This window comes from Scleropages formosus, chromosome 6 (assembly GCF_900964775.1).
Source record: "Scleropages formosus chromosome 6, fSclFor1.1, whole genome shotgun sequence".
NCBI lineage: Eukaryota > Metazoa > Chordata > Actinopteri > Osteoglossiformes > Osteoglossidae > Scleropages > Scleropages formosus.
The window spans coordinates 10,268,635-10,412,813 of record NC_041811.1 but is presented as its reverse complement, the minus strand read 5'-3'; the positions used below and the strand labels follow the sequence as shown (position 1 = coordinate 10,412,813).

The 144,179-nt window shown below is 44.9% G+C and overlaps 1 protein-coding gene across 4 annotated transcripts; it reads right to left on the bottom strand.

The window, feature by feature from the left end:
- Positions 1-64,781: 64,781 nt before the first annotated feature.
- Positions 64,782-142,236, bottom strand: LOC108927203 (regulator of G-protein signaling 3-like). Of its 4 annotated transcripts, XM_018740325.2 has the most exons (11): positions 142,180-142,236; positions 141,967-142,050; positions 135,477-135,588; positions 131,409-131,452; positions 120,771-120,896; positions 94,771-95,646; positions 77,971-78,041; positions 69,499-69,600; positions 68,356-68,417; positions 66,983-67,149; positions 64,782-66,665 (listed from the first exon to the last, which is right to left on the bottom strand). In XM_018740325.2, the coding sequence occupies exons 1-11, from the start codon at positions 142,204-142,206 to the stop codon at positions 66,462-66,464; spliced, it is 1,875 nt and encodes a 624-aa protein (XP_018595841.2). In that variant the 5' UTR covers positions 142,207-142,236; the 3' UTR covers positions 64,782-66,461. The 4 variants fall into 4 exon arrangements, with proteins under 4 accessions (XP_018595841.2, XP_029109004.1, XP_029109006.1 ...); XM_029253171.1 differs by lacking the exons at positions 120,771-120,896; positions 131,409-131,452; positions 135,477-135,588; positions 141,967-142,050; positions 142,180-142,236 and adding an exon at positions 110,930-111,173; XM_029253173.1 differs by lacking the exons at positions 120,771-120,896; positions 131,409-131,452; positions 135,477-135,588; positions 141,967-142,050; positions 142,180-142,236 and adding an exon at positions 99,382-99,464.
- Positions 142,237-144,179: the final 1,943 nt, after the last annotated feature.

Genomic DNA, 144,179 nt, shown 5'->3' with positions numbered 1-144,179 from the left:
GGTATCTGGTTTTTTTCTGGACCCTGCTCTCTCACTTGAGCTGCAGTTACAGAAACATCTTGGCACCAATAATTGATGAATTCATCCAAATTTTAGATGCATCCTTGGTTGGAGCGCTCATGTGCCAACCCGCACAGGAAATGATTTATTTAACAACGTTATTTTTTGTCAAAGTCTTTCCGTCTGAAACCAATTAGAGCTTCGAAAACACAACAGGCCTACACGAAGCAAGGGAGTGAGAGATTCATGTGTTCACAGGCCATGGGGTTTTCTTGTTTTATTTCTTCCTCTACCTTTATCAGTTTACTGATGTTTGCTGTTTCACACAGGAAGACGCCTCACCTGTCGCTCATACAGCAGGTCGAAAGTTGCTCTATGGTTTGCAGAGGCCTGTCCTTCAAAGACTGGAGATTCCTATGAATTTTAGGGAATAAAACAACTAAGAAGCATGACCACCAGAAGAATTGGGGAGAAGTTTGTAGAAATACAAAGAAACATGGCTGTAACACAGCAAGCAGTAGCTGAGAAAGGTGCCTGCTATGAGTTGCTGCAGTAAGATACTTAGCTACTGTATATGGGACAAATATTGGAAGATGCTTTGAATAAAAATGTCTTGGAGGCAATTAATGAAACTCATTTTTGCTGGCTACTGCCATAAAATTCCTTATAGTGAGGGTCAAAATCATATGCCACACCTAGTTTTTGAAACTTTACACATCTCTGTGGACAGCTCGTCATGAGACCTGGCCAGCCCAGGAAAATCGACATCTTCATTTTCAGCCTGATACTTTGTTTGTTGTTAATACAACCACACTGTTGAGGCAAACAGAGACAGTATAGCAAAAGGTAAAGGTATACAGAAAATGTACAGTGAAGAGTAAGTTCTTACCAAAGTTTGAGAATTTCTCCATTGGTACCCTTGGAGTACCATGTAACAAAATGGTGTATTTTTTGGACAAAAACACAGAAACTCCTTTTCTGGATACCAGCTGACCTGAAAACTCCCCAGCTGGTCCAGTTTTTTGCACTTTGACCACAACTTTTCTGTAGTTCTTGTTATTTTTTTGGAGAAGAAAAAACCGACTGTGGCATATTTGCTAATGTTAAAAGTTAAAAGTCCAGACACCCTCGCGCTCTTCACCGCGTTGAAAGTACCCCTACTACTTGCTGACCCAACACTTTCTGAGCATGAAACAAAAGTCCGAGAGCTCAAGGCCTCCATTTTGGTAGCAGTATAACTTCAGTTTGTGGGATGCTGATGAAGAGGAAGTGGCAAAAAACCCGTCTCCCTAGAAATATTCTATTCCTCACTTTCAACTCCGCCATAATTCGGCATTTCCTGAGTTAAATTTGACTTCTGTTCAGGAAATTTGCAACATCCTGTATTCTTGAACCTTTCAGTGAGACATTGACTTGAATTGGACCAGTAGTGCAATGGATAAGCTAATAGAATAATCTTGATGTATTGATGAAGGCATTTGCTGTTGGCCTTTTTCCCCTTCACATCTAAGAGAAATGAACCTAGTCCCAGCCTTCAGGCTGAACCTTTCCTCCAAACACATTTCTCTTTCAATGTAACAGAAAGTGACTTTTATTACTAACATTGTACATATGACATGTTCGCTTTGAGAGGGTTGGAACTTCTTTCCACTTATTTAGCTATGATCTGATGAGCCATTTTTAAACAAGTGTGATGAATTGTACGTGCTGGTATGGGATGAACTTGAAGACAAAACAGAAAAAGTGCTTCTAATGGGTGGGTTGCTCACCTGCTACAGGACTGAATATTGAACCATCATGCTAAGAAAAAGAAAGCATCTTAATACTGTACCTGCTCTGACCCATAGCACTGGAGAGCACCCACACCTAGCCAAAAGTGAGGTGAGAAATATGAAGAAGTTCATTTCATGGCAGTCAGTGCTCATGCAGAGTTTATCACATTTTTTCTGGACATGGGTAAAATACATCTATTTCTGACTGTTCTTGCGTATTTCTGTTAAACGTGTGTGTGTATGTGTGTGTGTTGCATGACCCTCTAACTTAGAATCACATTGGATTTTGAACCTTTGTGGAATCTGAAGTCCAGAAGTGTTGAAGGGTTTGAAGGACATAATACATAAAACTCATTCACTCACTATTTGTGGGAGATTCATTGAGTTGAAATGTAGTCTATGATGCATATAGCAGTGCCCAACAAAGCAGTTACTCATTTTTAATTAAGTATATTTAATTTTTCCAGCACATCCCAGTAACTCTTTTTCATTGTTATTTCTGCACTAAAAGTCCAGATCCCTTGGGGAAATTGTGTCCTTGAATAACAGCACTTAACCAGAATTGCTTCAGACAGTGTATTGCACTATCATACAAATGGACACAAATGAACGTTATGTAAGCAACTTTGTAGAAAATGTGTATGCTAAGCAAATTAATAATTTAATGCTAAATGAAAGAATAATTACCTTCGGGTTTCATTGATGTGTTATTCAAGACCCGTGCTTGTAGGCACAAGTGGCACAAAAGAAGCTTGAGGTTTTTGCAGAAGCTTGAAGGACACTACTGCTACCAGTAAAGGACCTGAAAACAAAAGAGATATAATAAAATCTAAAGAAAAGACACCAGCTAGCCTAAGAGTTACAACAACAGCACTTTGGTGTCTGAAAAGACTTCTTATGAGGTCGAAAAGAAAGAATTTTAACAATGCTATAGTATGTCTCACAGAAGCATCCACTGGCTCTTGGAGTCTGGGGTTTAGGCTGGGGGCTACAAGAGTTGGAGTGACAGATGTAGAAAGTACAATTTCATGTCTGAGATAGTGCTTTGCACGCCTGGAAACGGAATGCTTCTCTGGCTGACACAAAACAGGGCTTTTGACTCCACCAGAGATGAACGATAAAGGCAAGACAACGCCAAACTTGGGGATTAAAAAGAGCCACGAAAGAGAAGGAATCTTCCCGTAAGTGATTACTCAGAGAGACTTAATCTTGGATACAGGTCATTGGCAACATGTGGAATCCTTTTTTTCGCTCTTCTCCACCACCCCCCAGACCAGGTCCATAGCATAGAGTAAGAAGCCCCCAAACCAGGTCCATAGCACAGAGCCTAAATGGCTGGTTTACACCCCACTCCTGTGACCCTCCAGCTGCGGCTCGTTTTTGCTGGAAATTGCTATGGGAGGTTCAAAGGCAGGGAGATAACATGGTTCCAGTCATGCCAGCAGGCTTTCCTTATGGCAAAATTTTTATTTTCTGACAAACAATCAAAACGTAATGCTCTTTTCGAGTACATATAATTTATATTGCATTTGTTCATTTGGGTGACACATTCCTCCACGCATTCCTCACTTACAATGATTTCCCCATTCATACAGCTGGGTAATTTTTATTCTATCAATTCAGGGTATGTACTGTTCTCAAGAGTACTGCAGTAGGAAATGGGCCTCACACCGGGGTTGTCTGAGTCCAAAAGCATCAGTTCTAACCACTAGCCCACCTACTGCCCCATAAAAAGGCACAAAGACAGTGATTATAATTAATAAGCTTGCTTGGATATGTATAAAAAAACACAGAGAAATCAACAATAAAAAGAAACAAAACAAACATATTGTTGGTGATTCAATGCATTATTGCAGAATACGCACAGAAGCTGCTCCAACCAAGTTCTGTCTGGCCTGCTGTACGTCCATCTTCTCAAGGTTCCTTAGCGATAAATTCTTTGCACAACTTCAGGAACACTTTGCAACGTTATCTGTGTCATTCTTGGTGCACTGTGAACTGGGTCATTGTTTCATCACCTAATGTATGGATCCATTTGAGTGTTTATGCAGAAATATCTCACAGGCACTGCCCTGGCTAAACAGTATCTGAATGATGATATAGAAGGAAAGCTGAAACAAGAAGAATACCATTAAACAGGGAGGTAACATACTCTGTTGCCATGATATAACTATGGATACAGACCCAAAGCTGCTTCTCCTCCTGAGGATCAGCTGAGTGAAAGTGTGTATGTATAAATGGCATGAAGTGATGGCTTGGCATCCAACTTGCTGTGGTCCTACGCAACAAGCCAAATGGTCTTCCGAACTACAATCATAGTTGAGGGAGCTAAGCCAAAGCCTTGTTTGGGAAACAGCACATGCAAAAATTGGAATAACCAAAAGATGTGGGTAACCTCGTGATTTTCTAAAAGTGAGTAGTTCTATCACATACCGGACTGAATTTATGGAAAAAACCCAACTCCCAGTTTGGACAAGACTGTTTTGATATTGGATTTTGGTGTTATTTGAAGAAACAAGACAGCAGCAAAAAACATTGAAAACGAACAATGTTCCAGATGCAGTTTGACGGATGTGCCGGATGATTTTGGAGTTGTTGATGGAAAGCCTTTAGTTTCTTGGGGGTAGGGAAAAGTGTGCATTTCAGAGTACCACCAGCTTCCAGGATCACCAATCATCCGTTGACAGCAGCCTATAAATAGCAGCACCAGAGGAGAAAATAACAGGCTTTATTCCCACACTGCTGCCACTCCAATCTTCCGCTATAATAAAAAAGATTAGATCAGCTTGTCTTTCATCTTTCTGCCAGAGTTTTTCAAATTTGTTTTTTTCATGTTTTATTTCATCTCACATATGTACACACACAGCAGTGGATACAGAGATATTTTAGCTCAATGAGGTTATACGTCATCCGCTCAGACCAAAGAGAAGTGTAAATGCCATTGAAAAACCAAGAATGCACCCATTTAACAAAGGAGGCAACTGCCGTATCTTTTACAGGGTGTCTTGAAACATTGCAATGTCACACTATGCACTCTGGTTAGTTTATTACTACATTCTCCGTATTTCAACCAGCGGAGAAGGTCAACTGAGTCGACAAATCAAGTGAAAAAACAAAGTGTGATGTAAAACACATGTGCGCTCGCAGGAGGAGCATGCAAGACTGCTGGTCCGAACTTTGACCAAAATTAAAAATAAGTAAGTCAGCTTCAAGGGAAAAGCGAAGGTGGGGTTTGGAGGGGAGGTCAGGGGTAGGTGGGGGCATATGTTCCATCAGCTGGAAAGTTTCACGAAATTGGATCACTAAAATTTCAAGGGTGGTTTGTGAAGAAAATAGGTAAGCCTGTCAGGCATGCAAGCAAAAGGTAAAAGAGCAAAAAAACACAGCTGACGCATCTTAGCCCAACCTCTTCAACGCTTAGACATGTGGTCAATAATTATCTTTTTTGTTAACTGTGCAAATGATTATGACTTAGGCGTTTAGCTATTTTCATTTCCTTGTATGCAGTCACCGCCACCCAGGTCTCTGTAGCAAATCTCCCTTTCTTCAAAGCTAGAAGCCCCTCAGCTAAAGTGTATTAACTGGTCCCAGCGGAGGCGATGCACAGTTAGAGCATTTTCAGCACGTAAGCAGCTGGTTATGCAACAGCAGTTGAGACGCAGGACCACTAAGCTTCGGGGGGTGTGGGGCTGCGTCAGATTCCCAAAGGAGCAACCACCTGGCCTTCCGCATAGCAGCACATTGAAGATCCCTGAGGACTCCAGGTCTATGGGCTGTGTGCCACTGCGGCGGAGTTTACGAGCTAAGGGATAAAGATGTGGTCCCTCTGGGCCAAGCTTTTCAGTAACAGTAACGAATTTCCAGTACAAATAGTTATAATCAAAACGAAACTACGTGATTATCTAGTGAAATCACAAAAGGCCACATCATCAGTGAATAATGGATATTACCAGAGAAACCGTTCTCACTCAGTATTTAGAAATTTTTTAAAAACAGTGCAGGCTCATATAATAGCTACGCAACCACAGTGGCTGCTGGTAGATTCACAGTGAGAATAGAGGGCAGAAGTGCCTGACCAAATCAAAGTTCGGAGTGGCTTACCTCACACACTGTAACTATTATTCTTCATGTCTAATATATGTTTGATGTAACGGAAATAATTTGTTAGAAAAATCTCTCTTTACCTTGTTCAGTTCAGTCAGCGTTCCAGCCTGATAACCTTGTTTATATTTTACTTATTTTTTGTTTGGCAGATAAAGACAAAGGAAATGATGAAAAGTAGGGGGAAAAAAATCATGTTTCTCTTTTGGGTCTTCATTTTTTCTATTTGTTTATAAGTATATGGGTAAATGTAACGTAATAAGCCTGCTATGTGATGGGTTTGGGGTTCAAGCCTTGCTTGGGGTGCCTTGCAACGGACTGGCATCCCTTCCTGGGTGTGTCCCCTCCCCCTGTGTTGTCGGGTACGACTCTGGCTCACCGCGACCCTGCTTGGGACAAGCGGTTGTTAACGACGGATGGATGGTAATTTAATAATATATATAAAAATGAAAAATAAGATGTATATTATAATATTATCCATCCATCCATTGTCTTGCCTGCTTGTTTTTGTATATTGTATATAACATTATGTAATATATATGTATTATATATAATACAAATATATATAATACATATAGGCTAGGGGGCGCGGTGGCACAGTGGGTTGGACCTGGTCCTGCTCTCCCGTGGGTCTGGGATTCGAGTCCTGCTTGGGGTGCCTTGCAACGGACTGGTGTCCCGTCCCGGCTGTGTCCCCTCCCCCTCCGGCCTTACGCCCTGTGTTACCTGGTAGGCTCCGGTTCCCTGCGACCCCGTATGGTACAAGCGGTTCCGAAAATGTGTGTGTGTATAATACATATATATACATACATATGGTGCTGCTTGAAAGTATGTGAACTCCTTAAATCAAAAGCTTTTGACATCTCCATTAGTGGTGATAACTTGGAGTAAACGCCATTCACAGCTACTAATCAGTGTCTGTCATCTATCTTGAGGGAATTTAGTGAATTGGACTTAGAGTCAGGACTTTGAGTTGGAATATCCGAAACACAAATCTTATTTCTCTTGAGCCATTCTTTGGTAGATTTGCTTGAATTCTTTGGATAATTGTCGGTGCAAGACCCACTTTCGACCGAGCTCTAGCTTCTTGACTGATGGCATGACGTTCTGTTCTTGGTTCCTTTCATGTTGTGGAGTCACCCTGGTCCAGAGAAGGAAGAGCAGCCCCAGATGTTGACGGTATATAATGTGTATCTTTTTTATTTGTCTGTTTCTTACCTTGTTGGTTTACTGACTCCCAAGGAAACCATAGCGTGCAGTGTCTACTAAAAAGAAAAAAGGCTGACCACTCTTTTCCACTGTGATGTCCTACTACTGGTTGGATTAGTATAACTTATGGTTCTCCTGTAATCATGGTCACATCAGGTCAAGTCAATGCAGTGAAGTGAATTACCTGAAAGTCTGCTGTACATCAATGTCCAGCCGGTTATCAAATAACACAATCTTCAAAAAAGAGCAACAAAACCCTCTTGGTAACAATGACTGGAAACTGAAAGCAGGAAATAACAGCACTGTGAAATGTCTAACATTATTTGCCCTAGGGACCAGGAGATTTAACAGGGGTCAGAGGTCAAAGGGGAAGCACGTGCTGACAGTGTTTTAATCCAGCACAGCTGGAACCACTTACCCAGATCCCGCAAATCCCCAGATTTGTCACCATTACCTCCCTGGTGACAGCAGCCCCACACGGCGATAAAATTTACCAAAATACACAGAGAGATTGACCAGAAATAGCCTTTTGTAGCTTTGGGAAGTTATCCAACACAATATTGCCGTCTAACTGGTCACTGATGATGTGTCGATTTATTCAACTGAAAATGTATGCGCTAGATTAAGATGAATCTGAGTGTTTTGTTTTTTCGAGACAGGCTAATTTCAGACTCTGTCCTCAAGGTGCTCTAAAATATGTGGTGCTGTTGATTACACGCTGCTCCCGTTGACTGTGAACAGTCGTCATCAGGAAAGACCAACATCAAGACCCACTTGTACCGAGTGGGGTCATGGAGACCCAAAGCCTACCCGACAACACAGGGCGCAAGGCCGCAGGGTGAAGAGATACACCCAGGATGGGACGCCAGTCCATCGCAAGGCACCCCAAACAGGGCTCAAATCCCAGAGCTGCCACACAACAGGCACAGACGAAACCCACCGCACTACCACTCCCCCCCCCCCCCCCCATCAGCCAACATCCTACTGAGTAAATCACATTTTTCTTGTATGCTTCTCCACTCTGTTTCCCTGGGAAAATGTTAATCATTTGTTCTGAGGTATTGACATTTACAAAGCTCTTCCACTGAAGCTTTTGCTGGTCATCAATGATACAAGGCTTTTGTTCATTATAGGTGCCCATTTATGACTGTCAGACTTCCATGAGATGAGTCTGTCATGATGTTCAGATCTTAGAACCAGAGCGTCCTGGAGCAAGAGGGTAACCTTGAGATGAAACTACAGTCATTCTTGAGATCCTACACCTCAGCATTTTTGCTCGGACAGGGAGTGGGGCAAAGAAGGAGGAGGAATGCTTGGGACTTGGGCTATCAGGTTCTACCAAACACATACCTTCTGCTTGACTTTCCATGTTTCCCTGGAATCAAGGAGCAAAGTGAAGGCCATGGGCAACCTGTGGGACTCTGCTACCCTCCCCTTACTCTCAGGGGCCCCATGGAATTCCTGAAGACCTCTTTGAACTGGAAAGGGCCTGGACTTCCTCTGACTTCAAGCAAAAGGATGCTTCACAATGTGCTATTCATTTTCCAGCTATGAGAAAGTTACTCTCCATTTTAATATGTCTATTCCTTCCACATGTTTACTATTTATGATTTTTTCTTTACTTGTTTCTCCAACTCAGGACAAATTCCTTCCACTGTCTAATATTGCCTATCTCACGTTGTGTGTGTGTGTGTGTGTGTGTGTGTGTGTGTGTGTGTGTGTGTGTATGTGTGTGTGTGTGTGTGTGTTATTATATAAATATTTTGCAAGGATATTTCAGGGGTGAATATTAAAAAACTGTGTATGTCTCTCTGTTTGAATAATTCACATTTATTCATGTATTATAGGGAACAAATGAAAGATTAACATCTCCATAAGTTAATTTTTTAAATAATTTGAAAATTTTTTGATAAATTCTAAGAAGGGCAACATGAGCCATTATAAATCTTAGTTGACATTCAATGAACCACGTGGAACAAAAAAAGTCATGCCGCTGGAAAGGTTGCACTGATATATTTGAATCCGGTTAAAACATTTTACTTTGATACTTTAAATCAACAAATTTCTGTGAAGTCAGTGATGGATTGCCTGGATTGACCTTTAATTTTTTTTTTAAATGACCATTTTCATCTTTCCATTATTTCCCCCTCCCATACTCCTCATTTCCATTGCAGTGATTTATTAAAATAACCAAGGCAGTGAGAGCTTTGGCTCTTATACCAAGGAAAGTAACCTCAGTTTGACAGATGGCTGTTATTCTTCCCCAGGATCCCGTTTGGAACAAAAGAACTTCACGTAGCATAAATAAAAAAGGCTCTTAAGAGAACAGGATGAGTGCCAGGTTTGACATGTGGAGGAATTCCTCTTATCTTTCTGGACTGTTATTTCACATGCAGATTCAAATCAGTCAGGCTTCTGACAGCCTGGGTTCAATAGACCGATATGTTTGTCCTGCTTCTAATGGCCTGGAACTCAGTAAAAACCACAACTTCAAATGTATCTAAAAACTGTGCTTTTTCATTTTCTGCCAGACAGTGAACGACTAAACTGACATTACTGTCTTTGTTGGAAATGAGTGTTGGGTGCAGCAGGTGGATTAGTGGTTAGAGCCATCACCTTACACCCAAAGTACCAATGCTTGAATCTCCACTCCTAGTCTTGTATCCTTTATCAAAGTGCTTACCCTGAACAATAAAAATTACCCTGGTATATAAACGAGTGAATCACTGAATGTAGCAGTGTACAAACTTAACACTGCAATGTGCTTTGGGAAAGGTGGCATGGTGGCACAGTGGCACAGTGGCACAGCGAGTAGTGCTGCTGTCTCCCAGCACCTGCATGGTGCAAGAGGACGTGGGTTTGATCACCGCTCAGTCTGTGTGGACTTTGGATGTTCTCCCTATTTCTGGGTGGGTTTCCTCCCACAGTCTAAAGACATGCTGTTCAGGTTCACCCATAGTGTGTGAGTGACAGAGGGAGTATATTCCACTGATGTCTGGATGAGTGACCCTTTGTAAGTAATGTATCTAGCAGTGTAAGTCACCCTGGTGAATAAGGTGTGTGGGCTCATAACACTATTTAGAGCACATTGGAAGTCACTTTGGAGAAAAGTGTCTGCTAAATATGTAAATGTATGAGCTAAATGAGTACATAAAAATATAATTATTGCAATGCTGAGTACAATAGCCCTGTCTTGTGAATCTTTAACTATAACTTTCAGTTCTGGATTTGCAGTGTGAACTGCATGCTGAAAAGGTCTTAAGACCAGAAATGTTCTCAAAACAAAACTCCAGAATTCCCCCTGTGAATATGTGGAGGAGGATACAGAGGAGATAAAGGCTGTGTCCTCACTAATCCTAAACCCACTGAGCTAAGCATGTAGCGTAACTGCTTACTAGGCAACCAACCAGCAATGATTATTTGTAACCATAAACTATAGTTCCCTTTTTTCTCTGCTTTGGTCATGTTACATCTGTCCTGCCTGCCTTTAGTGCCAGTGTTACAGGAGAAAGACAAGCGCCACTTGTCTGGGCTCCCGGTTTGTTTCTTCGAGTCGAAACGTAATCCGTGAAGCTCGCAGTACTCATTGAGCCACATGATGCATAATATATAAAGATGACATTTCCTTGAGATTTCCGAGAGCTATTTTTTCCTCCCCGCCAAAGCACGTTATTTTACATAACGCTGATTTGTGCCAGCATTCAGTGAGGATAGCGAAGTTTATTTTTGATACTTCTGTGAGTTGTTGGCGTCAGAATAAACCGTGTAGGTAGTTATGTCGTTCTGCCTAAACACTGGCTATAAAATTTCTCTCGCTGATCAGACTTCATTGTTGGGGAAAACATTTTAATGAGCGACAAATGTAGAGGCTGCAAAACTGTTATCTAAAGAACTTCTTGGGAAAAAAAAGGCAAAAATCATCAGATGGTTCTGGAAGAATATAACTGAAGGGCTAGACAAAGCCCTATTCAGACCTCCATGGTTCCGAACCAACAAAGAATTAAGGTGCATAATCTGCTGTGCCAGCTCACGCATGTAACAGTAGGCTAAATTTCCCTTGAAAAGACCAAGGCATCCTTTGGGGAGATGAATGGGCCAAGTACCGAGCAACATTACATTGCTCCAACAGATTTCAGACCTCATCAGAACCACTTTGGATAGCTGAAATGAATTAGTCACGCATGTAGGAAGGCAAGGAAAAGTGAAAAGAACATAAATACGGATGTTTAATTTATAATTAAAGACATTTATGTCAAGAACTGGGTTTGTCAGTGTACAAAGGAGGGCATGCAATGCGCATTTGCTGGTTGTATACATCATACATGAGCATCACTCTCACCATCAGCCTACTTACTGGATCAACTGTGTGATTTTTATAGACAATGGATGGCCGCAGTACCACCTACATTTTGAGTGCTGCAATGGGCACAATTCCACATGCTTTAGAAGTAACATATTCTGTGCCTGTGTGAGCTGTGAGTACTGAACGCCGTTGGCTTTGTTGTAAGTGTTTCTAATTCCTGAAAAACCAACCTTTCGTCTGAAAAAAAGGCTGAAGCCTTTTTGTGTTATTGTGGCATATTCGGTGAACTTTTGTCTTATTTCTCTCAGGTTATTGGAAGATTTCTGTTAAAAAAGAAGACGTGGGTCGAGACCATCTTTTATCATTGTCACTGAATTCCTTCCACCCAAAAAAATATCTCTTGCTTCTCAACTCCCCATCTAATTTTTTTTTCTAAAATGGGCGTTAAAGCGTAGACCGATAACTTCTGTATCAAATACATGAAAATTGATTTCGAGCTATTAAGGATCAGATCTGCAATGACGCCAGTTACCATCAAGAAAAGGAGGCCGGCTATGCGCAGAAGTGGCAGTGATGCGATTTCTTGCCCCAGTTCCCTGCACTCAAAGCCCCCTCTAGGCGTGTCAGATGACTATTTTAAACTGCAATGCTAAACGGTAATTTGCTCCATCCTAAGGAGTTATGTAAGTCTATCACTGGGGACCATGTGCTTTATGACTAGGCCTCAGCCGGGCTCCCGTTACGCAACGGCCACACTGTCCCACAGAGTACCACGGTACAGGAACCCCATCCCCCTTTTTCCATTACTGCATTCTCTCTCTTTCTGCTTCGCCCAAGGACGACAGCACCTTGTCTGCAAAAGAAGTGTCATTGGGTTTCATCACTCATCAGCCCAACACAGCTTCCTTTAACAGATTGGTTCTGCCATCCAAATATGCCCCTGTGTTTAATTTTCACACACCAAACAATGACTCATGATGCTAACTTAATGCCTGCTAAGCTGTAAACAATCCACTCCATGGCAAAGCACCAAAATACCCTTTTCTTGAAATTAGTCCTGTTTGCTGCCATGCTGAGCTTCACAACAGTATTACTTTGTTTGTGTATTCAAGGATGGATGCTATGCCATTGTGAAGATGTCACGGAAGTTGTCTTTTGTGGTTGTTCTTGGGAGTATCTTATTCTGCATGACAGATGCTTCCTGTAATAACAGGGTTGATCATGAGCACAAGTAGTCCCTGACTTAAAACACATAAGACTTACACCAACCTAACTTTATTTTATTATTTTAGAGTCCTAATGTCAGGGGGTATGCGGCGCAGCAGGCGTTTCTGGGTCCTGCTCTCTGTTAGGTCTGGGGTTCAAGTCCCGCTTGGAGTGGCTTGTAAGGGACTGGTGTCCTGTGTGCTGGGTGTGTCCCTTGCCGCAACCCTCCTTGGGACAAGCAGCTTCAGCCTGTGTGTGTGTGTGTGTGTGTGTGTGTGTGTGTGTGTGTGTGTGTCCTAATGTTTCGTCATTATGTGTAAGGACGACTGCTGTATGATAACACTGGCTGGCTGTATTGCCATAAGGCACCACTGTTCTTATTGTCTTTATGATTATTTTTTATTTACAGAAATGTTTAATTAGAGAATCTTTAGTTTGCTATTTCCATTCAAGTCACTTTTTTACAATGGCTAGCAATGACATATGTGAGTGTTCTGGTGCTGCAGAGAAGAAGCACTAGACAATAGATTTAGAAATGAAAGTGAAAACACACACACACCATCTGAAACCATTTGTCCCATGCAGGGTCACAGGGAGCCAGAGCCTAACCCAGCAGAACAGAGCATAGGGCTGGAGGGGGGGGACACACCCAGGATGGTGACACCAGTCCATCGCAAGGCACCCCAAGCACGACTCAAACCCCAGACCCACTGGAGAACAGGACCTGGTCAAACCCACAGCACCACCGCGCCCCCAAAAGTAAAAATAATGTAGTAAAAAAATAGAATACAGTCCTGTGGTTACATTATTTACTATATTAGTTTTATTTTAACATAAATAATATGTGAAATTATAAGAAAGCTCTATTATACAACATAGCGTTCCTGCATGTTAATTATCTAAATACCCTTATGGTTCATAGACAGTGCTGTTTGAAAGTATGCAAAGCCCTTGTATCCCTTAGTTTTACCGCAAAATGGTTAAGCAGTCTTTGTCATCTGGCATAATTGGTCTGTAATGACCAATTCCCTATATTGCTTTAGAGGAAGTGATGAGTGTAGTCGAAAACCGGAAGAAGTGCAGGTGAAAAAAATGAGGCGAGACCAAGTTGCATTGGTTAAACCAAGTAGGTAAGTAGGATCAGGTGAGCAAATCATAATCATTGATTCATTTTATAAGTTAAAGATTTAACATTTAGATCTTTTAATTTTATTTTTTTATGCAGCAATATTGACGATCCTGTAGAGTTTAGATGTTTTCAAGCAGCACTATAATACGGTAAAAGAGGATATATGACTTATGACACTCTCAACTTATGAGGTCATCAGAAGCAAATCCTATTGTAAGCTGAGGACCACCTGTACTCAAACCCAGAAAGGGTATGAAATGATTTGTTCTTTCCACCCATAGAGCTGAGGTTCAGGAGAGCTGATGACCATGGATGGATTTGACTGAGGACAGATGACTTCCGTGCACAAATATGTGCAGAAAACTCTTCTAACTGAGTGTAGAAAAAAAGAGGATGTGAGATGGACACGTGTGATGAGTGCAGGCAAAGCAATCACACAGAAGGCGACAGTTCCGACATCTCACTCCCGCTGACAGACACGTGTGGCTCCCTCATACAGTACCCAGCAAATGGAAACAAAACAGGGAGTAAACCACAAGGCACAGTGGGAGCTATGTGCCTAAAGATACCAGTAGTGACTTGCAACAGTCCACCACGGCACAAGTGAGAAAAGTTCAGCAACTTGGCAAATGTTGATCATGACTCATCGTTACCTTCAAGTTCTCTTTAATCTTGACAGAGACCAATGCATTTCTTGACATTGTATAGACAGCATTTATGACATGTGTTACAAGAAAGTAGCCATGGTGAGCAGAAAGTTGAGAAGAAAACAAAAATGCTCTGAAGCTTTGGCCTCAATATGAAGTGGTACAGCTAGTGTGGAGAATCATGGCAGGTGACTCTGTTAGGTATAAAGAGGCCAGATTGTTTCATAAAGTGTCTTAACCTTGACATTACCCAGTTTAGGGACCACCAAACTACCACCAAACTACCACTTTCCCAGCCTTCCACCATGTTCCCCACACTGGCTTTGAAAAGAGACCTTTTAGAGTTTCGAGATTAGGAGGCCAGAAGATAAGAAGGGGTTCATGGACAAAATTCCACTGCTTGTATCATTATTTAAAATTTATTCATTCATCTGATGCTTTTCTTTAAAACGACTTACAATCCTAAGCCACTTTCAATGATTTGTCCATTTATACAGCTGGGTAATTTTTAGTTTAACAATTTGAGGTAAGTACCTTGATAAAAGTTATAGCAACAAAAATGGGAATTCAAACCTGGGTCTTCTGAGTGCAAGGTGATGGCTCTATGCCTGATGAAATACAAAGATCCATATACCACGATGGGTAGACTCGAACATGTGTGACATGATGGACACTGATGTAAGACCTATGACTCTGAATATCTCCAGTAAAATGTCCTGCTGCAAATGGTAGTAAAAATGCATGTTGCTTTGATTAAAATGAAAATAAATAATAAGAAAACCGTACAGATGATAGTGGGGGTCACTATATGTTGCTGAAAATTAGTGTGAAATGGGTGACCAGTCCTCTTCAACCTCAGTTATATTTATCCACAATTATTGTAATTCACTTAACTTCTATAAACCCCCCACCCTTTTTGTTGTCTGCTTAACATCTTAACAGTTTTCCCATGTGATGGTTTGCCAGGCAGGACCCTCCCAGTTCCCAACAGGGGCTCTACAATCACTCCAAAGGGTGATTCTTCACTTGGAACCGTTTGAACTTTACCCACTCCATTGCTAGGGCAAATAATGGAAAAAAAAAAAAAATCCCGTGGCTGTCGGGTCATGTGCTGTTAATCGTTAGACACTGTTTTGAAATCGCCAGCCTGAAAATAGAATTCAGAATCACCCTAATGGAGCGAAATGGAGCTTGTTTAAAAACCCGGGCTTCAGGCAGCTAACAGGTCAAGGAGATGAAAATGATGGCCTGCATTAGGGTCTTCTTTGTGTGAAAAAAATGATGCCAGACATGGGGGTAGTGGGGGGTGGGGTGGAGGCTAGTGTTTTTCATGCTAATGTGTCTCAGTGCCATTTGCCCTCCCTGATGATCCCCGGCCCCAGCTCATTTCGGTTAATAACCAGACCAGGCCAGGGGGGACTGAGGGCATTGCGGATAATTACTCCATCTGTCTGCAGAATGATGTCTGCATTTCAGGGAGCATCTACAAGACCTCCGTTACCTCTCACTCCTGATACCATCCCCACGGTGACCCAGACAGTTGCTGTTGGTTTGAGACTCTCAAAGCCTAGGCTCACAGTCATGTCCATCCTCAAATCCCTCGGAGAGTTTGTTTCAGCATCTATCAGGGTCAGCTAACCTTGCAAAACTGAGCCCGGCTGTTTAAAGAGCTTGGGTGGGTGACGATGGGCTTATCTCATGCACCTCTTTCTGCCCTGGACACTCAGTGTGAACAGATGCTAATCCAGCACAGGATTAAAGTCACTGCACAACCCAAAGTCAATGGCCCGGCATCCACAGACTGCGTCAGACTGAACATACACGTGCAAAAAGTCACGTATCGCTACATGTAATGACCAGCCCCCTACTGGACGTACTTGTTCAAGTCACACTTTTATTTTTGCAAAGCATGAAATTTTTATTACATAGGAGCTGCACAGGGGGGTGCGGTGGCGCAGTGGGTTGGACCACAGTCCTCCTCTCCGGTGGGTCTGGGGTTCGAGTCCCGCTTGGGGTGCCTTGCGGCGGACTGGCGTCCCGTCCTGGGTGTGTCCCCTCCCCCTCCGGCCTTACGCCCTGTGTTACCGGGTAGGCTCCGGTTCCCCGTGACCCTGTATGGGACAAGCGGTTCTGAAAATGTGTGTGTGTGTGTGAGCTGCACAGCAGTCATTTTGATCAACAGAATATATCAGGTAGGTGGGCTTCCTTGAAGGACACAACAGCTATGGTATTCTCAGTAAATAAAGTACAGATTCTTGTCCTGGACATCACCTGCCAGCAATTACGAGAATATTTGTCCAGATAAGACAGCATAGAGATGTGATAAACTTAAGGACAGAAAATCTTGGCAGACACATTCACGATGCATAATAGACGCAAGTTTTGAATTGAAAGATACATTCAAAATAAAACAAAAAAAGGTTTAAATATCCGTATAAAAATGCCTTCAAGCTGGAAGGGCGAATGTGAAATGTTATTAATAAAGGTAATTTGTTTATTACTATTCTGTGTTTTGGATGAATTCATCAGCATTTCATATTTATGTAATATGTTTTCAGCACTCATTCCAAGGCCTTTAAGTAATTCCTCTCCATGAAGTTGAGCACAATGGTGTGTTACGCAAATGTGAAACTAATATGTTTTATCTGCAAAATTATTCTCAAACCTCCTTTATAAGTTTACAGATTCTGTCGTCTGTCTTCAGATTTCTTGCCCTATCAGGAGTGTGAGCCACTGCAGCCGAGATGCGGCGGCTTGGAGCCAGAAACTTCTTCAGTTCCTTGTTCCAAAGTCACACAGCTTTCTCAGTACACCAGCACTCCAAAACATGCGCACATGCTGTGCCTCATGTGACAGTCACATGACACTGTCACTGCAGATATGTCTGAAATGCTGATGATGCAATGAAAGCTTCTCAGTTTAGTGTATCCCAGGGCAAAGGTACCAGCTACAAATTTTTAAATTTTTTTTCAATATTTTTTTTCTTTTTTTTTTTTTATCAGCTAGAAAATTATTACAAATCAGCTGTAACGTTTTCATGTCTCATCAGCAGGTTCACAACTTTAGATGCCGAAACCTTTAATTATTTAATGAACATGCGTCTTAATGGTTAGGTAACATGTAAACTTGAAATTAAAGAAAATGGATAATAGGGAAAATCTGTAGAAATAGTTCCCAGTGAGCATGGCATCCCTAGTAAGTGTACTCTTTTCTTGTTGGACTGACATTGAACCCCAGAGAGATGTGGAACACTGAAGAAACTCTTGCTGACTTTAATATTAAAGGATCGAATACGGAAGAAACAGTGTTTACTCAGGTAACGGGATCGTCTTATCTTTCCTTCCCAGCAACTCCCCAGTGAAATTCCAAATTGCAACCAGAAATTGTGACATGTCAAGGGGTGCCTACAGAAGACCCCATACAGCCAGTACATGCAGAGTCTGGGATCTAAAGCAGATATTTAACCACTTCACCTATTTACCCATACCAAATGTAGTGGGCTTGTGTTTTACAGACTGACTCATGAACACAACTTTCTGAAAATTTCAGTTGCAGAAGAAAAGAATCAAACAAAAGAGAAAGCAGAAGCGGAATTAGTGTTGAGACAAAAACAGGGAAGTTCTGTAAATCACCAGATGTGACTTCTCTGGCCAGAACATATAACAATAGGTGTGTGACACATTACAGGTTGTGGATAGGTGTGAAAGTCAGATTTCCTGGCACTTATCGATTCAGGTGGCGGGAGTTGTACGGAAACTGAATTTTACAGATTTGGATGACAGCACAAGCTGCCTGGAAGTGTTTGGATGGGAAGTGTACACAACAACATGCCACATCTCTATTTCTTTTTTCCAAATGTACGATTTTTTTGTCCACGGATAAAAATCTGTTGGATGGAATGAGACCATTTAGGGTTTGAAATTCAATCTTCCAGTATCATGATATCAGTCAGGGGTTAAAAAGACTCTTAAGAGACATTGAGTCCTTTTCCCTACTTATCTGCAGGAGACCTGTTTGAGCCAATGTATAAGAACAAGGAGGTGGTCTTGAAATCAGGCAAAAAATTTGTTCAGTTTCGCAAAAGTTCCTCTGCCAAGATTTGCTGCAAGTACCACAATGTGTCCTGTGTTGTCGATCCCACCCTTTTTTTGCCGTTTTGTTTTCCTTTTTTAAATTACTCACACTAGAGCCAAGACAGTGCATGTTAACTAATGACCTGGATGTGGAGGGAAAGAATGAATGGGACTAACAAAGTGACAACTATGTGCTTTTCTTCTATTTTTTCCCTTCTGGTCATCACCCAGTCTTCTGACAAACTTCCTGGGGAGACCCAAAATAGCAAGCCTGTGTAACTGGATAATTTTAGCTCTGACTTCTTTGCCCGTCTCATGGCTAGTGTTCATAATCCCTACCCTTGATCCTGAAGTCTCCTGTGCCAGTTGCTGAGAAATGCAGGAAGTGGCTATAGTGAGTCACAATTTAGGTGGACAACTCATACTCCCCCTGATCTATAAGGGTGGGGCAGTGGATGTTATGAGTACCTCACTGGGCCTCATCCAAACCAAAACCTGTGGCTATCGAGTCGCTGAAGTCTCATTCCAAAGCTCCACATACTGGTTGCTATGCTCTGGATGAATTTTTAGCTGTATCCCTTGACGGCCCATGGGCGAATGCTTCAGATCCTTGGTCTTTGCTAGCAAACACTGACACACATTCAAGCAGCAAAGACCAAGGACCTGAAGCCCTCAGTAAAATGAGGTAAAGTAGTAATAGTTTCTTAACACCTTGCTTCTGTGAGATTTTGTAACAGCCTAATTTTCAGTGCTTACGCAACTTTTACTCTAGTGGCAAATTGGCATTTATTCGACCCTCATCTTATATAGATTACCCTAGTTTGAGCTATTCTCTCCTACTGGGAATGCACTGAGCCAATACACCATAATTATACCACGTTACACAATAACTCAACCTCAGAATAACTTAAAGAAAGACTAATTACCAAAATCCCTGCAGAACGCTACTCAGGCTCTTTAGGAACATCCCTGTGGACTGTACCAGTGTTTCTGGGCCGTCTGCTGCTTTTCTAATTCAAGAAAACCCCCTTCTACTGAAGGACTCACAGCCCTTGTAGTTCAAATCCATCTCTACGGGGGGTGTTAAGGGTTTATCAGTGAGCTGAAATGAAGCGACCTTAAAAAACAATGAGGTAATTCATGAGCACTCACTTTACAAAACAAAAGGTACTGGTTTCAGCTAGTTTTTCTTGTTTGGCATCTTTACTGAGGCTGTTGCTTGAACTTTCATCACCTTTAATGAGGTCATTATTATATTTTTATTTAAACACGATTCCCCAAGAGCAGCATAGAGCAGATCGTATTAGTTATCAGATTTTATTTTATAGACAGAAAGAAGCCTGCTTATCCAAAAGTTCATGAAAAGGAAGGAAAATGTTGGAAACAGACTCTACAGTGTTACAAGTAGAGTCATTTGTTGAGGTGCCAGGCATAAACGTGTGGGAGGGGGGTTGGAATTTGCAGTTGTGGAATTCAGTGTCACCCTGTCATTCTGAGACCAGCCCACTTCAGCAGAAAAACACAACCACATCCTATGGGGGTGAGGGAAAGCAAGTTGCCAAACAAACTTTAGTAATTGTTCAGGAATTCCATCAGGTAGACTTTGAATTTTCTGCATTTTTTCTGTCATTGGTTAAGAACCTACTTCTCAGTTCCACTGAAAAGCAGTAGCTGTAGAAGTACTACAAGTACCATATAACTGTCACCCTGTCTGCACACCAGAACAGAGCATGTTTTTACCTCCGATACAAACTTAAGCAGTAAATTTTTTGTGGCGTAAGGGTTAGGGCTGCAGCCTGTAGACCTGAAGGTTGCAGGTTCAAATCCCCCCTTGCTGCAATATGCTTTATTAAAGTACTTATTCAAAAAATGGTTCCAGTAAAACTTACCCAGCTACAGAAAGGGGTAAAATCATTTTATGTAGCTTAACATTATTAGTGGCCTTGGGGAAGAAAAATGTCAGCTAAATGAATAAATGGAAATGCAATGAAATGTGCACAAGGGTCTTTGTGTTCTGACCTACAAATATGCAATTCTTTCATTGCTTCATGTTTTCAGCAAGCAAGAGACACTCAGCCCTGGCCATGATGAGTAAACATCATCAATGTGTTAAAATAGTTGGAGCTGTGGTTTCCCTTGCCCCTGAATGACTCTAAGGGAAAAAGAATCACTGCTTTGAAGAAAAATAAATGTTGGAAATATGAGTAAGATTATGAGATACATTATTCAGTCTTCCTCAAGTTTCCTTGAACTGTGAAATGTAAATTATGACTAAATCACAATTTAGGTGATAATGACAACTGTGGGTGTGTATTTCAGAAAAAGGAAGAAAAAACTCATTAAAAAATTGTAGGAAATAAAGCCACACTTGTACTTTTTTCTTCTGTTTCCCATAAAACAGAGACGTAATATATTCTGTGAGTTTTGATTCCCGCATTGTGAAAGTTACCTGGTGGCTTATGATCAGTTACATGTGCTTCAAAATTTGTCATTCAGTGATAGGCCCTTAGCTGGAAACTGTTAGGGAGAAGAATGTGATCAGCCTAGGAATGTGAGAGTTCTGATGTGACGAGCAGGGCTGATGCTTTGCCATGACTGACATCATCATTAGCCTGTCATGTGATTCGTCAGTTTGCTTCTTCACATCACAATGGGCCTGTGTTTCCTGTATGGAAAGACTGCCAAGGTAATTCAAATGTAGTGAAATTGTTCAGCTGATCCCCCTAATGCTACTTGTAACCTCTGATTCATAGTGTGTGATTGCTAAATGCTCCAGCCAAGACTGTTCTCTGGAGGAATGGGGGGCTCGGAGTGATGCAACCGAGAGTTAGCACTCCCACCAAGGCCATGCGCTGCCCAGATGGTGAGTGGAACGTGTGGAGAACGGGGGGTTCCACAGAGGAATCCTTGCGTATACCGTGAATCAGACATGCGACTGACAATGAATTGCAAATGAGGAATGAATCACTGGAGAAGGGACTTCCTGCTGTTCTGTCCCTCTGTAAAAGTGACAACCGCAGAGGCATTCATGGTTTCAAAGAAGGGGTTGGCCAGAAGAGCTGCTGGTCTGCTTGACAACACTAATCCTTTGGCTCCATCAACACTGCGGTACCAATATCATGAACCTGTGATCACAGTAACACCCAATCCTTGGGTAAATATCCTTATGTCTTGTCCCATTGCATGGCTTTTTACCGAAAAACTAACTTTAAAGGGTGATTTACCAAATGCAGAGATAATGAATGATATATACAGTGCCAAGTCAAATGTTTCACAATCAGAAGATTATAGGTTGTACCTAGATAGATAGGCAGATATATAGATTATTGCTCTGGCCCCTGACTAAGTTAAATCTGTGGTGATATTGTCATTGTTTTGTTTGTGCTGTGTTTCTATTGTCTTTCTCCATAGTCTGTGGAGAAGGTTTCAGGAAAATTTTCATGATACATGTATATGGTACTTGTATCTACGACAGTAAACTGTAAACTTGAAACTAATGTTCTGTATTTGACACACCATCAAACAAAATCTGTCTGAACTCAATTTCTGAGAAGCAAATAACAAATATTATTGCTTAAATGCAACAAATACCACATTGCCTTACTCCTTTCCAGAATTTTTTTTTTTGGGAATTCCAGGTATCCAAATACTTTATGACAATGTTAAAAAATTAAGTAGCAAATGATGCAAAAAGGAACATTTAGCCGCTTCAAATGACGTCTAGGAAGAACCAATCTTTACAAGCTGTGAACTCATAAAGACCATAGGGGTCCGGGAATGATCACTTAGTATGTCTCACAGCCTCCTGCTGTGGGCATCTTTCCCCTTCCCTCCCAGGTGGCAGTTATTCAGATCCTAACTTGACTACCCAGTTGGACTGAACTAAAAGAGATTGAAATTAAGGGTAGCATGGTTACCAGATTGAAAGATATATTTTTTTCAATTTTATTTATGTATCACAAATTCCTCAATTGGATTTTACAAGTTCATGTAGATGTTAATGCAGGAGGAGAAAGGTATCCAGAATGACTCTGAAACCAGGATACAGGAAAACCCAGGTGCAGATTTTTACCGGAGTTCAGAGCCAACAATAGGTGGCTTGGGTCCTCGGTGGAGTGTGGATACATTTAAAACACAGGAGACACTTTCTGAGACTGGACCAGATTGGTCAGTACTTCTAGAATGAGGAAGTTCCTTTTAGGCAGAGAGCAGTGCACACTATGTGAAACTCTCCAATGAGTACTAGAGGTGGAGCACCCTTTATCCTTGTCATAACTGCAGGTGATCAGGTGCAGTTGTGCCTTGTTGTGCTATCATCAGGGCTGAGGTTGTCTCCAGAGGTTGTGACAGTATGGTGGTATGAGTGCTATAACAAGGTAAATGTTTTTTTTTTCTGAGTAGAACTAGAATGAGGTTAGAACTTCTCCATGGTACCATGTTTTAGGTATGGATGTTATGGGGCTTTATGTTCCATTAAGAGGGATCTAAAGGATCTGAAGGACCTGGTAACCCAGGTAGGCATTTCATAGCCTTGGATTCTGCTAACATGCAGTTTAGACACCCTTACCGATCTACGTTACCTATTACTGTATATATTCAGCTAATTAACATTTATATAATCAGCCTATTGCTGACACCACGTTACATAACATTTTTGCCTAACATGGTTGCGTTCTCTTGGAAACCTCATTTCAAAAGAATACGGAGCAACTATGCAAAGCCTGTTTTTCTTTTTCATTTTTGCAAAATTAAATTTAGCTTTCCACAACATCCTTTCCTTAGGGAAACTCCATCCTGCAAGCAATAGAAAAAGTACAAAAGACAATGTGGTCTCTGTTTCCCCTAACCCTTTCCATGACTGTTACTCACTAGAAATTGTCTTGTTTAAAGGGCTTAAAGAATTTCTGTGTGAAATGGGAGAATTGGATCCCCTTTGAAATTTGGATGTATGAGGAGCAGCTCAGTGCTTCAATAGCAGTGGCTGGAAGAAGCACCATGCAGGACTTGTTTAACAGCTTTAAATTCACATGTTTTGCTGAGCTGAGTACAGCATATAAGCCTTGCGGTCATCCGAAGAGATAAGTCTGCCTATCGGGGCACTGGGCTGAACTGTGTGGCAACCAGATGTGAGTTGATCATAAGATTCACGTGCCTGGCACTGTAAGTTCCTGAGAACACTTCCACCTCCACCTTTAGCCCCACAGTAAGGCAACGTCACATCATTTATCTCCTAAGTAGATCTATTACAAATGTACCACTGTGGGACGTCAGCAAATGCTTTAGTAAGGACAGTGGTCCATTTCCCACCTCAGGCCTCCAACAGCCCCCTGTCCCCTGTGGCACAAAACCCCAAATGGCCAGTCAGGCCTGGGTCTCCAATGTATTTCCAGCTGTGAACTACTTCTCCGGTCAGCCTGTCTTGCAAAGCCCCCGTCGTATCCAGCTGCCACAGTCGCACAACACACCACCCCCCCAGATCCTGGATTTGCCAGTTTTGGCCTTGCACAAGCTGTCAGTGGGGCAGAAGAGCACAGTCCCACCGTGGTTTCTGGAATGTGCAGTTTCTCTGCGGTATTCTTTGGCACTCGTTTGAAAGCGGGCTGTGGGTTTCCTTTCGAGAATCAAGGACTTCGTTTCGACTGCACCAGCACGTCTTAAACCACAGTTAAGCCCAAGGAATCCATCCATAATAACTCACATATATGTAAGGTACTTGCATAAATCTCTGTGCTCTTTGCGGAGCATGCAGCAATATTGAATTAGAGGAACATTCCTGCGGCACAGGCAAATTACAATAAAATGTTTATTATGCTTGAAATTGGAATTGCTAAACAACTGAATGCTGACATTTTCCTGCACACTCTAATTTTATGAAATATGCCATTTGTAACAGTTTCGCCATTCTTTATTCGCAGCATCTGAATGTCATCCAGGTTCAGAAAATATTTAGTCAATATTTTTTCATTTTGTCTCTCATCCTGAGCTATTCAATGGTCTTTGGCAAAAGTCTAAAATTTTGCCATTTGCAACTACTTTACTAGCATGAACACTTTTTTTAATGCATACCATTAAAAAACATTAACCACTTATGTTATTCTCAGAATGCATGCATTCCAGGGGGTGCGGCGGTGCAGCAGGCTTGGCTGGGTCCTGCTCTCTGGCGAGTCTGGGGTTCGAGTCCTGCTTGGGGTGCCTTGCGACGGCCTGGTGTCGCATCCTGGGTGTGTCCCCTTGCACCCTGTGTTGCCGGGTTAGGCTCCTGCTTGGGACAAGTGGTTTCAGATAGTGTGTGTGTGTATTTATCCTGAACTTTTTTTTTATTGCTGACTTTTCATTCACTGTATTTTCTCCAGGCCTGAACCCTTCTCCATGTCTAAGGACTTGATTTTTTACGGTATGAGGTCACATTGAATTTTCATCACCGGCACTGTATTAAAGAAAAAAAAAAAGAGTCTGTTAAAAAATGAATGTACAGTAAAAAGCCAATTCCGCACTTCCATTCCAACTTATTTTTTTTATCATTTTTTATTACTCTCTGTGTACACTTTAAATAATAAAACTTGGTAATGCAGTTGGCCATATCGCATCACAGCAGGTGTGTTTTTTTTACTAGTTTCTGGAGAAGACTGTAATATTTTCAAAAGAAAATTTAATTGAGTATGGTGGGAAGATAGTTTTTTTTTTTTTTTTAAACAAGAAGTAAAACTGATTTATGAATGCGTGATTTTATGACACAGGTCAAAAAAATTCCCTGGTCTTTGCTAAACTGGCTTTTTTTCAATAGAAATCTTACATTTTGACAGTAGAAACACTAACTAGATTAGGAACTATTAGAAATTTTAAGTTTGAATATCATTTTCCATGTTAGCACCTTTCTCTCAAAAAGAACTCTCACTTAATAAGTTTATTACAGCATTGAATCTGTCCCATTATTACATCTCCCCCTTTACTTCCCTCTCATATTTTTTCATGGCAGTATAGAAACCAATCATCTCAGTGATGTTTTCTTGAAAATAACTTTCAATAACTTAAAACTTTTCTTGAAAATAACTTTCCTTTTTAGCTTCTCATTCTGAGTCCATTTGTTTACATGTTTCTGTGTGGTCTTTGAATATCAAAACAAAAAGGAGCAAAAGAATCTAATGGAAGAAAATGTTTAAACAGAAAAAAACACATAACCAAAACTAACATTTTTATAAAGTGGAAAATGCTTTTCAGATGCCAAAGAAATCCTAAAAACTAATCTTTTCTATGATGATTAATCTAAATATGTACACCATACGTCTCGTTTTATTTGTAAAGTATGATGAATTTGTTATGGCACTACATACAATGGCAGCTGCCAAGATGCTCAGCAAAGCTTTGCAGGTTATGAACAGGAGGAAGAAGGTATCTAATGCTTTCATCCTGAAGCTGCTCTGCTGGATCTGAATCAGGGGAATATGGCCCATTAGGGGTGTGCAGTGGGTAGGCAGTGTTATAGGTAGTATTGCCATGGAAGATAGTGTCTCAGTGGGTAGTGTTCTAGAGGTCAGTGTCCAAGACAACTGTTGCCTCACAGCTCCAGAAAAGTAGTGTTTAATTTGATATCCACTTCTCAGTTTTTTGTGTTTTTTTTTTTGTGGGTTTCCTCTTCTGGGTCAAAGATAGGCAGAGCTGGGGAATGGGTTATTTTAATTGGTCTCCAATGTATTTTGTGTGTATATGAGTGTATGCCTGTATGTGTCTCTCTTACCCTCTCTCCCTCAAAACTGCTGATTTCCTCTCAGTTCCAAAACACACCTCTTTCGGTGCCTTTTCTCATCTCATCTTCTGTCTGCATTCATAACATTACCTGTTATTAAAAAAAAACTACATTGCTCATTTAGCTTAGGCTTTACTCCAAAGGAACTTACCCTTTCATATAGCTGGGTAATTTTACTGGAACAATGTAGGGTAAGGACCTTGATCAAGGGTAATACAGGTGATGGTGGAATTCCAACCTGCAACCTTTGGGTCCAAAGGTAGCAGCTCTAATCTCTACAGTACTACTGATTCTGTATACATTATTAATTCTTGTGGCATGCCTGTTCTGTAAGAGAGGGGAGGAGGGGAGGAAGGTGGATCTACGCACACCTCTTCCTTGCAGCATATCTGCCATGGTGCGGTTCCGGAAGGAAGTAGCCGGACTCAATCGAGGAGCACAAAGGACTTTTATTTTGATAATCCAAATTCGTAGTCAGTGGACAGGCAAGGGTCTCCGATGGGCAAACGTCCATAACACGGGAATCCAAAAGACGAGGTCAGTAAACAGGCGAAAGGTTGATAATCCAAAAAGTGATCACAAGGGACAAAGGAGAGGGACAAGAGAACGGGGCAAAGGAAGGAGAGGTAAAGAGGGCACAATAAGTCGAGTAAGGAGTTCGCTAGTCGGTAGGCTGAACAAGGTTCCGCACTAGCTCCTTGCCTTCCTCAGGTTTTTATGCATCTGTCTGAGAGTGGCTTCAGGTGTGGAGCGCCGAGGGCATGGCAATATCCTATTTAAACCATCTCCCTGGCAGTGAGAGGATCAGAGGGACAAACAATGGACCAAAATTGCAGATCATGGATAGAAAGAGAACTAAAGAACCAGCATAACCACCACCAAAAACCAACAGTCAGCACCACATTCCTCAGCATAAGAATTCCCCCTCTGTGGACACTTCTGTACTGTGTATATAAACATCACGTGAGTTCACCTACCTGGAGCCCCTGGGGTTCTTATCCCACAATTCCACATATAGCTTTTTGTGTAATTTACACCAGGACTATACGTTGATATCACTTCTCAGGTATGTTGTAAATGTTCATGCACCGTAACTTCATGAGCATCACCGGATAAAGCCTTTATTCAGCCACTACTCCGGCATTGTTTTTGCTTGCTTGTGTATCTTATAATATTACTAAAAAAAAAAAGACAAAAAATTGGTAGGAGGGTATCAGGATTTGTCCGTCCTGAGTTTTATGCACCTACTTGAACGATGAACCTCGGTGCAGCAAGTGGTAGGTAACAAATTAGGTTTACCTGAGTCACATGTCTGCAGCTGTGTCTCTTTCTCTTAATGTAATGCATAAATTGTACTTTTGCTCATATGTACGTTGCTTTGGACAAAAGAGTCTGCTAAATGAATAAATGAATAAATGTAAATGTAAATGAATAATGATGGTATTGGACTAAGTGACCTATGCTATGCATCTCTCCGTCTTTCATTGGTGAAAAGCACTTTTGTTTACTTGGAGTTGTTATGTTGCTTTGGAGGAAAGTGTCTGGCAAACGAATAAATGTAAATGTAATGTAAATGTGTGTGTATGATTGCCTTGCGACATGGCATCCTGTCTAGCACCCTCTCCTGCCTCACACCCAGCACTTTCTAGGATTTGTTCCAGCCCACCACAACCCTAACTGGTTTAGCGCTTACTGCAAAAAGCATGGATGGAACTGATGTATACACAGTATAGCGTGTCACTGCTGATTATGCAACACTGAAACGAAAAACCCAGGCAGACTGATTATGATCCAGAACCAAACTTCTGAACTAAATCCTGTTCAGCAGAGAACCAAACACCGACGATCAGTTCTTCGCCAAACTGACGTGTAGCCGGCCAAGCATGGCTGTTACTACATTTGCATGTTTATTTATCTGACACCTCTCTTCAAGGTGACTTTGAAAAGTAGGTTTGTTCATGAGAGTATTTACAGTGATTTACCCATTTATACAGCTGTGTAAGTTTATTTTACTGTATCGATTCAGGGTACCTAAATTAAGGGCATTACAGCAGGATGTTGGATTTGAGCCCAGGCTCTAAGTGGGAGAATCACTTGGGTGCTGCTACCCTAATTCACATCATCGCTATTTCCCAAATGTGCAAAACTGGATGCAAGGTGATCCGTGTGATCTGTAAATCCCTCCCTGGCTGCTCCAAGCCATCCTCACCTCAGGCCCACAAATCGCTGATAACAAGAAACTGTGTTGCACATGTGGCTGAAAAGCCTCCGCCCTCCAATCTCAAGCCTCCAGTCACGGTCCTGGCAGCTTTGTGTTTGTGCAGGTTTTTTCCGGAGCACTTAAGCATTCCATTAAACAGAGAATTTCTCCAAATGAAGCATTTAACCTTCCTCTGAGTGTTTCAAAGACAGCTAGAAGGGCTGCATACCATGTGGCCTGAGAGAACCAGGCTTGGTCTCAGATGGTTTTGCTAAAGACATGTGTTTTGCACAGTCCAGCTGTACACAGTAGACTAAGAAGAGCACAAAGGGTTTGCCACTTTAACAATGAACACAATTAGCTTTCTCTTAGTATTAGAGGGCGAACGGGGGGCATCTGCTATGACTGAAAGACAACACTGTGCAACACTGCGAATTGTGTATACACACCGCTTAACCCCAAGCAAGGTCACGGCGAGCCAGAGCCCAACCCGGCAACACAGGGCGCAAAGCTGGAGGAGGAGGGGACACACCCAGGATGGGACGCCAGTCTGTCAAAAAGCACCCTAAGCGGGACTCGAACCCCAGACCCGCCAGAGCATAGGACCTGGCTAAACCCACTGCTGTGCCACCGCTCCCCCTAGAGTGGGTTGTATAGTACAAATAAAAGAAATAAAATTATAAAATGAAGACTACAAAAACAGAACATAGATAGATAGATAGATAGATAGATAGATGAATGAATGAATGAATGAACATCAGCTCTTCTCGAGTGCTTTTCCCCCAAATGCAATCTGAACTATGCCTCGTTCACTTTTCTATTCCGGTTGCACAGTCAAAGGATAAGTTATCCCACAGTTACCACTGGGATCAAGAGACCTTGGTTTCCCTGCTCAGAACTTCCATTTCCAAAAGTTGTGTATTTGAGGTCTGTGGTGGTTTTTACTGTAGAGAGACAAGAAAAGCAGCATTTGCAAAGCCCTGACCTAACTGTTTTAGAAGTTTCCAGAAAATAGCAAAGCAAATAAAGGCAGCCATTCAGGCCCATGTGGCTGTACTGCAGATTAAAACAACCTGTGGAATTTCTTTGGATCTGAACAGACCTACATGATGGCTCAGCTATCACACTGGCCAAGGCACCTCCCTGAGGGATGGCTGACAGCTGTCAACACCTGAATTCAGTTCTAACAGACATAGGGAATGGTGACTAAATTTAATCTTCTATGCAAAAATCCTAACATAAAAAATATATGAATATATATATACACAATGGGGTGCGGTGGCGCAGTGGGTTGGACCGCAGTCCTACTCTCCGGTGGGTCTGGGGTTCGAGTCCCACTTGGGGTGCCTTGTGACGGACTGGCGTCCCGTCCTGGGTGTGTCCCCTTCCCCCTCCGGCCTTACGCCCTGTGTTGCCGGGTAGGCTCCGGTTCCCCGTGACCCCGTATGGGACAAGCGGTTCTGAAAATGTGTGTGTGTGTGTGTGTATATACACATACATACTGCATATATATACTGGGCATGTATGTGTGTATATATAACTGCAATCTTGAACTGGACAAAGAGTTGTCAATAGTGTGTATCTCTAGTTCCTTAACCACTACAGAACTACCTCTATAGTTAACATATTCTTGGTAACTTGTCACCCATTTCCTTGTCCTTTTACTTTTGAACATACTGATGACCTTGATCAAAATATTTACCTTGAACTGACAGGTAAAAAAATGTTACAGAGGTGTATAAATAAGTAAATTCACTAATAAGAAATCTTAAATAACTTAACATTGTAAGCTGGAGAAAAGCATCCGTTGAATGAATGAATGAATAAATGAGAATGAATGAATGAATGAATGAATGAATGAATGAATGAAAAACATATTTTACTTGTTAAAATTTCTGTTGAGTTATGTTTCCTTCTTTTTTTTCTGCATAACCTGAACAACTGTGAGCTCTGTGCAAATTGTATGTGACGGGTGCAATTCTGAAAAAAGGTTGAGCTGAGCTGAATATTTTCTTGGCTTCAGGTACTTGGTGCCAGGCCCCCCCACAAGGGGCCCCTCAGCAATGAAAATGATATTCCAGGTCCATCCAAGCATCTCGCACATTATGCCACTGTTTCACTATTTTACTGGAACCAGTGATGCTATTGTTTGAGGTCACATGCTGGAAATATGGTTAACGGGTAATAATATCCACATGGGGATCTGCTCGAACTTCTACAGTGCCTGGCAGAAGTTCTACATAGCGACAGCATTTGCTGTTGCTTTCCTAACTCTTTCCCTTACAGTCACTTTATAGCAGGACAGCCTTTTGGTTCTATCTATCTATCTATCTGGGCCACAGGAAAGAGCATCTTACTTTTCCCTTTAAGAATGATTTGCAATGAGAGATTTTGAGGTTTCAGTTTCAACATTACTGGTTAGATGTTGTGCTTCAGTTTCTCTTACGATCATGGTGAAATTATTCTGCCCGTGAAGTCATTTCAGCTCACCCTTCAGAAGCTCCCTAAATGGTTTTACATCGAAAGGCATTGGCTGGGTGAAAACAATGAGCCTCTGGCCATAATGAATGTTTGTGCAGCACTGATCTTGGGCTGTGAACGAAAACATCGGAATCAGAGGCGGCTTACCCACAGAGTGGGCATAGGGTGCACCGAGAGCCGGTTAGGCCTTGTCAGCTTGGCTTCAGATTAGCAGGTAAAGCTGCAGAGATAGCAAGGTGCAGTACTACTTCTCCCGGAGAGTAAGCTGACGGAAATCTCGCCCGCAGATCGGCTCATGGTGCCAGACCTGCCTCTGGTTTTATAATTATTCGAATTGACATCTGGAAGGAATTACCCCACACCTTCCCGAGGGAAAACGATAAAAGGACCTGGTCTTTTAAACCCAAATCCATCCACAGAAGAGCACAGAACTGAGGACGCAACACCAAAGGATGACTGAGAGTGCAGATCTTGCCTGAACACATGCTGACCACAAACTGACCACACCCCCACAACTACACAAAAACAAAGCACAACTGTGGCTTTATTTACGAAGCTGGAGGAAAGTTATTTCTTTTATTACTTCCAAAAGTTGTTTTGTAACTTTTTAAAATGCAGAACTAGAGCTGTTCCACAAAGAATATGAAATCAGAATTGTAAAATAAGCACCTTTTAGCCCTGGATAAGTAGCAGTGTTACATTAAGGGTTATGTAAAAGCATGTTTTTTTGTCCCAAGTGTGAAGTGGAGGCACAGGCATTTGGGGTAAAACCCAGCCAAGATCTATTTCTGCACCCTGCGATGCAATCAGCGCCAGCGTATTCATTCTGTGCCAGCATTAAATTAATTTTTTAAAATGCCAAGTGACATTTAAAAGCATAATAGGCATGATAAAAAAAAAAAAAAAACAATTGGCTAAGGACAAAACGTGCAGCACATTTTAAGGATTTTGACATGGTCTCTCATGGTCTAGACCTCGAAAGGTCAAGGAGGGTAGGACACTGAGTTTTCTCACCTTGCAGTCAACTACCTTCTTAGAAGTTGTTACCAGTGAAATTAACTTTCCGAAGGAAAAACTCACATGAATACTCCTTTACATTTTTTTTAACCAAAAAGTCTATTTAAAATCTGTGTGAGTGTGTTTTCTTACCAAAAATAATGATTGTATTGTGCTGTGGTTTCATTTGCTCCCAATGAAGTGTTGCATGACATGTTGCACGTTTGTTTTTTGGCAAATAGAAGGAAAACTTGCCTTTCTACAGAAACTGTGAGTCAGGCCTGTTATAGTTTCAGGCAGAGTGCATCCAGAAGTTACTATGTTCCAGCATGTCAAAACACGTATATACTTGATTCGGAGATTGTCTGAGCATAAAAAGAAGCTAATATTCTAAAAGATATTGGTATGTGTTAATTTAGAGATTCTGATTCTTTAGTAAATGGAATCGATAAGGGGTGGGGTAATGTAAGGACAGATAGTACCGTACTGGATAGAGCTGCTGCCTTTGGGCCCCACAGGTCATGGGTTTGGATCCCACCTCCAGCTGTAGTACCCTTGAGCCTAATTACCCTCAATTTCTCCAGTAAAAATTACCCACCTGTATAAATGGGTCAATAATTGTAAATATCTTAATGTTGGAAGTTGCTTTAGAGAAAATCATCAGCTAAATAAATGGATGTAAATAATACTTGCATATAATATTGAATCAAGGTGTCTTGTTTCACCACCACCAATAACTTCTCAGGAACAGTGCAACTACGAACAAGATCTTTCATTCAGGCATTCATTCATTATTGGTGTCACTTGAACTGGAGCCACCCAGTGACTGCTCACTCAAGCTTGAACCTGGTGCCCACTGACATGGATGCAAATTACATTTACTTATTTTGGATTCAAAGTGAGTAAGTATCCTTTGCATCCCAGAAGTTAAGGGCTCGAGTACAATACTATCACTCATCTTTAACCCCTGTGGGGCTCTGAGTGCTGCTGACACACCGAGGAAGATGCAGAAACCCTCACACAGACACACACACGCACACGCACACATACACACACCTTGCAATGGAATTTTAGTCCTCGAGAGCCCCAGGGATGTGCTGGTTTCTGTTTTCTGTCTCTGATTCTGTGTGGTTAGGAAACAACTCCCAACATTTTCAGGTAACAGTGAGCTGCCAATCGAAAGATGACTCCAGCGTCCTGGGGCAATTCGGAGCCTGCGGCCACCTTTTGCTGCCTTGTTCTCTGTTCTTTATTTGCTTTGTTTGGTCTTTTGGGCCTGTTGGTGGTTTGCCAGTCAGGTATGTTTGTTAGTACCTAGATGAGTGTGTGTCATGGTGTTTACCCAGTCGTGTTACGTTTCAAAGAGAAGAAGCTTCTTTATCTACAGTGGTGCCCAGCTGCAAAACTGAGGCTTTCCAGGTCTGCAGCCAATGCTGTTAACCCATAATGCAAACCCACTTTACACTTTACAAACCCCTTCAAGGGTCTGTCTCTCCCCCTCACACCCACACCACCCAATGGGTCTGTGTGGGCATCCCTTACCCCCCCCCCTGCCTCCATAGGACACCTGCACCGAGAACCCCTGTCTTCTGAAGCCTCTGAAATATGAGATCCACTTCTACCTGCTTTTCATGCCTCACTGCAAAGACAAACAGTTCAAAATGATTGAAAATAAACTGTGAGAAATAATTCAGTCATGAATATATTTACAATCAATATTTATCATCATGTGCAGCAGGCAGCAAAGTGATTAAGAAGAGAGCCAAGGAAGAGCTCTGCTGTTATTGTCCTGGAGGGAGGTATGTGACCTGATATTCTGAAAGTTTTCCAAATGTGCAAATGAGCAAAATTTGGACAGATGCGCAGGTAAAAAACAAACAAACAAATAAATAAATAAACCATTGTTAATAATAATAATAATAATAATAATAATAATAATAATAATAATAATAATAAACACCTTGGTACTTCCAGTTCACTAGTTGTACTTTTCCAGTACAAATGCAGTGGTGCATTGTGGGAACGAAATTTCCAGCAGCCTGTTTACTGTCAGTGTGTGTCAAGAACAGGTAGTACCCGGCTTTGAGGACCGCAGGGTATTCTTGTACCTTGTACCTGTACTCTCAACCAGTTTATATGATTTGCATCGTACAGACGTACAACGTGTGAAACATGCAACAATTATAAAAACATCCCTTAGAAGGGGGGCGGTGTTCAGTTTGGCTCTGAAAACAACCATGGAAAGAATCTCAAGGCAGAGGTGTGAAAACTGCAGTATTAATTGTTTTCCTTTTTGCAACAGATGAAAAAAAAAATGTCCGCTTTTAGTGTATGTAAGACCTTAGACAGGGCTGCAAACCTTTGCAGCAGGGCTGCCTCTCAGACCCCTGGGAATCTCAAGTAGGATCTAATAGTAACATCTCATTCCTTCTCTGTTTTATTCACGCTCCTCCAACAGCTAATGAGACTTAACACCCAACACTCAACCCTTGTGTCTAAATCTCTGGATCTCAGTCAGGTTCATTGCTCCTTTGGGTCGTAAAGGAGTTCACGCCAAAGAAACAGGCACAGAATCACTCATTAAACATGTCCAACTAATAAACTGGAGACCCAATAGGAGTTTGTTTAGGAAAAAGCATCTTTTTCGAGGTACAACAGGTCCATTCCTGCAACGGTTTCATCTCGAATCCCTCTTTCGACCATTAGTCCATCAGACTCCCCCGTGAGCCATTGTGTCTTACAGCACGTCTGAGTCACAATTCAGAGGTCAGAAGGTTTGCATCTATATCATTTATGACTGTTTTGTTTTACTTGCTTTTATTCTTATGTAACAGCCTGAATGTTTTTCTTTGTCATATTGGAAAAGTTAAGCAATGTAGAAGAGGGGATTAGAGAATCCATTTATCAATCTTCAGCAAGGTCCCTCCTTCTGGGCAGCGAAGGGCAATTTACATTCCGGTGGTCCAGTAAACACAGGCCTGTGATGACCAAAGATGAGGACCTTTTCACAACATCATGATGCCTCCAGCGGGTCAATGGCAAACACATTTACATTTACATTTACATTTATTAATTGAGCAGATGTCTTCTCCAAAGCAACGATCTCTCCACCGGGTCATCAGACCAGTTGGATCCCAAGTGCCAAGCAGTGACCATGACATATTATACTGTATACACACCTGAAACGTGGAGTGCTGAGCAAAACACCGCTGCATTTCTCCAATATATGAGTCACCACTTCCCACTGGAGAAGGACCAGGACACAGCACATGAGACATAGGCAGAACCAAAAAACCCAAAGCGGGTGTGGGGCTTAGCAGTGGAAACATACTCTGTATGTTTTATTTTTCCAAATAGCGCTGTAGAGCCTAGCAACCCTTGCAGCTGTCAAGGAGAAACGAGAAACAGAGAGACATATACAAGTATGTAATACCTAAACCCCCACACCTCGCCTCCCCGTGGAGCTGCTGCATCTGTATGGGAAGATACAGTGGCGTCCCACTCAGCCCTGCGAGCAATCAAATAAAGCTCATTTGAAACCTGTCAGTCCTATAAAATAAGTGACTTGGAAAATTGCATATTTTGAGTTTGCAGTTCAAACTCTGAGCAGTGCGGAAACCAGTGCACCCTGAGATGCTGTAAAGTGCATACTACATCTTTTTATAATAGACTCTTCAGCGATGCTCACGTAAACCTGGATCAATGAATGTGAGCTAGTATATATTAATATACTTATAAAAATAACAGCACAGAAGCCAAACAGAAAATCTGAATCACTGTCAAGAGAAGGTTGTTTAAATGGGTGTTTTTCTTTTCACTGACTGAAGTCCACCAATAAATGTTGACTGTCTGTTCAAGCGCCTGTATATAGAAAGCACTCTATTAAAATCTTCTGGCTGTTTTCTAATTTTAGGATTAAAGAAAGTTGTAGCAGGAGGGGAAAAGCAATCCCCTGTTGCTAAGTGACTGATGCAAGTCAAGCTTATTTAAATGAATTGGAGGCTTGGATGAGTCATCACCAGATTAGCGTGGTGTGTGTCGAGCACTCTCAGCACCCCGTCGCGCCCGCCCCCCTCGCCTTAGCTCTCATTAACACATCGAAACCAAACTACTTCCATGTCAGCTGGACCTTAGTGCATTTGTTAAGGACCTGCACCACGTTAATCCTGGAGTGTGCCTTGACACGTGCATGCACCTCCTCTCACAAGAGGCCACGTGCCTTGACGGTCTTCGTCGCTTTGGGCTGCACTGCTTCGACAACACACGCTCACCCAATGCCCAAACCCTGGACAACTTCAGCTGGCCCGAATCTATCTTTCTAACAGGTCAACAACAAGGTCTGTCAAGGCTGAAAATACAGCAAGGTTATTATCATTGCTAATTTATTGTTAGGTGCTCTGAATTGGACTATAAACTACAATAAAAGAAAAATAATACACCTGCACATGATGATCACACACACATGGACTGAAGCCGCTTGTCCCAACCGGGGTTGCGGCTAGCCAGAGCCTAACCCGGCAACACAGGGGGCAAGGCTGGAGGGGGTGGGGACACAACCAGGATGGGACGTCAGTCCATCACAAGGCACCCCAAGCGGGACCCGAACCCCAGACCCACCAGAGAGCAGGCACAGACCAAACCCGTTGAGTCACCGCACCCCCCTATATGATAATCAATCTGCACTATTTCATCTGCTGTGTAGAGGAGTTCAGCATGTTTTTAATTAATGAGGCAGCAGATATTTCACCCCATTCATTCAAATGACATAAAGAGATTCTCTACAGACTCTCCACGGAGATGAGTCAATGTTGAATGGCAACTCATTACTCATAAGTATATCAATGTACTCAGAGACAAAATATATTCAGAGAGAAATATGTAGTGACCACTCTTGTCAAGTGCTGTCGTGCTACTATTTTTAGGACAGTTAACGTATGGTATTGTGAACCTAAAGTCATTTCAGAGCACTGTTTAATCCCAGGTTAGCATTTGTTGCTGCAAATTCTCTGCATCTGGCCAAGTCATCCCACGCAAGGGTTTTCGACAATCAAATCAGCAAATAAAAGCTAAACTGATCTGCAGTCGAGCCCACATGCAGACCATAATGTCTAGACCTTGAAAGGTCAGGAGTCACATGCCTTAGTTCTGAGATTCAAACATTCAGTGTCTTGCACCTCCTGAGCTTTTTGAGCTCAAGTTCATCACTGGAAATTAGCCCCCAGTTTGGTGGTCAGACTGGAGTTTCGGAAGAACCTTTTCATCAGTTGCATGTGAACACACTCAGTGTGACATTTATGTGTGCAGCTACAAAGTGAGTATTGTACGGAACAAGGGGTTTCTGCAGTGGCTTTTTAGACACCCCCAGCTAGCCCCCATCCCTTCACCATAAAGGTCACCCGCTTTCTATTGAGAGGTGTCATCTCTCGGCCTCCCACGCCGTTTCAGGTGCGCCTCCGCAACTTAGATCCTCCATGCACCATTGGCTGAGGTCATTCGTCTCCAGCCTATCGAGAGCAAGCCCCTTGCGGTTGATTAGTTCAGTTGCCGACACATGGTCATGTGGTTTATGAGACGTGCCAAACCTGTGACTGAAAAGAAAATAACCTCCAGGGAGGAACTGGAAGTGGAAATCTCGGCAAGCAGAAGTGCCTTTCCAACGGATCACCTGTCTGCACCAGGTGACCGTGCAGTTGAAGAATGACACGTGTCACCAAAATTTTGTTTAAAATCCAGGAAGCAGAACGCTGTTGAGAAACATTCTTGAATCACTTCCATATGTGTCCAACAGTAATAAATAGGAAGGGATTAAAAGTTGGGTCAAGTGCCTTCTAAGTAAGTAAACAGTGCATGAAGCTCTTACTGCAGTGGTAGTAAACATTTTCATCTGCTGTTATACACAGAGTGGAAAGCTCTGCAAACAGTAAAAACCATGTGTGTTTGTCATCTCCCCAAGTCAAGGTCTTAGCAGAGCCAACAAAGAGTTGTTTAAGGACAGGGAGTCAAACCTCCTCTCTCTTATGGTTGGTGACTTCCCCACGCATTGTGATGTGTTTCTAGAGGGTATAATAGTGTTGTGTGACCAGCACTTAATCCTTTGCTGGGTTCCACCTCCAGATTCCCTAACTATTCATCTTCTCAGTGTCCCATACATCACAGGTGGATTTGAAAATCCCACAGTGAGCATCAGGAGTCGTGTTGGAAGCTGGGCCACTCTCCCCTCACAGTCTACTTCACCTGTGATGGAAACCAGGCGGGAAGTGGATCTATTCAGGCCAAGCGGGGCATTCTAATCCCCTCGATTCCACAAGCACCAGGTCTCGACCCAGCACAATGGCGAATGTGTTGACCTTTGTCAAATGGGACAAAGCAGACCACCCTGATGTCCCAGCTATGGAAAATTTTATAGCATTACTGTTACACGGGTTCACCCAGGGAGAGTTCAGTGGTCACAACACTGCTTTAGCACCTCTGCTTCCCACCCTTGGATCTCGAGTTCGCTGAGAAGAGCAGGGACAATGCCATGGAGGAGTGTCAATGAAGTAAAGTTTACGAATAGGTAACATTCAACTGCAACTGACTATGATTTTTAAGGGCACACTACATCGGAGGTCCTCCATAACAGCACGCATATCATTTTGACAAATAAATGCAAGGGAATTAAATTCAGGTAATCAGGTACCATTCAAAAGTTTGAGCACACTTGCTGGAAGCCACAACTGGAAACCATGTCTCCCCCAGTTTTCTGCAGCAATTGTCAGAGATGTCAGTCACTCACACACACACACACACACACATTTTCAGAACTGCTTGTCCCATACGGGGTCACAGGGAACCGGAGCCTACCCAGGAACACAGGGGCGTAAGGCCAGAGGGGGAAGGGGACACACCCAGGACGGGACGCCAGTCCATCGCAAGGTACCCCAAGTGGGACTCGAACCCCAGACCCACCGGACAGCAGGACTGTAGTCCAACCCACTGCGCCACCACACCCCCCTAGATGTCAGTCATTTTAGCCTAAACAAGTTTTGCCTGGGTGTACTCAAACTTTTGACTGGTACTGCTTAACCACGCATTATTTCTTCCAGCGGCAGGGGGGTGCGGTGGCGCGGTGGCGCGGTGGGTTGGACCACAGTCCTGCTCTCCGGTGGGTCTGAGGTTCGAGTCCCGCTTGGGGTGCCTTGCAACGGACTGGCGTCCCGTCCTGGGTGTGCCCCCTCCGGCCTTACGCCCTGTGTTGCCGGGTAGGCTCCGGCTCCCCGCGACCCCGTATGGGACAAGCGGCTCTGGAAATGTGTGTATTTCTTCCAGCAGTTAATATTGTCTGTGTTGTGTTCCTATGACAGCAACAATGTTACTGTTTAAAACTGGACATTAGCTTCAGGTGCCAAAGATGTCCGTTATTAATTCATAATTCCATCTGTCACTCCCAGTTCGCTTATTCTAAATAAAAAGACTATCCTCTCCTTGAGACAAGAACAGTTTTCATTACTGATGTGAGCATTTTTTAGAATATTTTTAAACATTTATAATAAAGTTAAGTGCTGAGGGGGGGCACAGTGGCATGGTGGTGCAGAAGGTTAGGCTGGATCCTGCTCTGGGGGGTGTCTGGGGTTCGAGTCCTGTGTGGGGTCTCTTGTGGTGTACTAGCATCCCATCCTGGGTGTGTCCCCTCCCCCTCCAGCCTTGTACCCTGTGTTACCAGGTTAGGTTCCGATTCAGGGCGAGTAGTTTTGGACAGTGTGTATAATGAAGTAGATTAAACCTTAAAGTAAATCATCAAAGCAAATTCACTGGAGTAATTTTTGGACTAAGAATACAAAATTTTCACAGAGAACAATAACTCACTCACTCTGTCACTCACTACTGCTCATCCAACAGTTGTCCAGAAACAGTCCGAGAAGCACAGGACATGAGGTAAGGTAAATCGTGGATGGGACGCCACTCCATCACAGTGCAGTCACACAAATTATTCACTCACATATACACACACACATTGAGGACAATTTAGACTCATTAGTCCACCTGAAACACATCTTTGAACTGTGGGAGGAAACCAGAGCACCTGAAGGCAAGATTCTTGAAGACGAGAACAACATGCAGACTCCACACAGACTAAACAAGGATCAGTCCAGTCGCACAGCCCAGCCCAACCTACACTACTGTGCCAATAATAATAATAATAATAATAATAATAATAATAACCCAGTCAGAACAAAGAGCATTTTGTCCTGATGGGACATGACCCAGATACATGCCAACAGCAAGTGGTCAGTGGGTCGCAGCTGAGGGCAGTGTGCTGGTGGTATCCTGCTGTTGAACCTTTGAGGGCAGTTAAAAAACACTGGCTAGGTAAACACCATATATATTATGCACAGGACTGTGAGATATGTGGGCGGCCAGCCACGAGCAGTTGGGCCAAGGGCATAAATAATTCTAATGATGCAGACAAAGCACTGGAAACTGGCTGACCTGGCCAAGCCGTGTTTCGCATGAAACAAATTAGATTTCAACACGGCCGTAGCACTTTGTTTTACTTTAATTGGAGGTGTTTGGCCATTATTTATGAGGGACCACATTTTTCTCCTCTCCTTCGTTATGTGCTTATTTATTTTTTTATGGAAAGATTGAGAAGTGGAGCAGGTGCACTAGGACCCCCGCCAGCAAGACAACTCCGTGGGCAGCTTCGACTCTATTTTTACACCTTTTCTAGAACGAAAGCACAAGGCTAGGGGCAAGTGGGAACGGGGGCAGTCGCTTGACTTGAAAGATGACTCCTTTTTCACACATGTGAACAGCCAAGCTACATTTTCCATCCCGCCGCCCCTAACTGCTACAAACCCCCGCGAGAACTTGAGAGCTCCTGCCATCAACCACTGCTCAATAGCTTGAGTCCCCAGAGTGGACCAAAGAGAATGCTTCAATTCCATTGACACAAGTCACAGAGGACACCATGGTGATGTTCAGAGACCCAAATGGGGCTGCTCCTTCTGTGAGAGAGCCAGGATTCATTTTTGATTAGCCGTCACCGCCCTGCTCCTCGTGCGGTTGAGAGGAGTTGGAATAGCGGGAAGAGGCTCATTTGCTGTTCCAAGCTGTCAGCCGTTTCCCTAAGGGCATCCGGGCAGCGATTCACACTGACAGCCTTCCAGCATCACACTTTTGTATTGTGCAGCCTGAGCACAGGAGTATGTGTGCAGAATACACAGCATACAGGGTGCATGTCTGAAAGGGCGCGCGGCATAAACCTCTACATTTATTAATTTAGCTGAAACTTGTCTCCAAAGCAACCTAAAATTTTAAGCTGCTTACAGTCACAAAGCCTGGCATTTCTGTGGGAGAAGTTCTGTATTTAAGTACCTTGAACACAGACACTACAGTGGAAGTGGGTTTCAAATCCACAACCTCTACAGCTAAGGGCAGTAGCTCTAACTACTATGCTGTCAGGTGCCTCTTAAATGTAAAATGTCATACAAGCCACATATAGTACAGCATACAAGCCATATAGCCCAAACACCCTGCAGGATGAAGATTGTAGAGGATCCAGATTTGTAATATATTCATATAGAATTCACATCCCATCATGTCACACAAGCTACTGGTAAATGCACCACACAATGCTGCACACTACACTATGCCGCACACCAATTTTTACTTTTTTGAATATACTAAAAATGTTGACTGTACAGCCTGCAAAAATACCCCTGGGACAAAAGCATATCGAGGAAACTACTTATGGGATCATCTCAAGGTATTTCGGTCATAGATGCATGATAGGCAACTGAGTTAGCATCAACTTTCCTCATACATTACCTGAGTAAGCAACATTACCTTAGCAGTCTCACTTTGTCACATACACTTCATGCACATGTACACGTTCTCACCAGGGTGGGAAAGCAGCCAGCGCAAGAACCGGGGACCGAAAAACAATACTTCATTATAGGACATCCGTTGTTGCATTGCAAAGATTGTCTAGACATGCTGATGGATGACAGTGTTCTTGGCATATCCGCATTCTCACAGCGTGTACAGCTGCTGGGTTTTTCCATGCTGGCAAGACTAGGAGCGGGCTTATTGTACTTGTGTCTGTGTTGACAAGCCACACCGTCTGTCCAGGCTTAGGGGAGGAAGGCCTGGGATATGAGTGACCTCATGGTAAACTACCAGTACAGAGGGAATCTGAGGATCGCCAAATGCAGAGAGAAGAGGAAGCACATGAGAAAAGGAGCACATGAAGTTTGGGCCCATATGTAGAGCACACATAGCCAGACAGACCTCAGCACCTGCTGAAAGAGAAGGTGCGTCTGTGCTGCTCTAGTCTGTGTGGAGTTTGCATGTTCAGCCCGTGTCTACATGGACTTCCTTTGGGTGCTCTGGTTTCCTCCCACAGTCCAAAGACATGCTGTTCAGGTTCACCCATAGTGTGAGTGACAAAGAGAGTGTGTTTCACTGATGTATGGATGAGTGACCCAGTGTAAGTAGCGTATCTAGCAGAGTACATCATTGTGGTGAATAAGGTGTGTGGGGTGATAGCACTACATAGAGTTCATTGGAAGTCACTTTAGAGAAAACACACACATTGTCTGAAACCGCTTGTCCCAAGCAGGGTCACAGCAAACCGGGGCCTAACCCGGCAACACAAGGCCGAAGGGGGGGGACACACCCAGGACGGAATGCCAGTCCATCACAAATCACCCCAAGCAGGACTCAAACCCCAGACCCGCCAAGGAGCAGAACTCAGTCAAACCCGCTGCGCCACCAACGCCCCCCTGCCCTGGTTTATAAATAGGTAAATTACTGTAGGTAGCTTAACAGTGTTGCTTTGAAGAAAAGTATCAAATAAATGAGTAAATATAGATAAATATTACCTTATTATTGCTTGGCTAATCGAAACTGTCTTAGCTGATCTGCATCACAGACACCTTATGTTTGCCATTGTACTCAGCTGAAACCTGCACTTTAGCAGCAAGTACAAGCAGTGGCCACTACTCCCCTTCTCTCAACATACCAAAGCACTGCATTTTTAGCCCACCTAGGAGACAAGGAGGACAGACTCCTCTCTAAAATCACCTGCACTGAAAACCACCTTCAGATTGGGCACTATGCTGGAACTAATGGATGCTGAGAGAGTGGGGTTTTATGGGCTGAAACAGGGTTGAAAGGTTAAGTTGATGGGGTTTGGCAGCTTCTAACAGGACAGAGTCACTACAATGCGGTCAATCCTGAACATTTAGTGTAAACTTCTGTGTCTTTACAAACCGCTTCGTTGAGCACCTTCCTGTAAGTTTTGCCCCGTTTTATGGTGATTGCGATTAATCCTTTCCGGTCTTTCGGACTGAGGGTGTGTCACCTCCTGCATAACGGCTTCATTATGAGCGAAATGTGAAGATACTGTTTCCCGAACTTGGCACACACGAGCCTTTGAGAAGAAGGGAGAACTAATGCTCTCTGCGTGGTTCCCACTTCTTCAATTCATGGCAATCGGATGCATCACAAGCTCGATAGCTAATGAGATCGTATTCAGATAAGCGAAAAGTTAAAAGTCATCTGATATCTCAGAGCCTGGGGAAAAGTTATTTTGAGCATTCCGTTTGCCCCCTTTTTACTTTTTCTTCCTTGCTGCAGGACAAATAAGGCAGAGGGCAGAGCAGCTTCACCCCGGTGCGAGATCAGGGCACAATCAGCTCAGCGCTCTCCAAACCGGAACCGCATGCTCCGAGGGTGACCGGCGGCAGCTAGTGGTCTGCGGGTGCAGGCTGCACGGCCTTTCCACCCACCTATCGTCCCCGCAGTCGCGCTCAAGCTACACGCCACGTCGATCCCCACTCAACAGCAATCTAATTGTCTGTGACAGTGTTGTTTTTTAACTAATCCCCACGAATCATGAGCCCTGACAGCGGAAAGAGACACAGGACGAAAGCCTTGTCTAAAAAGATCTTTGATGTGCAATTTCCATCAGTCTGGTGAGCACATATTTGCAAGCTCCTATACGAGAACATGTTATGTCACTCTTTTTGGGAGAGGCCTCATGTTCAGCTTGCTGTCCAATGGGACGTTCTTTTCAGAAAAGCTTTGTATCTGTCACACCATCCCACCAGTCCCCCGTATGCCGCAGATCTTTGTCCACCAGTCTTATTGATCTGCATACCTTCTCTTCATCCATCTACCCATTACCAATACCCATCATGTTCACTGCAAGGTCACAGTGGTCCAGAGCTTATCCTGGAAGCATATGGCATGAGACAGGGTACACCCTGGCTGGGATACCAGTCCATCACAGGGCAATCACACACACACTCATTCACACTCATTCGCACTCACACACACTGCGGGCAATTGAGATTCACCGGCAATTCACCATGTTGAGCAGAACCACGTTCAAAGCCACAGTTCAGGAGCTTTGAGGCACCAGCATGACTTGCTGTTCCACCACACCGCCCAGCAACCCTTCATTCATTCATAAACCCTGTTTGCAATTTATTTATAAGCTGTTTGAACGTGTTGCTCAGGTGTGCTGGTAGCTCTTAGAAAGGACTGTTAGTGTGTACACATGTGAGTAAAGTGTGAGAGGTTCACCTAGAAAGTTCTGTACTGTCCCGACCCTTTATATCTGATTTCTCAAACCTGATGGACTTGATGAAGGACAGCGGAGGAAACCTTGTAGTGTTATAGATACTGAGATATCTTCGTCTCTCCATGTATGCGTTGGGTTGTAACCTGAACTGCCAGCTGGTCTGTGACCTTCTGCAATTTGCATCGCCAGCTCCTCCCCATGACTGAAGTATTCCCTGAATAAACGCAGCGTTCTGATTCTGCCCGCTGCATATGTTTATCGTTGACATTTGGAAAATGAGTCTCCTGTCATTACGCAGATCCTTTCTTCGCCTTTCAAAGGAGCGTACTTTCGAAAGGCAAGTTCGTCGCTCGGCAATTAGCCTTCCCTCTCTGTGAACTCGTAACATTTCGAGAATTGCCACAGTGGAAAGCAATTGTATTTAATTAAATTTCCAGTCAAATGGTGAAGCAGAGCACATTGCTGTTGGTGATGAGTAACATTCACGTGCACGTTTTATTAGCTGAAGGTAGAATTAGAGGTTCGGGCCACCGCCTTGCAATTGAAAGACACGAGTTCAAATCTCACCCCCTGCTCTAGTATCCTTGAGAAATAGTCTTACGGCGAATCGCTCCGACAAAAGTCGACAGACACAGTTGGCGGGAAGGTTTTAATGTGGTTCCCACCATCACCAGATAATTGAAGCTTAAGGTTTGTGCTTTTGGAACTTGGAGCTCAAGGTCTTTTGTAAATGTCTGCCTGTGAGCCTCATCCCCTCTTAATTGGCAAACATGTAAAACCAGTTCAAAGCGTTAGGGGTTAAATGGTGAAGTGACGGATTACATTATTGTTGTGTATTGTTGGCTGCCACGGCGTTGGCGCCATGGTTACAAAACAGCAGAAAACACATTTAAGGGTGGAAGGGAGGCGGCTCTCCAAAATAGGCGATGGTGTCTCACGCGGAGTGTTGCACCATGTGCCCAACAATACCTTTATTTTTCATTACGCTGCAGTTATAATAAACGAATAACAGCCATGGCGAGAGCCACTAAAATGCATTGCGCATCGTGGGCTGTTTGGACGTTCTGCCTGTGTTGCCGTGTTTTGATCCAAACAATTGTTTCCAACGCAGTCCCAGAGCTCCATGGCCCTGGCGACCTGTTTGTATATTCGAATGGATTGCGGTGAGAGTGAACGCGTGCATCGCTCAGTTAATTACTGTCAAACAGCACCCCGCTGGACTAGGAAACACTGGAGGCCTTGTCTACTAGCGGATTTGGTAGAAAGCTGTGTCAAAGGCTTGTGAGCGAGGCAGGGCATGTACAACAAATATGCCCAGTACAGGAAAGGTAGAAATAACTATCATAATTGAACCACTCTTTGAGTCAGAAAGGGCAGAATGCACTGACACGGCCGATTCTGCATCGTAGAAAGAATACGGATTTAATGTTGTTGGGAAATATAGCCATCCGTGTTTCTTCATTAACCACTTGTCCAGTTCAGGGTGACAACATGCAAATTTTGCACAGGCAAATTCGAACCAATAGTTAGTGATCTCTGAAACATCAGTGCTACCCGCTGTGCCTCCATGTCAAACCCATTTGCCTTCATTATTGTTATGCATTGCTTATCAAATGTTTATTTACTTATTCCCACAAATCAGGCACATGGATTGCATTTTTACTGGAGCGGTTACATTGAGTTGCGTGCTCAGTAAAGCAGAGCGCGCCCCACGGTTTAAATCGGCAATCTTGAGATTAACTCTGTATCAATATCCATAATGATACTCTATAAATAAACCCCTCAGTACCGACTGCACAATTTTTTGCATATTAAATTATTTCCTAGTTCACGTTTTTTTATTGCGCCTTGACATGCCCCGTATGTTTTGCTGTTGTTTGGTTGTTGCAGAAAATTTTTACATTTAAGGTTAACCAGCTGACTTTTGGATTGTAGCGTGGTATTTGCGTCAGTTTATCCTCGGGACTGTGCGGTGTGTTGCTGCATGGTTATTATTCTGAGTGCCAGAACCTCACAGGAAGTGGAGCAAAACAGAGGCAGGCAGACTGCCAGGAAAGGAGACTTTCTGCATTCCTATACTTAATGCCTATTCCCCATGCAAAGCTGTTCATTATATGAGAGGAATAAATCAAAATGGACACGAAAATAACTTTCCTATATAAAAATCAGATTTTTGGGCCTACATCCAATTCTTACAGTTCATGAAAAACAAAGTAGAAGAAAGTCTTTCCCCTCAACAATTCTCCATCCCTAGCTGCGGACAGACAGGCCTGCTCTTGTTCTCACTTGAGATTCCTTACTTCGCTCACTGATTATCCAGTCATTGTATAGGAAAAGGCAAGAATAGCCAAAGGACCCTAAATAAATGCATTATTCCATCTAAATGTTTTCTGCGCATTTCATCTGCAGCCCTAACATATGAATGCATAAATTTTAATTTTTTTCTGTCCTTCTATTTTTATCACTATCAGGTGCATATTCATACTCAGGCACCTTTGGAAAGACTGAATTAGATTTATATTTATAGCAGATGCTTTTTTCAAAGAGACTTCCAACAAACTCTATGTAGAGTTATTAGCCTACGTAAACTATTTCACACACATGCACGCACCATCTGAAACCGCTTGTCCCATACAGGGTCACAGGGACCCAGAGCCTAACCCAGCAACACAGGGTGAAAGGCTGGAGAGGGAGGGGACACACCCAGGATGGGACACCAGTCCATCGTAAGGCGCCTCAAGCGGGACTTGAACCCCAGACCCACCGGAGAGCAGGACCCGGTCCAACCCACTGCACTACTGCACCCCCTACGTAAACTATTGACACATAAAACCGTTGTCAGCCCACATAAAACTACTGAACTGACAGAACGAGAGAGAAACAGGCTTTACAAGGATGCAAAAACACATCTACGCCTGCAAAAGCTATCGAGAGCATTACCACTCAGTGTGGTGGTGTTTTTGGCAGTTGACATGTGGTTAAGCTTCAGCCGCAGTTCACCAGTCAGTAAATCCCACATCCACGAGTCGTTGGTGATGTCACCAGCGGCAACGGGCCTCACATGTGTACCCGTTCCCACACCCAATGAGGGCCCTGCATGCACGTCGTAGGGCAAGCAAACCTGCAGGAGCATCATTCTCTTCATAGACGTTGTCCTCAGTGCCCTCCAGATGGAGGCTCTTGACTCCCATTGGCTCACGCATTTGCCAGGAGCAAGGCATGATGGGAGGTCACCATGGAGTCGGAAACCAGCTGCAGCTGCTGTCTCCAAAGTCGCTAAATGCAAACCAGAAGTATCCCACTGGTGCCAACATTTTGGGTCAAGTTTCCAAAAGGAAAAATTCTGATCTAAATTTATAGCACAAATGCAAAAAAAAAAGAAACATTTGCAAGTGACTCAGAACAAAATCCATGTAACAACATTTTAAATCTGTAAGTATAAAAGTACCATATTTTTACTGATGCTAAATTGGCTATATTCATGCTAACTGGCTTTATACAAATCTCATGACCATATATCTTACAGCAGACGTTCTTAGCTTTTTTCCTAGGCCAAAGACCTCTATAAGAGTTTTATGAAATCTAAGGACTCCTCCTAGAAAATTGTTCATAAATAAATTGAGAGAAAATATTGCACTTAGTTTACTGGAATTGTTTACCTTCACATGGAATTAAGTATTACATAGTAATAGCATAGTCATATTTGATTTTTTTTATCCTTTAATTTAGTTAGTGTTGGGTGTGTACCCTCCCTTGTGCCCTGTGTTGCTGGGTAAGGCTCTGGCTCACCGCAACCCCGCCCAGGACAAGTCGTTGTTGATGATGGATGGATGGATGGATGGATGGATGTTCTCAAAACAAGAAAGCAAGGATCTCTTCATTGATCCATGAAACTCATTCACAGACCTTGATGATGTGTAATGTGTTACACATAACAAAAGTGTAAAGTGTAAAAACTTCATACTACCTGTGTAATTCTTCCAAATTTCATAATTTTTTTGATACTGATACTGACATTATTTGGGACGGGTATGGTGGTGCAGCAGGTTTGTCCAGTGCATTGCTGTTTGGCCAGTCTGGGGTTCAAGTCCTGTTTGGTACCTTGTGATGGACTGGTATCCTGTCCAAGGTGTACTTCCCCCGCCACCCCTTCAGCCTTGCGGCCTGTGTTGCCGGGAAGGCTCCGGCTCACCGTGACTCCGCTCGCAACAAGCGGTTGCTGACAATGGACTGGGACATTATTAGCAAAGCAAATAGCTAAAAATTTCAATTGCAACCTGGACTGAGGAGTCAACTCAACCCACCAATCCAACACTTACCATATTATTCCAAATGGAAGATTCCTAATACACTATTTCGCATGAGACTAATAGTAGAAGGCAACAATGTCTCTGTATTCCTATTATTTGCTTTGCTACAGAAAAGTTTGAGCAGAGTTTTTTTTTTTTTTTTGCACTAAGAAAAACAAAATACAAAAGTACACCCAAAAAACTAACTAACCAACTAAATAAATAAATAAATACATCAAGAACAGAAAATGACATGGAGATGATGGAAGGAAAAGGATGTTATAAAAAGCAAATAACTGCACAAAAACATATGCAATAGTTTAACAAGGATATCTTACGGTAAATTTTGGTGGAAATCCATAACTGCTTATACATTTAAGATGTTTATATTTATTCACAGTAAATAAACAGTAACTATTGCAGCTGAGGATAAAGGGGGACCTGACATACTGGCTCCTACAAAAAAAAAAAACAAGATGAAGAATATAATTTATTGTTGCCGAAGTAATACACAATATATTGTATGTAATGCCTCATTTCTCTGTACAAATATCAAATCTGTACTCTAGAAATAAACGCGTCCTATATGTCTTCAAGGCATATACTTTAATTTTTAGCAGAGGCTGACATTTTCTCCACTGAAATGTATTCTGTAAAAAGACGTGATTTTTCAAAAATTGATTGTGTGGACCCAAATTTCTTGAAGGCATTCATTATCTCTTTTTCATTGAGAATGCTTCGGGTCAGGGACTATATTTAATATACTACTTCCTACTGAGTTATTTCAGGAGACATTTTAACCACACACCCCATGATGTCTGTGCAATTCCACCTTACATAACACTGACAAAAATGTTATGAAGAGGAAGAGAAGTCACCCTGAATGCAGTTCTTTGTGAGAATATCAGGGTTATGACCCGAGACACTATGTCTTATCACAAGCAGCTTTTTGGACACACTGGTTTCAGCTGCACAACAGATTACACTTTCTGACAACCTAGACAAGCAACATACTTTAACAGGTAAAGGAGGATGTTGATGTATATTGTTAGGATTACATCACCAGGCCATCTTATGAAAACTGGGTATGTCATGTGTGGTGGCAAAGGGAAAATGTATTTGCCATCTGTGCCCTTCAAGAGAAATTCAAGCTCAGTACCTATGCCCACGAGTCCGTGGGTTGTCCGCCAACAGATTGTGCGGTAATCATATTTCTCATCTTCCCTCGTGTGTCTTATGATAAAACCATTACAATACATCTTCATGTTAGAAAATAACTTCTTAATAAGCCACAGGCTCAGCAAGGAATGCGGATCTTCAATGAAGAGGGATGGATGTCTTCCAAAGTTATTCTGAGCAAGGGCGATTTGCTCTCACATCGGTAGGAATTATAGTTACAAAGCATTCCAGATGGATCTTACTACTTAAGAGGTAAACACATCTAATGAGTCCCTTGCTAGTGTCAGGTATTTTCTCGGGCTTCTTTTTTTCCCTACATATCAGTTTCCCTGCATCTTTTGGGCTTGCTGAAACTTCAGAATAATTTTTTCCATCTATACAAATGGAAACGCACACATAGCCAATTAGGGGGTGGAACGCAAACAGACAAGGAGTGTATTCCTTTCTTATGTAACAGGTGACCTCTGAAAGTGGAGCCGCTTTATCCTCCCCTGTTAGCTACCTGGCCAGAGAGTACACCTAATCCAAGCGTAAACATTTGTCAGAGTCAGATGGGAGAGGCCCGCCAGGATCTTGAGAGCATCAGGTGCAGATGTGCTTACTGAGTGTTGACAGGTTTCACTTTTGCAGAAGAATTAATAGCCTGCTTTATTGTTTTTGCTGCCACCTCAAAAGACACGATGCGGATGGAAATAGATGTGCAGCTCACAAAAAGCACTGATTCATCTGCAAGGAATCTTTACAATACGAGTACCGTTGTGTTACCTGATACAAAGCGGTGGTGGGGGGACAGCCGTTCAGCATCATTCAAATGGCACTTGGCCCTGGATAGGAAGGACGCAGGTCAAGCTGCGCCTAACCTACTGCTGAACCAAGCAGCAGTATAAATACACGATCAGAACAAGAGAAGAACCAAATTGCGGATAAGCGCTTGGAACTGAGTACAAATGGATCTCTATTGCTTGTGCTGCCAAGCAGAATTATTCATGCAGTTTGTATTATCATATTACAGGCGTGCTGCATCGTTCTTTAACCTTTCGGAACAAATCAGATTGTTCATTAACCGTCTGTTTAATTTCTTGCTGCTTTTCACTCTCCAGCCTCAGCTGATCACGTTCATTTTTTATACTTAAGCTTGATGTATGAGCTATTTGTGTAAATTAAGTATCACTGCTGGGGCAAGAATGTAATTAAAGGATTAGCTGCAGCCATGAACAAGGGAATCAAATTATCCCGCAGGAAAATTGAAGTCTTTTGCAAGGATGCTGTGTAATCCTGGGGTTTTTGATCCTGACATAAATGGATGTGTCACGTTGTCTGAGTCACAGGCACCTTCACAGTGGAAAAGAAGAATGAGGGTGAGGAGCGGCGGTCACAACAGTGACCAAGCGGGAGCATTTTCAAAGGCCCTTTGTAGTGCACACATCACAGATATTGTAGCTGGGCTGGACCGTCACACGGTCAGCAGCTGCTATTTATACCGTCAATTTCATACCCCCTACACAGCTTTAGAGAGGCTCAGTCCCGATGCTTCTCTCGCACCAACTGCAGGTGACCTCCCTCCACCACGCCAACTATTCCACCAGACGGATTTCCCCTCGATCCCCGTCATTTGTCTCTGGAATTCGTTTGAATTCTCCACATTTCCTTATGATTTCCTTCCCTTTCCTTGAGAATACAAAATGCAACATTGTTCATCTTGCAGCTGTCTTGCTGCACTACCAACTAGCAGTGTGACTGGCTCAGTGGCAACAATACAGTGGTGTAGCTGGACACCCTATCTGAAACCATCCAAGAATCCCAACGCAAGTAGACCACAGCAACAGAGGAAAACCCGGAATGCCAGTGGAGGTGAAAGCAGATTTAGAGTTCCAATGTGTTTTCCGTTTTCCTCGCTCTACATCCATACTTCAGATGTGCAGGTTGTGCTTCCTGTCAGGCACTAATAAATGCCAGGAAATTAATAAATCAACTCAACCGCATGCCATAAATAGACTTGTGAAATGTGATTTGTGCTTATTGAATTTGGCTGCATGTGATTCTTTCATTTTTTTTCCCCTGCTGGCGTGAAGCCGACACTTGTGCGACTGTTTTCCTTAGTCCGCAGTCCCACAACAAACACTGTCCATACACTTTATTTTTATGCCTCTGAACGTTTCTTTTTCTCCCAAACCAGTGCACGCTATAAAAGCACATGGCAGATTCAGTCCACCAGATGTGTTTTTGTAATTGGCGCTGTCACTTGAGTTTGCGTGCCATTGCATTGCTTTACTTGTGCCCCGGCCAAGCAAATCACCAGGTTTTGTCATGACAGTCTCATGTGCTGCCAACACAATCCACGAAAGGCCTTTGAAATGTGTCCTTGAAACTGCAGCCCACCAGAATGGTGCACTGAGTATCGTAGCATACAATTCAGGTTATGTGCCATGCTGGATGCCTTCAAGGAGGCTACAGAAATGTTACGGAACCATCTAGAAGCTTCTACACTATATCGATATGACTGAATGACTGCCTCATAGGTCAGCAAAGTGATTTCTTGTGTATTCTGGGTAACCTTTAACTGATATTCGAATGAAACCTTGCAAAGTGACCATCATATTCTGGGTAGGAGAACTAAGCTCTAAGACTGAGCAGCAGCAACTCTGCATCAACACTGCAGTGCAGGATTTTAAGCTCAGTGTTTATGTTGCCATTATATCAATGATAGTAATTACCACTGAGCCCTAAATTGCTCTTTCTATTCCCATCCCAAGTGATAAAAGGACGGCCAGTATGATTCCCTCATCTTTTTGTACTTAGTCAGTTACACCATTTTTTCCAAATGCTGTATGTAAAAAATACCCCACCCACCTTTGTGTGTGTTTCAAGAAAATACGCTATAATCATTCCATATGGGTCCAATTACTAATTTTTCCCACATTTTTTGATTATGATTTTACTCATCACAAAAAAAACAAGTGTCATACAGTGAAGTACGTTCCATTTTTTTCTTTTTTATTACTCTGCATACCCCTTTCCCCTTTTGTGATCACCAGAACCACTGATTTCTAGGAAAACAGGCCTCAGTCACTTTGTGTGTACAGGTGGTCCCCGATTTATAATGGGGTTACATTCCGTGAAACCTATCATAAGTCTAAAATATCGTAAGTCGAAAATGCATTTAATACACCTAATACACACCTCTGTGTGACAGAATGGGAGATGCAGATCACTGCCGCTGCTCAGCATCACGAGAGAGTATCGCTCCTCGTATCGCTTGCCCGGGAAAAAATCTAAATTCAAAATTTGAAGTATGGTTTCTGCTGAAGGTCTATCGCCAGCTCACCATCATAAAGTCACACACACGCACATTTTCTGAACCGCTTGTCCCATACAGGGTCACGGGGAACCAGAGCCAACCCAGTAACACAGGGTGTAAGGCCAGAGGGGGAGGGGACACACCCAGGACGGGACGCCAGTCCGTCGCAAGGCACCCCAAGCGGGACTCAAACCCCAGACCCACTGGAGCGCAAGACCCAGTCCAACCCACTGCGCCACCGCGCCCCCATCATAAAGTCAAACTATCGTAAATCGGGGACCACCTGTATTCAGAACAGAAGTAGCTAAACATGCCAAAGAAAAAAAGAAAAAGAGAGCTTCGCCTTGTCACTCTTTCCTGTTTCCAAACAGGATTTTTTAAAAGAGGAACTTGTGAAGAACCTGAAACACATCAGCATGTCAGATCACTTATGACAAATGGTGGGTGGTATTTGATAAAGAAAACTGTTCATGTCACAGCTTGGTAAGAAGAGGCTGAATCACTTTATTCACGAAACTGGATTGGAAAGATCTTTCTGTTCTTTCAGATTACTCTGGTGGTTGGGTTAGTGCTCAGGTTTTAAGAATCAGGACACCTGACCCAAAGTTGCTAGCTACTAACACTAGGAAGGGAAGGAGAAGTGATTATAACACACACACACACACACACACACACACACACACACACACACACACACACACACACACACACACTGAAACCACTTGTCCTGAGTGGGGTCGTGGCAAGCCGGAGCCTAACCCAGCAACACAGGGTGCAAGGCTGGAGGAAGAGGGTACACACCCAGGACGGGATGCCAGTCCATCACAAGGCACCCCAAGCAGGACTTGAACCCAGGACCCCCCAGAGAGCAGACCCCCTCCCTCCCGTTTGAGTAAGGTACTTACCCTGAATTGCTCTGGGAAAATATAAATGTGTGAATAATGGCAAGTTTCTATGGAGAAAAGCATCTGCTACTAATAAATTTATAACAACAGACTTCCCTTTCTGCCTGCTTTAATTTCAGCTGCCTATAGCCTTTATGCAGAAATTTTGAAATTTGACCTGATTTTGACCAGATGTTGCAGGGCTGTCATGGTTGACACACCTCTGAAATGTTGCATGGACCTCGGGGACAGTGCCCTTGGATTGGCAAACTGAGGTGGTGGTCCATATCTTTAAGAAAGGGGACCGGAGAGTGTGTGCTAACTATCGGGGCATCACACTTCTCAGCCTCCCTGGGAAAGTCTATGCTGGGGTGCTGGAGAGGAGGCTCCGGCTGATGGTTGAACCTCAGATTGAAGAGGAACAATGTGGATTCCGCTTTGGCGGCGGAACAATGGACCATCTTTTTACCCTCTCAGAGATCATTGAAGGGGCATGGGAATTTGCTAATCCAGTCTACATGTGTTTTATGGACTTGGAGAAGGCCTATGACTGTGTCCCCTGGGAAATTCTGTGGGAGGTGTTTCGGGAGTATGGGGTACCGGGGCCACTACTGCGGGCCATTCGGTCCTTGTACATGCAGAGAGAAAGCTGTGTCAGGCTGTACTGATTCCTTTCACTAACAAGTTGGCAAGAGAAGTGGCAGAGTGGCCCGGCTGGAGGGTGTTGCATGAGATGACATATCAAAACATTCTTCTGAAATGTTATTGGACTTCTGTGCTAGTCATGGTTTGTCCATAAAAAACACCATGTTCGAACACAAGGAAGTGTACTTGGTACCAGAGCTCCTTGGGCCAAAGGTCAATGATCGACTTTGTAGTCATTTCTTCAGACTTGAGGCCACATGTTTTGGACACTCGGGTGAAGAGAGGTACTGAGCTGTCAGCTGATTACCATCTGGTGGTGAGTTGGATCAGATGGCGGGGAAAACAGACGGACAGACCCAGTAGGCCCAGACGTTTAATGAGGGTGTGCTGGGAACGACTGTCAGAGGACCTTGTCCAGAACGATTTTAACTCACACCTCCGGGAGAGCTTCTCCCATGTCCCGGAGGAGGTAGGGGACATGGAGTCTGAATGGACCCTGTTCAAAACCTCCATTGTGAAAGCAGCCAGGCACGGCTGTGGCCGAAAGCTTGTTGGTGCCAGCCAGGGCGGCAACCCGAGAACCCGCTGGTGGACACCGGTGGTGAAGGAAGCCATCAAGCTGAAGAAGGAGGCCTTTAGGGCCTGGTTGGCTCTGGGAACTCCTGTCTCAGCAGACAGGTATCGGCAGGCGAAAAAGGCAGCAGCGACTGCATCTGCGGTTGCAGAAGCAAAAGCCCGGGCATGGGAGGAGTTTGGAGAGGCCATGGAAAACAACTATCAGTCAGCTTCAAAGAGGTTCTGGAGAACCATCTGGCAGCTCAGAAGGGGTCGAAGGAGTTTCGCTCAGGCTGTGTTCAGCAGGAGTGGAGAAACTCTGACCTCTGATGAGGACATTGTCAGGAGGTGGAAGGAGCACTTTGAAGAACTCTTAAACCCGAGTCATATGCTGCCCTTACAGGAGTCAGGGCCAGAGACATTCGGGCAGTAAGAGTCCATTTTCCTGGTGGAAGTCACTGAGGTAGTTGGTAAGCTCCACAGTGGTAAAGCACCGGGGGTGGACGAGATCCGCCCGGAAATGCTTAAGGCCCTGGATGTTACAGGGCTGTCATGGTTGAAACGGACCTCGGGGACAGTGCCCTTGGATTGGCAAACTGGGGTGGTGGTCCATATCTTTAAAAAAGGGGACCGGAGAGTGTGTGCTAGCTATCGGGGCATCACACTTCTCAGCCTCCCTGGGAAAGTCTATGCTGGGGTGCTGGAGAGGAGGCTCCGGCTGATGATTGAACCTCAGATTGAAGAGGAACAATGCTGATTCCGCTCTGGCTGCGGAACAATGGACCAGCTTTTTACCCTCTCAGAGATCATTGAAGGGGCGTGGGAATTTGCTAATCCAGTCTACATGTGTTTTGTGGACATGGAGAAGGCCTATGACCGTGTCCCCCGGGAAATTCTGTGGGAGGTGTTTCGGGAGATGGGGGGCGCGGTGGCGCAGTGGGTTGGACCAGGGTCCCTGCTCTCTAGGGGGTCTGGGGTTTGAGTCTCGCTTGCGGTGCCTTGCAGCGGACTAGCGTCCCGTCCTGGGTGTGTACCCTCCCCCTCCAGCCTTACGCCCTGTGTTGCCGGGTAGGCTCCGGCTCCCTGCGACCCCGTATGGGACCGGCGGTTCAGAAAATGTGTGTGTGTGTGTGTGTGTGTGTGTGTGTGTGTGTGTGTGTGTGTGTGTGTGTGTGTTTCGGGAGTATGGGGTACCAGGGCCACTACTGCGGGCCATTCGGTCCTTGTACATGTGGAGAGAAAGCTGTGTCCGCATACTCGGCATTAAGTCAGTCATGTTCAGTGTGGGTGTTGGACTTCACCAAGGTTGTGCCTTGTCTCCACTCCTGTTTGTGGCTTTCACGGACAGGATATCAAGGCGCAGTCGAGGTCAGGAGGGCATTCTGTGTGGGCGTTGGAAGGTGATGTCTCTGCTTTTTGCAGATGATGTTGTCCTTTTGGCACCATCACATGGCGGCCTCCAGCACACACTGGAGCGGTTTGCAGCCGAGTGTGAATCAGTGGGGATGAGGATCAGCACCTCAAAGTCTGAGTCCATGGTTCTCTCACGGAAAAGGATGGTATGCCCCCTCCAGGTAAGGGGAGAGTTTTTGCCCCAGGTGGAGGAGTTCAAGTATCTTGGGGTCTTGTTCATGAGTGAGGAAAGAAGGGAGCGTGAGATCCGCCACAGACTGGGAGCAGCAGCAGCAGTAATGCGGTTGCTGTACCGGAATGTAGTGGTGAAGGGGGAGCTGAGCCATAAGGTGAAGCTCTCCGTTTACCAGTCGAACTATGTGCCTACCCTCACCTATGGTCATGAACTCTGGGTGATGACTGAAAGAATAAGATCGCAGATACAAGCAGTTGAAATGAGTTTTCCCCGCAGGGTGCTGGGACTCACTCTCCATGACAGGGTGAGGAGTTCAGACATCCGGGAGGAACTCACGGTAGAGTCACCCGCTACTCCTTCACATTGAGAGGAGCCAGTTGAGGAGGTTCAGGCATCTGATAAGGATGCCCCCTGGGCGCCTCCCTTTAGAGGTATACCAGGCACGGCCAACTGGGATGAGGCCCCAAGGTCAGCCCAGGACCCGCTGGAGGGATTATATCTCACAGTTGGCCTGGGAACGGCTGGGGATCGCCCAGGCTGAGCTGGAGGAAGTTGCAGTGAACAGGGGGCTGGGCCTCTCTGCTCTCCCTGCTGCCACTGCAACCCTTTTAGGACAGGCAGGACAGAAGATGGACCTGGTTTTGTCAGAAGTGAGACTGATCATTGCTGCTCAACAAAAGCCTTTGAATGGGCACATTCGGTACGACACACCTAAATTTCTTTATTAAAGCAGGACCCAGCCAAACCCAGCCACCACGTCCCACACCCCCGATTATAACTTTAGTAAAGAAAAATAATTGAATAAGATAATTATATAAGTCATTTTGTGTTAAATGTTCTGATTAGGGAAGGGGTGCGGTGGCGCAGTGGGTTGGGCTGCAGTCCTGCTCTATAGTGGGTCTGGGGTTTGAGTCCTGCTTGGGGTGCCTTGCAATGGACTGGCGTCCCGTCCTGGGTGTGTCCCCTCCCCCTCCGGCCTTACGCCCTGTGTTACCGGGTAGGCTCCGGTTCCCCGCAACCCCGTATGGGACAAGCGGTCTGTGTGTGTGTGTGTGTGTGTGTGTGTGTGTGTGTTCTGATTAGCAATGGGAAAATGTTGTGGGTGTTGGTCTTTATCTGTGTCTGAGAGAAGAAACCAACCTGAAGACCACTAAAATCCCCTTGGACCCCCTGTGACAGAATGCCACCTCACTTCAGGCAGGAGACATGGCTCATAAAAAGCCAACTCTGAAGTCTTTTCCGGTTACTCATCGAACCTCTTTGAGAAGTAGTTTCACCTGTCACTCTTGCCTGCTATTTGCCTCAGAACAGGAAGCTGTTTCTCAAGTGTGTGTCAGGCACACTATGACAGTTCACACCTCTGTCCTTCAGAGTCACTGTATCCTATCTTAAGAAGGCTACACAAGGTATCACCTTCTTGCCAACAATTGCACGTCTGTAATTCCTCTTAGAACAGTGCAAACACATATGTGCCTCTATCTCAACAAGCATCCTGCTTTGCTGACAGATGGAGAGGGTGATGCTTTTCTTTTTTTTCCCCCTTCTCAGGGGAGCCACCAGCCTTCCTGATATCACAGTTCGTGGTCACTGCAACCTTTTCAATAACGGGGCAATCCTACTTCCTCCAGATGAATGTTTAGATATCTCATCTCATGCAACACCCTCCAGCCGCGCCACTCTGCCATTTCTCTTGCCAACTTGTTAGTGATAGGAATCAGTACAGCCTGACATCACGTATCGCATGGCATACATTGACTCATGCCCCCCTATCCTGTCACCACAGAGGCGACATCGCCTGTTATCATAGCAACATCACAGTGAGTCACAGTTACGCTGCTAAGAAATTCAGGAGGTGAGCATTTTTCTGTGTGCTTCATGCATGTCAGGACAAGTATGAAAGCACTCATAGCATAGCTGTAGAGAAATTTTCTTGGTAAAGCAGCAATGAGAACCACAGCTTCACTCGGTATGAGGACATCAGCCTATTTATTGTCACATCTACTCATGAGATCACCATACTGCTGTTCAACAGCCATCACACGAAATTCAAAAAATTAACACCTGTCACAAGATTTGTGAAATTCCCTACAGGATTAATAACATATGACCTTCTCCTATCCTAAGAGTAAAAAAGGAACAAAAACTCTTTTTTTTTAGATTTTATCTGACTTTTGATATGGTGGCATTTATAGAGGAATACTCTATATCCAAGCTGCCTTCCTGGCCTAATATTTGTACCTTTAAATATATGACTAGCTCCAGATCCTATTCTGTGTATTTTGAAAGGTCTGCCTGTGCCAGCTGCTCTGTATCTGAACCATACTCCCTAAGCAGAATCAAGCTTGAAAATCTAAACAGCCAACAAAGTATTTTCTTCAAAATTCAGTCATTTTACATATTGTAGTCTCCCCTTATCCGTGGGTTTGCTTTCCATGGTTTCCATTACCTGAGGTCAACTGTGGTCCAAAAGCATTAAATGGAAAATACCAGAAATAAACAATCCATGTTTTACATTGGGGGGGCAGTGGGCTTGGCTAGGGCCTGCTCTGCAGTGGGTCTGGGGTTTGAGTCCCGGTTGGGGTGCCTTGCGGTGGACTGGCGTTCTGTCCTGGGTGTGTTCCCTCCCTCTCCAGCCCTGTGCCCTGCGTTGCTGGGTTAGGCTCCAGTTTGCCGTGGCCCTGCTTGGGACAAATGGCTTCAGACTGTGTGTGTGTGTGTGTGTGTGTGTGTGTGTGTGTGTGTGTGTGTGTGTGTGTGTGTGTGTGTGTGTGTGTGTGCGCTTTAAATTGCCACTGTTCTGGGTAGAGTGACGAAATCTCGCCCCATCCTGCCCGGGATGTGAATCATCCCTTTGCCCAGTGTATCCATGCTGTATACGCTACCCTTCCGTTACTCATTTAATAGTTGTCTGGGTTATCAGGTCAACTGTCGTGGTATCGCAGTGCTTGTGTTCAAGAAACCTTTTTGTTTTTATGTTTTTTTTTTTTTAAATAAAAAAATTTTCTTACAAAAATTAATACTCATGAGGACCTGGGCATTAGTCCTTCGTTTTCTTTCTTCTTCTTCTGTATAGTATATATAGGGTTCAGTACTATCCATGGTGGGGGTGCGGTGGCGCAGTGGGTTGGACCAGGTCCTGTTCTCTAGTGGGTATGGGGTTCAAGTCCCGCTTGGGGTGCCTTGCGATAGACTGGGGTGCCTTGCGATGGACTGGCGTCCCGTCCTGGGTGTGTCCCCACCCCCTCCGGCCTTCTGCCCTGTGTTGCCAGGTAGGCTCTGGTTCCCTGCAACCCTGTATGGGACAAGCGGTTCAGAAAATGTGTGTGTGTGCTATCTGTGGTTTCAAGCATCCCCTGGGGGTCTTGGAACAAAATCCCCACTAATAAGGGGGGACTACTGTATTCATTTAGCAGACACTTTTATCCAAAGCAATGTATAACTCAACAAACACAAAAGGGCGTTTTCAAAAAATGAATGGGCTTCATTTGTAAATATAAAATAACCTTTAGTGGCCTCTTTTATCAACAAGCCATTTCATGTTAGACAGATTCAACTTTTGGTGTATCGGGTGTACCTCACTGACCACATATATGAGTCCATTTCTTCAAAGTCGCTGGAGTCAAGGCACACGTGCCATTTGTTCCTTCGACAGAGAACTCAGTTCTTCAGCTTAGTGAGTTAAGCCACCCTTGCTTCTTTATTCGGGGGGCTTGTGCAGGTTTCAGGTGCAATATTTTGCAAGATTCAGGGGGTGCGGTGGCGCAGTGGGTTGGACCAGGTCCTGCTCTCCAGTGGGTCAGGGGTTCGAGTCCCCCTTGGGGTGCCTTGCGACGGACTGGCGTCCTGTCCTGGGTGTGTCCCCTCCCCGTTACGCCCTGTGTTGCCGGGTTGGCTCTGGTTCCCCGCAACCCCATGTGGGACAAGCGGTTCAGAAAGTGTGTGTGTGTGTGTGTGTGTGTGTGTGTGTATTTTGCAAGGTCAGTTCTAATTTGGATGCGTGCCTTTCGGAATTTACAGTTACACCCACGAGCCAATTTGTAGATCTGAGTGATAGAGCCCTGTCTGTGCATTACACAGGATGTTCTTTGTCCCAACGCATAAGAAAACGGTCTCACACAAGCACCACCAATGATGACACACTTCCGCTGAGGTGCTGATGTCACAAGAAAGCAGACAGAAGGTTGCTTTCAAATAAGCGAGTTTGCCTGCCTGCCCCATCTTTGTAACGTTATTGTCGATTTCTGGAGGCAGTGGACACGAAACTGAGATAAAAGAGGAAATATAGTTTGTCATAACGAAAAGCGTAATGTCTGCATGTAACATCCTTTTCTCACCCTCTGTTTCTCTGTGCAGTGTGCAGTTGCTTCTGCGGTGTCCTACTGCACAACTCCACAAGCAGCTTACATGCTCTCTTTGGGATCTCCTGAGAACCTCCAGAAAACAAGCCACTGAGTGAATAATATAAATCAGAGCTGTACAGTGAAGCAGCAAACAAAGTATAATTTGCTACAAAATCCAATAGTCAATCTGAAAGTATCTATGTCTAGTGCACCTCTGCAATGAGTATGCGAACCATCGGGTACTTCAGCTAAGGTGATGCACTGTAAATCTGATAATGAACTTTACAGTTGTAACAGGAGAGAACTGTAAGGTAACAAAATCTGAAAAACGGGTTCAACCCATAAAAGTCATACAAGGATTAAGAATGCTTTAATTATTAAAGGATGTCAGTTTTATGATGGAATAATACTCGTTCTTCAGAATTTCTTGTCCTAATGAAGCATTTCCATCAAAGTTTCAGTACAGTCACATTTATGCACATTTTTTTTGCCATGACCTTTACAGACTCGGTTTGAAATGTGAAAATATAATCATCCTAACAGTCATCCTGAAGGCAGAGCAAGACACTCAAACTTTTGAGTTTGTAATCCTTACCTATAGTATCACCTATTGCAGAAATGTTCATGACAAACCATTACTTCGCAAGAAATCTTGAAACCCAAATTAATAGCTGAATGAAATTGAACAAAGAAGCTGAATTTATTGAACAAAATAAGTTTTTCTACATGTAGATTATATGATGTTAGCTGGAGATCTCTGTAAATCTGTCTGAGAGATAATGCTCAAGCAAGGCTAAGGGGATTAGATATATCTTTATTATCCTCCTTACATCCATATCCATCCATAACTCTCCAACCACATACATGAATCCTCATTATCTCATTGATAAAAACAGATTATCAGGCAGCTTCATTAGTATTTAATGTATACACATTCAAAGTGAACATTCATAACAAGATGTTTTTTGTGCATGCCACATTTTGCATGTTGCTAATAAAAGATGCTTATCCAGTCGAATAAACTGAATGAAAACAGACAGTAAAAAATTAAAACAGACAGCTGGATTCACCTTCAGTCAAAATGTTCTGACATCTTAAATGTAAAAAAGATTCCCACCTGATAACATTATAGGGTTTGAAATGTTTATAGGACATGGGGAGTTTTAAAGTACATTCAATTTTTCTCTCACTGAGAAACAGTGATTGGAACATAAGAGAGATTCACCATTAGTGTTCCCAGTTCTATTGTTCTTCCCAAACCAGTCTTGTTAAAATAAATGGCCCCTGATGTTTAGAGAACTTCTCCAGCACCACAGCAGGCTGTTTACAGTGAAACAACAAGGCTGCCAGCAACAGGCATGAACAGCCTTATATGTCCGTGGGCCACGCAGTAATGGCTCCACTTCCTGCTCGTAAACACAGTAATCAGCAAAATGCCCATCTGGGCTGCAGGGATTAGCTCCCAACATACTCCTCCAATCCCACCCTCACGCATTACTGTAGAAACCCATCCACCGGGGTCAAATGACATGCCTTGAAGTTGAAGGGAACTGTGCCAAAGTAGTTCTGTTGGATCACAATGTCCTACAAATATTGAAGGGAACGAGAAAGTTTTCAGTCAACTCAACTGTTGCAGTAATGGAGTTGTTCAGCTCAGCGTATGGAGAACCATCTCCTTTGCGTCTTCAGACTTGGGTGATCTCAAGAAAAATTAGGAGGACACCTGCTGTTTGCCCTTCCTGTTTCTTGGCTGGAGGGCGAGAACCATGTCCACACCCACGACCCCTGATGTCACCCCAGAAGAGTGGGAATGGCAGGGGAGGATTGAGGGGGGTTGTGGGGGCAGCTGGTTGTGATAGGCCCCAGGCTGTCTAGCCAGCTGCCCTGTTGCCATGGTAATGAGAATTGATTCACTTGACAGATCTTGAGTCCTCCTCCTCTAAACCCTCTCCCTCTAATGCCTACACCCCAGGCCTGAAGACACAAGAAAACCAGGGACTGTAGGTGGGGTAAATTAAATGCGCCAACAGAGCTTCCATAGGAGCCATAGAGTTGACATATGCCTTCCCCCACCTCCGCTACATCACCCTGTGTTTTAAAGCCCCTACATTCTGAATTAATCCGAGTCAACGCCTTCATCAAGTTAAGATGCTATTCATCTGAAAGAGCACCTGAGACAAAAGGGTAGACTTCTTAAGAACCACAGTTGAGATACAGTGCAAAACTGAAACAGAATTAATCAAGTCATATCTGTAGATGACATTTCAGCGAAGGTTTTAGTCCACTTGAACAAGGACATGTTAGTGTTATTACTGTCCAAATCTCGTATTTGCATGATGTAAATGTCAACGTAAAACTTAATCCCCTTATGACTGTGTGTTGAGATGTTTCTCCTCACTTTCCTCATTTTCCATAACAAGTCCAAATGGCAAACGTGATGGAAATGTGATTAGAAAAAGGGCTGTTTGTATGTCACTGATTAAAAGGGATTTAAAAAAAATGTTGGAGGATGGGCATGTTTACTGCAGCTGTGGTCCGCGTGTGGCTCTCGCCACGTGCCCGTTACTTTGTGATATGACAGAAGGAGGACCGGGACAAGGACAGAGGGCTGCTCAAGGGGGTGATATTTCCGGGCAGCATGCTCATCCTCTGCGTCTTGCACTCTGTTTGGCAGAGAAAAGCTGAAAGGGGAGGCGCAAAAGGAGGTAAAACAGAGACAGGAAGGCGTAGGAACGCAGCGGAAGGAGCGATAGGAGAGCTCATGTTGCTGTTATGAATGATGCCTTTTTCTGCGGTGAGATACAGATGGCAGTTGGCAAAGGAGATTAGTCTTTTTTTTAAATCTGAACCAGCTAACAGTCTTCCCACACCCCCAGTGCCCTGACCCCTCCCCTTCCCTCCCGAACCCTGCCCCCACAATCCTCTACCCACCAACCAGAGTGTTCTAACCCCCATCTATTCTCTTTTATTCTGTCTTTTCCACACTTTTCTCCTTTCCTTCAGAGAGCAGACACCACCATTCGCCAACACAGCCAGCTGGAAACGTGACAGCGGACAGGACACAGAATTAGGACACAGTGGGTACTCTTCCGGGGAGGGCGCTGTGTCCAAGGGGGTCACTTTGTTATTGAAAAGGTGGTCAAAGCCTTTGGCTTGTATCTCAGATCACTTCTTGGCATGAGAATCTACCAGGCTCCAGTAGAACCCAAGTGTAGTAGTTTCATCAATGTCAGTGTACTGTGCATCTAACACACACACACACGAATGCATGCACACAAAGTGTTATGATGCATTTTGAAAAAGTGGCCAAGTGTTTCTGTGGGGAAAAAACAAACTGCAGAATTTTCTATGTTTAATACGAAAGCAATTGTACATTATATACATATATAGTGTTTGGAAAGCAGGCTGAATTCAGGGACACGGTGCAGAAGTGTCCTTAGGTCTATCTGACAATGTTCTGGTGACTCGTGTTTCTATCCTGTCCAAACACCTACAAAAATTAATTCAGTTCAGCTGGTGCCACTGTAAACTATGCAATGAGTGAGCAGCAAAGAACACACAAACACTTCAGTCAATTTCCATCCCAGTCAGTTGATTTATTGTCCTTCTGCAATGACACCAAACGATTCTTTTTCTTTCTTTTGCTTGCTATTTTAGGAGATGCATTTATCTGTAAACAGTGAAAATGGTAAAATACATTTCATAAAACTCCTAACAAGCAGTGAATGACAAGGAAGAGTGAAACCCTACCTCATTTATTTATAAACATACACATTATTTTATAGTTTTGAGTCTCTCGTATTTACATAGTTACAACCATATTTTCATGTTATTATTATGAAATTTGTTTTTTTTTTCTTTGTTTCTCTTTTTCTTAAGAATATTTACAACCTTTACCCCCCAGCTGCCTGCTGCCAGGGAAACACACGCAGTTAGAACCATAACTTGCTTCTCCGTTAACTGACACTTGAGCCGAATCTGTAACAGCTCTTAACAAATAAAATGTAACACAGAGCTCAGTCCATTGTCCAACTCAAAATAAAATTAAAAAAACAAACTTATTCCAAAAAAAAAAAAAACAGTATTGCACTTAAAATCAGGACATTGGAGGACTTGGGGGGGTGCGGTCACTTTCAGTTGAGTGCAAGAAGCATTCTGCAGCAAGGTCTCTAAATAAATAGGCAAGCCTCTGTACTGGTAAAGCGCTTTCTTTCCACTGAAAAGGGCAAACTCTCACTTACACTGCCCCGTATACTTATGGAGTGTAGACTTTATTTTAACCAAAAAAGTGATTTAAAAAAAAAAAAAAAAAAAGTATAAAAGAAATTTTTAAAGACACAAACACAAGCTTCATAGTTGAGTGCTATAATGTCCTGAGAATACTGTCTCATCCAGTCGAGCTCTAGCTACAATGAAATGCTTATTGGCTTTACAGAACATGTACTGTATGAAGCATATTAAAGTCTTTGGAGATCTGTCCAAGATCCACTGGGAAGAGGAAACATTCAAACACAACAAACTCCCATTTTCTTTTGCTGTTTAGTCTTTTTTCTTTTGCAGTTTAGTCCGTTGACATCTCTCTTCTCTCTGTCCCCACACACACACATATACATACATACATTATATATATATATATAGCGCCGTATTCTTTGGACAAATGTTACAGGAAGGACTCCTCACAAAACCAAGAAAGGAAGCATTGACAGAAAATCAGGGTTGGGTAGAGGGTGGACATCCCCCAGTTCACTGATCCAAGGGATCGCCTACTAAAATGACTTGGAAAGGATGGGAAATGCATTTTGAAATGTAAAAAAAAGCGGCAAAGAATGCAACTTCGTTGTACCAACAGCATTTAAGGGGTTCCACAGGATGAATGGCTGGGCTATTGAAACACACAGTACCGGACTGTCCATTTATCTCTGGGCCCCCTCTTGGAGCCCTGTCCTTTCTCCAGTATGTCCGGAAAAATTAAATAACAATACAATAACTGCTTACAGTGATGGCAGAGGCCTCCAGCTCCCACCTGGGTTCTGGGCCCCAGGGCAGTCCGTCTTGGCAAATCTCGCCAGACCCTCACCCCCACACAAGGGGGTCTCAGTCTATCTGCATGTAAACATCCCTCCAAGCGCCTCCCATCTCTCAAGTCGTTGCAGAGACGGAATGGAGAAATGAAACTAAACACTAAATGAACTCGATTCCCTGCTTTCTCGAGTCTCTGTTCTTTTTCTCTGTCTCTCTGTGCTTGCTGCTCTTACGATGACGAGGACGACGTCGACATGGAGTTGGGCTTCTTTTGGTTGATGAGGTCCACGTACAGTTCTGAGCGCAGGAACCGGGGATAGGAGTCCTTCTCCATGAGGCCATATATCCTCTTCTGAGCCAGATCAAAACAGGAACGTGAGCTGCTTTGCAGGTTGTCCTTGGTGTGCTCCCTAGTGTACGAGTCCAGATTCACCTGGGGGTGGAAGCAGGAACATTAAGATTACTTGGGGTTATGAATGCATTCCAGAGCTATGTTAAACCCAAATGGTATGCTGTTAAAGAGTACTCCAAAACTTAGCCATCTCCAGTTCCTACTCTTCTACCACTGACCCACACAAAAGTCATCACATGTGATTTTAAGCTCACAATGAATTCCTACATCACTACCCCCATCATTACAAATGTGCATTATAAGTGCACATCTTTTTTCAGTTTGGATGTGGAATATTCACTTCTTCACACTGATGTTGAGTTTGGGGGTTGTATCCAGCTTCTCACATTTGTGCTCACCTCTTTACAGGACTGGATAGCAATGTATTCTGCGAATATTTTCTTGGCTTTAGAAGCCATCTTGGACTGCGACTTGATCTTCTTGTACTCCTCACATGCCAGCCAGAATTCCAGGTTCTCTTCGCTGAACTCCGTTCGCAGAAATGCTTTGAAGGCAGCCAAGCCATCTGCAGGGGGGTGGGGGGGGGGGGGGTAGGAGAGGAAAAGAAGAGGAGGAGGAGGGTTACACGTTGTTGGAGAGAATGACGAAACCATGGTAACATCGCATGGTGCGAGGGTAGGACTGAAAATAGCACGCTCTTGACTGAGTCACACGGCATCCGCAAGGTTTCACCAAATGTAGGAGCAACGCATGTGCCACAGACAGGTTGACTGCCCACTATTTCGTCACATTACATAAGTGTCATTTGTGCGCATATCATTGATCGTTCATTCATTCAGTACACAAGTACATTTCTGCTGCTGAGATGCGAGTACGCAGGCATCACCGGCAAAGTCGGGCTGTATTGGCATGCTTATGGTACAGTGATGGATTTGAGGCTTTTGAACACTCAGAACAAAAGAACTGAGGGGAGCAGAGAGTGTGAAAGGGGGCTACACCAAGGACGGCCATCACCTTTATGTTCACATGATACGAGCCGCAGATGTGGTGCTCTACAAAGGCGCAGCAGTGTACACGAGACAAAAGGGAAGAACGACAAAAAAGCAGCGAAGTGTGACAAGGTGGGAGGTGATGGAGGAGGTAGGGTAGGATGCCGTTGCTTGCGGTTCAGCCGCGGCGTATGCAGGTCAACGGGTGTACTTGGCGTCATCGCATGAGGCTAGACAGCATCCGCAGTTAGGGTTTCCCAGCTGCGCGTGAACTCCAACGTGGGAGTAGGTGAAAAGGAGGATTTTCAGGGGACAATAATCTCCCTGTGTGTGTTTGTGCGTCTCTCCCACTTCGGCACAAGCATTCGCCAAGAGGATTAATGTGGGAGGGAGTCGCAAATGTGGAACAGAGTTGCCATTCACCCTCTGCAGCCAGCCATAGGCAAACAGTTACTGAATGGGCAACAAGCAGAAGAGGCATGCATGGCCAGTGCACAAAAATGAAGGACCTTTCTTTTCCTCTGCAAAGCACTGTCTCTTAGAGGTCGAGTGTGCATGGCTACACATTCAATGGAATCGAAACGGACAGTACGTATACAACTGATTTTGATCTCTGTCTTCTGGAAGCGGTGTAGCCCTATTTCATACAGATTTAAACAATTTCAGTTCAGCTGTAAGTACAAATATTGGCGTGGACGAGCATGGTGTTTCTAACGGACTAAGCAAATAGCAGCAGTTCAGGAAAATGATAAAACACGAGTGTAAAAGAATTTGAAACTTACATTTGTGGGCCAGCAGCTTGTCCAAGGACTCGCCCCACTTTAGTGCCTCTTCTGGGGTGGGCCTGCAGATGAAAGCGGAGCGATTCTTTAACAAGCCCAGCTCTGCCAGGTTCCTCATTGTGTGACCCATTCGTAGCTGTGAGCTACGCTCTGCGTGCGTGAATGCGAGAAGTGTCTCTCCTCTCTCTCTCCACCTCCTCTGTGTGTGTGTCAGAGTGTCAGACTGCCCCGATGCTGTGCCTTATTATATCTCCAACTGGAAGGGGTGGGGAGAGGGGTGGAGACTCAGCGGGACTGCTGGGACCGCCCAGCCACCCCTACCTTCGAAGGCTCATGCTTTATTCATCCAGTGCAGTTTAACGACATATAGGGACTCTTTTTTCCAGCTCCAAAGCTGAACATCTCTCACAACACATAGAATTCTTCCTCTTCCCTCTTTGTGTCTATTTTTGCATCTGGTTTACATTTCCCCCCATGTTCGCTCTAGTACACCGTGAACTGTAAGCATGTGCAAAATTGCCAAGATGTCGTTAATTACAAGCAGGTTTGCATCTTTGCAAATCAATTTATATCAAATTGATTGAGAATATTTCATAAAACAATATTTGCTATATAAAATGACGTCATTTTTAAGAGCGTGAAACAACTTGGAGGGAGGCTCTGTACAGGGAAGCTCCAGAAATGTTTGAACCAAAAATCCTAAGATCAAAATCCATAAATCAACTGACAGCTGAGTCCAAAGTGTCCAGTTCCTCAACCTTCTCTCAAGCTGGGTATAAGAAGCTGCTCAGAAAGCTTCACTTTTGACCTCAAAGGATCTGGATGGAAAGTCTAGTCTGGGTCTAAGATGCAGTCTTCTGCCAGGTTTAGCAGAGGTCAAGGCCATGTTCTGACATCACGGAGGTTGTCAAGTGACATATACGTTGGCGTGTTGTGGCTCCTGAGCCACCCGCCACCTCATGCTCACACATCTCTTTCCGTCCACAGAACTGCGGTGCAGAAGCTGCGGTTTTACAATGATAGTCAAAATGAAACCAAATGGGCCCCCACGGATGCTGACTGATGATCCCCCTGACTCGCTTCCAGTCGTTTCCCCTTCCCTTACCCAACAAGGGGGGGGGGGCAGTCATCAGAGACACTTACTTGACAGACTTCATGGCTTTGTCCAGCTTGCCGGCCGGACCACTTCCAGAGGATTCATTCCTCCTGCGCAGGAAGGCCAGGCGATTCTTCATGTCTTTGGCCCTGGAGAGAATACACACATACACACATTCAGACACTCAAAAGGGACACATGAGAAAACGGGGCAATTTCTCAGAAAAAGGTCAGCCACTGGACCGCTGAATCCACAGTGTACCATGACCAACATGAAAAACAAGCCATAAAAGTTCCGATCTGTAAGAGAATGTGTCTCCGTACACTTCCATGTCTGGTGGCTCAGTGCAGAGTGGTGCGCTACACGCCGACAGCTGCATTCGAGTCCCGGCACGAGTCTACTGCTCGCTGTAAGTGAGCTGGATGGAGGCAGAGCCACGGTATCCCCCCGGTCACGCTGCGGGATACAGCTCCGGGGACAGGTGTGGGCGGGGGCGCAGCTGTTAAACCACAGCCCAGGGGAATGGTGTGGTTCTGGTTCTGTGGTCACTTAAGACACCAGGCAGCAAACCACTACTACACACACTAACAAAGCGTTACAAAACACATGTGTATCTCCGAAGTGAAATGAGATGAAGGGAGGGACCCCCTCGAGAGGCTGAAATACTGCAAAATACAGAGCACTTCCCCCTTTCATTCCCTTGATGCTACTTTCTACAGATGTCAGTCCCCCGAGGCTCCCTGACCCCAGTCTCACTCTCCCCACGGGGACGGCACAGAGCGCCAACGAGTGGAAGAGTGCCCCCTTGTGTCTGCTGCCTGCCTGTGAGCTGCAGACAGGATGCAGCCAGGTGCTGATCATGACCCGGCCGGGCAACACGCTACGAGGAGGAGGAGCACTCATCTCTGGGTGTGGATGAGACAAACACCAGCCAAGAATTCCATTCAAAGCAATGGCTTTTCTCCATCTGTACAACTGGATCATTTACTGCAAGAGCTCAAGTTAAGTAGTGTCTGAAAAGGGATCACTAGAGGGAAACTTCTGGGACTTGAACTAGCAATCTTTGGGTGACAAGATCATACCCTTATCCGCACAGCATCTGCAGCTTACTACCTACCATCATTCTTTTACTGCCTGTTTTGTAGCAGCACTAAAGTCAGCTTATGTCTTCATTTTATATTTAATTATCTGACACTTTTCTACAAAGCATCTTATAATGTTGAGCTACTTACAATTCTTCATCTATTTGCACAGCAATTGATTTATACCCTATCAAATTAGGGTTTGTACCTCAATCAAAGGTACTACAGCAGGAGGTGGGATTTACACCCTGGTCCTTTGAGAACAAAGGAAGTGGCTCTCACTGCTACTCCAACTGTTGGCCATTGAGAAGTGTTCTTGCCTTGCTGGGGAGAAGTTGTCTCTTCACTAATAAGAGCCGTCCACCGCGGACTTGCAAATGCTTCCTCACACACTGGGATCGCGACAGGATGGGATAGGCAAGGGTGGGCCGAGATGATAAAATATTTGTCAGCAAGTCTGAGCCATCGCGGCGTGTACAGGAATGCCTCCATGGCTTCTCTCCACTCGCCTCCGAGGCCCAAGTTACGCTCGGAGTGTCGCAATTAAACGGAAAGGAATGCTAAATATTTGCTTGTGAAAAGCCATGTTTATCCCTTCCCCTCAGAGAGCCTTTCTTCCAAACAAGATGACGAGAGCGCAAGAAAATATTATTACACACCCCGAATAACATCTTTTTTTTTTTTTTCAGCAAAATAGTCTGCAGCTGACAGGGCCTCTCAGAACCATTCGTAATTAAGTCAAAAAGAGGACAAAGGGTAAAAAAATGCAGTTTTCGGAGATGAAGGATGATGAGTGATCCATCCTCTGGGAAAACATGCTTGTAAATCAGCGAGGAAAAATGCTGCTTCTAGGTCAACAGACTGTAGATGTATTACAGTCACAACAGTCATAAATTTGTGGGGTAACAAAAACTTATTTTAGAAAACCTTAAGCAAAAATAAAGACGGGAATGTATTTTTTCACTATTTTTAGCCCCTGTGATTTTGCTTTGGGCTAAGCAATGGCAGTGAGGGGGTGGTGGGGGTGTTTCACCTCCCGCTCCATCTCAAAAGACCCTTTTACAAGGGCTGGAAAATATTTCTGAGCCTATAATAAAATCACATATTATTTCAGTCTGGTTTCGACACAAGCGTGTAAATCTGGCTAAATGGAAAGATGTGACATAGTTTTTCTTCCCCCCCCTCCAAAAGCATAGCTGCAAAGTAGAGAAGAGAAGTAAAGGAAATTTTTAGCTCTGTAGAGCCCCCTCCTGTAATTCTGAGCGCTCTGCATGTCCGCTATCTCAGCCGCATTCCTTTGCGCTATCAGTGTTGAAATTTCTTTTCCAAAATTACAGAAAGGCCACTTAAAACTGGTTAGTGCAGTGTTCATCAGCAACAATAATCCAGTGTAATCCAATAAAAGTGTCGACTTGACCTTGGCATTCTTCTTTATGCTCTTCAAATGAGCGCTTAAACATGAAGTGTGCACTTTAAAAATTATTAGAATTAGTCATGAGATCGGCCCTGTCTGCGGAGGTATTGTTCAAGGGGTCTCGAACCAACACCCTGCCGTGATATATGGTGACAGCTCTGTGACTGCCCCAAGGCCCCTAATGAGGGATGAATGAGGCAGTTAGACCCCGCCTTCTGGTTGCCCCCCCCCCAACACCAACCACTGGGAGCAGGACACATTCTGCACGGGTCTGCCACAATGTCACGGACCACAGCCCGGTCCAAAACACGTCAGAGGCTTGCCGTCTGGTTTTGCTTTGGATGGGCTGAGCACCTGAGGGCTACGGGCCAGCGTGACCACCAGCATGGCCCATGCAGATTTCTCCACCTGCTCCAAATTGCCCTCTCCTGATCAAGGGGGAATTTACATTTATTCATTTAGCCAACACTTTTCTCCAAATGTTAAGGTTATCACAAGCTTACAACTATTTACACAGGTGGGTAATTTTACTAGAGCAATTTAGGGTAAGTACCTTGCTCAAGGGTACTTCAGCAAGAGGTAGGGATCAAACCTGCAACCTTTAGGTCCCCACACAACAGCCCTAACCACTACACTACCAGCTGTCCCAGTAATGTGAATGTTGAAGTGAGACATTTCCAGTTTCCAGTTTTCACAGAGCACTCCCTTTGCTGTGTGAGACATGTGTCACCCCTGACTAGTCCTGGCTCTCCCCAATACTCGACAGTGTCCCGGCTCAAACGTTCCTTAAGTGAAGGCATCCATTGCGCTATTTAGAGCCTCTGGGCAAGTCATTCAGAAAGAGGTCCTGTTCAGCAGAGATGGGACCCCCAAGGGGGCAGCTGACACACAGCGGCCAATGAGAAGCAGGGATGAAAGCTGAATTGCAGCTGCCATTCACTGTAAAGTGCTGTGCTCTCGTTCGCCCTCCACTGCAGCCAATTTCACCGTAGTTTGGTCCCATTTACACAACTTTCTGCCACTCCTGGAGAAAAGGACCCTGGGAGTCTCAGATCACCCACCCAAATGCATGGTGGAAACCTCCTCCTTGAGCCCTGCCTTCGCTCTGCTCTTCTTTCCTTGGTTCCCACCTGCCAGTTCCAGAGCTGAAGGAATTTGTTGTGCCCATGTAATCAAACACGGCCCTAGGCAGGACGAGGTAAAGCACCGTGTTCCGAGGCCTGAACCCTTCTCACAGAAGGGCAGCAGATCACATGCATCCCTAAGCGCAAAGGGAGGAAGAGCAAGAGAACATGCTTTTCCCCAAAAAGAGATCATGTGTGCAATCAGTGCTTCTCCTGCAGTAAATCGGTTTTGCCATGTAGGCCTTCCTCGTGCACAGCAAAACTGCAGTAAATACACCAGGACTGGCTCTCCAGGTCTCTTAGAACCCATCAGCCACAAGACATTGCATCAGCCATAAACCACCAGAAACATATACTTTCACAGATACACACGCCCCACCCATCCTCTGAAGCGAGGTCTCAGCAACCCTGGGGGAGCGGGTGTCCCTACCTTTCTAGGTACTTCTCGGAGAAGTCGACCATGGCGTGGAACATGGGAGATCCAGAGAGAGCGTCGGTACACAGTGCTCACATAGGGCTCACTGGCCGTCACATTCCTTCTGACCAGCTGCAGCGCTGCTGCAGACTTTTATAGCGCAAAGGGGGGGAGGCTGGGGGTGGGCTCTGACCTCCTCCAATCAGAGCGCGGCATTTGATCCAAGTGAAAATAATACACTGTCCACAGCCCTACAGGGCTCCAGCTGCAAAGGGCATAAAGAGGGCCAAACATGGGTGGTCCTCAATACAAAGACAATACTAAAAATGATAAGAGGAATAGTGGGGGCAGGAAAGAAACCACATTCCTGAAGACAAAAGGAAAAGTGAAGACTTGCTTGAAATTATTATTATTATTATTATTATTATTATTATTATTATTACAATTAGTCAACACAGTGGTGCTACAAGTAGTGCTGGTGCCTTACAACTGCTGAGTTATGGGTGTCAATAATGGTTCAAATCCAGCTCTGCCTTTATGTAGTTTGCCTCTTCGTTCTGTGTTCATGTAGGTTTTCTTCAGGTGCTCTGGTTTCCTCCCACAGTGCAAAAACATGTGTTTCTGTGATGGACTGGGGTGCTACCCAGGACATACCTTGCCTCACACCCTGTGCTTACATGATAGGACCACTGTGACCCTGCAATGCACAAGCAGTTCTTGACAGCAGAGGGATTATTTTTATTATCATCGCTTTAAAAAAGAGCAGGTATTTTTGCACCTTCTTAAAAAAAACTGAAAAAATTCGTATGGTGCGCAAGTTAGTTTATGAGTCTAGAATAGGTGAATTAGGTTGTTATTTAAATGTAAAAACTGGGCCTTATTTAATTTCACGTCTCAGAACAAAACAACAGGTGTGCATACACCTGGGAGTAACAGTTTCAGCCATAATAACCCCTTGTCTCTTGGGTTTCGGGGGGGGGGCGGTTCTGACTTCACCTGAGGCAAGCGGCACACCTGGAGATGAGAGAGGATGTGACGACGGAAGGCAGCCGTGTCACCTCGGCACGTTCTGGAGGCTCGGTGGAAGAGGAAGAGGAGGTGGCGTTCTGCCAGCCCCCCTCAGTGAGTTCCTTCCCCTGCTATTTGTGGCCCATGTAGCTGTTATCTGATCATTTATTTGCTTAGCAAACAGACGCTTTGTACTCACATGGGCCTCTGCAGGCGAGTTAAATGTGATGAAGAACATGCGCGTGAGCGTTTGAAAACAGACCCATTGCAGGTGTCTTGCAGAAAGACACCCCTTTGAGGTCCTTCCCTGACGATTAACTCTTTTGGATCAGGACGGTTATTATTATTTAACAATTAAGCTGATGCTTTTCCAACATGACTTTCAATTTTAGACATGTATATGAATCTTAGAACTGTGTGCAAAGACAACCATAAAGGCATTTCTACAGCTGCTTAATATTTACTGTATCAGCTCAGGGCAAGACAGGAGGGATTCAAACTCAAGTCCTTCAAACACAAGGTGACATCTGTAGCTGCTATGCCACTTGCTGTCCCTGTTCACTGTAAACTATTGCCATCTTTCAAATCTGATCCTTCACTAGCGAGAAGTGTAAAGAAGTGTAAAGTGTAAAGAAGTGTATGCTAAAGCCAGTTTGGTACATTGATCTTTAAAATGCTGGACATAGGTGTCCCTGGATTGAGGGCCATTGAAGTCTGGATTTCAGTGAGTCAATTTGAAGCTGGGCTGCTTAAAAAAACTGCTTTCTTTCATTGTGAAATTGTCAAAGACTGGCTGTACTGGGGAGTACTGGAGGGTACTGGGCGGGGTGGGGGTGTGAGGGACATGCACATAGAACTGGAAGGTTGCTGGATCAAGTGTTGTTTCCTCATACTTCCCTTCTCTATTTGCCCACCCCAGGTCCACTTTCCCATCTACATACACACTGATCTCCCTTTCTCCTCAAAATACGCAGCTCCTACCATTTCCAGCATGATTTTCATTAAAGTATAACATAATTCCATGGAAAAATATGTACAGTATGTATCAGTAACAATCGTCACAGTACTAAAATTGCCTTGGAAAAAGCTTATGACAACAAATGTAATTCCTTCGAAGTACACTATATCCCAACTAAGTTGTAATGGCCACTTAAATTCAATTTTGTAAATAAGGTAAATTTGCTAAAGTGAATTAGGTGAAACCAAGAAGGGTTGTGTCTGGACAGAGTCGTCATGGATGAAAATCCCCTGGCCGCTGACGGCCCAGAGGTCCAGAGGTGCCGGTTCTTGTCTAAGCTGAGTTACAGCTGGCCTTTCTCAGCCTTAAGAACAGTAATCCCGCAGCGCTCCCGACGCAGCTGCCGACACCAAGATCTGACACGTTCGGTGCAGACGCAGACTAAATAACGGCCAAGCCCTCGGGATGAAAATCACACGTTAGTCCAAATCACTGTTTGGGTTTTCAATGGTGAGCTTTTGACCACAATGGTTATTTCATTTAGTCTGTGCACTAAGGGCGGCTCTTTGAGCTTGGACTATGTGTGCTCTTATATCGCCATCCCGTGTTCCTGCGTGAGGCCGTGGAATGTTTTAGGGTGTCTGTGGGATGCATGATGCTGATTTACAGCTGCAAACATAAACAGAGAACATCTGGTCCCCTCGTTGTGTACTCCACTATCGATGGACATAAAAAAGGCTTTAAAAAAACATGTTTTTTAGGATGGTAGACACTTCAAGAAAAAAAAGCATAAAGATGAAGTGGAATTTTAAAAAAAAAGTCATGTTGTACGATAAAGTTCAGTTTCAAGTTGTCCCAGGACAAAAAAGGTACAAGAAAGCTATCTTCAACTCTGAGCCTCCAGAGCTGCTTCGTTTGGAATTCCACAGGAACACAATGTGTGGAGACCACGATGTCCCCGAACAATCAAGAATCCAACCCTTCACAACATTTACCTGTTGAAAGCACATCTGATCAATGTTTGTTCACCTTACCAATTCACCTAGGTCTTCTCTGCATTCCATCGCACCTGGTGTCTCAACACCCCCACCGACCTCAGTTTTAAATATCTTTATAAATTGTGCAAAGGTAAATGCACAGTACCACCAGAAAGCAGGCTTGCTTGGGTCAAAAAACACTGAAACTGGACATCTTAAGAACAGACATGGGTCTTATGAACTGATGAGCCCAAATCTGAAATATTTGCGCCTCAGCTGCTGAGTACTTGTAAAATGTAGAGAGTGAGCGCATGAGTTGTGCCTGTGTGGTACCCTCTTGTTCAGCACGAAGGGGCAGTGTAATGATGTGGGGCTGCTCTGCAGGTGACTAGCTGGTGATGTTTACCAAGTCCTTGGTAATGTTATCCATCATGTCCATTGTAAGATACTTCAAACATATAACATTCCATCACGGTTACGGCATGTCGGGCATTCCTTCATTCTTTAAAAAAATACCAACCCAAAACACACTTCAAAGCTGTGCGGCCAAGAAGGATAGTGAAAACCAGTTCAAATTCTACTGACCTGGATGCAGAATGTCAGTTGTTTGAAAAAAGCAGTTTCCACCAGGTGTACTCAAACTTTTGACTGGCACTGTACGCCCTCCATCTCGTACAGACAGACTGCACTTCAGCTAAAGCAGAAGACATTCCAAACATACCGAACAACTGCGCAATTTGAACGTTCTTCCAAAATGGCGAAGTCACAACACAAATTGTTTAGTTCACGCGCAGCTGTGAACTGGAGAAGCGGATTCTGTGTGAAAGACGGAGACAAGGCTGTGTGAACGCTTACAGTGCTTCTCCTATTCGATGCGCGATGCAGGTCGACCGAGTTGATCTCAAGAAGAGCACTTCCAAAAGGAAATAGGACTGCGGGTTTGATTCCATCAGGGCCCTGAGTCAGAGGAATGCAGTGATTGAGCGATGAGTGTGTGAGGATGTAAACGTGCCCTGTGAACACCTGTGGGGTCCAGCTCAAGTACAGCTGTGATAGCAGGACACCTGAAGGTTCCAAATGAGTGATTCTGCCCAAGAGGGAGCACTGAAAGATGATGACACACCAGTCCTGGAGCTCCACAACCTCCCCCCATCAGTGCGTTACGTGAATCTGAGTGTGCCATCGTATGGCTTGCTATGAGGTGAAGAGGGGGACGCAGCATCATGTGTCACTGCACTGTACTCTTTCCACACACAAAGCGCCTGACATTTAGGTTTCGTTCAAAGTGCCAGTGCAAAACGCCCCATATGAGTGACACCGATCTTCCTGAGTGCGCAAAACTGTAGAAACGTGTACCATCATCCAGCAGATGAATCAGCTTCTTACAGCAGAGCCCCATCCTACCAAAACCCAGTCGCCAGTTACCCTGGGCTATTTTCAACATGTTGTGGCACCGACAATGAAGTCAGTGCCCCCGCCTCCAGAAGAGCCATATAGACACACACAAACAAGATGAGTGATGGGGATCCACGGGGACTTACAGGTTCTTCGATTTCTTCTTCTTGGTGCCGTCGGGGCCGACGTCGCAGCTGCAGTCAGATCCGCCGCTTAGCTGGGGGGGGACACACAAGGAGAAGGATTTGTGTCATACGGCGTCAGAGTTGTACTTGGCTTGACTGCGGTCGTGGTCAAAATATGGTTGGGATAGCGTGAGCTTGTCCTCCACCCCAACGGGAAAGACGTTCACTTCCTGTGCGGCTGTGACACCCTCCCTTAAGTAGGAGCTACTATACATGCATGTAACACTAATACACTTGGTCATATTATTGACATCAGCCATGAGGGGGGGTTCCAGCCCTAGCTCTGTGGGGGTCAGGTGTTGCATTACACTTCCTCTCACCCTCATCTCTGATTGGTCAACGGATCAGAGAAGTGGCAGGAGGGGCTACACCAGGGCCACTGACCTAAGGCCAACCAAGAGGAGGTAGTGGTTCCCAGGGGGGTGTGTGTGTCATACTGGGGCATAATGGGTCCATTGTGTAGAGAGTCACACACCCGTACCGGACCAATAAGTACACACAGTGTGTACTCTGAATGTCTGTCATCAGCACTATACAATATATGCCCTTCTCAAGAGTATCTGTGAGGAACATTGTTCCTGTAAAAGACTCCTTTTCAGCTGAAAACAATATTTCCCAACAGGAATCTGAAGCACCTCCGCTGTGTGTTTCTTAACAAAGCCTGGTCTGGGTAGTATTAACAATGAACACTGTACTGTGTGTTTAGGACCCACCGTTCTGAGACTCTCCTATGTGCTCCATAAATTTGCACCTCATCATCTCTCACGAGCAAATCAGTTTTATGGGCAGCTATTAATGTGCACTGGCAGAAAAAGAGAGAACCAAACCAACTGTTTGGCAATCACATGTCTGCATCTATAGCTCTTTGCCTGTTGTGAAAATTTACTTTTGATTACTCTATGTTGCTTTGGAGACAAACGTGTGCTACATGAATGAATGTTTAAGTAAATGTCTTTGTACAGCCATCAAAGAGCAATCAAACTCTAGGTAAACGGAGCGATGACCTCCGTTTGGACGCGGTGAAAACACCGGCACGATGATGGGTGTTCCTCAAGTGCGGACTCCAAGCATCTGATGACATGACCCAAGCAGGGGCCTGCATGAGAATCGCTTGCATGCTCTCAATTCCATCCCTAATCTGTGCTGTTCAAAGAGCTTTATGGGGGAGGAGAGTAGACAAGGGTGGGGGACAGACATTCGGAAATAATGTCGGCGCTCCGAGACCTCCCGGGAGGGGAGGTATCCAATCTAAAATTCTTTCAAGTCTGTTTGCTCCCAAGTGTCACTGAACCAATGTCGGGCAGCTTGGACGAGGCCATAAAAACACCCGGAGAGAACAAAAATACTGCGTCACCTGGACCCGGCACACAACCTAAGCGCAGGGGAACAGATGACTAAAAGAAACGCGGTGAGTGACGGCACGTATTTTCTGAGCCAAAGGGTGGCCTTTGAACCGTCCGAGACCATGCTTTCATTTTTTTTTCTGGTGGGACTGTGTATTTTTAGAGCAGCCAGACAGTTGAGATGGGTCCAGCCCTGAACAGGAAGCAAAAGCGAAGGTTTGAAAGGAGCCACACAGTGAGGTCTCAGTCAGTGACATGTCACGAGGCGTCGTGGGCCTCCAATCTGTCACACGGTCCGGCTCTGCACATCAAAGTATCCACAGAACAGGGGCGGCCAGTAAGCTCCATACCTTAACCGTTCCATCTCAGCTGATGATGAGAACAATGAAAGGGTGACATGCCCAAAGTCCCCAACAGCAAAATAACTCAACAGCAGGAAAAACCATCAGTGTTGGCATGCGGATCTCGGAAGTGCGGGAGGAGAGGAATGCGAGATGTCTTCAAGGCCCTGGAATCCCTGTTTTTTCATCCAGAGCCAGGAAACGGGAAGCCTTGTTTCCCTTTTCCAAATCACGGAGAAGCTAGGACCACTTTGGTTTCCTCCCTTTCCTGGGTAGATGTGTAAGAGGTCTTCCTCACTGGATAGTCCACCGTGTGGCAACATAATCAGATATGGACAATTTTTTTTTTTAATGATACATTCTTCTGTTGCAATTTTTTTCCCCTGAAAGATTTAATCTCAGTTTCCTGTTATTGCTACAAGTGGTACACACATAGGATCAGTTCTTACACTTGCCTGAATCACCTGTTCTGAGAGGAAGACGGGCACCTGCTGAACACAGACAATTTTTACACTTCAGCCGAAGCAATTCAGGTGTGCATGACTCCGGGGTACAACAGCAGGGAACCTCCTGGGTGTTAAAACTTCTGCATTTGACTTGCTAAACATTCCTTAAAACTTGCCAGTGCTAGCAGTCAGGCTGTGACACACACACACACACACACACACACACACACACACACACACACACACACACACACACAGACTTATACACTTTCAGGCACTTGCACACACTTGAGTTGAAGTTCTGTTATTCCCTGCTGTCTGCACCTTTGCGTCATTCAGTTACTGTAAGTAAAGTGAGAATGAACCTTTTCCACTGCCTCTCAGACATATGGATCACCGTTGTTCATTTCTAGGATGCCCTGTGAACGTACAGAGCGCGTCGGAGAGCTCTTGTACCCAATAGCCGAATGAAGGCTAAAATTATCCCCTGGCCCAATGGCAACAGCGATGGCTATCTACACAAACAGTGCCGAAGCCGAATAATACACTATGTGCCAAGGTCTACAGACGGAGGCTGGGGGTAAGAGCATGACCAAAGCCCTATATTTACATTTATTTTATTTATTCACATAGCAGACTCTTTTCTCCAAAGTGACGTAGAAATCTGAGCTAAAGTAGAGGGGGCGCGAGACATCCTAACCCCCCATGACATAGGGCCATACTGTGGCCTGCAGTCTGCCTGTCAACCATCCCATTTCCCAAAGGGGGAAGATGGGGAGGGCCCAGGGCTACCACACACACACACACACACACACACACACACACAGAGTAGTAAGAGAGGTAATGAGGAGTCACAAGCAGAGCCATAAACAGTTGTTCAGTGACCCTGCTTTAAAAATATGAAGCATGACCTTTCTTGACCGAAAACACATGGGGAAAAAAAGCACCTGCTGCACGAATGGATTACTCCATGTGAGTCTGTACCCAGAAGAGGGAGGGTGGTCCACTTCTGACCACTTCTCAATTCCTAATTTTCTGAAATCTCTATATGTAACCAAAGTAACAGGTTGGCTGTTGAGAAGGGAAGGTGCAGAAACTGTGAATGTACACATCCGGGAGTGCACACTCCTTTCAGTATAGGCTCCCCCCAGCTGTTTTCTGTCAGAATTTGGATCTTCTTCCAGTTCCCCAGCACCCCAGACACAAAAGTGTTTTTGGGACAATTCAAGTCTCCCAGTTGCATCTCCTTGACAAGGTCTCTGTTTTCATTCCATGCCGTGGACTGTGTGAATGCGCCAAACGGATGTTTCCTCTCATTGTACAGCCAGAACAGGGAGAAAGGCAGCTGAGAGCAGGGGATGTGTGGGGGTGGCGTGTAGAGGCCCCCCAACAATACACCCATCTTTTCAGTTTAGCCAGGACTGACACTGAATCCTGATTGCCCTATTTCAAGATGGACCTTCTGTGGTGGGACACAAGAGACCCTGTGACTTCTGTGCAGGGGTCCTAGGGGGTGTAAGCAGGTTAAGCACTGAGGTTTTCAGCTTTAGACAAGACCACCCTTGGAGAAAGATATGTTTGAAAATGATATTCCACCTAAACTGGCTCAGGGAAAGGACCTTCAGGAGTTTCAAAACTGATCTGTAGGTTTTTTGAAACCCAAGAGACACAGTGTTCTTGTACAAAGCAAGGAACTTACCCTGGATTTTTAGACATGTCTGCAGTGTATATATTACTGTATTGTCTATACAGTGTGTTTTTCCAAAGGAACTTACTTGTTAAACATCCGATAGGGACCTGGGTTTGAGCACTTTCCCATACTGTAGTACCCTTGATCAGGTTACTTGACTTGAACTGATACAGTAAGAATACCTTATTGTGTCAGTGTGTTAGTTGTCCTAACACTAGAAGTTGCCTTCGACAACGGTGTCAGCTAAATAGTAGTTAATACTGGCATAGCTGCTAGGAACGTTTCACCTGATGGTCTGTTTTGAGTTATTCTTCAGTGGGGCTTCTCAGTGGAGGCAAACCAACAGTCTTCACCTTAATCCTCTTCCTGCTACCATAACAGCTTCCATGCAAAGCTTTCACAATGAATCAAGCATCAGTTGCCCCAAACCAAGTTTCCATTATGAGAACTGCGACAATGAATAAGTCTTCCCAATAAATACACAGAAACGGAAGAATAACAGCATCGTTCTATGTTTTCCCGGACAAGCCGTCTGGGATTGTTCCATATTTGGTGGGTTGATGAGGACTAAGATCATTTCCTCAGTGTTGCAATGACCATGGCCTAGAGACAATATCACTTGTTGAACTAATACGGAAGACGTTCCTGACATACCGGGCATTCAGCATTACAGTGCTGTAAAGCTTCACATTTTTTAAGCGCACATTTCAATCGTCCCCTCAAAAGTTTTTTCTCCGGGTGTTATTTTACACTTGCAGGAGATGGCTGCATCCTGCTTCTGATGGGCCTTCCTGTGGCACCGGATGTTTTCCAACAATGCAGTCAGGCAGTTTCAGGAGACCGGTTTCCTCCCTCTCTCGCGCCCACCTTCCTAGAGGGATGCAAGGCCACTGGAGACCCAAAGGTTCTCGCAAAGGGGTCAGTCCACAGTTTGGCCTCTGGAGAAGCCATGTTCCCAGAAGTACTGATTCCACGAAGCTGCTGGTTTGGGTTACAGGAACCCAGCACAAATAATGAAGTTAAGAGGAAAACCCATGGATTAATAGAGGAAGTGCACTGTCTGGAACTGACTATTTCTCCAAGGAAGGAAGTGAGACTGCAGAAAATGGGGGTAAACCGTACCCCGAGGCAGAACTGAGGAAGGTCCCATGCTCACTTCTGGGACAAAGAGGGGACAGGCTTCACAATGAATGGAGCAAGAAAGGAGACATCAAACACAGCATGGAATGGACTCTAATTCCCGATATCTAAACATGGCGTGGAAAACACCAGCTACTGATTTGCTGTGCTGCACGTCCTCACGTCCACTGTCTGGGGTCTGAGGTCCACATCTAAGCTCCCCTACTTCCCTATTTCCCTATTTCCACAAGTGCTACAAGGACGGTCTCATGGTTCAAAGGAAGTCGTCCGGATCGCTGTCTATGCAGACATGCGCAGAACTACAGCTTGTTGCTCAGGGAGCAAACCCAATAAAGACATCTGCAGGCTACAGCTTTCTTAAAATTCATTTCTCATGAAATCGGGAACATTCTTTTCTAGGACATAAGTGAAAGCAAATGTACTTCTGTCAGGCCCCAAAAGACCCCCTTGGCACACAAAAAGTAACTAGAATCAGAGTAAGTGTGACTAGAGATAGAAATGTTACAGTCAACATTTGTGCTTATATGGCACGTGGGTAACAAGGTGCAAAGCAGAGAAGAGGCGAGAGCATCTCTTAACAACACCCAGCACGTTAGGCTGGGCCACTTTGTTTAGATAACCATGGCAACCAAGGTAGAGGTGCCTAGCTTCTGTCTCCTTGCATGGCGATTGTTTATAAACACATGAGGTGGGAACGAGATCCGCAATCCAGCGTATGTTCCATTGGCCTTCCCAGCACTGAACACCCAACACACCGTGCAGCTATGGTAACGGGTCCCACAAACTCCAGTACAAAACAATCCGGCCTCTCCGCAGCCCCGGTCCGGGAAGAAGGGCTACCAACGTCAGCGCCGCAGGCCGGCCCCAGCAGCAGCTGCCTGGAAGACGTCAGGCAGAGACAGCCCGGTACAGCGGTCCGCTGTCAACTTACGGTCAGGTGTTGCGCACTCCAAGCGCGTGAGACCGGAATGTGACAAAAGCACTGCGTAAAATGGAACGGGGTGAAAACATGGAAAAATCAGCTCACCGGTCACTGCACAACCAGTTGATGATATTTATCACATCGATGCTGACCTTCCCACTTCACCAGCACCCTTTGGTTTGGGTTGCCTGACAGACCAGGACAAACGCTACACTTCATACTCCTTGCACAATCTTAATTCCTCCCTTGAGCCATCAGCACAAATCACACTTGGCTATAAAACAGAGAAAACAGCTGCCTGCAAATAAGCAAAGGATTCATTAACATGGGATTACACTGGCTTTGTAGGGGGGGCTTTTTTTCCTGCAAATAGACATGGAAAATTTAGTATGTATTCTTTTTTTTTTTTAAACAATAGATGGTGCATGCTTCCAGGTGCTTTCAGTCCCTCCAAGCTCTTGGAGCAGCAATATCTCTTAAGATACAGTTCAGATGCTACACTGGTTGCAAGACCCAATCCCATGAGATACATCTCTCTTGGATCTCAAAGCATTTCATCTACTTTCTTCCTCTACCAACCCAAAATATCTCACACACAGGGCCTTTTGAAAGATACAGTAGTCTGTATACATTAGCACTTAAGGAAATATAACAGTTTTGCCAAGTGTTACAGATGATGTTCCCGTTACATGCACTCTGCACGCCAGTTCCGGGATGACAGGCATTGTTCCTTACACATACTCCCCTACAGTGTGCCCCGCAACCCACCCAAACTATGAGGCTGCATTGATGCCTTCTGCCAAAGTACATGAGCCACTTAACGGTGTACGTGACAGAAAACAAGGGGAGAGCTGGATGATCCCCAACATCTGAGGAAAGTTATATAACCATGCCAGAGAGCTGCACTCAAAAGCTTGCGCTAGCGAACAAGTCTGTCAATGGTGTTCTGGGCTAAAAAAAAGAAAAGACCATTTCAGATTATTCTATTTGCCTGACCATGAATGCTCCCCATTCAAGCACTTCTCCGCTAGATGCCAATACTCTTAATCTCTAAAACGGGTCATGGGAAGCAGGTAGGGTTTGTCCTGAAGGATGCAGACTTGTAACCTGAAGGTCGAAATCCCAGGAGGGACCTTGCTGTAGCACCCCTGAGTGCTTGACCTAAATTCCTTGATAAAAATATCCTGCTGTACATGGGTCAAGTGTGAAGCGCTGCAAGCCTTGTAAAATGGAACCTCCCGCTAACTATATTTAGATGTGTTATTTTGTTATTTTCTGCATCAAAAATAGTGCCTCGCCTTTTCCAAACCAGGTGTCCGCGTTGGAGGCCATTCTAATCCGGTGGGAGGGATTGCCCCATTCAGACCCCTCGGACATGGTGTGTCCTCAACACAATCCGGTGGCACGCTCCCTGCTAGCATGCATGGAACTTCCCACAGTTAGTGCCATTGTCCAGGAGTTGGGCTGGGGGTTGTATTTCTAGGCATCCCAAATGAACAGGATGCAGTGTACAAATACTTCTAGTATTGCTACAGAAGGCAGATTGATTGATCGATTGATTGATTATGTTGCATCCAGAAGTAAGACCAACATGGATGTGTATAATATCCAGACACGGGCATAAAGTATAATGACCTCACGTGCACTGTGTATTTGTAGTAATTTGCAGAGTGTATTTGTAAGTGTACAGTACAAACTGGAAAGTACAGTGTGGAGGTGAAACAATGAACACGGTACACACAAGTGTATTTCCGCAAGGGTGAAAAGTGAAACACGGATCTGTGAGTGGGACTCAAATAAGGACGTGTGATGAAACACCGGACTGGAACATTGGACTTGGACAGAAGCACAAAAGGCAGGCATAGAAGGGACAAGCACTCGGGCCTGGAACATAAATACCTACGGAACGAGATGTGGGAAACGCCTAAGTAACCAAGCTTCACAAGAAAATCGCAATAGAACGTTGATTAAGAATCCGCAATCTTACTTTGGCTGTTCGTTCCTTTCGTATGTGACTGATTACCAAATTGTAAACAGCTGTACGGGCCTGGACTAATGGGTCATGACCCACCGTCCCTGTGGGTCATTTCACATTATTTATTTATTTGTTTATTTATGTATTTATCTGTCAATCTGTTTATTTTTGTTTTATTTCATTTTTTTTAATCCTCAAACAATTATATTTCTTAAAGTCCACCAATGCACAGTTTCTCTGTGTCACATCCCTGCCAGCCAAGCTCTGCTTTATGCCCCTTCAAGTGGTCACATGACACATCAGAAGCAGAGGGTAGTGGACAAAGACAACCATCTCTACTGGTCTTATGTTGTCCTTCAGTGATTTGGCTTTTCCTACATCTTCCAAAGAGTTATCCAAGGATTCTCCTCTTAAAACTTTGTACTCACACATACACAAACCCTCCTTTTTAAAGGTCCAGAACTACAAGGTATAAAGGGTTTAGAGGGTCCTTGTTAGTTGAAATGTGTAACAGAAAGGCAATGGAGCTGAAAATGCAGGAATGATGTTACAATAGAAAGATGACACTATGTAAATTCTGTCATATCTGATCTCAAATTTACTCTGGGTATGTTGATGCTGTTTGCAGCCCTCAGGGAATATGACATCACTTTGTTCCCGCTGCCATCAGCCACCAGCTGTTTTTCTGAAGTCATTCATCGGAAGGCAAGTTCGATCCCGCTAGCACAGGTATGAATCGGCTGACAGTGTACCGCAGAAAAAAGCTATGGGTCTCTGGTCTTGAGGACAAGAGTCTGGAGAAACTAGTCGGGGCCCGTAGATCACCCAGCGTATGAGTGCTTTATTGTTCCTCAGAGGAAAACGTCCTGTTTCGGATTACAGTGGTGCATTACTTCCCCCCTCAGTAACTTGTGCAATGTGGCCTTCGTTAAAAACTGTTTTTTTTTGTTGAGGTCTTCCGTCTCACTAGGCTCTGTGGTCAAGAGTCTCCAGGAGAGCAGACAAGAGGCCCAACTGCCCTTACCAACAATCCCCACAGTACTGCCAGTCCCCGTTCCTTCCTTGGAAGGGGGGTTAAGCATAAAATGGAAAAATTTATGGGAAAAATTTGTGCTGCAGATCTGAAATGCAGCAGATCCTGACCCTTCTGCTGGAGAAGAGACATCCTCTTCCGAAATGAAGGATAAGCATTCTTTTCCTGAGGGTAGCGTGCACTTAGAGATAAACACATTCATGGCATTACTTGGCTGGCACGGTCATCTCTTAGTGCCATGTGGCCATCTCTCAATGCACATGGTCATCTCTCTGTGCTGCATGGTCATCTTACGGTCATCACACTGCATCAGAACATGGTCTTACTTAGAAACATTAAACTGTCAGTTGCTGAATTCACTTGTCCTTGATTTTCAACCATGTCCAGCAAGGTGATGCAAAAAGAAAAACTTTTTGCAATATAATTTACGAGAAAATCATATTATTACTACTCACTTGCTATCATTAACTGCTTAGTCAAGTAAAGATTGCAGAGGTACTACATACACACCCACTGACTGAAACCACTCACCCCCAGCAAGCCAGAGCCTAACCCAGCAACACAGAGTGTAAGGCTGGAGGGGGAGGGGACGCCAGTCTGTCATAAGGCACCCCAAGTGGGACTCAAACCCCAGACCCACCAGAGAGCAGGTACAGGCCAAACCCACTGCTCCACCGTACCATTGCACCCCTGTGCCCCCAGGTACTAAACAGCACAAGTCAAAGTAAGCCCTGGATAGGACACCAGTCGATTGTAGGGTAATCACACACACTCATTCACACACACACTATGGATAAGTCAGTCACCGGTTCAGCTGAAATACTATGTCTTTGGACTGTCGGAGGAAAACAGTGCACCTGGGGACGAGCACTCGGGTAAAACCCACGTGAATACGAGGAGAAAATGGGGAAAAGGCGCAGATGGCGAAAGATATGAATAACCCTGACGACCACCATCCAGCACATGATACCTGCACTTTGATTTAGTAACCCTGAGTCACCCACAGGAATGGAATGAACACCTTAAAGCATAGAAAGAAGACCTGGATTTACATCCTGAACAAATCCACAGAGTCTTTAGGTTATTTGTACAAGTGAAAAGCTGAGTTTGAGGGATGCGGGAACAGCAGGTAGCACAATAGTTAGAGCCATCACCTGGCTTCGAAGTCCTTCATTCAGCTGACAATACACAGTCAATACTCATGTCGATAAACAGTACAATTAACTGTTGGTTTAGCAAACTGGATTTTATTGTGGAACATAAAATTAAATGTTTCTCAACATGTTCCAGTTAGCCCCAACCCACGTCCACTCCAGTGGCCTTCCCTGTTGACACATCGAACCGTGGGCCTGTGCCTTGCCACTCCATGTTTATAGTACATTGTGGACCATGCCAAAGAGTGCTGTAACTCCCGACGTTCATTAGCAGCCAACGCAAACACTGGCGAACGCAAACACAAAAAAGCCTTTATCTGAGCAAAACAGCCTCGCAAGCACGTCTCGAGTTTTGGACATGGCCGTCGTGGGACAGCCTGGCTGCATTGTGCCAGCTTGAGATCTATATTTATCGGCGCATCTGTTTTGCTCGTTCTGTGGAGCTGGTGTGAAGGTCCACTAAGGAACTATTTTTGGGCAGGATGTTTACCGTCCTTTCGAGCAGAGAGCCACCCGTCACTGAAGCGAAAACTGCATCTCAACAAGCACGTCCATTGCTGGGAATCGCTCTGAGCTTTGACCGCTAAGCTAGGTAGTCGCTTCAGCAGCAGGTAACTACTTGGACCTGCGTGGCGACACTTAATTACAGTTTAACACCTTTTCGCCATTTGGCCCACTGCCTGTATTTACTAAAGCTCAGGGGTACGACGGGAAGCTTCCTGTAACCTTGCAGCTACAAGTGCTGCTCATCTAAAGCTGGGCCATCTGTTTTCGGAAATAGCGTTACCGCAACAGCCGTGATTACCGGAGTTCCCATCAGGGCACTTGAAATAATAGGCAGGTACTTTTGGTGTTCCTGGAGACTAGCGGGGATGTTTCTGAAGCATCTGGAGGTGTGCTGCTCTACAGCCATGTGGCATCACGTTGATGTCCCAGGGAGGTGGAGGGGGTGCAAGAGTTATTGGCATGATGCCAACTGAGCGACACTACAGTTGTGGGCCTCATCAGCAGCAATGACGAGTCAGCATACAGAGAGGAGGTGACCCAGCTCGCAGAATGGTGTAAAGACAACAATCTGTCTCTAAATGTTGACAAGACTAAAGAGATAATTATTGATTTCAGGAGGACCCAAGTAGACCACTCACCTCTGCACATCAATGAAACAGCTGTGGAGAGAGTCAAAAGCTCAAAGTTTCTTGGTGTGCACATGACATGGGACCTCTCCTGGACCCTGAACACCACCTGCCTAGCCAAAAGGCCCAGCAGTGTCTCCATCTCTTATGGAGGCTGAAGAGAGCGAAACTCCCCCCTCCCATCCTCACTATGTTCTACAGGGGGACGATAGAGAGCATCTTGACCAGCTGTCTCACCATGTGGTACGGGAACTGCACAGTCTCTGACCGAAGGACCCTACAGTGAGTGGTAAGAACAGATGAAGAGATCATCGGAGTTCCTCTTCCCTCCATCGACTCCATATACAGAAACCGTTGCATCCGCAAGGCCAACAGCATTGTGGATGACCCCTCTCACCCCTCTCATGGACTCTTCGACCTGTTGCCATCTGGCAGAAGGTATAGGAGCATCTGCACTACCACCAGCAGACTCCACAACAGTTTCTTCCCTGAGGCAGTTAAACTTCTCAACACCCAGCTACCTCCCAACACTCAACTGGCCCCATTGACCAATTAACTCAGCACTACACTACTCCATAACTGCCTGCAGCTCACAGCCATACCTGCGTCCTATCCTGTGGATTTATTTATTTATTTACTTATTCATTGTCTTATGCTATGTTCTGTCTTGCATCATGGTCTCCAAAGAAACAACATTTCGTTCCACTGTACACAAGCTGTATGGAGGAATGACAATAAAAACTACTTGTAACTTGGAACTTCTCAACGAGGAGGAAAGAGATCTTGGGTAAATGCAAAGACTGTCTTGAGTGTTAAACTTGTAGGGTTCTTATCAGAGGGTTTCATTTGCCTTTGGAGACTAGTGCAAGGTCCACTGATGCCATCACTAAGCGACGAGATGCAGTGCAAATCATCAGGACTCAACATTTGTCCCTTTATTCCTGTAGAAACAGATAAGTTCATCGCTTGGTCAGAGAGGTCACTTGAAAGCTTTCTTGAACGAGAGCGAAAGAGACAGCGAGAACAAAGGCAGAGAGTGTGTCCAATCTGATATTGCTACCATCTGGCTTTTTATGGCCTGGAAAGAGCGAGACTTTAAGATGACATGAAAAAAAACTGCATTAAGGACCTGGAGTAAATGTTCTTCACACAAATTAACTGTTCTGTTATGTTCTGTTCTGTATCTGACAGGGGAAGAAAAGCCCCCATAAAAGAATATTAAAAATCTCCGTCACTGAAACCAGCATCTGGTGGAGGAGAATGGCTGTAAACCGGAACCTTGCCCTTGCTGCAATCGCATCTTTTCGTGCAGCTTTGCAGTCCCAAGGTCGACTGCATGAAGAAAACACAAAAGTAAATGGGCAGCTCTTACAAGCGGCACAAACCCTTGTCCAACAATGGAACCCTTTTAAGAACCCCCAGTGATTACATAAAGTTTCATAGAAATCACAGAAAAAGCATCTGGCCTTTGGCCGTGTTTGCATTTCCCCTGAAACCTCTCCGTGTGCATTGGCCTGGAAATACCGGCGTCCCAAGGTCTCCTTCCACTGTGTAGACCTATACAAATGCAAATATGCATTTACAGACACATGCATGCACGCTTACAAAGAAGCATACATACAGAAATAGGCATGAGTACACGCATGACCTGGAAAATCTACCTCCGCTTTCTTCCACTGAGCTGAGACCCCCGCAAGTCTGCAGGCGACACCTCGCACAAGTTCCCTGAGGCACACGGTACCGAAATGCAATGCCTCGATGCGAACAAGCAAACGGTCAACAGTGATCCTTTCCAACATTAATACTGGCAGCGCTACGCAATGTGTGTGCGCAAGTGCGTGTGTGTGTGCGGTAATGAGTGGCTTTGGACGGGTCTGTTTTACAGTTGATCATTCATAATACAGGTCCCCTTAATCAGATTTTATAGGTGTTCCTCTCCCATTAAACAGCCCTTCGTGGGTGACGGCTCCAAGGGGCCAGATGTAATCGAAAAATGTAATCAAGGCAACATGCTCTAAGAGCCAGAGCCCGAGAGAGAGGTGTTTATCCTGAGATACTCAAACACGAATGGCAGATCATATAAACTTTGCGCTGCAACTGACCAAAAGATGAAAATCACCCTTGATAAGTTATAATCCTGCACTTTGGCCATCGTGAGCAGGATGCCATGAGGCTCACTGTGGATTAGCCTTAATGCTGTGTGCCAAGGATGGCAGACACACAGTGTCTTAATGGTTTCAAAATATATGCAGGTGGTAATGTTTAAGGGGTGTTTCTTTAGCAGATACCATGCACCTTTACCTGGTCACTAACAACCCCATCCCCATAAGGAAACGGTTTCCATGCAAGGCCAATTTTCAATGTATTTGTTTTGAAGGATGTTCTTCTTCTTCTTCTTATTATTATTATTATTATTATTATTATTCATTTAGCTGACACCTTCCTCCAAAGCAACTTATACTAATTTACCCATTTATACAGATTGGTTCTTTTTACTGGATCAATTCAGGGTAAATATTTTGATCAAGGGCATTACAGCTGGAGGAGGGATTTGAACCTGGGTCTTCCAGCTGTAAGGCACCAGCTCTAAGCACTATGATGTGCTCCCCCTTGCTTGGGGATGGGAGATGAACATGCCTTTGCCTCCCTCCAGAGTGTGTCCTTCTCCCACAAGGCCCTGGTGATAAAAAGGATGACGATGACCCTGAACATCTTCCCTCCTCACCCACCCACAGACATACACTCTCTCCTCCACTCCCAGCTCATGTCCACTCACAAAGCATGAGACACGCCTTTCAGGAGCTCCACCTGCCCCTTATTCCTAGAAAGCGTCCGACAGAATGCGGCATTGCGGTGCAAGTCAGCCTTTCCACCTTCATGTGGATTAACCAAGCCAACGCAGTGGGTGCTGGTGCAGATCAACTCCACTGTCTGGGTTACAAATCCTGGGTAAACAAACCAGCAGGGACATCCCACATAAAGTAAGGGCTCTGGCAGACACAGAGTAGCTGGGATTAAGGATCAAGGACAGAGTGGATCATGACTCCAGCCAGCATACCCTTTTCTCAAGTTCCTAAGCAGATGGAGGGTACAGTTCCAATGACAGTTAAGAGGGAAGTGAGGTGAATTGCGTTGAATCAAGAGTCTAGGGTCAATGACCGTGAACACTCACGTCCGACTTAGACCTTCGTAAAATAGAACCTTAGTCCTTAATCGCAACGGTGAACACCGGAGGAAAAGAACGCCGCATCGAAAGGCTGCTTTCAAGTAACGCAGACCGAGAGAGAGTAACAACCTCCTTGCTCTTTCTAGTACTGTACTTTGAGGTGCGGTGTGATTTAAGCGGAGCGGCGGACGGCGCTTTTTTAAATAATGGAAACACGCAGCTGCAGAACGCGGGGTCGATGACGCCAGTAGGTGGTAAAATCGCCCCGTGCTCTGCCAAGACCAACAGAGCGGGAGCGCATGGAGCATTCCTTCCGCTGCAAACACACGACCATTTATGGACCAGAATCAGAACTGGATCCTAGCGGGACTCCTCCCTCTCTTCTTTTTCCCCTCCTGTTCCTCATCTTTGTCTTCTGCAGGCCAGCAGCTGATAAAACGGGCACGCCTGGAGCGGTTGGAGAAGTATAGAACTGAAATGGGTGCCCTAGAGTCTGTGCAAAACCCCAAAGAGTGCACAGGAAGGAAAGAGACCAGCAGAGTTGAAGCGATGCGACATTAACACACTTTCCTGGAGAGGGTTTAAAAATAGCAGCACGGGACTGGTCAAGCGTGTAGAGTGGGTTGTGGCCGCCGGTCCACTCCAGGATGGACGACGTGTCTTAAAGGTATGTATCTCCCCCTAGTGGCCAGCTCTGGCTACATCCAAAAAGAAAAATCATGACCATGAGCTGTGTACGAGGGTGAAAAACGACATGAAGTGAACTACCATTCGGCACAGTGGTCAACCACATGGTTGATTGTACCTTCACTTTCGTGGTGTGCGGGGTGAACCGCACGACTGGAGTTGGGACTGTGCTTGGACCTCCGGGCTAGCAATCGCAGAATGTGGTTCACCTCAAAGTGCTGTAAATCTCTCTAACTCCCAGGGACCCCAGGACTCCATCGCAGCACCACACACGCAGTGACCGCTCACGGTAAAATTTTATGGTCGTATTTTGATTATAATGTTTACATCCTCCTGCAACTTCTTTCTCCAGTCCAGCACTTATCTGCACGATAAAGTCATTTAAGCACATGGTCCTGTAAAATACAAGATTCCTCTTTTGCATTTCTATTTACATATTTATGACATTTCCGGGAACAGCTCTTTCCTCAGAGCTCTGATCTTGTCCAGAAACAATAAATGCAGCTTTTACTAAATGAAAATTTGCTTTTGCCGTTGCACATAGTAACAACGGAGCCTTGAGACTTGGGTAGGGGCCATTATTGCAAATCTATTAGATAGTATCCTGCATGTGCCGACAGCTCTGACAAAACCTATTGACCCCTGAGCACCACAACACAAGACCTTCCTCAGGCCCCAAAGGCTTCCCATCCTCCTGAAACTGGGCCGGTTCTGGGAGACGCTCAAAGCTAACAGCAGTGGGAACATTTTCCGGAATGTTCTCTCATCCACCACGAGATGGCAGCCTGAAACAGCAACAAATTTGGACGTAATGCTGGTGGATGAGTGGACTGCATCTTTTCCCTCTGCTGGTTATAACACTACGGGTAAATAACTCAGCCAAAACTAAAGGGTGACGAGGACTTCATGTCACTGGTTGGCAGACATCTTCCGATTCTACCATCAGCCTTGCTTGTGCAACACGTGATCGCAAATTTGGCTGTGTGCCCACATCTCGGACTGAGCGTGTCCACATTGGAGGTATGTTGCTGTGATACCTGACTTAACTGATTGCTTTGGGGAGAGATGGCCGACGCACAGCAGTCTTGACCGTCTGTCCATTCGCCATTAGATTAATTTCTTTTTCTGTCTCTGTGAGTGGAAAACACTCGTGGGGTGGCGTTACCGAGAAGCAGACACGTCATGATGTCTGATCGACTCTCAAGATCAAATCTGGGGACAGTAATACAAGTTCACCCTGTTTCCCCGTATCGAATTTTTGAGGTTTGGAACCCCATTTGGCCGGGAGTGGTTGTACTTTGTGGGAAATTATGAGTCAATAACAGCATGACTGACAGATAATGTATACAAATACCTGTGGCCCACTATATGGAACGAGCCGTGTCTGGACTTGTTGCTTGAGTATGGGCAGGTATGCCGGGGTGTGCTTAGATGATATTTGGCTGCAGACGTCCAGCTCGGGTTTCGGGACACTTGTTGTTAATTATTCATAACACTTTTCTTCAAAGAAGTTTAAGGCACTCACAATTATTTAACCCTTTATGCAGCTGGATAACTTTTACTGTATCGATGTAGGGTAAGCATGTTGATTGGGAGCACCGCAATTGAAGCGGGTTTTGGACCTGGGTCTTTCGAGTCCAGAGGCAGCCGCAGTAACCACTACGCCTCCTGCTGTCCCTTTGTAGTTTTCAGTGTTTGTGTGTATTAAGGTGTGGGCAAACTCACACTGACCTTCCTCCCGGACAGCAGCATGCACAGCTGGTGCATGGACCCCCCGTTCTTGGTCAGCTCCTTCTTGAGGGTCCTGGGTGAGGGCAGGCTCCAGCCAGCCTTGCGTGGGACTCCGGCGTCCAGGCGGTTGATGGCGTCATCAGATGCGAAGCAAGGAGCGCGTGGCTCCTGCAGCAGGCTGCCCTCGCTGTGTGTGCGCCTCCGCAAGGAGCCCTGCACGCTGAGCCCCGCCCCTCCTCCTCCTCCCGCACCCCCGTACCGCTCGCAGGGCGCTGCCTCTGCCACGCTGCGCCGCTTGCTGTCGCGCCGCTCCAGATAGTCGTCGCTATCTTCTGCCTCCTCATCATCCTCCTCGTCGTCCTCCTCGTCGTCCTCCTCATCATCCTCCTCCTCATCCTCCCCGTAGTTCTCGTCGTCCGTGGCCGGGGAGGAGAGCGCGTCGGCGCTGAAGGAGCGGTCCAAGCGCAGCTCGGGGATCACGAAGGATGAGGAGGAAGAAGAGGGCAGGGCTCCCGTGTCGGCCGCTTCCGATCCGTTGTCCTCTTCACCCCGCTGCTCCGCCTCATCCTCCTCCAGTCTGTCTCGATCCCCGGCCACCTCCTCAGTCTCCTTCTCCTCTTCCATCTCTCCAGCCTCCTGCCAGACCTCCCCCTCGGTGCTCTTGCAATCCTCGCCTTCGGTGGATGGTGGCGGGGTGGGTGGCACCTTGTGCTCGTCCTCCGGTGATGTACGCACCTCCTCGATAGGAGTGAGGAGGTCCTCCGGCGGGGGGCTGCCTGGGGCGGGGGGCTCCGAGGGGCTGCTGGGTGTGTTCTCCTCCTCCGGCTTCCGTTGGCCTCCTAGCTCACGCTGCATGTCGGCCTTGGGCTCCAGCATCTGAAAACACATACACCACACAAGCATATATATTTGAATGTATTTTTTTAGTGGGCGGTTTTTTATCCAAAGCAGCTTAAATGTCAGTGGGTGAAATAAGGGCACGTAACAAAGAGCAGAGATTATCTGCATTCACACAGAAAGCCAGTTGCGCAGGACTCCATGAGAGTAATCCAGAAATAACAAATCATATGTCAGAAGGGCATGTGGAAGTAGTGGAATGAGATCCGGGTGTCTCCGGGCTAAACAACACCTTGTTAGGATCTGGGCAGCAGATGGCATAGCAGTCAAAGACGTCACTTTGCAGATGGACCTAGGTTCAGTTCCCACCGCCTTCTTTAGTCTGCCTGATCAAGGTACATACCCTGAACTGACACAGTAAAAATGACCCTGCAGCATAAATGGGTAAATCACAGTAAGTAGGTAGATTAGCGCAGAAACGTCACACTGCCAGAGTCAGATAATTATAGTAAAAACAATGTAAGCTCCAGGTCTTTGGACAGGGGACGGTGTGATGCCCTGATGAAGAGATCCACCAGGACTTCATTTAGGCTTTCGTGCACACACACACACACACAAACGTTTTTGTGGTGACACTTATGTAATCAGGATGCGATACCCTGCGACGGAGAGAAACATGAATCGAGCAGCATCTGCATGGTCCGCCGTCGGGCAGATACAGGAAGTTGCGTACGGGAAGCGTGCCGCATACAGACAGATGCAATCGGGACCGGCCGAACGCACCGGGTCCGTGATGGGAAACTGAAGCGGAAGGGCCTGTAAATAAATCGCACATCCGAGTAGAGCGATAGTAAACATCGCTTTGGGACGAACGCCACGTCGGCTCATTTAGATAGCATTTGGCTTTGTTTGGAGTGCGGGGGGAGCCTGTATTTACTTTGAGCTCCTAAGTGCCTTTTACGAGGAGAAAAGCATCAGTAGAAATGGTTTGCGCTCCAAGTACACGAACACGGCAGACGGGCTCGGCGGCCAGAACAGAAATCCCCCCCGAAACCGTACGGCCTGCGTTTCCATGACCTTCTCCAGCAGGTAAACAGCGCCACATGTATGCGCTGATACTTATGTAGCGCTTGTAACACAGCAGCGGTCAGGGCTGCGTGGCCTCGCCTCCAACCAACTCCACCCCTCCCTCCATTGTGTCGGTTTGAAGCAGCAGAATCACAATGTGCACATTTGTTCCAGGCAATTGCGTTTATAACTGCTGCTACGATCATGATTTATGCCAAAATTCTGCATAAAAAGTCCAACTCAAAGCATGTACAGAGAGTAGCAGGTGGGATAGTGGTTACAGCTGAGACCTTGTAACTTAAGGACCTGTGTTTGAATACCCTACAACACCCTTGATGGGAACACTTACCCTGAACTGACAGATTAAAAATTACCCAGCTTTATAAATGGGTAGATTGTTGGAAGTACCCTAGTGTATAAACCGAAGAGTGTAATTGACACTGGAGAAATCAATTAGCTAAATGATCAATTTAAAAAACGATTACGCTTGGTAATCAGATCACAACCCAAAGTCGGTAAAAAAAAATCTCATCAGCTACATAGCAGAAAGCATCAGTAACTAATAGCTACCGAAGATTAACTGGAATGCATTACTGCCTCATTCCTAGTAATTGTGTGTGGAAATTAAGCACTGGTTCCCAAGCATCACCAGAAGTGAATTTCAATAAAATAAAACACAATGACACCAGCAAATGCACTGCTCTAAGACAAAGTGCTGGCTCAGGTTTTCCATCTCGGCAAACAGCCACCACTCCCCACACTGAAAGAAACGGTGGGCCCCTAAAGGCCAGTACGTAACAGTAAATGCCACGAAACAGCCTTGAAATTGCAGCATTTCCATGATCGCGGAGCCGGCTACCCGACGCACGGTATTTATGAATCAGCTTCCGTCGCTTTTTCTGGGCACAATAACACGATGCAGTGAACCCCCGCAGGAAGGTCTCGCAGCTCCCGCAGTTCGCACTCCTCGCTCTACAGTGTGCTGGTGGGCGGCCGGAGGAGAAAGACGTCGGCTGTCAGATGGTGCGGACTTGAGATTAAGGACCGCCCCTGAAGCACGAGAGCCTTTTGACCCACGTCCGGCCTTCAGGAGCAGCTGGATGTGCCATGTTCACAATGGATGCCCAATGGAGTCCCAAATGGAGACCAAAGCAGATCCCTGAGTAATTCAAAAGCACGTCCTTCCCAAACCGAGAGATCGAAAGATGATCTCAGAAAAACATGACTGCGGTGCTTCACATCACTTGAGCTGCGTGTTGGGGTGTAGGGTTGAATCGAGGTCAGGATGTGTGGAGTTTGGATGTTTTGCCCGTTTGCAATCCAATGTCATGATGTAGGAAGGCAATGGTAAACCATTTCTGCATCCTGCTTCACTATGAAAATCACACAGGCAGTCACCCTACATTTGCATTCAGTACAATGGCACTTACTCCACTTTCACCTTAATTTAGAGCTGAAGTGATAGTCCCAGAGTAACTTCTTTCAAAATGAAAAACACTTATTATGATGCACCGTAAGCTGGAAAAGAGTGTGTCTCTGTGTGTTCTTCGTGGGTTCTCAGAACGACACTAACTTTTGGCTCTAAAGTCACAAGGCTGCAGCTTCCGAAATTTCCACAAAGAGCTAGTCTTCACATGAAACTTACTTAGACTCTTATGCCTCCCTTGCATCACCTGGCATGCCCCTTCTACACCCAGGGCAAAGTGTTCAGAAGATTTTTAAAATATTTTTATTTGTATTTTTACTGGGATCATCATATCACAGAGGAAGGTGGCTAATTCCACATAGAACAGGTCCAAATTCAAAAGCCTGAAGGTTCTCTGTTTTAGCTCTGATGTATGGGAATGAGCTCCCTCTGTCCTTCAGAACTGCTGAGTCCCTCTTCAACATTCAACAAGAGTCTCAAAATAAATCTCTTTCGGACCCACTTCTCTCCCGATCTCTTATCAACTCCTTAAATTTGCACTACGTTACATGCTTCTGCATCTATAACTTTTCATGTGTGCTCAAAACGCATTTTTATTTACTCTAAGTTGTGTGTCGCTTTGGAGAAAAGAGTCTGCTACTTGAAGAAAACGAATGTAATCCAAAAGAGGGCTCATTTTCCAAGATGATGTGTGTTTTCTTTCTCTCTTTAACTGTGCCTCACACTAAGGGTGGATGTCATGCGGAGCACACATGACCACTTGCTCCCAGCCAGCCAGAGATTTCACTGATTATAATCAACTTAATGCGTTATTTGTGTCCGACGACAAGCCGTGCCCCTTAATGCAAGCCATCTTTCAATTGGAGGCCCCTGAGAACACCCCGTGAGGGTCGCTGCAGCTGTAAATAACACTGCCGACTCACTACACATATCCTGGCACATACGCAAGCAGGTTCGCCGATGAGCGTGTTCTTTATCGCTTAGGAATGATGACGCAGCATGCAGAATCCTCTGTCACGACAAAATGTTACACATAATTGACTAATGCGTCGCAGATTTCTTTTCGAATCATGTGAAAGCTGTTTTTTAATAAGAGACGGAATCAGAAACCTCCAGGGGGAAAAAAGTTGAGATTATCAGCTGTTGCTAGTCAGTTATGAGCGGATGATGTTCATTTTGTGAGAAGTCGCCTGTTTATATAAAGGTTTGCTTTACAGCACGTAATGAGGGTAAGTAGTTCAGATCGATGTCCGGATCAAATATTAAGAAGGGTGCGTTACCTTTGCAGAACGGTTCACGTGTTCCTGATGTCTCCATTTCGAAACAAACAGCACAGTGCATCTCTCCCCTTGAACTCCCGTTGTCGTTTATTGCTTCTCCTCTTATTGAACGCTCCTCGATGAAAGCAGCTTTTGTCGTGCTGACCTGGAACTTTCATCTCCCACATCACGAGATTGCACTGACGAAAATTTTTTTCATGGGTGAAACAGAGATGATGATCATGTTTGCTTATGGATCTACGATGTCGCGGCAGTCAAGGGCGTGCACTTCTGCCACAGCTTCAAATGCTGGATGGATGTTGCGCTGAAACGTGTAAATCATTTCTATATATATGGTTTTATTGAAACAGCGCTTTTACAGAAACAACTCCGCAGTTCAGAAACTGAAGAAGGCAACAGGAGCAGACCTGTCGATGGGACTCAAACCAACCAACCTCCAACTGAAAAGAGCCTTCATTCTACTCACTGAAGTCAGGAGGTGCAACAGTTTATGGAGCATGATTTATGTAGAACTTGGCACTTTCAGGATCTGCATGGTCTCTGTGTGACTGATCTCCGAACATAAGTGAACTTTCAAGATCAAGCGTCCTTCACGATCCACGTGATCAATAGCACCAGCAAGCCTGTCATGGCACTAGCCCTCGAAAACTGTAAACGCGACAGTATAACACGGAAGAGGGCAATAACTGCTGTGTTCAAAATTGAACTGAACTTAATTGTTTTGTTTTTGAGTCAGTTCCCGTCACGAGCAAGCAGCACAGTCGGGTTTGAGAACCGAGGGCGAGGTTTGTGCCATGCAGATGCAAGAGGCCAAAGCAGTGGCGAATAAACTTCATGAAACTGCCCATGTGCATTAGTTTTGGGGGAAAAAAATGCTCTCATGAATGCTGATGGCATAGTCAAGGGGGCTATTGTGACCCTAAACCTTATAACTCCCCTTTCACCGCATTTTACTATTTGACAAAGACAGCCTCGGGGGGTCGGGGGGAAGCAATAATTAGAAGGAGCTTTTTTAAAACATCTACAAGACACATGTCTTCCAAAGGGGATTAAAAAAATACACATCTCCTAAAAGCCGAGGAAAGGAAGTCAAAAAGTGAAACTGCTGCATAGCAAGAGTAAATAATGCGGATGGTAGCGTGATGGGCTGTAATTTGTCGTAATTCACTGACTGGCTCTAGTATCTCAACACTGCCTTGAGAGATGGTTTCTGGCAGGCTGGGCTCTATTATATGTGGGGGTTGAGGGGTTACCTTCTAGTCCATTAGGTTTTTGAGGTGTGTTAGGGATTCAAGGGGGGCTGTTATGGGCTTTAAGTGTTGGAATGGCTACCCTGATTTATGGAGGAGAGAGATGGGCTTGGCCTCATGGTAATCAGGGTTTGGCTGACTTGGTTTTATTACCGCAGTGATTATGTCTAAAGAGTGCCTGCCGCAATGTGCTGCTTATGGCTCAGAGAGACACAGGAATGCAGGGAGACAAACACAAAGATGTTCAAGACAGAGAGTGAATGAGAGACAAAGTACAACTAGGAGTATATCTAGGTAATTGGAACAGTATTTCCTGTGTGCTGTCGTGTCCAGGGCTTGCCTCGGAGCATTACCACAGCACCATTAGCCCACTGCAGTTTCCCGCTCATTTATTCCCTCTCCCCACCCCTCGTAAATAAATCAGCACCGGACTCCAGCTTCGGCTTTGGCAAACCTCTCTGGGACGGTAGGGACTCGTTCCTCTCCTGTTTTCATCCATCAAACATGAGTCATAATATTATTAAACCTATAAAATTGTTGTTTGAGGGGTCCATCATATTCTTCAAAATGGTTTGATCTAATATTTCAGTTGCGTACAAACCTAATAATATGGTTTGTTCTACCATTTTGAAACCTTTTTTATCCGTATGAATATAGATTTACAGTTTCAGCATATATGGCGCAAAGATATTTTGGAACAGCGGCACAGCAGACAGCACTGGTGCTTCACAGCTTCTGCCAGCGGGTTTGGACATGGGTTTGAATCTTGCCATCTCTGTGGAGTTTGCATGTTCACGTGGGTTTCCTCCCACAGTCCAAACACACATATTTCACATGAATTTGGGAATTTAAATTGGCCAAAGTGTGTGTATGTCAGGGGGCGCGGTGGTGTAGCGGGTTTGGCCGGGTCCTGCTCTCTGGTGGGTCTGGGGTTCAAGTCCTGCTTGGGGTGCCTTGCGACAGACTGGTGCCCTGTCCTGGGTGTGTCCCCTCCCCCTCCAGCCCTGCGCCCTGTATTGCTGGTTTAGGTTCTGGCTTGCTGCAAGCATGCTTGGGACAAGTGGTTTCAGAAAATGTGTGTGATTGCCCTGCTGTGGACTGCTGTAATGTCCTGAGTGTACTCTGGCTTGTGGGCTGTTTCTTTGATAGGTTCTACACCAATGCAACCCTATGGGGGACAAGTAGGTAGTGATAATGAATGAAATATGCCAAAAGTATATTCATGCTAAGATTTAACTTTTCTGCTTTCAGGCTAAATTTTTGAGGCAATTTACTACTGCCTGTGTAAGCCAGTATGTGAGATGAATTTGTGTTTTCAGAGGCAGTGTTTTCATGTTGAGATTTAACAATTTTTCTTTTGTTTCTATATTTAAAAAAAGATTTGATACTGTTACATGGAACCGAGGACGCCGGGGCGGCTGGACCCAAGTGCAGCATCGTTCGTCAAGAACCAAGGGGTCAGGCGAGTTCTCGTTGTCGGGGACGGGCAAAGAGTCGGTCGATCGGCGGTCAAAGTAAGAGCGAGGATCCATGGACATGGTCAGGGGACAATGCGAAGGGTTAAAAGCCGGAGAATGGATACAGGAAGCAAGGGATGAGGAAGAGCAGAACATAGCACAGACAGGACGGTTGTCTCAGCGAGATTCCGCAAGGGAACGGGAACGGAGGTGGGTCTTTTAAGGGTGCGCGTACTGATTGGTGTCTGGTGCTTGATCTGTGCCAGGTGACAGATACAAGCTATTCTGCTTTAACAAGTTGTGTCTTTAAAAAAAAAAATCATTTGCAAATTCACCAGAAGGTTCTATCCTTTCCATTTGGGAGCCAAAATACTGCACAACATGTGATCTGCACTCTTCTTTCCACAGTATGCACAACCACATGCGTGGATAATTCCCCTATGTTCCCATCACCCAGTACCGCGAAATCACGTACCAGTGATAGTAGCTAATTATATCCCAGGGGTGCAGTGCCGCTTATGCTCACATCATACGGGAATGCAAGGCTTAAGCGAATTCACACACTTACAGCAAAGCATAATAAGTGTTAAGGTAATCCAGCGTTCTCACGGGCCACGCAGTAAAGGAACTGTACTTGTGTACCATGCAAAAAAATTTCCTAAAGACCAGTTCTTTTGGCTTGAGTTTGGGAATCCCTGGGAAACCCTAATCACACTCAACACAACTCTACCACTACAATAAACTGAAATGTGTGCCTAGCAGACAGTCTTTTCAGTGGAATTAAAAATGCAACGCACGAAAAAAAATTGCTCAGCAAAAGCTTGGGTCCACCTTGACACAGCTTGCAGTGTAAAGCAACTTTCCCACTTCTTGAAGCTTGGAGGAGCAGTTGCACAGGTGTATAATGCTAAAGAGTATAAGGGTGAGTATTGCTAGACATATGAGCCAGCACCCTGTTGGTTGCTCAACCATCGGTTCTTTAACCATCATGACACTACAAACTGGTGTAAGTGCAGTTTCTTGTAATTCTTCTATATGGTCATTGTGTATTTCACGATGAACATTTTAAACGGGCTACATTACAGCAACTGCAGTATTTTCTGTAACACAATATGGATATGAAAGTCGGTCACAGAAGAAGCAGGACAAGAAAAGCATGGACTGCTCTGAGCTGTGGTGCTGGAAGAGTCTTAAGGACACCTTGAACAGACAGGACAACACACTGATGGATACTGGATCAAATAAACCAGAAATTTTTACTGTAAGCACAAATGATGAGACAGTTATAATTTGGGCACATCATGTGAAGACTGGATTCTCTTGAAAAAACTAATGCCAGAGAAAGCAAAACAGAAACAGAGGATGACTAGCAACCATATGGGTCGACTCAATCGCAGTGACAATGGACACACCCACCTCTTTCAACACTATGGACACTAAGTAGAGGACAGAACATTCTGGAGCCTCTCTATATATGTGCTCGCCAAGAGTCAACATCACACTTAACAGCATAATAAACCCAATTTTCTAATCTGAATCATAAAATACATCTCTCTCACACATAATGGCATCTGCATCCATATCCATCCATCCATCCATTCATTGAATTTCAATAACTGCTTGTCCTGAGCAGGGTCACAGTGATCTGGAGCCTATCCCTATCATTGGATACATCACAGGGCATCTGTATCCTGCCAGTCAAATCACTGCACAGTGGTCATAATGCTGCACTGTACTGACCAAGCTTTGTACTCTGAGATTGTTATGATTATGATCAATACTATTAGTAGTGGTGGGGGTGCGGTCCTACTCTCCGGTGGGTCTGGGGTTCGAGTCCCGCTTGGGGTGCCTTGTGACGGACTGGCGTCCCGTCCTGGGTGCATCCCCTTCCCCCTCCGGCCTTACGCCCTGTGTTGCCGGGTAGGCTCCGGTTCCCCGTGACCCCGTAAGGGATGAGCGGTTCTGAAAATGTGTGTGTGTGTGTATTAGTAGTGGTACTAGTAGTAACATATTCCTAAACTGACATTTTCAAAGAATGGAAACTTCAATAATCAGCCTATGTACTGTATGGGACAATTCATGAGAGCACCTCAGGTTAAGTACATTGCCCAAAGGTACTACAGAAACAGCAGGGAATGAACTTGAACCAACAACCTTCAAGTATAGCTATGTGTTTCACTGCTAAACTACCTACCTGCTGGGTTTAATATGACATTATGGGTCAGAAAGTGTTTATTGAAAGAGCATCTTTTTCATTAACATTTCAGCGCAGCAGGGGAGCGGCATTCACAGTTCAGTACCCTCTTGTTGAAACCCCTTTTCCACCCCACACCGCTCCGGCATCCGTGACTAAGCTCCTAATTGTTCAAAATGAAAATGCTAAGGGGAACAGATGACTGACCAAAGTGTGAAAGCTAGGCAGCACATTTAGAATATAAAGTCTGGGGGTCTAATCAGCAGTATATGATGAAGGGAGGTTAATATAGTACCTACAATGTAGTGAGTAACATTTTTTTTCTCCACCTGCTGATGTCTCACATGCATTATTAATGAGACTGGAAAGTCATCCCCTCAAAGCTGAAGAGCAGCATACCTTAAAGCAAGCAGTGATGCAGTGCTTCTGTCATTGAACCCTCCCATTATCCGGCAAGCACAAAGCCACCAGCCCCAAAGGCGGAATCTTGAACGTTCTTGCTTCAACGTGCCTCAGAAAGCAGAGAAGGTGTGTCCTCCACCTTTCGCCCTCCTCCACGCTAAAACAAACGTATGATCTGCAGCATGGGCACGCAGGCTGGGACGGTTTTGAAATCAAATGTTCACCCGAAACCACTGCGGAGCGACACTTTGCGTCATTGATATTCCCTCCACAGCCTTGCGAGATGCACAGCAGCCCATGTATTGGTATTGATCTACGACCACAGGCTACAGGAGACACGAGAGGAATGAGTTGATGGATAGGGCAGAAGTACAGGGTAATTGAGGCTGGAGCGTCAATTATTGTAGGTCAAGGCGCGAGAATTCTTGCCAACAGGAGTGGTAAGCTACCTACAACATTTATAACCACCCGTCCTTCCTTGAGTCTACCTCCACACAGTACTCCCTCTTACACTTATTCAATTAGCTGACCCTTCCCTTCAAAGTGATTTACATAGATTTATCAGTTTATAAAGCCGGCTAATTTTCACCACATCCATTCAGGGTAAGGTCCTTGACTAAGACTGCAACACCATCTTTTACCCCAAATCACTGTACTGTATTTCTACATCTCTCCAGCTTGTTTGTCCATCTGACTGCATGTACTCAGTACATCTCAGCTCAGTACATCTTCTCATCTTTCTATGTCTTTATCTCTCCTTCCTCCATACATTCTCTACATATCTTCTCATCTCTCCAGGTCTTTATCCATCTCTCCATCCTCAATACATCTCCTCATCTCTCCATGTCTTTACCCATTTCTCCATTTGTATACCTACACCAAGCTCTTCATCCTGCCAGTTTCCCTACAGCTCTAAATGTTCCTACATTTTTATTTTAGACCATCTGCACAAAATAGGTTATATGCTTTATTATAAGGGCCAGAGAAAATAAAAGCAAGTGACTGAACAGAACAACTGATTATAGCTTTTCACTGATTTTCAGGAATCTGACTGGGCTGAAAAATATGATTCATAGTTATGCACTAAAGAAAAACGGTATGGCACTCAATGTACATATTTTCATAAGTCATACAGTACACATTAGGGATTACTTCATGATCTGAATCATTCATTTCAGTGTGGGGAAAGTCACAGTCTTTTTCCAGATGAATATGTAACAGGTAGTCTATAGAAATTGATGAGACATTTAGTCCCCCCAGTTGTATTCATCTTCCACAGCTGACAAATTGGCTTTTGTAAACCTTTTCAAGGAAGCCCAAAGTGTAATAGGTTGGAACAGGGCCCTGAATAAGAATCAATATCTAATTCTTGATAACTCTTAAATATTTAGTTCTTCATAAGGTGAGTAAACCAGGTAAGGTGTCTGAATCCTCCTGGTGGAATATGTATCTTCTGAGTGTCCTGATGTCATTAAAATGACTGCTGATCCTAAAAGTGCAGCATGTGGTGTAGTGTTTACAGCTGCTGTCTTCCATTCAAAGGACCCAGCTCTGAATCTCACCTCTGCTGTAGTACCATTGTGCAAGGTACTTACCCTGAATTGTTGAAGTAAAAACTACCCGGTTGTATAAATGAGCAAATCATGGCATGTAGTTCAGAAAAGTATGTCAATTTGGAGAAAAGTGTAAAGTAAATGTAAGTGCCTGTAGACAAAACATATACGCCTGGTGGAACCCAGACACACCTTACACACATCTTGACAACAACATGTAACACCTTTGCTGTGTCAGTGGACAGGTTCATTTTCCTAGTCTGAAATCAATCAACTAGTCAATGTAATTGAAACAAACTAAGCGATTAATAACAATTACTTCTACCTTTCTCTAGACTGACATCCAGTCAAGACATAAGTATCATATGCACTATTCCGGTGCATCCTGTGCTTGTCTCCCAAACAACCCCACAGAATGTTCTGGCAAACCCTCAGCAGCACTCCTGCACCCAGTCGGACCGGCCAATCAGGGGAGGTGTGGTTGGCACAGTTCCCACAATTTTATTGGACCAGCCCATTAGAGGGGGGTGTGGCTGGTGCAATTCAGACAATATGATTGGCATGGCTGGCTAATCGGCGGAAGTTCTGGCTAGCACAATTCCCACAACTATAGGCAATTTTCTTGCTTTTCTTGCGATTCCCAGACACAGATAATAGTTGAAATGAAACAATTCGGACTAGAGCTCACTGCTCACCAACTCCCAGCAAACATCCTGAATGCATTGCAGACAGAGTTGCATCACCAAGGGGGTGTGGGCCGTATGGGTGACACCATCATAGGGGGTGACATCAAAATAACTGCAGTGTTTCAGCAGAAATTTATTATTTTTTTAAAAAAATATCCCCGTAGTTAATTACAAACAAAAGAACCTTCTCATGCGCTCTGCTCAGCACTCTCATTATTACCCAATGACAATGACGCTTCGAATCATGTGGTTTTGCCTGTACGCGCTACAAGCACACACTGTTGTTTTCATTGCTGTGGGTGTTTCTAGTCATTGATTTTGTCCAGTTTTCTAGTGTTTTAGCTACAATATTGTGGTAATTAGTATTTGTGAACCTACATCAATAATGTTAAAATAAACATAATTTTGATGTAGTTCTTAAACGTTTCCACTTCAAGTTCTATTGTTTTCTTACCGAATTTTCACTTTAGTCATTTGAAACTATATAAATGTAAATACATTGAGGTTGTGCGTATGATGTTGTAGTTTAAAGGTGTCATTTTAATTTTGCCAGTTGTTTATGTCACTACTATTGCTATTACATTCAGTGATATTCGGGAATCACGATTTACGAGTAACATTAGATCAAAAAACATTACTAAGGATTCTGTATGGTTTGGCATGGGAGGAGGTCCATTGGGGGGGTGACAACATGAGTTTCTGTAGTGCGTAACACCAACCCTAGTGACACCACTGTGGACAGATTGGAAATGCGCAGAAAAAAATTCTCTTTTTTCCCTAAATTTACACGTATGGATTTGGCAGACGCTTTTCTCCAAAGTGACGTACAAGTCAGAATAAACAAAAATATACTTCACCAACAGTCTGAGGGCTAAGGTATATGCACACAGTTATTAAAGGACGGTTTGCTTGTTCAAGGCTCAAATTCTACCAGGCACCTGGTCTGATGCAAGAACTCTTAGGGTAGCGCTTTCTGAACATTAAACATTCTTCACAAGTCTTATTAAGCAGTTGTGCTCAAAGAAAAAATTCACAGCGGAGTGGGGCAGAAACTACTTCTGCACTTACTTTACACTCATTTTCTCCTCTCCGTGTAATCTTCTTACACAAGATCAGACAGCTCGGCAAATCAAACCATTCCCTCGACTCGCAGCAGCAACACAAACAAACACATGTAAACACTCCGAGACACACACTCACTCACACATTCTCTCTCTTTCTGTGGTATCCAGGACTCTCATACATAGCTTTTACCTCCCTTTTGGTTACTGGAGATGGAGAGACTCACCAGGTCTTGGGCCGAGGAAAGGAGGTGGGCAGACGCACCCGCGATACACTTGGAAAACAATGTGATCCGTGAGCAGAGGAAGATGGACCGGGGCAAAAAAGCATGAGAGTGTGCCATTGGGGGGTGGTTCCGCGCACAGTGGCACATGTACATAGAGCTGCACCATCAATAGCTCGGAATCTTGGTGCAAAAACAGACCACCGAGGAGGGTTGGGGAAACAGATGGGCAAGGAGCTCTGCTAGCGGCTGTGGGAGGTGTCTAAGCAGTACACTCACACCGGTCAAGATACTGGGGGTGCAAATGAGGGAAATAGAGCGAGGAAGGCACTGGGAATGAAAGTGTGAGACAAACCAGTCCTCTCACCCAGGATATCACATTAAGGAGCTCTTAATGTGGGGGGGTTGCCCCATCCTAGAGGATGCCTGCCGTTACCAGCATCATCGAGGCCAAATACGCCCCTCCCAACCGCCCCCACATGGAAACATATCCATCATCTGCCTGCAACATGAGCAATCCTCTTTGTTTGTGTTTCAACTTGCAGCGCAAAAACACACACACCCATAGACATGCGGTGCCTCCGCAGTGCAAGCGTCTCCCAGACGCAGGAGCGCTGGCAGCACTGTAACGCAGGATTACGGCACTCCGCCAGAGTGTGATGAAGAAAGGCTATTGGGGTATTTGATACTGTCACCTCCACAAGCCAGCTGGGCGTGCTCCTGGAAGGCCGAGTTTGCAAGCGCATGAATTGCGACACACCTAGCAAGGCTTAAAGGAAAACGGCAAACATCCAGCGCCTCTTAGAAGCCAGGCCAGTCTGGCCCAGTGTGAAGGTCCACCACGATACCCAGGGAACTGACGGATCACTATCACGCCGGCTAATTACATGGTTTGTCTCTTGCTCTCGTTCTTTCATGCAGATGTATGCAGCTTACATTTACTCTACAAAGCTGTGCGGTTTAAACAAATTTTCTAAGGTCACTCATTCATCTGGAATTCACACCGGCAACCTGCTGATGCAAATCCCGGCTCCCCCCCGGCAGCCACCCGCTAACGGCTGAAAATGACGGCCTGAAACTGAGAAGAGCGGAAAGCCCACTGGGAGATCTATCAGTGACAACAAGCAACGTCTTTCCCCAGTCCTGCTGCTGTTCCCCCCACGTCACCAGGTGCCCCCCTGGGGTGATAGCTGTCCTTCCCAGGGGGGACCTGTCTGCCTCGGCGTCTGTGCTTTCTCCATCTCCTCTTCAAGCCTTGTGGATCGATGCTAAGTGCCAGCGTGATTTAATTTCCCCGAGCTTCGTGTGCTGAATGGGCCAGGGCAGCCCATCAGAGCCGAGAGGTGTCAATCCCAGCACTCATTCATAAAACGGAACCGCTGATCCTCTCGCACTTCACCTTTGCAGAGCTAAAACTGAGATGGAAGCCTCTCCTGTGCGCAGAGCATGAACGCGACCTCAAAACGCGGACTGCTGACGTCTGGTGTGTAAACCTAGCAGAATAAAGGTATAAATCTGTGTGAGAAATCAGAAGTGTGAGAGTGACACTTCAAATCCCTACGCGTAAAGTTCCGAGATTTGTGTTTACACCTCTCTCCATTAAACAATTCCCATCTTCGCAGGCACATTTCTCCAGAGACTTTCTATGACTCCTTTTTATGTGTTCGGTATTTTACTGATGCGATTCAGACTGGAATATGCGATATTCCATATTCAAGGTGTAATATCTGTTTCCTGTGAGGGATTTCAGTCTGATAGCACTTAGTCCTGTTCCATAAGAAATGCATCATCAGCTCTCCTCCAGGTGATCCACACCTACCTTCTTACTACCTATTTTAACTCATGCAAATATCACCCAGCATGCAATGTTCAGAACTCAGAGACATGACAGTGTACTGTAAGCTACCAGAAACAGCTCAGAAAATTTCTACAAAGAAGGTAATTAACCTACTGGATTCAAACAGAATATTTATCAAACACAGTATTTTAAAAATTAAGTCTTACAAAGGTCTTCCCAAATTTACTTGTAGACTAATTCAATTGCATAATCATAATTACGGAACCCACCAGTGGAGGATATTTGGAGATCTTTCATCTTAAATGCTCCACCTCAAAGCAAAAGGTTAACATTTACAGATAAATTAATTTTTTGCTCTTTTAGTCATTGCTTTCCTCTGGAATTCAGAGGATAACCTGTTTATAATGATTTACCCATTTATACCACTGAGCAATTGTTACTCTATCATTTCAAGGTAAGTGCCTTGCTCAAGGGTCCTACAGCAGGAAGTGGTTTTCAAAGCTGCGTCCTTTGAGTACAAGGTGATCGCTGTAACCACTACACCACCTGATGCCCATATACATGTAAACAAATGAACGAACCAAGAAAACTTGTATGCAACTTCAATCTCACAGAATCTCCCAGAAAACCTAAATACAACTACACATCTTTTGGCTTAAACCTCTTAAACCTTCTATGGAAGTTAGAAGAACAAGTTTGAAAAAAATCTTATTACAGCAGTGGTTAGAGATGCACGCAGAAAACTGTTTTGAGTTGTGCACAACAGTACACATGCTGTTCTGAGGTCTCACACACACACACACACACACACACACACACACACACAGACATACACACTCACAGACTAAAACACTCTCATCTCCAGTGCCAACCGCTGCCCTGGACCACAACCTCTTCTCCATCACATCTCCCCGCAAGTGTACCTTAGAAATAGGCATTGGGACAGCAGCGCGGGTCTGGGACTGTGGTGCCTTGCTCCTTGGACTGTTGAGAAACGAGTAAGACGTAGCGCTGCTGGAGCTGCCAAAGCTGGTGAAGGAGCAAGACGTGTTGCTGCTGGATATGTCAGTGCTGATGAAGGAGTTAGACACAGTTCCTGCAGGGAAGACGCCGAGCGAGGACAGCAACCAGAGAGCGGGAAGCCTCAGCTGATGTGTTTCTCTCCCTCTATCTGTCTCTCTCCCACTGGCTGTTCTTTCCTCTCTCGCTTCGTGTCTCTCCTCGCTCCCTCCACCCGGTTCTGCCGCAGCCCTGCCCACCTTGCCACGGTTATAACGTGAGTGTCAACGTGCAGCCTGCGTTGCGGGCGAGTCGGGTGGTGCTGATGGTGGGTGGGGGAGGTGGTTTACACGTGTGCTTGTGTTCTCCTCGGAGACGAGCCACCGCAGCATAGCTGTCCCGCTCCCTTCGGCACTATTTTTAGACCCAGCGGCACCATAAATCAGAGCCCATCAGCTAGAACCTGGCACAAACACACAGATCCCCTTGGTGAGAATAAACGAGAATGAATAGGTGCTCGTTGCATGGCCTGCGCTCAACAAGATGCCGTAACACTTTGCGACAACTGCACACACTGCAAATTCAGTAAGGATACATTTGAAAGGAATTAAAACTGAGGATAAAATACTCATGGCTATTACGCCTGAAATTATTGAATTTTTTAAAGCAGAATATGTAGGGTGTCACAGTATGAGCAAGCAGACTTGTCCTGAGTTTAAATTAAGCCTCATCTACATTAATGTGTTGTACTCAATTAGAAATTAAGTTGAGATTTTCAGTCTGCAGTATGTCAGATCACTTAAACTATCCATCATCAATTGCTGGTCCTAATGCAGGGCTACGGTGTTCAGAGTCTATCCCGGAAGTATCATGTGTGACATAAGGAACACCCCAGACAGGACTGCAGTTCATCGCAGGGCAACCACACACACACTCATTCATACACTAAGGGCAATTCAGAGTCACTGGTACATCTGAAACACGTCTTGGGACTGCAGAATGAAATCTACTTGAACATGGGGGGGAACATGCAAACTGCTCGCAGATTGAGCCACATCTGAACCCATAGCCTAGGAGCTGTAAGTTATGAGCACTACCCACTGCACCACCAGAACACAATAAAAACAAATTCATAATAAAATAAATAATAAAAGAGAAAGGGATGAAGGGGAATGGACAAAGGGAGCAAACAAATGTGTGATGTACTGTATAAGAGATTTTGAACCTGAGGGTCTTAATCCTGGATTTAAAGCAGCCCAGGGCGTTTCTAAGCATTCTGGACTTTATTCGAGATTAGATTTTCTAAGTATTTAAAATACATACATACACACACACACATTTTCGGAACCGCTTGTCCCATACGGGGTCGCGGGGAACCGGAGCCTACCCGGTAACACAGGGCATAAGGCCGGAGGGGGAGGGGACACACCCAGGATGGGACGCCAGCCCGTCGCAAGGCACCCCAAGCAGGACTCGAACCCCAGACCAACTGGAGAGCAGGACCCAGTCCAACCCACCGCGCCACCGCACCCCCACTCGTATTTAAAATATTGGGCAAGAATGTAGTATGTTTTGGTGAAAAAAAGGTGGACCCCTTTTTGGTTCAGGAATGCATAATGTACTTTTTCCATTTAAATTATGGTAATTAAAATTACATTATGTTAATGGTAAATTAAGAGTTCCTTTCACAATAATTCACCTTGTGAGTACATTTTCAGGAACAAATTATACTCATTATGCGAGAGAAGGCTTTATTAATATATATACACACATTTTTGGAAAATGTGATACAGACCAGAGTAACGATGAACAAAACAAGTCACTGCAAGTATTGCTGAGAACTAAATTCACATTAAGTTTACATTATAGATTTTCATTACATTTTCATAATTGATTTTTATTACATTAACAAATGTAATTGCAATGGGTCTGATGGATATGATAATCAAGAAATGAAAATGAACTCATAACAGCTTTCTCATTTCCTCTAAAGTCAAATAAATAATAATTATTTTCCATAAAATATATATAAATCTACAGTTATGGTATATGTATGTATTTGTTTATATACATTGAACTGTCCTGTCTTTCCCAGATTTTTCATAATTATCCCGTAATTCAGAAATATTTGAAGAGGTCAGGCAGAATTGAATAAGGAGAGCTAACCAGCAGTACCCTGCCTGTTTTCACACACACACGCTTCGTACATGACACACAAGTGTACACAAATAGCTGAGACTAAATGAGCTTGTAATCGGACTTTTTAAAAATGGGATGTTTAATTAAACATGTGGCAGTGGTCAGGAAGAACCCAGCAGAGACTCCAGAAAATAAAGAGTGTAGAGTGCTGCCAAGAATCCAACAACATCCACTGGAAAGCCAGGATATTTACACGCAGCTCACTTCACTGAGGGTAACAGGCAAACACACAGTAACATTTGTACTGCACAAAATATGCATGACCTCAGTACATTTATCATGCCAATACCCCCCCCTTGTGCACTGCAGTTGAGCTATGGGCAAACACGCACAGAAGGCATGAGCCCCTCATTTAGGAAAGCCTCTCCTATTTAGATGGATATATTCACGAAAGCTGTTGGTTTGCCACATTTTCTCAATCATATCCTTTCATATCCACATCCTGATGCCAATAGGTAGGTAACCTTTGATCTCTATCATCATGATTTTTTCTCACCCTTCAGTATTTGCACAGGATAATTCCTGTCTGTATCAGACTTCTGTAAATTTTTCATGTCAGATAACGCCTGTTGTTACTCAGTCAATGAACAAGTTGCAGGTACACTCAGAAATCAATGACTGTGGCTTTTTCAAAGACCTTCTCAACAGGACATTGATTCTGCCGTCTGGGAGGAACTGCAGACCGCTTGCAGGAACCTTGAGAGTTGTTCCATAAAAGAGAGCTATCTCAATTTAGACCTTCGCTTGAGAGCAGGATACTGAAATGGAATTCAGTAAGAATGCAAACAGCTCCCATCTATTACAATTTCCCAAATCGAATATGAGTGTAACTGCAAAAAATGATCTGCTTGCTTGTTTTTGTTTTTCGTCAAACCTGCATGTGACACAGCCACCATACAGTACCAGATTTTTTTTTCAATACCCTAGTTTAAAACTGCATTTGTCAAAGAAATTAAACTTTAAAGCACAGCTGTCATACTGGAAGAAACAAATGACCATGGAGTAGAGATTAAAAAAATAACTACTTTTCTTTCTAACAAAGCAGAACCACTTGAGATAATTAAGGCAATCAATTCTAACAGAACTTCAACTTCTTCTCAGCACTCAGTGGTTGAAAAATACAATATGACCTTAAACAAAGAGCTAGAGAAAATTCTGTTTATTGAGCAAAGTGTCATCCAGCTTTATGCTTAGAGCCGTCGGGCTTTAATATTGCATCAGAGATGAGCCTTCGCTTTAATTCCAGGACTTCCTGAACACTAGGGGGCCTTAAAACAAAGAGGTAGTGGTGAAAAGTGTTTGCCTATTGCATTGATAGGAAATGCAAAAGAGGTTACGTCAGATGGTATGATGCAAATTTATGGAGCTGTTAGGAGGTCAAGAGAGAACCGGACCTAGAAGTTAAGGGTTTTTAGATCCTTCTTGAATGTTTAGATGGATTCAGCAGTTTTGAGGGACAGAGAGCTCATTCTACCACATAAGGGCCACAACCAGGAATCTACAGACTTCTGGTTTTGGACTGCTTGTGCATGGAACCACCAAGGAGCCAGAGGTGGAGGTGCCTGACATCAGACCCTCGCTGTTATGAAGACTACTATTGAGCAAGAAGAAATTAAATGAACTTCTATCCATCACTGACAATGCATGTTAGCACTCCAGTAGGCAGTAATCCCATCCTTTATCAGACTGCCTTCTACATCTAATTGTAAGGCACCTGTTTACATAATTACTCCATTTGTGGCTAAACCCTTTTGCTTAACCCATTCAAAACCATGTGCTTTACGGTTAATAACACTTTTAATAACATGTTACAGTGAGAAATACAGGCATACAAAGGCCGGTAGTACTCTACCCTGACATACAGTACAAGTTTATACATATCACACTACACAGCAGAGGTCAGCAACTACACCACAGCCACCTCCTTGTGACATCACTTCTACTATTTAGCCACTCAGTTGGTGATTTCATCCAAAGTGCCTTACATGTCTTGAGGTTTCTCCCATTTCCATTTAAGCACCTTAATCAAGGGTTCAGCTGCAACCCCATCCCCTTCCTCATTCTTCAGCACTAAGCTGCCTGCACATTTGAGAAAATGCTAAGCGTAGGTCATCCAAAAGGAACCTGATACATCTTCATCCCTTTCGGAAAGGGATCCACATCAAAACGATTTGACAGCCGTGAAGAATCCAGTAAACTTCCTCATTGAGACATGGTAAATAGCAAGTAAAAAAATAAATAAATAAAGAATTGGTGCACAAGGTCAGAGCTTTCTCCACACTCGGAAAGGGCAATTTATTAGGCTTTAATGGAGAGAACATCTATTCCAGCCCTTTAAAAACCCAATGAAGGGCCGAGGCCACTCAGAGGAGCTTGGTCAACGGTTCACCTGAAAGTGCACTTTCAATCACCTGGTGAACCAAAAGAAAGCAGGGTGCAGGGTGAGAGGCAAGGCATAGGTGGTCTGGAAGTAGAAATACCAGTTGTTAGAGTGGAGGGAGGCGTGATAGGGAAAGGCCCACTGGGGCAGGTGTTGCAACAGAATACAGGGGTGTGTTGCAGCAGCTTAGCTTCACAAGGTGACCAGCGAGGTGAGCGCAAGGTGAACGCTCCCAGAAGGAACGAAAGCAATGTGGAAAATGTCATGTTTTCTCAAGGTGCGGGCTTGTATCGACATGCAGCTGAACAAGCACAGGGAAAGAAAAGCTGGTCCAAGAGTATTGTGGGTAACCGTGGTCTTGTGGCGACATCGACCTGTCGGTGGAACCGACAAGGACAAAGAAAAGGGCACTGAGAAAAACACAACTCTGCATGCCAACATAATTCTGTGTGTGCGTGCGTGTGTGTGTGTGTGTCTGTGTGCGTGTGTGTTTTGCAATCACACTGATTGTTCTTAGCAAGAGAGCTCACACGTAAAATGAAGTCAACCGATTTACAGTGATTCCCCTGCATACAGCATTAAAAAGCAATCAGGAGTGGATGAACGCTCACAGGGATGATGATTTCCACATTCAAATTGGGAGGCAAAACACTATGCGTGGCGCCATCCCCCCAGGTGGCTGTCATTGGCTCACTCGAACCTTGGATCATTTCCATGATTTTCACAGTTTGAGGAGCGTTCCATCACGGAGGTGAGGAAACGTGAAGGCTGCGATACCGTTTCACTATGTGGTTCTCACAGGGGCTCCTTACAGTACTGGGTAGGACTTCTTGATAACGTACAATCAAATTTGAACATTTCTTGGGAACCATAATATTTTTTGGCATATATTTTAATAATGCAGCCACAGGAAGTTCAGTCATCATATTCTTTTGCACCAGAACATGTATGTGGGAAGGGGCAGTGAGGGGTCTGTTGTGTGTGACTCATTCATTCAGTCACCTACCCTATTCGTGAACAGCAAATTGCCCTAGAACTGAAATCACAGCTTGAAAGACCCATGTGACGCTGCATTAAAACAGGGGTTGTGGCACATTCTACTTCTAATTGTAGAATAGAAAGCCTAGTTCAGTAACTCCCTGCTCTTATTCCTGGTGTACTTCATGTACTTCAATCTGTCTCACCTTTTCAGAACCCCCTAGTAATGCTCCACAGGAGCAGCCATAAGTGCGAGATGTCCTTGGGTACATCTGAAAGCTGCGATGGTGTCCAGGTAAATGAAAGCACTTATTTTCTAACTGAAAATAACAACTGCGTAACTTAAAATTCAGCAAAGCCAAATCAGCTCAAATCCCATGATCCTGCTCATTATTTCAACAGCAGTTTTAAGGGCTATTCTGGAAATCAAAGCCAGAAATCTGATATAAATGGTAGTCTGTCACTGGCTTTCAAAGACCATAGGAGGAATTATTAAGGATTTTCCCTAAGGCTGTGTATCGAGGCACAAACCATAATTCAGACTGTAAATTTGTGTTTCCCTCAGAAGTGAAACTCTGTGCCTATGAATGAGTATCAGGATGGGGCTTAAAGTCACCCAGGTGACAATAAAACACATTTCTGCTGGCTCGGGCAGGGCTCCTTTAAAAGTAAATCGGTTTTGTTTCGCCTCAGCATCCTTCACTGCTGACGCTCATCGGAGAGCACATTTTGCGATGTTCAGCAGGATGAAGCCTTTCGGTTCGCACGTTAGAGAATGGCCAGATCATCCAGAAAGCACCAGTGTGGCAGTTTGAGAACAATCCTGTTTGCAGGATCGGACTCAAGTTAACAACATTATATATTTCCTTTCATTGTAGAGAAAATCTCTTTTTTTTTAGTGTTTACACATATGGTACCAGTCAAAAGTTTGTGTACACCTGGGCATCCTGAGCAACACCTGTGTTGGAGTCTACTACATCTCTGCAAAAGATCAAACTTGCTAACAAATTGCACCGGGGGAAAAAAATTTTTTCTAGCAAACGTACTCAAACTCTTTTCTGCTTCTGGAGAGATTTGCATGTGTACTGCATGCCAACCTGAAGATCTTCGAGGGCACATCATTTTCTAAGTGCATAAACATGAGAAGCAGAACCCTTTTGCTGTGGAAATCCAGATGGGGTAAAATTCTGAAAAAGATGGTATGTCAGTTAACCCCAGCTCTATATGCATCAGAATTCAGGGTGGAGCTCTATGATGCAACGGAATGGGATTCGCTGAGATGACATGACGTCCCTTGTATTTCCAGCCAAGCGCAGCTGGACTCACCGATGGCCGAGCTATGGTGACTAAGAGGTGTTTGTCAGGTTCTGAGCCATCGCAGTCGCTCGTGCGGAAGTATTGCTCGGGGCTGGAGGGAAGGAGGGAGTCACAGGGTGGGCTCAGATTTGTCTTGTTGTTGAGGACATTGTCCTGCCCCATTGCTGCAGCTACTCTTCCTGGCTGGATGGAAGCCTTGATCATTTCTGTAAATGTACCTTTTTGCCACTGAAAACTCGAGTGCTTAATACAGCGGCAGTCACAGCTGTGTTAAATTATGTATTCCCTGCACAGCTGTTGGGCTTCTTCATTCACACTTCTCTCAGAAAAAGTCCTTTTATCATTCGCTGCATCAAAATACAAGAGACCTGTCAACAATGCAGTGCCGCTCCTCCCGGAAACATGGCTTTAGAGCAGCTCTGTTTCCAGCAGCTCGACCATGCCTTTCTCAAACACAAACAGAATTAGATTTTTTTTAATTAGAATTTTATACTTTGACGCGTAGCTACAGAGAATCCATCAAAATTCAATATGTATTTCTACAGTACATCACTACAATCTTACCTTCAACCTAATAAAAGTAAGAAGTAATTTAAAAAAGCTGCGTGTGCACAGACACATTTAAAACCCTGTATAAAATGCACCAAACTGAAGTTCTGATGAAGCGAATTTAAGGCTAGATTAATTGGAGCTTTTTCAGAAATGCCACCTCAGATGGCCTGGGTTCCAAGGTGGCCTGGGAGCAGAATCGGCATTGCCAAGGGGCCAGCCAAGTGAATGAATCATCCAATTAGGAGGGGTCCCGGGAGTCTGACAGTGGAAACCTACTGGAACACGGAGAGGAGTCCAGGAAGCCCCAGCACTGCGTCAGGGAACCAGACGGCAGATCGGAGGACAGTTGACTCATGACTATCCCCCAGCAGGCCTCTGAAGACTTAAGGAAAGTGCGATTAAATTTCTCCTGAAAGCCCAAACCTGCTTTTCTGCACGAATAAACAAATCAATATCTGGCCACTCTGCGTGCACACTTTCATAAGACGGTCTCTACAAATGTGACTAATTTAAATTTTTTATGTTCTGAATAATAGGCTTTGGACCATGGCAACCCTGAACTGGACAACAGATTACTGACAGCGGATGTACGAATGCTCTCAATGAATTAATACATCTGTCAGTGTTTAAGACCCTCAAAGTTAAACCAGAGGTTTAAACCACTCGCGGGTCAGGTTAAAACTTATTTATGCTCAATTAGAAAAGTAGTAAAGTGCACTTGGACTTCTGCAGCATTCCCTGTATGCTGTATACAACCAAAGTCAAAATTCACCTGTGCTTTCGCTATTCGATGCACACAAAAGCTCCGAGCATGTTCATCTCCCATCATCACACCTTCAAGCCCCTCCTTGGCCCTTCCCGTTTGGTGTCCACAGGGTTAACATGCAGGACCACCAATTGATTCAGAGGAAAAATTAACCTTGGTTCACTTGAAAGTGGGTCAAGCAGCGCTCGAAGACAAAGCCAGAACTCAGAAAAAACAAGCAGAACGAAGAGAGGAAAAGATAATAGGGGTGGGGAAGGGGGCAAAACCAAAATCTTGGCTGATTCTGCAGAGGACAAAAATGGAGACTGCAGGGCGGCGTCCCCACTTTCATGTGATGAAGTGCAGCGAGGACCCATTGACGGCGGGTGTGAAAGCTATGGCAGGTGTGGGTGGATAAGAGCGGTTTCTGTTCCACAACCTGATCTGCCTGTGGACGGGGGGAAAAAGATGTGGGGGGGGCACTGTAATCATTTTCATCACCTCTGCAACACCACAAGCCTAGGGGCAACAAACGGTGCAGTGATTAAAGACATGGACTTCAAGACCCACTTGTCGCTGCTGCTGTAGGACCCTTGAGTGAATTACTCACCCCAAATTGCTCCAATAAAAACACCCAGCCAAATGAATGGATCAAACACTGTAAATCACTTTGGATAAAAGCATCAGCTCAGCAACACATTGATAGCAACAGTAATAATAAAAAGGCGCCTTAACTGATTTCCAGTGCTAGCAAGTCCATCGAGACCAGGGAAGTAAATACCTTAGTTACCTGTCTAGTAAATGCTCTAGATGGTGATTATCCAGATGCTAAATGAACTCTTTCTCACCACCAGGCTGGTTGGTTATTGTGGGTGTGGGGAGAAGCTCAACCTGGAGCTCCAGAGGAAAGGTCCAGAGTGTCCAGAGAGTAAGATGAGCCCCTTTATGACCTTGCCCTAAACAAACCAGCAGACCCTAATCCGACTCATTCCACTCGGACGCTCTTGCTCCGACAGTTAGTATCACTGTTGCCATCATTAAAAATTTCTTTACACAGAATCAAGCAAAGGCAATAAGAGACAGTGAAAATAAAGGCTTGATTTCACAGTCACGGGCAGCCTTGATACTCATTGTCATGATGGCAGTTCCCTAAAAAAGGAGACTAACCTTCAAAGACAGATAAGGTCTAAGGCAAAGGTTGGCAACCCTGGTCCTCTTGTGTCATAATTCACGGTTTGACTCTCCTGAACTGTGCATTCAGCAGATGACCCCAGCAAGGCTGTGTGATCAAGATGTCAACTGGGATGGAAATCAGCAAACGCTGTAGCCCGTGAGGACCAAGAGACAATAAAGCAGAACATAGATTATGGAATAAATGAAGACAAGTGGACTGCAGAGTTTACCAAGGATGAGCACAGGCCTGAAAGGGTTTAAATCAGTGTCTCCCATTACAGAGAAAGACATCACACCCGAAGGGAGAGTAAGAGTGCCAACATGACTGAGACAGTGAGTGACGCTCAAGTCGGAAAGCGTGGACGCAGATGGTGCGACACCCCCACACGCACACATACACATATGCACACTCAGACCCTACCTTCTCGGTGGTGCTGGGCGTCTCTCGCCGCTGCAACTGCTTCTCGATGTGGTCCCCCAGACACTGGCAGAACCTGCGCTTCTGCTCCGCCGAGTACGCTTCCAGGCTGAGAAGGCAGTCACACTTCTGCGTGCGCAAGAGAGAGGGAGAGAGAGCTTTGGTGACACACCGCTCACACAGAGCGTCAGTCCTACCCACCCACCCACCCCGATTTCCCCCTCCCACCACAATCTCCCCCACCCACCACCATTTGACTTTTAATTTGCCCTTGTGCTGGTTTCCTAAAGAGGAAGGCCTCTCGCCTTCTGTCGGCCATGCGCAGATGAACCCTACTGTTCACTCATAACGAAAAAGCACTTCCCGCTGGTGAAAAAGAGAGGTGGACAGCTAATACTGTCAGCTACAGACCATTAGACCAGCGGTGGAGCTGAACCCATGCTGGCCCCTTGAAGCAGGTAGCGTAACAGCTACAAGGCTGCACTCTTGAACACAAGGTTCAGATCCCAAGAACTGTTTAGACAATTACAAGAGATGCATCAGTAACAATATCCAGCTGCATAATAAGACTCAGAAATTTGCCTTCACATTATAATTGCATCAAAGAGGACCATACCGATTCATTGTCATGGTGTGTGCTTTGGAATGTCATTCAGGATTAGTGATACCCCACCCTATCACAATTTGTTTTATATTTCAATACACTGTTTGCCGGTGTGCTGTTCTGCTTATGGGGAAGCCAGTTATGGCAATACAATCGGGACAGTGGACAATATTAATCCAGAGCTGACCTCATCTGCACATCAACCTATTATTAAATTCTAAAATTATTTCTGGATGGCACGCTGTGAAATTTTTTTTAGGTGAAAAGAAAGGGGCCATTTTAATTTTCCATTCAATTTCAAGAGCAACAGTCTCACGGTTACGCAATGACCTTGAGGAGGTTACTTCATTGTAAACCACCGAATCACTCTCCTTCAAATGTACATCGGCTCATAAATAACAAGTATTTTTACAGCAAAAGACCAGACCAAACATTTGCTCAGATGGCCACTTTGGAGCAGATAATAACTTCTGTCTCGTTTAGATATCTGTATGGAAAAAAAATGAAGTGGTTTTCCTGGATTCCAGTTTTCACCTAAAAGGCCTATTTTTGAGTGGATGTTTACTCTGTTTCCCAGCTTCATTTTTGTTCTATAGAGAAAAATTGACTCACACAGGTGGTTGTGAAACTGCGCTCAGCCAACACATGGGCCTTGCTGTCACTCTGTCCCACCAAGGCTTGCTGTCAGTTACCTGTTGCTATAGAGATGTACCAGGAACGTCTGTCTCCTTTAAGTCCCTGCCTCCTTTGATCTTGTGAAATACCAAGCATCTTGTGGTACGCACGGTAAGAGATTGGGGCATTCGCGGAGGGAAGCAAACTGGGACTTGACTGTCCAAGGAAAAGAGAAACATACACATTTAAAGTGCCACATTTTGCATACGTGTGAAGATCAAATCCTTGGCATATCTTTCTGTACAGCCCACATGTTTCCATTCTTAGTTTTCCACCGGTATAATTTGAGCACAGCTAGAAAACAGTGATGATTTTGCAGATAAAAAAAGAATTCATCGTTTTGCTGAAATAGATAGGGTAAGACAAAACGATTGGTGAGAGGTGTCCTGCAATAGTGCACTAGTCTCTCATGAGTTCTTTCTCATGACTTTGGAAAAAAAAAAAACTCTGTTCTTTCATTTTTCAACCTGCAGGCTAGGGAAAGGGTAAAAAAATGTCTGCTGAATTCAACTGTCAGGTAGTGCATATGGAAGTAACCTTCTCATAACCCTTCAGCTGAAGGTTCTTATTTATGCAAGTCTGTGTAAAGTCAAAGTGGAAAGCCACTTTATTGTTATTACCCCGCATGTTATACAAGCAAGAATACAAACCTTGCTCAGAGCATCTACAGCAGGAGCAGGCGTTCAAACCAAGATCTTCAGACTGCAAAGCGACAGCTGTAACCACTACACTACTTGGTACAGGCCCAGTATGTCCAGAGAAGAGGCAAGGCAACACCAGTGTAATGATGCCTACAGCAACAAATTACTTTTTTAGCTATAAAGCAAATACACTGTCAGTTTATAAGCTTTCATACACTTCTTTCGTAAAATGCAATACAAACAAACAATGCTGCAACTACCAGCTGCCTGTTGCTACAAGATGACCACGAAGATGACCTCAGCGGTGCCTGAACACAAGTCCACTGTTGGTGTGGTACAAAGCCAGCCAGTGTGTCTGAGACAATGGTGCTGCCACATCAGCTCAGCTGTCCACAACGGTCCCCGGTGAATGTTTTATCTGCATACCACGCCAGCACTAAGTTACGACAGCCCATACTGGCAGCTACCTCATTTGTGTCCTCAAGCCTCGTTTTAAAAATTGTGCTTTAAAAAAATGTAAAAATGTCCTTTTGTTCGTCTGTCAGCTCAGCGTTCCGCCTTGTGTCTCCATCCAACTTGGACCTGCTGCCTCAGAGAAAACATATCCGGAAGAAGAAACGGGAAGCCAGACAACTGGAAATAGTGAGGTGTTGGCCAGGAAAGGGCTACTAACTTCCCTATGGACATCCAGGCTTAAGCTTCTAAGTCCAGCTGGCAATGAGGGCTATCGACAAAAGAGCTTAATGGACAACTCCTCCGGCATCCGCCAAGCGCATGTCTCCGGCGATTAGCACCTTTCCAAATATAGGCACTTTGAAAGTGCCGCTCGCTTTTCTCTGCCCAAACGACACACGCGGGGACTAACGGACTTAGCGTTCAGCTTTAGTAAATAAATAAAAACAAACATAGAACAAAACAACAGACCATCTAGGAAATTCAAGACAGCAGCCATTGTAAAAGTGTGATGTCTGTCTCCATCGTTTCCGCTCTCCAAATTCTCTGAGTTGAGACAGAGAGAAGTATGGGACCATGTAACAGTCGCAGCCTGTTGTCAACCAACCTTGTCCTGGGGAGAGGAGCAGTATTCTCGGTTGGACATCAGTCCTGATTGGTCCAAGCAAATGCCACACCCAGCATCCTTAAATGTTTCATACTGACCTGTTACCCAGGACAAAGTTCCCACGGCCTCATTGACTGAGGACAAAAAAGACTGGGCGGCGCTGCAAGATAATCCCTTGGGAGAAACCTTCCTCTGCTGGCGTCAGTCTGACCTGCCCTTCTGGCAACCACGGTCCCTTTTGGCAAAGGCTAAGGATTCATTGATGATAACTGAACCAAGTGAGGAGAAACCATGCAGTTAAACCAGTCTGAAGTTCAAACTTTGCAACATCATACCTCCCACATTTCAGGTTCAAAGAGGGCTGCTATACAAAGACGCAGCAGGATCAGAACTCTATTTGTCCATCTTAGTCAGAAAGGTATTCTGTGCTTGTCTGTAAAACATCATCCTTTAGGTTCTAATCTCCATTAGTGTTTCATCTTTATTTCTCATTAAGGGCATCAAATGACGCATCCGTACCATCCAAGGGTCCCAACAGGGGCAAGGAATGAAGCACCCTTCCTCTTTCATTGTCTCTGATTCATTAAATGTAATCGTGAAACCCAACCTAAATTAACTTTGTTAAGGAAAAATGAATTAGCAGACCTTAATGAGAAAGGTTGACCTCAGTAATCCATCGTCTCCTGTGGCTTCCTATTAGTGGAATGCCTCGAGGTGGCCACTGAATTAGACACGATGTCAGGTGACAGCATCTCTTTGAAACAAATTCCTCCTACATTACTTGCAGCTGTTTTTGTTGAGTTTCCTAGAAGATGCTTTCGCTGAAAGGTATATTGCAAAGTTGCAACATGTACAAAGCCAGTAAAAATAAAGAAATGGCAGAACAAACAGTTTCTTAATAGAAAGTAAGTACGGAAAAAATTTTTCCAGTCTGTATGATTAAAATGTAGAGTCCACCATTTAACCTCACTGTTTTTTATTCCAAAGTCACAACTTTGATCTAAATTAGAAAATCAGGGTGCATTAGAGGCATCGACAATTTCATGAGAGGTGAGCTTCTGAAGCTAAGTACCTTTGAGTCAGGGGTACTTAAGCAATTGAAGGCACAGGGTCTGGACATAAATCTCCACCCACCTTACGATTACAAAGATAAACAAGTGCTGTTTCTCAATCTCTGTCACACATGCACACACATACATACACAAATACACACCTCACTCCATACTCTCTAGCTTCTGGTTTTCCAAGGTGAGGGATCATGGGCAGCTCAGAAACTCAACATTCCATTCAATGAAGACAAAGAAAGGGCAGAGTTATGGATAGTTGGCATTTTCTCTTGCAAAGATTTATTCCTGAACCAATGAAGAGGCCTCTTCATCTCCAAGAATCCATCCCTACCGTTCTGCCATCCCAGGGTCCCCCTGACAGCAGCCCAGCATGCTTTTTCTCACAACCCAGGGGGCTTTGCCAGCCAGCCATCAACATGACATCAGCTGGCAACAGCCAAACAACAGGCACCCGGCAACGCAAGATGATCACTTCTACTGAAATGTCAAGGTCGTTCATCAAGCCCCCCCAGTCATTGGCACACTGGTACCCACCATTCTTTCATTCATTTGAAAAAAGAAACAACTACACAATAAAATTAGCAAGAAAAAAATGTTGCCTCTAATATTTTGAGAAGAAGACATTTCTCACACACACACACACACACACACACACACACACACACACACACATTTTCAGAACCGCTTGTCCCATACAGGGTCGCGGGGAACCGGAGCCTACCCGGCAACACAGGGCGTAAGGCCGGAGGGGGAGGGGACACACCCAGGACGGGACGCCAGAAACCGCTGCAGCTGCACATAACTGAAAACTCCCGTGCGCATGGGGAAATGAGAGGAGTTAGCCCTCCATGAAGTCCAAAGCACACAAATTCCCATGTCTTCTGGGACGTGACTAAACTGACGCAACACACACTCTGACACACACTGCAGACACTCACGTCAGGAACATCAAGGAGCAGACGCTGTTGGTGGGAGTCCTCTGCCTGGCACACCCTGTACTTCCCCCTCCGGGTCCTGGGTCTGTCCGACACGTTCCCCATTCCCCTTAGCACTGCAGGCCCTCAGCTCAGCCTCCCCGACTCGATGCAAATGAGTGAATCTCAGTTAGATGACAGAGCCTTTTAAAAGCCTTGGTGTCTAAAATAGAACAACATCTCCCGGGGGTTATGGACAAAGCAGAAAATTCTGACAGAAGGGACAGGACACCGTCTGGACCCTGACAGTGTGGGTGAGAGAGGACGAGCTTTGCTCGAGGCAGAGAGGTGATCTACACTGGAATTAGATAGAATGCCCTGGGTACTGGGAAGTATCAGACCCCATCTGCACCTGGTTCACCTGTCCCACAAGCACAATGTGGCAAGGTTCGTCCTTCAACAAGGACTACTGGACTATTGCAGCATCTATCTCAGTTTTGGTTTCCTCGTGTTAAGGTAGGGGTTGGGGTGTATGGGGGTAATTTGTAAAAACTGGATGGTAACAACTGGAACTCAAAAATCTGAAAAAAATGTGTCTTCTCAAGTGTGAGGGGGTGATATTCCACCAATAATTCCACCGATTATCTCCGATAATTATGGAAGCTTCTGCTGATGCTCTCCTATATGAACACACCCTCAGGCCATAGAGACAAGTCCTACAGTAAGGTGACTATACCATCCACATCAAGACTGTTTTTCATAAGGTTTCATTTTCTCCCTCAAAATGACTAAATTACCACCCAAACATTCACACACACTGCTAATTAGAAACAAAGCATTCCTCCACAGATGAATACATTGAGATTCCTCCCTCAATTAGGACATAAAAAACCTTGAAACTCCTGCCACGAAATTAAGCCAATTTCTCCAGGCTACAGTGAGAATGCAGAAGATTTAGTTTCTCCGCTAATATGAACGGGTGACTTATAAAAGCATGATCACTTCCAGCACAGCACAGACATATAAGCTCTGGAATAACATTTCTGCCTGCCCAAAACGCTGACACAAGAACCTCAAGGCAGGGCTGTTAACTGGACAAGCTACGGTGCTGAAGAATGGTATTTGCCCCTATCCAAATTTCTCGATTTTTGCTTCTTTTCTTTTATAAATGTTGTGTAACAACTCACGTTACTGGTTTTGTGTAAATAGTTGCATTCTGGGAAATCTGTAAATAATGTCTGTAACCACTGGCAGCACTTCGGGGGGAAATGGTGGGTTGACTGTGGCTGCCAGTGTCTTGGGGAAAAGCCTGGGGGTGCTAAGCAGGCTAGGAAGGCTAGCTGCAAGTGCAGGTCCTAGAGGAAATGGGGTCCTTGGACAGAGAGCATTATTTCCCTGGTGCTGCTGTTCTAATAAATTGTTCGTCACGAATGCTGCCTCCGTGTCCTTCTTCGCCCCATCTAAACCCACGGTGCTGTGCGCCTCAGTTTCAGGAATGAATGAATGGAAACAGACCAAAGAAGTGACACCAGCATTGTTCTTATATCATTTCCTCAAAGCTGAAGATAATGAAATGTAAGGTGGTAGGTATGAAAAAGTAATTTCCCCTTCACACTCAGTAACTGGCTGTGCACCTTTAGCTGCAATAACTGCAACAAAATGCTCTCTGCAGCTGATGAAGCGGATCTCACATCAGATGATTCTGGCCAACTCCTACGTGCAAAACTGCATGAGCTCAGCAAAATTTGCAGGTTTCCATACAGAAAACCGGATTTGTACAAATACTTTTTCACAGCACTGTGCCTCCAGTGAACAATCTCCTGTTCCACAGGAGAAACATGCTAACGTAATGCAACCTGTTGGCTCTGGACGAAGCAAGTCACTTCTCCTCCTATGCTGCCCACATGTCTTTCCAAAGCCTCAGAGAAGGAAAAGCAGCCCGTGGTGTGCAGCTGGAGGGACAGCCCTGTGGCAGGTTACTCAAATCAACAACTACAACAATGGCATCAGGTGCTACTCCTGAGATCCATCATCTTTATACCCTGGTGGCCCCCTTTCACCACCTTAGCAACCTCAGAGACAGATGCACTTTCCATGGTGCAGAATGTTTCACTTAAAAATGATGAAACCATGCTCCTGGGGTATTTTCTTCATTTTTTTTTTGCCAAGGAAATTTGAGTAAGTCAAGGATACGACTCTCAGCAAAAAGAGAACTTCACACATCACTCACCATCTGAAACTGCTTGTCCCCTACAGGGTTGCGGAGCCTAACCTGGCAACACAGGGCACAAGGCTGGAGGGGGATGCACCCAGGACAGGACGCCAGTCCGTCACAAGGTACCCCAAGCAGGGCTCGAACCCCAGACCCACCAGAAAGCAGGACCTGGTCCAACCCACTGCGCCACTACTGCCTCCAACTCTTTAAGACAAATCTGACAAAACTGAATCCAGGCAGGTCACCGAGCTCACAAACAACAGCAGAGCATTTTCACACATTGGTCCTGCCATCATCCAAAAGCTGTCCGCCCACCTGGAATACAGGTGTTTATAAACAGAGTCCAAAGCAATCAGAAGCTAAAACCATTTTTCATAGTACTGAGACCCAGGCAGGGAGACCTTCTGAACTCAGATTAGAAATAGAAGAAAGCAAAAAAAAAAAAACACTTGACCCTTGGTGTTAATAAGATTTCTTCCTATTAACACAGGCGGCTGTGACACGATCATTTCCTCTGGCTCAGGAATACGATGAACAAGCATGGCTTTACCGAGAGCCTGAGGAAGAGAGATATGGGCGGAGCAAAATCAATGAAAATGGGGTTAAAACAGAGCCGTTTTATTGCAGTTTGCCGACAGCGCAGCAAGCCCTTCCCTCCAGGACAATGTGAATGACAAACTATGGCACTAGTTTTGACACTGGCCAAGATTGGGAAATGGATTAAGCCGATTGGGCCCAACCAAAGTCTTACCATCGGGTACAGTGTCATCGCAGGGAACACTGGGTAAAAACACAGAAAATAACACTTTGTGGCAGGTAACAGTGCCTAGAGGCATTGCCTCACATTTAAAAGATAGGTACTTACCCTAAACTGCTTCAGTAAAAATGACCCAGCTGTATAAATGGGTTAATCATTGTAAGCAGCTTAAGGTACAAATCTAACATAAAAAATTAGTCGCTTTGGAGAAGAGTGTCAGATAAACGAACAAAGAATAATAGGGGAGTAAATATGGTGATTTATTTTCAGTGACTGAGCAAATCTCAGTGACACATCGTCATCCTTATCACCTGGCTTTAATCCAGATTAGGGCAACTGTCAGTGATGGTTAAATACAGGTAAATAATTCAACACGTGGTGCATTTTCAGTTTTTAAAAGGAAATAATCTGATGACAGTTTTCAGTTTTACATGTGAATGCATATATTTACTTAACTGATGCTTTTCTCCAAAGTGACTGACAATGATTTACCCATTTATACTGCTGGGTCATTTTTTACTGAAACAGCTGATGGTAAGTACCGTGTTCAAGGGTACTACAGCAAGACTGAGGATTCAAACTTGGGTCTGTTGTGTGCAAGCCAGCAGCTCTAACTCTACCAGTTGCTCCTATTCATATACATATCCATATACACATACACATATACATATCCAGAAAAAATTGCATGTACTTTCCAAAATTCTCTGTGTTACTACAGCCACAGCTATCATTTTAGGTGTCAAATTTGCATTTGCATTTAGACTGATTCATCATATGAACTTTTATTGGGGGTCTCAGGAGTCCTCAAGTGTCTACATGGTACTTAAATTGTCATCAAAGCACATTAAATACATTTGAAGGAGTGAGCTGCATAGGAAAGGAACTCTGAATTTGACATATCTCTTAGCTGAAAGGATCCAGAGGGATGTACGAAGGAGCATCACTGTTCAGCACTACTACTGGTACAGACGGGATAAGGGTGTAACACTGGGTCAGAGGAAGTAATTCAGAGAGAGAGGTCAGTATTCTTGCCAAATAACCCCATAGCCACCTCTAATTCACCAGTGCCCACCTTGATGATCTGGAAAAGTTTTTGTAGTGACGCAAAAGGCTGCTGCTAAGAGCCAACTGGACAGAACTTCAGAAGCTTCTGGCAGGAAAGTCAGTATATTATACCACTTGTGTAACCCGAACAAAAAACCAAACTGTTACGGAAAGGAATCAAAATATTTTACTGTATCTTTTGAAGAGGCCTGGTTCAGATCTTTAAAAAACGGTGCGAGTGGTTGAAATGAATACAACCATGATATTGTTATGCTGCGAAGATCAAAGAGAACTTGTACCGCGGGGCTCGATGCAAATTTCATGATACAAGGCGATGAGGGACGGGCATGGGGGCTGGAAATGGGAGGCGGAGGCAAAACTTTTGGGAAGCAGGAGTGCGATTGCAGCAGCTGGCATAGGGATGCCCACATGTCTCAGAGCTTTTGAAAGGGGGGACTGCTGCATAGACGCAGGGGTGTTGGGGGGCAGGATGTGAAGGGAGGTGAGAGAAGGCTCGCAAACAGGTGGGGTGTGAAGGAAGAATCTCTTGACAACTAAGAAAAGAACCTGAGCTCCCAAGTCATCTACCTTCAGCCCTGGGTACTGCAGGAGATGGACTTCCTAAACTGCCACCCCACTTATTAACATCCATGAAAACACATATAAAATCTTTGCGCAATAAGGACGCAGCCATCACAGTGCAGACCCAGCTCACATGTTACTGAGTAGGATCACAGCAGATCCTCCCAGTCCTCTCTCAAGAAAACAGAGCAGCTACTGTCCTCCGGCTCCACGGAAGAGCGCTTTATGCAAAAGGTTTGTTGTTCGCTTTTGACCTCTGCTGGCACCTAGAGAAAGGATGGGGCCCTCACTGATACCTCCTTGCTGTGCACAGAAAATGACTGTTCTTGGAAACCACGATATCGTTTGGAGTGCCTAGATAAGAGGGCATTATTAACACAACTAGAAATGTACTTTGTCCAAACTGCTCATATTACTCATAACATATACTTCATGCAGCTGGATATTAAGGGAAGTTCAGATTAGGTACCACTTTCAAGGGTATAACAGTAGAACCATACATAGGACTTAAACCAGCATCTGATCATCTGTAAGTGCATTTCCATAACTGCTACACCATCTGCCATACACACCATGCAAGCAGGTGTCTGGTTAAAACTAAGGATGGAGAAATGGATTCATTGGGCAGAGATGAAGGGGCACTTTTCCTGTGCTTCTTTGTTTTATAGAGTGAATCAGATTCTTTTTACACAGCTGACTCTTCGCCTTGGTTTTAAAACCTTGGGCAAACCCACAACATGGTGATAAGCAGGCTGGTGATAACACAGCAAAGACTTCTATGGGGTGACCTGCAGTTATTCCAATACTCTCCTTAAGGAGAAAGAAAGAGAGACAAAGAAAGCGGCAGTAAATGCTACATTTAAACCAGGACGGGATCTACATGAGTCCTCCTGGGATGAACTTAGTCCCCATTTACCATTTTGTTTTATAAATTTCTTTTCCAGGAATAGAAGGGAGGGCTGTGATGGATGGACCTCCAGGACTGCTAATTCTGTCTCAAATTCCTCATTGCATACCTCCATCAACTCTTTGCACCCTGCTACCTCCCACTCTCCCACGTGCCCGTGTGCTGCAGTGCTTACCTCTGTCATGTGAATGATGTAGAACTTCAGTTCTTCTGTGGGATCTGTTGGGAGCAGAGAGAAAGAAAAACAAATCACAGTTTACTGACCATGTCTGGGAGTGTGACCACTTGCTCCAGACAGTGGACTTGGAAGGCAGGTTTGGTTGTAGTTGAACATGGGAAATGGAACACTGGGTAGATAAGGGTTCCCCTGATACAAAGTTACACTCAGTCACCTACTTACTATTTGTCCAAGTCAGGGTCGCAATGGTCCAGAGTCTATCCGAGAAGCACGGGGCACATGGCTAGTCAAGAGAACACCCTGGATGGGATGCTAGTCCATTGCAGGTAAAGCTATGAACTGTATGTCAGTCCAGTCCCCTTTAGGTGTTGAAGTAATTACAGGCACTGCACTACTGTGGTAACAATTATCATTCATCTGATATGGTTTATAAATTCCAGTTAAGTCAACTCTAAGCCAGGGTCTTTTTGACTTCATGACTCCATTTGCAGAACACATAGAAACAATTTGTCATTCTCAGAGGCTTGGCCAATACTAAAAGGAGACACCAATTTCTTCTTATGCATTCCTCTCTGGATGACAAAGAAGGAGGTTCTCATCTTGTTGTGTGAGCCCGCTGATGAATAGTCTCTCCAGCCACACCCCGGTCTGGAATCATCGGACACCATGCCCCCAGAGAGACTATATGATGCTCTGTCAAGCATGATTAAGTTGTACATGGGTAGGGATTGGGAAGCAAGGACTGACAGCTGCATTGGTCAACTTCTCGTCTGTGTGGAAATGCAATCGACTTTCCTGTCACCTGGGGAGGAGAGGTGTGATATAGACTGAATTTGATGGAAGTCTGTGTGTGCCAGTGTTGTAGAGGAACAAGTTCTTTCACACACACACACACACACACACACACACACACACTCCAACCGAAATATAGGACAAAAATCCAGCAAATTTCCTTTACAAACGGGTAACGGAAGCACCTCCAGCCACTTTAAACCAACTGGGTTTTGAGCACTGAGGAACAGCCATCCTCCTCTTTTGCCTCGCACAGTCACGACAAACACCGCAGTAATGCACCCGTCTTTCTCCTAGGCCCACGGCATTCCTCACAGCACCACATGATCATCTGTTCCAATTATAAAGAAGTTCATGTAGATGTTTGTTCATAATCCTGTGACGCACATCACTAGCAAGAGCTGCTCATAAGAGAAAGTACAGAAACCTGTGCTTTGGGGGCTGATGTGCAGGGATACAGTGACACAGGTGCCCGTCACACTGTGTAGATCTGTGTCCCTCAGGAGACAATGACCAGTTATACCTTCACATGGAAAAAGCCTGTGTCATTCTGTATAAAGGGGGTGGAGTGCGTCAGTGTTAATAATAAGACTTTCTACTTGGTTCTCTCTTCCTTTATAGTAAAAGGCCATCACAGATATATGATTTATTAGCTCCACAAATAAACAAAGCCATACTTGATGGATATTTCTATTGTGCTAAAAGTAGAGAACAACATGTGAGTTGGAATGGATTTTCCCTCAATCACAAGGACAACTAACGGTGAAGTAGAAATGACAGAGCTAAAAGTAGATGAGCAATTGCGCAGCTAATAGCAATGGTCCTACTAATATGGTACAATAATGGCACAGTTAACAATGGAATAGCAATGGCGCAGCTAACAGTGGAAGAGCAATGACACAGCTGACAATGGAAGAGCAATGGCACAGCTAATAGCACTGGCACAGCTAAAAACGGAATAGCAGCAGGACAGCTCACAGTGGAAGGACAATGACACAGCTAATGGCAATGGCACAGCTTACAGTGGCAGTAGCCCTTCTTTGACTCAAAGTGCTCAGAACAAGGCTGAGGAGCTATTAAATCACCATAAAGCTGTACAGCGGCACCATTATCCCTCCAGAGACAGTAAACACACGTGGGCAGTGCAGCAGTCATTAAGACGGATGCTTTTTGGCTCATTTCGAGGAAGGGCGACACGTCCAGAACAAACCGATTAATCCATTTGTGTAAATTCCTTCACTTGGAGACTGATGGTTCGTATTTATCCTCATTTGCGTGATTGACCGTGTTTGTTTGAAGAGACCAAGCATCATCAGTTACTGGAGTGCCACACAAAAGCCCGGCCATAGAACCGCCTCCGATCCACCAGCAGACGGCACTGTTGTATAAAAATGTTTCTCACGCTGGCGTTTAAAGAAAATATTCCGCTTGTGAAACTATTTCCTAGGGAGACCTAAATGTCACTCACAGTCAATATGCACAGGATGTTTGCTTTGCTTTGTAGGCAAAAATTCCACCTTCTGTGCAGGCTGTTTTCAACCTTTAAGAAAATTCCACAGTAATAATGGGATTTAGGAAGTGAAACCTGTCTTTGTGTCTGTAAACAATTAGTACCACATTCACGCTATGCGAATAACTCCTTGTCCTCTCATGAGCCTCCTGTTTTCTTTTTTCAAGTTATAATTCTCTCTTTGCAGCAATCTTATGTCTCAATAAGACACCTGGATGCACCACTGCTCCCTCATACACACACTCCCTGCTGCGTTCTCCACACACGCTTTTGCCCCTTGTGCTCCCACCCTCCTACCCCTAAGGTGGCTCCTTAATCACAGACACTTAATCAACACTTTCTTTAACCATTTGTCTTTGCCAGGGTCACAGTGGTCTGGAGCCTATCCCAGATTCACTGGGCACTAGGCTAGGAGGGGTACACAGTGGACAGTAAGCTAAGCCATTGCAGGGAAGCCACATACACGTGAACACATTAACACACGCACACACACACACACACACACACACACACACACACACACACACACGCTCTCTGCAGTGTGGGGTCCAGTGACACCTTCACTGGCAGTGTATTTTTTTCACCTTCTGCATATTTTACTTCCGAAAATGCCCGCATTTTCATGTTTACTCACTTCAGTAGTGGTCACACTGGGGCCATAAAACAAGGCCATCGAAACTGTGCAAAACAAACCTGATCACACATTTGACTGAGGCTGGTAATGGCCCTGGGTTTGCATACATGCAACAAGTGAAAGGCTTGACCTCCAGGACAGGAAGCACAGCGAAACTAAGTGCAGTACTCCCAATGTAAATGTAATAATGTAAATATCTGTCTCCCGGCACGGCCATCTCACCTCCCATCCTCTGCTCTATCCCACTGTTATGTTTATTACTGCCATTGACATCTGACGGTATTATCTGTTTATAGGGCAGACAACTTTATCTGGCTTTTCATAGACCTATATGTCAATGTTTCGATGAAATAAAAAGAGTGCATGAGACTGCAATGCCAACTAGCGAGTTTAACAGAAGGAAGGTTTGGAGCATGATGGCAGGAGCTGCAAACCGGCAGTGATGTTAGTGCTCGCCATGACCCAGGCCTCTCCCATCTGGACTTACTTCCAGGTCACTTGTTTTCTCTTGCTAAATCAAGCCCTCTGCTTAAATTCAGTCCGACAGTCAAGAACATTCTGAGGAATGTTAACTGAAATTAAAGCTTGGTTAATACAACTTACCCAAACATTACCTCTGTATGTTTGACAGCTTTTGAAATGAATAAGCAGCACCACATCCTTCACCCAGTTTTGGTGTAAATGTGTGCCAGTGCTTGACCCTTCTTGTTAGAGGATTGTAGGAACATGTCTGAAAACCAGAGTGCTTCTGCAAATTTTGGAGCGTCTAGTTTAATTTTCACTTTCTGGATGCAGTGCAACGTATTTAATGCTGTCAGCAGCGACCACCATGGTCTGGGGCTAACCGAAGGTTTAAATTAAGTTTAGCCTGCAGTTGACTACATTATTATTTCCACTGGAGAAACAGGTATGGAACACATACGGCCGATGGAGCGAGTTGCTTTCCTTTCTGTTAGCGTGCGATCGTCGCAAAAGCACGCAGTACACCACAGTCATCTGTACACTAGGAGTCAGTAAGCCGAGCTTTCGGTTCAATTTAACAGGAGAGGAACAAGCCTCAGATGCATTCTGCCAGTCACAGAGGGATGTAGGTCTGTTGCGGAAAGTTCCAGAATGTGTGGAAACTCACCGTCACGCAGCCGAAGGTGCTGGAGGAAGAGGGGGTTCTGCAGCACGTTGCAGCGGCCCGGCTCGTCCTCCCTGGTGACAAGCATCAGGTCCGTATAGATGAACACTGTCACCTGGGGGGGTGCAGAGAGACGTCGCTCAGCAGAGTGTGCCCCCACATCCGTCACATGGACACCTGTCAGCGAGGCACCCGGCGCTCACGTCGACTTCACTGAGCTGGCAGGTCGACCCCTGCACGTGGCGACACTATTCTGCACACACCAGGGGATTCTCGTGGAAAATTTTGAGCCTCAAAAGTAAGATTTCATGCTTTTTTCAAATAAAATGAAAGGAGAAAGCGTATTTATCAGTCAACACAAAAATAACAGGCCTCTACATGAGCGCAGTAGGCAATATCCTCTTAGGGGAAGGTCAGGTTTATTCATTGCTTGGTTTTCACTCACTTATTGTCCTCAAACTGCCACGCGTAGACACACTATGACACAGAACAGACCACACAAACAGCTAACCACCAACAGTCACCAGCACAGAGAAGGGAGCAACGGCAGAGATGGTGTCTCGGCGCTACAGGGTGGCGAACCTGCCGGGTGTTTTTCCTTCCAGGGCTGCTTTGGAGAAGCATCTTGGCCTCCGATCAGTCCCTTGACAATGCGGGACAAAAAAGTGCACGGACAGGAGGGTCTCTCGTGTTCCTGCTGGCCACCCATGTTCGTGGGACGGGGGGACTCTGTGTGACACTGAGTTCTTAAGAACTGACTATCCTTTACTAATGGGATGTGAGAGAAACTCAGACACGTGCTAACTTTTTGCATGATTATGTGGAAATGTAAGCCTGCAAAAAGTAGAAGGTGATGGAGATGGTAGCGCAGTCCGGAGAAGTCTGTCGACACCCAGGACAGGCCCATTCGCCACCTGCCGGCCCCAGTGGCAGCAGCACCAGACATGAGCCCACTCCCGCCCACGTGCAGTAACAGAGACGGGGTCCCACCCTCCTTGTTGTGGTTAGCGTGTGTGCGCAAACATCGGGGCTGTGGACTGCCCAGAGGCACCGGGGGTTTCCAAGGCATTGCTTTCCACCAGTGTTTGCACTAACCGTTCACACCAGTGGCAGACCGGCAGTTATTTTAAAGTGACGCTGTGCTGTGCGCCGCTCACATTTCCTTCGCTAAACTTGCTTTACCTACATAAGTGCGTCTGTGTGTGGGTGTAAAATATATCTGTGAGCGTTAACATATATCTCATTATATCTAATCTTGATATGTGTCAACATTTATATTTAATAATAAACACACAACAGACAGCGTTGTGGTTAGAGCTGATGCATTCGAAGGGTGACGATCTGGACCCCACCTCCTGCTGTAATACAACAGATCAAGGTTCATACCCTGAAATGAATAATTGTGCTTTAGTACAGTGCACCGAACATAGTTTCTATGAAGCAAAGTGCCAGCTAACACTTATTATTATTATTATTATTATTATTATTATTATTATTATTATTATAATATAGGGGTGCAGTGGCGCAGTGGGTTGACCTGGGTTCTGCTCTCCGGTGGGTCTGGGGTTCGAGTCCCGCTTGGACTGGCGTCCCATCCTGGGTGTGTCCCCTCCCCCTCCAGCCTTACGCCCTGAGTTGCTGGGTTAGGCTCCGGTTCCCCGCAACCCCGTATGGGACAAGCAGTTCAGAAAGCGTGTGTGTGTGTGTGTGTGTGTGTGTGTGTCAGTCTGTCTCTTTGACTGTGTTTGTTTTCGCAGTTGTCTGTTTATTTTCACCGTGGGGAGAAGTGCTGCAATAAATTAGACGGAGACATCAAGCCATTGTCCCAGAAAGCATTACGTTTGCTGCAGATGCGCGGCGACACGCGGACAGAACAGGGGCTGCGTCGCCGCTGGACTGCTCTCGTGTGCTATCTGCCTGCTCCTGGGACACTGAATTATCATATTCCTCCGAAATCATGCATTTATAATGTCACCAGTCAAGACAGCTCATGGAGTGGAAAGTGGCAAGAAAAATGTCCAATTCTCCATAGAGCTCCAGATTGCTGACCACCGAGTGTTTCTGGAGCAGACACCGTATATGCTCTTAGGGATGGCAGAAGGACGGAGATCTGGGCCTCTCTGCCCTGGGGTGGAAACCTGCCGCCCGTCCACATCCGCTGTTATTTACCAGATATGGAGGTCCATCAGTTAAGAATTCGTCCCTCTGGGGAAATGGGGAATGTCCACGAAAACAAGATTCTCCTGGAGTTAAAAAAGGTAAGTGCTGTTATCTGGGGGGGTGTCACTCAGCTATGCGATCTCACCGTACCCTCCACCCGCCGAGCCGCCCACGTTTCCTTTACACAACACCATGACAATGGCAGCCGGGCTGGGTCTCTCTTCTGCGTTTCCCTCAAAAACACGTGCTGGAAAACAGCCGCGCGGTTCCCACAGATGCTCCCGGTGTTTCCCAGAGGTCACCAAAGGTCAGATCTCAAGCACACACACACCGATGACAGGATGGAAGAGGTGGAAGGCTGTTGTGGGGGGGGGGCACTTTTGCACAGATCTGGATACTTAGAAAATGAGGAAGAGGAAGAGAAGTGACGCAGGGGACTAGCTCGTGCCAACGAGGTCAGTGATGGGAGGAAGAGGAGGCAATGCTGTCTGTTATCATGACCGTGTAAGATTTATCGGTCCTGTGCGTGTGCCACCGATCGTTACCTCATTGTCTGTAAGGACACGACAGCAGGAAATTATTCTTTGGGCTTACTTTAAAGTTTCTTTTGCAATGGAATACTAATCAGCATTTTGATAGTGACACAAAAGCGCACGCATTTGCGTAATAGGATGCGTTAACCATACTTGTCGTTACCGCGTCGCCGGCTCACACCTGAACTAGACATCACGTCCCAAGAAATTACTCACAGGCTGATCAAGACGATAGCTCTTCCTCTTTTTTTAAGCGTAGGGCAGCTGAGAAAACCACAGACCACGTTCATGCGAGAAAGAAAAAGAAAAGCATACAAAATGAGTAATGCCGCCTGACTCGGCTCACAGGCTGGAGGAATGAAGTTTTGGGGGCGTTTTTCGCTGAAAACCGCCAAAAAAGGGCCTGGCGGCTTCGGCAGAGGAAGATATGGACGCGGTCCACCACCACGCTAAGGACGTTTTGTCGCACAGGGTCACAGAGCAGTGTGGTCTGTTTTAACATCACTGTTTGAGTTATAATGTCGGACACCAGTTCCGCAGTATTTCATGGAGATTAGCATGCTCACCATAGTACTTCATGGAGCAAAAAAAATGTAGGGTATATTATCTCATTCATAATAACTCACTCACTCATTCTGGACTACCTTTAGGTTCAAAGCACACACACCGTCTGAAGCTGCTCATCCCAAGCAGGGTTGCGGCAAACCAGAGCCTACCCAGCAACACAGGGCACATGGCTGGAGGGGGAGGGGACACACCCAGGATGGGACGCTAGTCCATCACAAGGCACCAAAGCAGCAGTAGAACTTCAGACCCACCAGAGAGCAGGACCTGGCCAAACCCACTGTCCCACCACACCCCCTATCCAAATAGACAGATATACTTTATTGATCCCACAAGGGAAATTATTATGTTACAGGATAAATAACCACACACACACACACACACACACCATCTGAACCGCTTGTCCCATACAGGGTCGAGGGGAGCCGGAACCTAACCCACCAATACAGGGTGTAAGGTTGGAGGGGAGAGGACACACCCAGGAGGGGATGCCAGTATGCCACAAGGCACCCCAAGCAGGACTCAAACCCCAGACCCACCAGAGAGCAGGACCCGGTTCAACCCACTGCGCCACCACGCCACCACACCCCCCTGCCTAAATAACCAAATATCCAAAACTGATTAACCTGCTAAACGAATAGGTAAATCATTGTAAATTGATTTGCAGAAAAGCCTTGGCTACCTACGTAAATTTTGCTCCCACTGTAGCCTATCAGGATTTCATTTAGTTTTGCTGTCATGTCACTATAAGCAAGTGTGCATCACATACAAAATATGGTGTGCATACATTCAGATGTTTCATGTCGGCTTCTGTAGTAAATATAACTCACACACACACACACACACACACTTTCTGAACCGCTTGCCCTGTACAGGGTCGCGGGGAACCGGAGCCTAACCCGGCAACACAGGGCATAAGGCTGGAGGGGAAGGGGACACACCCAGGACAGGACACCAGTCTGCCACAAGGCACCCCAAGCGGCATTTGAACCCCAGTCCCACCGGAGAGCAGGACCCGGTCCAACCCACTGCGCCACTGTACCCCCAGTAAATACAACTCTACCATAAATATAGACGTGTATTACAAATACACAGTAAAAATACAGACATAATAATGAATAGAATTCATTAACACACACGCAATGCGTGCAACTGCTCGTCTCAGTTGCGGTCGCGGTGTGGCAGGGCCTCGAGGGGGAGGGGAGGGGGGCATGCCCTGGGCAGTGGGCCAGTCCACCACAGGGCACCCCAGTCAGGGCTCGACCCCCAGACCAAATGCAGAGAAGACCCCGGCCAAGCCCGCTGCACCACCGCGCCCCTCCTCATAAATACAGACGTATTCTAAATGCAGAATACAAATAGAGGCATTATAATAAATTCTAATAAGAGTAAAGAACACCAGCCACCAATCCCTGAGGTAGCAGCTACTTACCTTTAGTTGATCATAACATATTGTGGGGTCCTTAGCATAAGGTGCGCAGATAGCGATCAATAGATACGTGGTACTTTCCCTGAAGTGATCATCAGGTGTTCAATATTCTGACTGCTTGGGGAAAGAAACTGCTCCTGTTATTCAACCTGAACTGACACAGTAAGAATACCTTACTGCATAAATCAGATCTACCATACTGTATAAAACAATAAATCACTGAAAAGCTCAGTATCTAACATTACACATTATCCTGGCCAAAAGATATCATCTAAATCGAGGATAATAACAATTAAAAAAATGAGAAAGGCCACATCCAAGGACATGTGCTACTGTGAATATATCTGATCGTGAATAAATTAAAAAAAAAATCTCTCCTGATTATTGCTAGGCTGGCATAATGTCCTTATCGAGTCAGGCACCATGGTTTTCGGCAAACACAGACAGCGGCATATCACCAACCAAGACTCACACTGAGGCCTTACACACCCCCCATGCATCTACAAGCACAGACACACTTTTCTCCTGCAAAGGATTGCTTTAAAATGCACCACTGCAGGGAAGGTCTTCCCCAGCCACAATATTGCATCAGTGTGTCTGGCTTTTTAGCACAAAGAAGAGCCCAGTATTGTAATTCCACAGAAGAACGGTCAGCAATGAGACAACAATCATCAGATGGACAAAGTATAGTCCGCTCTCCCCTTCTTTTACTCTCTTGTTTGGTGGCCTTTGAAATTAAAACAGCGATCATTTAATAAGGATTATGTAGTATTATTTATGGCTCCCTGGCCTTTCCTACTTCCACGCCTTTCACACAAGCAGTTAAATGAAAAGACTCGCATTCTTCTATAATTCAGTGATCTAGTTTACATGCATAACATGGACCAGCCGCTCACAAACAGAGAGGAGCACACCCGAAACCGTACAGAATAGGAAAATATGTCCAAGTACATTTTTAGCTCATATGTGTAACCTAAATCGTGGACAAGTAGGTCAGCAGGTGGCGCAGCGGTTAGCGATGTCATCTTCTATCTGAAGGACCCTGTTTCTGCTGTTTGACCCCTTGATGAGGGTACTTACCCCAAAATGATACAGTAAAATTACTCAGATGCATAAATGGGTAAATTGTTGTAGGTATTTTAGTGTGCAAACAACATAGTAAGTTGCTTTGGAGAAATGAGTCAACTAAACTATTTAGCAACATGTAAACATTTTAAAATGGTGACAAATGTACATATAATACTGATAAATAACATTTTCAAAAGGTATGTACTGCAGATGTAAGCCATCTGAAAGAAGACATTTTCATGTAAGCAATAATGGCATTTATTTTCAGGCCACCTTCACACACACACACACATTTTCAGAACCGCTCGTCCCATACGGGGTGACAGGGAACCGGAGCCTACCCGGTAACACAGGGCGTAAGGCTGGAGGGGGAGGGGACACACCCAGGACGGGACGCCAGTCCATCGCAAGGCACCCCAAGCGGGACTCAAACCCCAGACCCACTGGAGAGCAGGACCTGGTCCAACCCACTGCGCCACCGCGCCCCCCAGGCCACCTTCAATCATGCAAAATATATGCTTTTCTCCATATGAACATACACAGAGCAGAGACAGACACATACATACACACAGACACACACACACACACACACACACACACACACACACACACACACTTACATTTATCCATTTAACTGATGCTTTTCTCCAAAGCAACTTACAATGTTAAGACACTGACTTATTTACCCATCACACATACATACACATACATGCACACAGTCTCCAGCCCCCACGCTTACCTTAAGGGACAGGTGTTTGCTCTCGTGCAGAATCATCTCCTCAGTCACCACCAGAGTCCGCGTTGGGTTGCAGAGGTCTAGTGGCTGCAGGGCACACACGGGTGGGGGGGAAGAGCCTTGTCAGCCACAGCACAAGTACATGATACCCCCTCATCCCCATGGCACTACTCAGGGCAATCCTATAAAGTAGGGACTCTATCTGAGTGAGAGTACCAGCAAGGTCTCTAGCCACTGGTCCATGGTCAATTTGGAGGGCAGGATGGAGCTGAGTATTTGCCGCTGACGCTGTTTGCTGCCAATGAAGTGTAACTACGCAGGAGGTATGACAAGGGGTCGAGGTATTGATGATGCTTCTTAGAGAAGGGGGAGGGGATGGGGGGATGGGGTAGCCACATCCTTTTCTGGACCTCTATGAGAAAGCCAGCAACAGCAAGGGACCTGTTTTTTTTTCCTCCTTGATAGTGTGTGTGTGTGTGTGTGTGTGTGTGTGTGTGTGTGTGTGTGTGTGTGTGTTTTTCTATGTTTGAGTGTGTGTTTGTGTGTCTGCACGCCTTCAAGCCAACAGGAAGTGAGCGCACAGGCCCAGTCCCTTTCAGCCACAAGACGTGTATGAAGCGGATGCAATGCGACCAAGCGGCAGCACGCACACACAAGTTCTCACATACACACACTCGTGCACGCTGCGTGACAAATAAATGACAGCAAGCGCTACATGGGACCTTAAAAAAATGACACGGTGAAAATATGCTACGGCCACCCTTATCTGTGATGTCGAACCCTGTCCAGAGGCTACACGTTTCCTTTGCGGAGAGAGAAAAGCGCACGGGAGTTGCGAGATACAGCAACACGGTTAAGGTGCTCAGTGTGTACGTTTGGAAATATTTTTGATTCTTCTGGTTTCAGCTGCCAGCTGACATTCAAAGCAAAGAAAAAGGCTTTTCCTCCTGCAGGGCAAAGAACCTGCATCTGAACCGGGTTCCCCGTGCAGCGAGGTGCCGCGTAGAGAGAGGCGCTTTTCTAATTCATCATCTAGCAGGCTTCGTGCTGATGTTAAATGCATGCTTTGCGTTCCGCGTCACCTGAGCAAATAAATAATGTCGAGCAGCATCTCGCGCAGGGTGGCGACGGACTGTGATCTCCCTGCCGCACGGCGCCGCTGCCGCCGTCCCTACTTTGCCAGACAATAAATCATGCCTCAATTTATCATTCATCAGGCCTTTATGCTTTCATTTTTCAGCCCACAAGCTATGCTCGGTGTCCACGAGGAACATATTTCACAGCCTTCAGATACACACTTCTGAGGAGCTCGCTGTACAGTGTGGAGTTTTTACTATTAACTGTTTACTGGTAAACAAGGATTAGGAGATGGAAGGAAAGCTTTCTGCTGCCCACATCTTCTTCAGCTCAATAGCTTGTCCTTTTTGGCTCCCACATGGTGGAATGAGCTCCCTCTGTCTCTCAGGGTAGCTGAATCCCTTGAAACATAAAAGACTGGTCCATGTCTCTCCTGATCTCCTAAGAGCAACAAAAATCTACATGGCACCACTTGCCACAATCTTGTTTCCTGCCTGACCCTTTAGTGTCTAAATCAATGCCGTAAACAGTATATGCTGGGTAAAACGATGATATCAAACAAGCTGTGCTTAAGTTATCTTGTGTCTGCAACTCCAGCTCTTTGTTGCACAATACTCTTTGGAATACCCTGAGTTGTACGTCACTTTGTAGAAAAGCATCTGCTAAATGCATTAAAGTAAATGTAGGACATGAGATTTCACGTGTTAACTGGGTGGACTTTTCAGTCCAGCGCGTTTCTAGTTGCCTTTCTTTTTTTATGTTTGTTGCCAAATCAACCACGTCTCTGTTGTCAGACTTTGGTTTTAGGGGTCGGTCATCAAATACAGCGTTCAAAAACTTGTCCGAGGCAGCAGAAAGGTCTAGCCACTGGTTGCGGCTGAGGAGACAGCAGAATGCTTGGGGGAAGCAGAGCTACGCTTGTGGGTATTCGCTCATGCAAATGTTGAATGTTAGATCTTCTTGTCACCTCCATGTGCCTATGTTGAGTTGTGTGTGAGTAATGAAAGTGTGTTTCGCTGATGTATGGATGAGTGACCCAGTGTAAGTAGTGTAACTAGCAGTGTAAGTCACCGCGGTGAATAAGGTGTGTGGGCTGATAACACTACATAGAGTTCATTGGAAGTCGCTTTGGAGAAAAG

Bases quoted from the DNA above. Each gene is read 5' to 3' on its own strand.
- LOC108927203 (XM_018740325.2), bottom strand. From the start codon at position 142,206: ATGGACCAGTGGCTAGAGACCTTGCTG. The intron at 120,897-131,408 runs GTAAGCACTGCA...TTGCGCACGCAG, and splicing joins ACATCATTCACATGACAGAG to AAGTGTGACTGCCTTCTCAG. The intron at 69,601-77,970 runs GTAAGTCCCCGT...TATTCTCTCCAG, and splicing joins AAGAAGAAATCGAAGAACCT to GGCCAAAGACATGAAGAATC.